Source organism: Leucopleurus acutus, assembly GCF_964270905.1.
Source record: "Leucopleurus acutus genome assembly, chromosome: X".
In the NCBI taxonomy this organism is placed as follows: Eukaryota; Metazoa; Chordata; class Mammalia; order Artiodactyla; family Delphinidae; genus Leucopleurus; species Leucopleurus acutus.
In genome coordinates this window covers 115,594,848-115,739,026 of record NC_139148.1, presented here as the reverse complement: position 1 = coordinate 115,739,026, position 144,179 = coordinate 115,594,848, and the positions used below count along the sequence as shown (strand labels likewise).

The window sequence follows — 144,179 nt, the reverse complement described above, 5'->3', positions numbered from 1 at the left end:
TATACCCAAAAGAATTGAAAGCAGACACAAACAGATATTTGTATACCCATGTTCACAGAAGCCTTATTCACAATAGCCAAAATGTAAAAGCAAACCCAAGTGTACTAATTTGCTAGGGCTGCCATAACAAAATACTACAGACTGGGTAACTTAAATAACAGAAATTAATTTTCTCAGTTTTGGAGGCTGGAAGTCTAAGATCAAGCTGCCAACAGGGTTGGTTTCTCCTGAGACCTCTCTCCTTGGCTTATAGATGGCCGCCTTCTTGCTGTGTCCTCACATAGCCTTTTTGCATTCTTGGTATCTTGGACTAGGGCCCCATCCTTATGACTTTATTAACTTCATTACCACTTCCAAGCCCTATCTCAAATACAGTCACATTAGGGGTTATGGATTTTGGGGGGACACAATTCAGTCCATGGCACCAAATGTCTATCAATGGATAAATGGATAAACAAAAGGTTATATATACATGCAATGGAATATTATTCAGCCTTAAAAAGGAAATACTGACACATGGATGAACCTTGCAGACATTATGCTAACAGAAATAAGCGAATCACAAAAGGACAAATACTGTACGATTCCACTTATATGAACTATCTAGAGGAGTCAAATTCATAGAGACAGAAAGTAAAATGCTGGCTGCCAGGGGCTGGGGGGAGGAGAGACTGGGGAATTATTGTTTAATGGGTATAGAGTTTCAGTTTTGGAAGATGAAAAAGTTCTGGAGATGGATGTTGATGGTTGCACGACAATGTGAATGTGCTTCATGCCACTGAATTCTACACTTAAAAATGGTTATGGTACATTTTAGGTTGTGTATATATTACCACAATAAAAAAAAGTGCAAGGACTTCCCTGAGGTAATAATCATTAAAACTTGGGGAACTCATCTTTTCATGCATCTTTCTCTACACTTATGTATATACATATTATGTGTTTTTGGTCCTTGTAGAAATCCTATTAAGTTCAAAATATTATCGTAAGAGATTTCAGATGTATAGAGAATCATAATGCAGCTGCCCATGTACCTACCACTCAGTTTTAATAAATTTTAGTATTTTCCCATTCTTTTTTTTTTTTTTTTTTTTTTTTGCGGTACGCGGGCCTCTCACTGTTGTGGCCTCTCCCGTTGCGGAGCACGGGCTCCGGACGCGCAGGCTCAGCGGCCATAGCTCACGGGCCCAGCCCCTCCGCGGCATGTGGGATCTTCCCGGACCGGGGCACGAACCCGCGTCCCCTGCATCGGCAGGCGGACTCTCAACCACTGCACCACCAGGGAAGCCCGTATTTTCCCATTCTTGCTTGAGACCTTTTATAAAATTCTTTTATCATGTAATATTCGGTACCTACAATATTATGTGTGTAATGTGCATATAAAATTAAAATGCACACTTGAGAACCCACTACAATACCCAATCTCAGAACTAGGTCCTGTGGATACCTTTGAATCCACCTGTGTCCATCCCCATGTCATCCCCCCATCCCCCTGCCTCTTCCTACCTGCATCTCCCCCCCACCCACCCACCCCCAAGAAACACTATCCTGACTTTTGTATTTGTTATTCCCTGCTTAAACAGCTGGTCACATATGTATACAGCTCTATTCTGGCCACCTCTTGCTGCCTGAAAAACTATCTCAGAATTCAGTGACTTAAAGCAGCAAGCATTTAATTGTATCTCATGATTCTATGGGTCAGGAATTCAGGCAGGGTTCAGCTAGGAGATTCTTTATTTCACAGAGCGGATGGGCTGGGCTGGTAGGTCCACATGGGCTCCGCATAAGTTTGGAGCCTTGGTGGGGATGGATGGGTAGAAGGCTGGGTTCAGCTGGGACTGTTTACTGGAGTCTAGCCTCCTGAATGACTGACTCTGGGTAGTCAGACTTCTCCTAGGGTAGCTCAGGACTTTCAGTGTTCCAAGCAAGCCAAACAAAGCTATAAGACTTCTTATGACTTTGTGTAGAAGTCTGGAATGTCACTTCTGCTGTAGTCTACTGCTCAAGCAAGTCTCCAAGGCCAGCCCAGGTTCAAGGGGAGGGGAATTTTCTCTGCCTCTTAATAGAAGGATTAGAAAAGAATTTTTGGCCATCTTTATTTTATCACAACAGCCCCTAAACAGTATTTTTTTAGTATTTTTAATGCCAGGTGGTGGCAGGGGCCCTGTACATGTGGAGCATTCCACAGCAAATGTCACCTTCTCAATTAGGCTTATCCTGATACCTTGTTTTACCTCCTTTCTTTTTTTTTTGCCTTGATTTATTTTATTTATTTTTTATACAGCAGGTTCTTATTAGTTATCTATTTTGTACATATTAGTGTATATATGTCAATCCCAATCTCCCTTTTATTATGGAAATTTTCAAACGTCTAAAAAGGTACAGTAGGATCATGAACTCCACACAGACCGATCATCCAGCTTCAGTGATTATGTGCTCATGGCCAATCTTGCTGCCATACCCCACCTATTTCCCCCGACTCCAATCAAGCCATTTCCATCCATGAATAACTGAATATGTATTTCTAAAAGACAGGACTCTTTTTAAAACACATAACCACAATATATTATTCCATATTTTAAAAACCACAACAATTCCTTGATATCAATGTATATTCAAGTCTGTTCCAATTTCCAATTGTCTCATAAGTGTCATAAAATGTGTGTGTATCTTAAAGTTTGTTTACTTGAATTAGGATCCAAATAAGGTCCATACATCACTATTGATTGATATATATATATTTTTAACAGTCTTTTTCTTTTTTCTTGGCTGCGCTGCACAGCTTGCGGGATCTTAGTTCTCCGACCAGAGATTGAACCCAAGCCCTTGGCAGTGAAAGCGCCGAGTCCTAACCACTTGACCACCAGGGAATCCCTGGTTGATATTTCTTTTTTTTATATAAATTTATTTATTTTATTTATTTTTGGCTGAATTGGGTCTTCGTTGCTGCACGTGGGCTTTCTCTAGTTGTGGCGAGTGAGGGCTACTCTTTGCTGCGGTGTGTGGGCTTCTCACTGCAGTGGCTTCTCTTGTTGCAGAGCACGGGCTCTAGGCTCTCTAGTTGTGGTGTGCGGGCTCCATAGTTGTGGCACACGGGCTTAGTTGCTCTGCGGCATGTGGGATCTTCCCGGACCAAGGATCGAACCCGTGTCCCCTGCGTTGGCAGGCAGATTCTTAACCACTGCGCCACCAGGGAAGTCTCCCTGATTAATATTTCTTTAAGTCTCTTTATCTATAGATTTCTCCTTCATGTCTTTTTTCCTTGCAACGTATTTGTTAAAGAAACCAGGTTGTTTATCCTGTAGACAAACAAGTGATAGCATCTTAGACTGAATGAAATACAGGAATATTTTTGGCTTGTCAAACCTAGAAACTTTTCCACGTTCTCCAATTTTTCACTTAACAAGCACAATACTCCACTTTCTTGGCACTTGAGACCACAGAGGTTTTGGTTGCCTCCCCAGCACCAATTTCAGACTTCTTCCTGTTTCATTGACTCTTGATCTTGTTCAACATATTCCAACGGAAATGAACTGTAATCTTAGCTCTAAAAGTGGGCTTGATTGGGCAAAAGGCAATCCCACCCCCAATTTCCAGTTACCGGTTAAGAAATGGGATATTTGAGCCCATTCTGGCTAGTGAGACTTGAGAGATTTTTCACAGCTTTTAAGAGAGTTGCACAGAAAGCCTTTCTTGAGGAAGCCTGCACTCAGATGACTGTTGGCAGCCCCTCTCCTGACCACAAGAAGGCCCGGACTTAGGATGAAGCTGGCACTACGGACAGCAGAGTAGACCAGTGGAAACCCCATGGGTTCTTGGCATCCTAGTGGAGCAGTGGATCAAACTGGTCAGGCCTGAGCTACCTCTGGACTTCCCAGTTATGTAGCCAATAAACCTTATTGTTTAAGCCAGTTTGATCTAGGCAATATGACTGGAAGCCTAGAACATGCTAACTGATACAAAAGCCATTAAGATGACTCCAGTCTGGCTTCCTCTCTGCTGCAAGCAAAATAGACTACTCACCATTTCCCACACTCCCCTGCAATTTTTTTCCCTATGCCTCTACCCAAGTAGGCCTTTTGTCTGAAACCTTTTCCCCCAGCCTTCTTTCCTCTATATCTACCTGTCCAAACCTTTCTCATTCTCCCAAGTCCCATTTCAAATATCGCTTCTCCCTGAAGCTTCCCCCAGAATGCCCTCCTGCCTCCCCCTCCCCGTTCTGAGTTTCCTCTTTGAATTTCCTCGCATCAGGTGTGCCCCCTCTTCTAGCACTGAATGAAGACTTGCCTTGCATTAGAATTGCTTGTATACTTGATCCCTCTCCCCTACTAGACTTTAAGCCCCTCAAGGGGGGGGGACAATTTGCATTCACCTCTATCCCCAAAGCACCTAGCACAGAGCCTGAGACACAGGAAGGCCCCATAATAATCTACACTAAGTCCCCTACATACGAACCTTCAAGTTGCAAACTTTCAAAGATGCGAACATGCATTCACATGTCCAATCACGTAAATTATTTCACGTGTCTGGTGTACACTGTCACGCGCATGCATCCTCTACAAGTGGTTGTGATTTTGTGTACTTTACTGTACAGTACTGTATAGAGTACGGTAGTACAGTGTCTTTATTTCAAGCCCAGGATGTCTGGAAGCAAGGATAAAAGCAGCGGTGATGTAGCTGGTACTGCTAAGAGGCGCCAGCTGCTGTACTGAACTACTGTACTTTTCAAGGTACTGTAAGATTTAAAATGTTTTTTAAATTTTTTGTTTGTTTTTTATGTATTATTTGCATGAAAAGCATTATAAACCTATTACAGTACAGTACCATATAGCCGATTGTGTTAGTTGGGTACCTAGGCTAACTCTGTTGGACTTGGGAACAAATTGGACTTACGAACGTGCTCTTGGAACAGAACTTATTTGTATGTAGGGGACTTACTGTACTGAGTTGAACAGCAACAATGCGGAATGTGGTTGCTCCTTTAACCTATGTGACCCCAGACAGTTGTTATCTATGAAGGCTTAGTGACCTTTTAAAGAAATTGTTGTGTCTCCAAATTTACAAGTAACGTATGTAAACACATTTTGAAAAAGGGGAGGGCAGATTCAACTGAAGGCAGCATCTTCCCCTAAGTTCCAACCAAAGGCCAGGTGGCCCCTTGTGGACCTTGTTTAACCACACCTGACCAACTAGAGCAAGGGTTGCAATCATTAACGGAATGTCTTCAGAAAGGCGACTTCGGAAGTGATGAGCTTCAGGAAGACCCACACTGAGGAGGGACCAGACAATTTTAAGAAAGGGGTGGTTTGGAGACCTCCCTGGTGGTCCAGTGATTAAGACTCCACACTTCCAATGCAGGAGGTGCAGGTTCGATCCCTGGTCAGGGAGGTAAGATCCCACAAGCTGTGTGGCAGGGAGGGAGGGAGGGAGGAAGGAAGGGAGGGAGGGAGGAAGGAAGGAAGGAAGGAAGGGGTGGTCTGGACACCAGCCCTGGTGTCAGACAGATCCCTGTTTCATACTGGTTATGTTCCAGATAAGTCACCTTGGACAAGTTCCTTCCACTCTCTGGGGGCTCAGCTCCCTCATCTAAGAAAATGGGGGGAATAAGAGTACCTACTACCTCAGGGGGAATGAAGCAATGCGTGAAAAGTGCCTACATGTAGTAAGCGCTCGGTAAACATGCAACTGCCATTAACAACAAGGAGGATGACCCTCACAGGCTGGGAGGGAAAAGCAGTGGAAAGTAGGGGTAACGGGGACAGGACAGCAGGAATGAGGAGGGAACAATCTCTCTCTGAGCAGACTTTTTTGTATAGCTCTGACTCTCATTATGTTTCGCCATAATAAGTAATTACAACTAGGATATGGGAGCCAGGGGCCTACATGAAATATAAACACTAACAAATGAATCAAATTGCTTTACAGGTGAATAACACAAAGTAATTTTGGAAAACAGCATTTTGATTGGCTACTGTAAGGCTTACGACAAAGATCTGTCCACAAATACTGGACTCTAGTTAATAAATCTGTTACAGACACATGTAACTACTTCATGATACTAGGGTCAAACAAACTAGTGAACCAAGCCACATTCTCACTGTCAAAGAAAAAATGTTTAAGAATAAGGAAAAGGGGAAGGCTAGGGGATTCCTGTGGTGGGGATGAGAATGGAGACAATAGCCTTATGGAAATAAACATACGGATGTCTCCACTCTCATCCATACCACAGGATTCATTCTAGCCCAGATACAGAAGTAGATATAGATGTGTGTGTACACGGGTTAGTATGCATGCTTATATTTCCTAGCTCTGTCCACTGGGAGGACCTAGAAGCAAAGACACACCAACAGTCATAAGCACACCTAGCACTCAGATCTTTGTTTCTAACACCATTGTCCAATAAAGGAATCCTTGAAGTAATGGCTGATTCTAGAGCGGGACAGGGCAAACCCAAGGTGAACCCGTAATGTCCTATGGTGCCAGGAAATAGGAAAGTGCTTGAAAAGGGGTGGGGCTAATGGGAAGATGCATGGCAAATGTTCTGGGGGAAACATGTGCAATATAAATGAACCTGAGATTTATGTTCAAAGCTCTCAAATACTGTCATAATGAAAGAAAAAAAAATGTTAGGAAAAGAAGTTCTACTGAAAAGCTACCAAGTTTGAAAGTCACTTCAGTCATGAATCATAACGGGGAAGCTCATTATGAAGCACACTCATGCTGTATAAAGAGAAAACTTGAAACTTAATTTGGCAGTTTTTATCGGTAATGCTTGAAGTTACAAATAATAATGAAAAAACAATTAAAAAATCATTACTCTTTCAAGTGAAGTATCTATAAAATTCACATTTAAAAATGGCAAAGAGCACACACAACCCTTCATGCCAGAAAGTTATTTTGTCTGAAGCTGCCCACAGGATCATAAAATAAGCCGGCAGAAAAACTTGAAGATCACATTAGAGGAACTCTGTAATCATCTTTGAAAATGCTTCCCAGTGCCAGAGGAAGTCAGTTTACATTCTTAAAGATCAGTTATGACCTCGAAAAAGCTCTTTAATGTACAAGTCATTTGGAATTATTACCTTCAATGAGCTTAATATTTTCCTCTATGCTACCGGTGTATTAGTTTCCACATAAGAGGTGGGCGCCAAGGTTAAGTGCCAAAGAACTAAGAGCCAGGTTCTGGAATAAGATTGCCTGGGTTCGAATTCCTCATCTGCCACTTCTAGCTGTGTGATCCTGGGCAAATTATGCAACCTCTCCAGGCTTGCATTTCTTCATATGTAAAATTCGGATGATTAAAAAAATCCACTTCACCTCATAGGGGTTATCATAAGGATTCAGAAGTGCTTAGTACGGTTCCATTGCATATGGTGATAATTCAATTAATGATTAATAATAAATAGGGTTTTGGGGTTTTTTGTTTGTTTTGTTCAACCTGAAAATAGGTCTTGCTTCTCATTCTAGGTAATTCAGATACAATTTTTAAATATTTTATTTGCTTTTTAACATTCTGTCATTTATTCAACAAATACTTATCGAGCACTGTAATTTGCCAGGCATTCTCGTAGGTGTCTGGGATATAGCAGTGAACGAGACTGTCCCAGTCCTGCCCTCATGGAGCTGATGGTCTACTAAGGGGAGACAGCTGATAAGTAGAGAAATAAAGGAAAAGCTCCATTTGGCAGGTGCTTGTCAGGGAACAGCTCTGCCATGGACGTCCCCACATAGGCCATGAGGACAAGGTCAACTGCAGTCTGCCCCAAGTCTCAGACGAACGCCCTGTGACCCTCCCAGGAACATGGTAAACAGCCACGTGAGGAGCTGTCGGGAGGCCATTGGTCATCCACCTCCCGATCTTGCGGCGGCTGCCATGAGGCAGTTTCTGGTCCGCCTCCTTGGTTTTCAAAAGGCGTGGGACTTCCAACCTTGCCGCCCCACTGAGGGTACAGCTGCAGGCTATACAGTCACTTAGTTGGAGTATGGAGCCGACTCCTCCACGACAGGGCAATCCACCACTTGTGTCATCTGTCCTCCCTGTTTTGGTATCATCCTGCGGGACTGGAGATGCAACAAGTGGACATAATGCTGATCTTGCCTACGCTGCTAAGTAATAAACTCTGCATCAGCCTTGGGCTTTGTTTCCTCTGCACCTGAATTGATGGCAGAGTTGCAAGTCCAACCTAGCAGCTGTGGCAGTAGTTGCCATTTAGGGACTGCCTGACCACCTGACAGAGCTAAGGACCACAAGGAAACTAAAACAGAGGTAATGTAATGGAGAGTGACTTTGAGGCTGTTAGGGAGAGCAGGGAAGTGTTCACCAAGGTGACACGTGAGCCAGACAGGCTGATCTGGGGGAACTGAGTGATAGGCGGAAGGAACACCACGTGTGAAATGAACTGAGACAGGAGGCAGAGGATAAATGAAGTTAGACCAGCGGGCAGAGGCTAGTTTACACATGGGCTTGCAGGCCTGAGGACAGCTTGAGTTTTCAAGTGTTAAGGAGGCAAGTGATATACAGTTGACCCTTGAACAACACGGGGGTCAGGGGAGTAGTCCAAAATCTGTGTAGAACTTGTTAGTTCCAAGTGCGCAGATTCAACCCACGGCAGAGCATGTAGCGCTGTGGGTATTTATTGTAATATTCAATACATCTGTGTATAAGTGGCCCGCGCAGGTCAACATCATGTTATTCAAGGGTCAACTGTAATCCGATTTATATTTTTTTAAAGATCATCATGCAAAGAAAGAAAGTAAAAACAAAACACACACACAAGAATGAAAAAAAGATGACCCAAACTGCAGTGCAGGGGCTGACCAAGAGGGACGAGCGCGGAAGTAGGGGGCAGCGGTGTCCGAGCACTCTGGTGAAGGATGCTTGTGATGCAGCCAGGTGCTTGGAGCAGCGAGGTGGGGAAGAGTAGATTATCCACCCCTGTAGGAGTTTGGATTTTACTCGGAAACTGGGAGCCACAAGAAGGATTTGAGCCCAAGAGTGACTCAACCTAATATTTTAATTAGGATCACTTAGGCTGCTGCGTTGAGAGACTGTGTGTGTGTCGGTCAGGGGGAAGGGGGACAAGAATGGAAGCTGCTATTGCCATAATCCAAGGAAGAAATGATGACCGATTTGTCCACGGCAGCCTTCCCTCCACGAATTTGGCAACTGAACCTCTGAGATTGTCTCTTCTGTGAAATGTGCTTACAATAGATAAAAATAATGTATACAAAGCACTGTAGCACAGCATCGGACACATGTTAAACCTATTAAATAGTAGGTATTATACTGGCTTTGCCAGTTTTATTCCTGAATCCTCTGCACCCACTTTCAGAACAGGTCCTAGAGGTTCTTGTACCTTTAAAAATGCAAATAAAACCTTATCACTCTCTACTTAAAAACCCTGAAGTTCCTTCCGTCTGTGGAATGCAGAAAATCCACCCTCCTGGTCACCGCCTACCAGGTAGGTGGTCCAGGGTCTGGCCCAGGCCTTCCTCTCCAGTCTCAGGGCCTGCCCCTTTCCTTGCTGGCTGACACTCTGGCCTTCCTTCTCTCCCTCCAACATCTCAGATGGCTTGTCACCATCTCAGTGCCTTTTGCATTTGCTGTTCCTACCATGAGAACTTTCTACTCCAGTGCTTCATGCGGCTGGTTTCTCTCCCATTCAATCGCAGCTCAACCATGAGCTTCCCTGGCCGCCTTATCTAACATATGACACCTACCCCTCATCCTCCAGTCCCCAGCACATTGCTGTTTTAGGTCCTTTACAACCTGCCACTATTGGAAATTATTTTGTTTACTGTCCCTTTCCCCAACTAGAATGAAATCTTCACGAAATCAGGAACCTTGCCCATCTTCCCCAGCACCTAGCACAGAGCGGATGCTCAGTGTATTTCTAGGATCTCAAATGCAGGGAAGGACATTAATTGATTAACTTTCCAAGCTAAAGAATTAAGGCAGTAGCCCAGGTTATCTATAAATCTTTTATACATGGAATTAAAATGGGGACCTAACTATATTTACAGGTATAATACATACAATATTCTAAGCATTCACAAAATGGGAACATATGAAGGGTTTGACACATGAATGTTCCAGGTTGCTAAGGTGTGCTTCTTCTTTAAGCATCAACATTCCCCTGGGTGGTAATACTCCTAAAACAGGGTCCACGTTGTCCTAGCTCCTAAAATCAAGCAAATGAAATTTCATTTTCCTTTCTTATGAACATCCCTATTTTAAGGGGTTGTAATGAAAGAGCAGCCCTGAGGGATTACTGGAGTGTGACATTTATGACCATTTGCGCCAATCCTCAATGACTACACGGCCCCAGAAGGCTACAGCTTTTTTCTTTTGAATACTTTTCCTCCACCTTGACAGACTGCTACCCTACAAATTACTGCTATTCCTGTCAGTATCTCCCCTCCCCTACCTTATAAACGGACTATATCTGATCTGTTGAAAATTGGTTAAAGAAATAAAATTGTTAGAACTGTATGCCCCAAAAGCAGGTTAAGTCAAGTCTGTCTGCACAATATTCTTAAAAGTGTGTGAGCTTCAGCAGGCCTTTCCTTCCTGGCTGTTACCTGGGTTTCTTGCTGGGTTTGTCAACCAGCTAAAACAGAACCACAAACTAAAGAGTCTGCACAAGTCAGAAGGGGAAATAGTTCAGCTTCTTCATGATATTGTACCAACAATCAGACCGATCTTGGTTTAATCCCTGACACTTACTAGCCATGTACCTATCTTCTCGAAACATTCATTTTTCTCAGCAGCGACTTACGTTTATGGAGCACTTGCTAAGCCCCAGGCCGCTGTCGTGTTGCACCTGTACTCTCCCATATAATGAATCCTTACAGTAAGCCTGTGAAGGAGACAGCATTATCCCCATGAATCAGTTGAGAAAACAGGTTCCAGAGTTAAGTAACTCAGTGTCACATAGCTAATAAGCAATGGTCAGGACAGTCTAACCCAGAACTCTTAGCTATTCATTCATTCAACAACCATCATCTGAGCTGCTACCACCTTTGAGGCACTAGGTATACACCTCAGTGAACAAGACAGATAAAAATTCTTGCCCTCCTTTATTTTATACATAGTAGCTTGAACCTCTTAATCTCCTCCCCTTATCATGCCCCTCCTCCCTCCCCTCTATACTACAATGAAATGAAGCAAGTCTTGCCCTCCTTATATGGAGTGTACATTCTAGAGGACATGAAAAGAAGAGACAAACAGTGAGCAACAAATACAAATGTAAATTATACTGCATGTTATTAGATTATACCACTCAAAATTGCCAACTGCCAACTATTTTGACCTACAAAAATGGTAATTTCATACGGTTCGACCTAAGAGAAGGTGGTAAGTGCAACTGAGAAGAGGGTGAGGAGGGTCCGCAGTCGGAGGCGGGGTGCAGTGGTGAGTAGGGTGGCCCGGGAGAGCCCAGTGAGGTGGCGTGCTGAGGAGAGGAAGCGGAGTTACCCTGGATGCTACACTCACACGGGGTAACGCCCACCTCAGCCTCAGAGGGCACCAAGATCAAATGAGATAACAAAAGGGAAAACTTTTTGTAAACTAGGAAGTTCTAGGACTATAGCAAATTATTATTTAGTATCATTTAAAGTTCCCTGTTTTGCTGCTGGGAATTACAGCAGACTTTGTAAGGCATAAATATAGCTGGATGGCCTGCAAGGTTACTAGTTCATACCTTACCTGGAGCAGAGAAGCAATGAAGAGTTTTGGCTTAAAACTTTTCTGCCTGCTCCCAGAAAACAAAAGGTTTTGTTGTTGTTCTTTAGTCGATAGAGTATTCTCTACCCAAAGAAGGTAACAGTGTATGTCTGAAAAACTGTTGAACTGCAGGTGAGGTTGCAATGGAAGCAATTTAACAGAATTCCAAGAGAGAGCCATGTTATTTTAGCATCAGAAAATGTAATAAACTATATATCATGTGTCTAAAATCTGAGGTCTCTGAAGTAGGTAAGAATCTCACTAGCTCCACCAACCCATTCTACCAGATAATCATTATTTGCTCTGCTTGGTAAAGATTACAATTAAACTAGCTACTGAAATTTAACAGACAAGGAAAAGGCAACCAACAGAAAACTACACTAGGTTAATTTGTAGAGAAATAACAGGTATGCATAGTTTCTTTTAAAGAGACAGCCTTTATTTTAAGGATTTTTACATTGAAGACTTCAAAAAGTGGTAGGTTTTTAGAACGTATTGACCTGTATTTAAAAGGAACTGTTGACAAAGATTCTCCAGAAATAATCTGAACAAGCGGGAAAATACAGTTAATACTACTGAAACCTACTAAAATAACTCCAGGACATATGGTTTATCCGACATAACAATACCTCTAAATGCTGTCACTGATATGAAACTGACTGCTTCTTTTCTAAACACACTGTGGTATAATTAACAATATTCAATCACTTCTGTTCTTTCCTGAATATATAAAAATTAAAATACCAATTAAAAAACTAATATATTCTCCTCTTTCAATGTTTCTTACAGATACAATTTCAATATTTTCATTCATTAGTGGTGTGGTTTAAGAGATTTTTCATTCACAAATCAAACAACAATCCATCCAAAGGGAACTGATACTCTATAGGCTCATAGTGCAAATAAAGAGTTAGGGAATGCAGCAACTGACCTTTCTAAAATACAGAACGGATAAAATTCTTAGAAGATACATGCAATAAGCTCTACTAAGCAGCTGGCCACAGAACTAGAACATCTGATAATTTTCCTGGTGACTTCAAGGGGACTCCAGATGTTTCCAAACTCAACTTGAACTCTCATCTTAGGCTTTGTATTTTGCTTTTCCAGTTTCGCTAATGACACAAACATGCTATAAAATAAAAATCCAGAGATTCACATTAGAAAAGTATACTGTGAAGTGAAAGGCGAGAACAGTACTTGGCATGTCTTCTATGAACAGTATTCTGCTGCAGGGGTTTTTACAAAACAAACGGCCTTCCTCATCTTCCTCACCCGCGTTCACAAACGCGTTCTCGGCACTCCTGCTTCCAGAGGAGGTGGTGGGTATTTGAAGGAGAGTGAATTAAAAGACTTAAACTAGTTCATTTCTCGCTTACTTATGATCACATCTATCATCTGAAATAATAATGGGACAGTTACTGTATATTAAACCTGTTCAACTGTTTAGCCAGCAAGATGTGTTACCCTAGCCTGGCCAAGTTACAGCTTTAAGGACGTCTGTACTTGACTACAGCTTTATGTGACTAATGGGAACCATCAGTCTGTTCAAATTATGAGGTGCTGGAAAGAGAAAACAATTCTTCCCTCTTATAAATTTTTATATGGGTTCTGAAAAATGAGAATGAGGAAAAGAAGCATTACTTACATTCAAATCCCTGAAGTATTCATTATAGTCAAGGGCATATCCTACAACAAACTTGTCTGGAATTTCAAATCCAACAACTAAAAAGAATCACATCATTTAGATACAGAAAACATCACTTTCAAATCTAATACGTGCAAACATTCTCTAAAGTGACTCTAAACCATTTCATATAAAACTTGTTGGGTTAAAGCTGGTTAAATGATTGACAAAGTATTTCACTTACAGTCTGGTCTATATCCAACACTTCGCGGGGTCCTTTTCACCAGCAAGCTGTTAATTATAAAATGTGACATGTGACACACGGAGACACTGCAGGGCATTACAAAAGAGAATATTCATGGTTTGCAACACGGTTTCATCTGCAGTTTAGAATACTATGGTCAGTTTTAACAAACCCAAAGAAACACTCTGAAATGGAGAGAGCTAAATCACAGGGCTCCCTGGGCAGGGGCAGCAATGAGTTCACACTATAGATGAGGCCCTCGACTGATCTTCACCTGGAACACGATGGACTGTTCTGAGAGCTGCCCCCTGACTACCCACATGCCCATCAAAGGGCAGCTACTTGGGGAGGATGAACGGGTGGGGAATGCCAATGAGCAAAATGACAAGTAAAGGCTTTCAGTCCAAAATCCCTGGAAAACAATCCCTAAGCCACAAATGGTGTGGGAGAGGTGAGCATCACCTTTCAAGACTTCTAGTAAATAGCTTACAAAGAGGAATGTTAGCTTAAAAAAGAAGTAGCATGCTAAAGGAGCTAGTATTTGTTTTTGAGAGCAGAAACTGCAGGTAGGATGTGTCAACTCTAACGAAAGCTAATTTCATAATCCAAGTGCTGCCTGCTGAAATTTTTCAGCCATTAAAAAACCTGTAATGGTGCTCTGAAAGCCTTTACATATGATAAGGGCAGTCCCAATAAAACAAGATTTCATAACTTCCTAGGTAAGTATATTAAAAGGACTGGAAAGGACCTAAAGTGATTCTCAACCTTCGCTGCACATTGGAATCATGTGGGAACATTAAAAAACTATATAAAACTCAGATACCCAGGCCATACCCCTCACCAATTACATCAGAATCGCTGGGGATGGGACACAGATGTAGGTTATGTTTTGTTTTTTAAACTCTCAGATGATACCAATGTGCAGCCAAAGTTGAGAAGCACTGGCCTAAGCCTCATCCTCCAAGGGATCGTAGTCCAGGCAAGTCCCTTGAGATTCTCCTTCCAGTAATTAGAGGACACACTTAGACTCGGGTTCCATTTAGAAAGAAAATAACAAACCAATCACAGCAAAACCCCTTCCATCTACCTGAACTCATTCAGGAACAATCCAAAAAAGGTATCATTAAACTCAGTGCAAGCTGTACTAAGAGTTCAGGGGAACTCGGCACCTCATATTCCTATAGATCTCAATGAATTATTTTGAAATAATTGCAGATTCATAGGAAGTAGCCAAGAAAAAAGCACAGGGAGCGCCTGTGTGCCCTCTCTCCAGTTTCCTCCAGTGAACATGTCACATAACTGTAGTAGATTACCACAACCAGGACATGGACATTGGTGGACTGACCTTATCCAAATTTCATCAGCTTTCTGTGCTCATATTTATATGTGCGTAATTCTACGCAATCGTATCACACGTGTGGATTCGTGTAACCACCACCACAATCAGGATACAGAACTTTCCATCACACATGGCTTTCTCTTGCTACCTCTTTATTTATAGTCACAGCCACCCACCACGCCCTAACCCCTGGCAACCACTAATCTGTTCTCCATTTCTGTCATTCTGTCACTTTAAGAAGGTTGTATAGGGGCTTCCCTGGTGGCGCAGTGGTTGAGAGTCTGCCTGTCGATGCAGGGGACACGGGTTCGTGCCCTGGTCCGGGAAGATCCCACATGCCGCAGAGCGGCTGGGCCCGTGAGCCATGGCCGCTGAGCCTGCGCATCTGGAGCCTGTGCTCTGCAACGGGAGAGGCCACAGCGGTGAGAGGCCCGTGCACCGCAAAAAAAAAAAAAAAAAAAAAAAGGTTGTATAAATGGGATCATACAGTATTTGCCCTTTTGAGATTGGCACAGTTCCGTTGAGTTCCTCCAGGTCGTGTGCATCAGCAGTTTGTTCCTTTTTAGTGCTGAGTAGGATTCCATGGTAGGGTGGACCACAGTTTGTTTAACCAGTCACCTACCAAAGGACATTTTGGCTCTTTCCAGTTTGGGGCTATTGCAAATGAAGCTGCCATGAATATTCACACACGGGTTTTTGAGCGGATGTAAGTTCTCATTTCTCTGGGAGAAATGCCCAGAGTGCAGCTGCTGGAGTTGTATGGCAGTTACAGGTTTAGTTTCTTAAGAAACTGCCAAACTGTTTTCCAAAGTGGCTGCAGCACTTGACATGCCTGTCAGTTAATGGTTTTTTAATTTTTAACTTTTAAGTTAAAAAGCTTTCTAGTCATTCTTAACCCTGCTTTGTACTTAATCTTTTTAGGTATAAAGCACAGATATACATACATTGCATAAATAGATACACAATATATCTGTGATATTAAATTTAATGGCAAGGAAGAGATTAGGAAAAGAAGGTTGAGAAACAACCCACTTGGGCCACAGCCCCATCACTAATGACCCTCACACCTCCAGCTACAGGAAGTATCTCTCTCATGAGGCAGTCTGTCTCAGTTTCACAGCATACTCCAGGAAAGAGGCACACAAGAATACCTGGAGGAGTATATGCCACAGTAGGTTGACATTTAAAACCCTGAAAGCATGTAGAGAAATGAGCAAATGCACTGATTGGTCTGCAGGAAACTGCTTAGTGCCCTAGAATGCATCATTTCTACACTCTCATCATGCCTGTCCCAAATCCATTTAAAGTAAAAACTCACTGATGATACACTGGCACCAGCTATCAGAAAAGCCCCAAAGGACAAACTGCTGACACACGACTCAGTAGAAGGCTTACTCTGATTCAAAGATGTTCGACAAATACTTTGATCCTTTAAAAGGGGTTTATAAAAACCAGTTAATCGTTTAGGAAATAAAAGTTAGATCACTATCTGACCCCTACATAAAATTGCAGATTGGTCAAAAATTAAAAAAAAAAAAGGAAAAAAACCCCCAAAACATCCAGGGACGTCACCTGACAAAAAAAATAGTAAGGCATGAACTCTGAGCCAGGTTGCCTGGGTTCAAATTTTACCTCTATAGTGATCCAGCTCTGTGCCTCTGGATAATTCCCTATGCCTTGGTATCCCCATCTGTGAAGTGGGAATAATAGTCTACCTCTGAGTTGTTGGCGAGTGAAACTATAATTAGGGATAAACACAGGTAGAACTAATAAGCCAAACAGCACAGGTAGGACCAGGAAGTGAGGCTGGCTTAGAAGAAAGGAAGCAGACATTGTACATTTTCAACGTGGCTACAAAACAAGATGCATCACACAGGACCATTACATCACTCAATTCCAGGAGCTCAGGATCTCCAGGGCCCACGCCTTCCTACCACCTCCTAACCCGTCTTTGGGATCCTTGGTCTCAGTTTTGCAAAGAGGCCCCAAATCCTCTGCCATGCTACCCAGGACAACTTTGATATCATTATTAGATTGGGGAAAAACCAAAGAGTAATAACATTGGGCAATAAGGTGACTGCACTGAAAGGCTTTAACACACGACAAATTATTTACAAAGGACACTTACTGAGTCTTACTTGAGATTATATTACTTTTTGGAGATAAGAAAATTTACCCTTACAAAGAAGCAATTAATCTTTTTTCAAATGAAGAAAGTATCCTATGTCAAAATGTTATTTACATACCTTGCAACCTTGACCATCTTTGGATTATGCTGCTTGACCAAGGAAAGCAAGGTCTGCATTGTTTTGCCAGTGTCAATTATATCCTTTAAAAAAAGAAAAGACATTTAAATGGTAAATAAAACTATCGTACCTTTAAATTCAGTCATCATATAAACACAAAAAAACAAAATCCCATGTATAACTGGAATAATGCCATTTTTTTTTCGGTGCAGTGATTCTCACAATTCATACTGAGATATTCTGGAATCTGTAAGTCATCTGGCTCTCAGCAAGCAGTAGGAATGCCAGTCCTCAGGGCTGGATTTTATAGGCACCAAGAGATCAATGACAGCTAATTTAAGTATATATATGCAAGTATGTACACACATATTTTATTAGAGAGTTGTGGTGCTGCCCTTCATTATAAAAGATATTAGATTTTTTTTTATAAACTCAAGATCAGGATGCTCCAACTCTCGGATGCAGGTGGTTAAGAGACCACACCAAGAAACACTGCTTTATACCATCTTAAAAGTATCCAAAGTATTAAAGTTTTACCATATAGAATTACTTTACATGAAAGTGAATCTTAGCTATTTAGTCAAAAGTAAGACATTATTCAAAACAAACCTATCTCTAATTGGGAAAACATTTCTTAAACCATAACCCTAATGCTCTTCAATGAAAATATTCTCTACAGATGGTATAAAGCAGCGTTCACAAAGTGGGGCTGTAAGTCATCAGAAACATCAGGGCTGGGGATTTGTGAAAAATGCAGATTTCTGGGCTGTGGTAGACAGAATTCTGTTGGCCCCCAGGACTCCTGCCCCCTGGTGTACACACTCAGAATCATCCCCCACTCCCTGAGTGTGAGTGGGACTTGCGAAATGATGGGGTTGTCAGTGGGTTGTGTTACACAAGACAGCTGTAGCAGCCTGGAGAGAGATTCTGCTGGTTTTGAAGAAGTCAGCTGTCATATGAGAGGGCCATGTGCTAGGACATGAGGACAGCCTAGCAAGAAAATGGGGCCCTCAGTCCTGCAACCACAGGAACTCAGTTCTGCCAACAACCTGAATGAATTTGGAAGAGTACCATGAGTCACAGGTGAGATAGGAACCCCAGCCTTGATTCAGCCTGATGAGACCTGGGGCAGAGGACCCGGCTACCCTGTATTCGAGTCCTGACACCTGAAAACTGAGATAATCAGTGTGTGTTGTTTTAAGCGGCTTAGTCTGTGGTAATTTGTTAGGCGGCATTACTGCAGACAAAATGAAGCAATCTGAAGTGGAATTAGTGAATCTGTATTTTAAAAAAAGCAACCAGTTCCCAGGGATACTCAGGTACACAAACCCTGTGAAAAGAGTGTTATTTGTTTATTTTTTAATCTATGAGCTAAAGTTCCTAAAAACCTTGGTAACAACAAAAAATGAATCAGGGGTTACTGTTGCTCTTAAGCCTTACACCACTTTACATAAAAGAGTAAGAACTCATTCTACCGGTGGGAATATAAAGTACTTTGATGAGTAATTTGGCAACAATAGTAAAATTGAAAACGTACAAATTCGAAAACCCAGTCATTCCACTTCTAAGTGCCTGTATCCAGAGGGAACTCACACACATGCACACAGGACAACGCAAAAGGATGCTCTTAGCAGCCCTGTTGTAGTAAGAAAAATTGGAAGCAAACTCCCTATTTGTAGGGCAATAAATAGGTTGATTTGCACACTGAAATGCTATGACGGATTTTAAGGTCAACTAACTCTATATGTTTCAACATGAATAACCTCAAAACCAATTTTAAGTGAGAATAACAAGCTGCAAGAGAGAATATATACAGTGTAGCACTATATAAATTATCAAAAAATATATTTTGTATATGGTTATATATATGCAATAGAAGCATAAAAAGCATGGATGGGAATGATATGTGTAACTTTAAAAGGAACAAAAAAATTTCAAGCCAAAAAGAGAGGGGTAAGAAATATGCCAAAATGTTTCCACTATCCGGTAAAAGTAAATTACTAAATATTTCTTAGAAAAAAAACAATCTCACTCCCTTATAACACAAGCCCACCATTAAAACTGATGAAAAGGAATTTCTTTCCCTGGGTTACCTTTAGGACTGTGCATACCAAGTTAGAAAATCATAAACACTATATTAAAAGTATGTAAAACTTACTTCAACAATCAAGACATTCTGGAAGAAAAAGAGAAATGAAAATCAGTACAATGAATCAGACAGTGTTTCCAATTATAATTCAAGTCACATCATAACAAACTCTAAGGATTTATCCAAATTCTTGCTTTAAGCTACTTTACTATATCGAACTCTGATTTAAACAAATGGGCCATCTGTTGGGATTTGGAACTCTTTAATATAAAATTTTCACTGCAATGGAATTTTTAAAAATAAAATTTGACCCATATGTTCATTTTTTAAGAGTTTTCATTACTTAAACGGAGGTCTAATCTTGGGCAAGTCACGAAATTTCTCTGGGCCTCAGTTTCCCATGTGGAAAATGAGGGACTTCAACTAATATGTGTATTCCAACTCTAACATTCAAAACTATAATTTGTACAATAACTCCAAAATCATGCATTTAACTTACCATATGGAATCCAATTCAAAATGCATTTTCTCAGTAGGTTGAAATTGATCTGCATTTTCTGGATGTGTTCATATTCTTGGACTAAACTAAAAGATACCAATGCTTCCTCCCACCCTAAACCCTTACCCCAATTTCTACCTCTCAGAATTTTATAGCTGTTAGAACGCTTAGAGAAAATACCATCTAACAATTACCTCCGAGGTAGAGAAGAGTCCTATATCTATTCCTGGGAATGAGGCAGCATTTCACATACTGGTTATAATCATTGTCACAAGAAGATTCATGTTATATTGCTTATTTGTAGTTCTCATTTCTCTATCACATACCTACAAGCATCAGAATTTTAATGTTCTATATACTCTTCTAAGTCAGTGGTTATCAAGGTAGGGCACACAAGATCCACTGGGTTGAAAGAAAAGAACTTTTTTTAAACCTCACCTTATGTAATCTATAATTTTATAACTGCATGCATTTTATAATGTACATTATATTACTACCATAGTTCATATGCAATTTACTCCTTTCCTCATATCACAACTAATTTCTCTCTTTTCAAAAGATATTGTAACCTAAATCTTTAGGAAAATTGAATATACAGTTGATGCTTGAACAACAAGGGGACTAGGGACACTGACCCTCCACACAGTTGAAAATCCACATATAACTTTACAGTCAGCCCTCCATATCCACAGTTCCTCCGTATTCACAGATACAACCAGCCACAGATCGTGTAGTAAGGATTTATTGAAAAAAATTTGGATATAAGTGGACCCACATAGGTCAAACCCATGTTGTTCAAGGGCCAACTGTAATCAATTAATGGACCAAATAATTGTTTCACCACCTACCATGTGGTTCTTTCTCAGCATTTTCTCTAACCTAGCTAGCATATCTGAAGGACATTTTCCCATCAGTGACTTTGGCTCACTGATGCAGCAATTTGCACCATGGGATGGAATTATAGTTTGAAAAGAGCACTGAATTATGAGACAAAGAAACTGGATTCTAGTCTTGCCTATAATACTAAGTAGCTGCAAAACCTTGTCTAAATCATAATCAAAGACTTTTACTACTATGAGGCTGAGAGATTAAATATTTGCCACACAAAATTATAGTATCCAGAGTATGATGTCATTAATGTTTAAAAAATAAAAGAATGAGAATTGCTACCATTACCGAGAGCTTATTTTACATCAAATAGCTACATCCTTACTTAATAAATGAAAAATATGAGGTTCAGAGGTCAAATGACTTGCCTAAAGTCATAAAAATAGTCAAGTGGTAGAGAATAGATTTGAAGAGGGGTTTTCAGGGTCCAAAGCCCATATTCTCAACCATAACTGGAAAAAAGGGGAAAACTATTCATATATATATGTATCTGCACACACACAGTATCCGCCAGAGATAAACTGAAATAGAACGTCTAAATAATCCATAATCTCACCACCAAGAAACAACTTCACCCAACTTCTGCATCTTGTTTTTTTCCCACAATAAATGTGCTTACTGTGACTATCATGAAAAGAAAGTTATTTTAGAAGCAGAGACCTTTTAAGATCACAGAGCTATGTAGTGGGACAGAGCCATTAGGTGGGAAAGGCAAGGTCAAATGGAATCACAGAGAGCTTTGAAGGCTAGGTCCCTTCCAGCACTAAAAACTGATTATAGGAGTAAGGGCTTCAAATGACTTCTAAATATGGGCAAAGCACGCTGAAAGGGAAGGAGGATAGGTCTGGCAGGAAGGGAAAAGAGTCAACAGATTATAATTTCTCCTTTGAAGTTTTCAAAAGATGTTGAGGAAGACAACATTAGTTTGGCACGACCCTGATATGGGACCATAGAATTTGACACAAGTGTTGCATGTTAAAGTCGCCTTACAGATACTCAGTGAAGTAAGCTATAAACATTAAAATCTAAAAACCAGAGGAAGAAAAGAGCTTTGGAGCCAGATAGACCTGCATTTAAATTCAAGCTCTACCACTTAACTGGCAGTGTGACTTTGGACAAGTCTTTCAACCTTGCTGAGTCTTAGTCTCCTGATCTGTAAAATGGGGATGATAATATCTACCTCAAGAGGATTCTTGTGAAGCTTTTATGAGATTATGCCTTTATATCTGGCACTGTGTCTATAAGCAAAAAAGTAACTGGCAGCTGCAAAAAAAAAGCATTCCATCATTTATCATTGGTTACTCAAAAATCATTTCAGTGTATCTGAAGAATAATATTGTAAATATTCAAGTATTTTAATAGCTCTATTATCTCAGCGAAATGTCTATGCTGGAAGAATTTTGATGTATTTTAAACTCTTTTTTGGGATTCCTTAAAATAACAGTATGTTATAACATACTAAGTGTTCTAACTACCAGAAACTGTTTTAAGAGCTCTACATGCATTATATCACTCAATCCTCTTAACTCACTGAGATGACTGCCAGTAGCATCATATGGGAGACGAGAAGTTAAATAACCTGCCCAAGATCACATAGCTACGAGGTACTGAGCCAGGCTTTGAATCAAAGCTCTCCAGCTCTAGAACCCACACTTTCAGTCACTACATTATACTGTTTCTCTATCTTTTAAGAAACTATGTGCTGTCTATTTTTAAAAAGAAGACTGTCTTTTCCCCCATATATTCCTTTGAAGGATCCCAAATTAGATTCCCAGAGAAGCATACCAGCAGTACTTGGCAACACAGACTTGACGTTTAATGTTGGATTTTGCTGCCTCTTTGCTATATGACCTAGAGAAAGATATCTAACTTAGGTTGTTTCCAAGGGTTAAATAACCCTTGTTTGAGTGCATAAATAACTATCTAAACTGCCTCTTGGTGATGGATTGAAAGCACAGTGTTACTAATTGACTTGGTATGGAATGTTTTTTTCTTCCCCTTCAAGATACATACCTTTCCAGTTAAAGTTGAGAGATCATCTCCACCAATTACTTTTATGTCACCTGTTGACTGGTCATTCTAGTTAAAAAAAAAAGATAAATATATATGTATATCTTTCCATGTATACACACACATTTCAAATTATCAAACGCGAACTAGAAGATTTAAGAAGTTAGCTATCTAATGTCATAGCATTATGATAGTCTAAATGATACAAACTGTTAAGAATTATGTCTCTAGAAATGAATGACTAGGTAACTTTCAACTAGAGATTAGTAAAAATTAAGAAGTTCTAATTGGTCATTACTGATTTGATGCTTCAAAGAGTCCTAAAAATGGGGTACACCCATTTTTGAGTGGGCAGTATTACAGAGGCCACCCATCTTCAGTCTCAGTAATTTCTGAACCACGAAAGAAGTTATTAGCATGACAGGTGTCTGGTTCTGGCCCTGGACCATTCCCATGAGTCAATCAAGTTGTAGGGTCTCGTCTATATCACACTTGACTCCAAAGATATTTCCCTCAAAAGTCTAGCTCAGGCCCAGGTCATCTTCAGCACAGTCTGGGAAATCGGGTCTGATCAGTAGTCCTTTAAAGCATACCTCTTAGGCTCCCAGTTTTATGCTATCACAGAATCTAGTAGAAACCCTTAAAAGAGTTTCAAAAGGGAATGCTCCACACCCACTGTAGTTGGTTGGTGATAATGATCATAATTTGCTGTGCTGGATTCAAGACAGAAAACTGGAGTGAAAGAGCAGGTGAATGAAACAGCTTAGACTTGCCCTACCAGAGAGCAAACCATACCAAAGCTGTGGCAATTACAATGGTGCTGTACCAGCACAGTAACAGACAAAGAGATCAAGGAACAGAATAGAGCCCAGAAACAGACCCAGAAATATATGAGGATTTAGTATATGATAAAGATGGTATTTCAAGTCAGTAGGAAAAAGATGAATTATTCAATAAATGGTGTTTCATCAACTAGTAATCCATTTGGGAAAAAAATAAAGTATGATCCCTACCTCACAGCACACACAAAAATAAATTCCAGATGGATTAAAATCTAAACGTAAAAAATAAAGCCATAAGCAAACCAGAAGAAAACGTAGAATATTTTCACATTCTCAGAAAGGTAAAAACTTAGGCATGACATGAACCTAAACTGAAAGAAAAGATCTGTAACGAGTATTTCTAGTATACATTGGGCTCCAACAATAAGAATCCAATAGAGAAATGGAGAATGAACACGAGTAGGTAATTCACAGAAAAGAATGTCATAACATATAAAATGATATCTGAGAAACAAATAAACAACATGATTCTACTGTTCACTCATTCACACTGGCAAAACTTAAGTCTGATGATATATATTTTGGCAAGAGTGACAGGAAACAAGCACCCTTGTTGGTGGTGAGAGTATAAATCAGTACACTGTCCTTTGAAAAATATATAGCCATACCTATTAAAATTGTAAACACGCATGCCATTTGCCCCAGCAATCCCACTTTCAGGAATCAAAGCTACAAAAACACAAGTGTGCAAAGATACATACAAGGATGTTCACTGTATCAACTGTTATAAAAAACAAAAATTGGAGACAACCAGCATGTTTATTAACAGGGAGCTATTTAAATTAAGTTCATCCACACAATGTAATACTGTGGAGCTATTAAAAAGAATCTGATAGGGCTTCCCTGATGGCGCAGTGGTTGGGAGTCCGCCTGCCGATGCAGGGGACGTGGGTTCGTGCCCCACTCTGGGAGGATCCTGCGTGCGGTGGAGCGGCTGGGCCCGCGAGCCGTGGCCGCTAAGCCTGCGTGTCCGGAGCCTGTGCTCCGCGGCGGGAGGCGCCACGGCAATGAGAGGCCCACGTGTCGCAAAAAAAAAAAAAAAAAAAAAAAAAAAAAAAAAAAGAATCTGATAATCTATACACACTGACATGAACAATGGTAACTAAAAACACCAAGTTACAGAGCAATGTGTTGCCTACGGAACCATTTCTGTTCAGCATTTTTAAAAAGTTTCTAACTGCAATTACCTCTGAGTAGTGAGAAGGGATAAGAAGACTTTCTACTTTTATATATAGGCATACCTCAGATATTTCGGGTTTGGTTGCAGATCATCACAATAAAGTGAGTGTCACAATACAGCAAGTCACAGGAATTTTTTGGTTTCCCAGTGGACATAAAAGTTATGTTTGCACTGTACTGTAGTCTATTAAGTGTGCAACAGCATTATGTCTAAAAAAACAATGTACAATACCTTAATTTAAAAATACTTCATTGCTAAAAAATGCTATTGTTTATATGTGTAATCTAAAAAAATGGTTCAAACGAACCTACTTACAAAACAGAAATAGAGTTACAGATGTAGAAAACAAACATGGTTACCAGGGGGAAAGGGGCGGGGATAAATTGGGAGATTGGGATTGACATACACACACTACTATATATAAAATAGATAACTAATAAGGACCTACTGTATGGCACAAAGAACTCTACTCAATATTCTGTAATAGCCTATATGGGAAAAGAATCTAAAAAAGAGTGGATATATGTATATGTAGGACTGATTCTCTTTGTTGTACAGCAAAAACTAACGCAACATTGTAAATCAACTATACTCCAATAAAAATTAATTTAAAAATAAAATAAAATAGTGACGTCAAATACTGTGGAGGATGCAGAGAAACTGGATCACTTATATTTTGTTTATGTGAATGTAGAATGGTACAGCCACTCTGGAAAACATTTCAGCAGTTTCTTTAAAAATAAAACATGAAACTATGGTAAAACCCCACCCCACCCCAAATAAATAAATAAATAGATAAAAAATAAAAATGCTAACCATCGGGCTTCCCTGGTGGCGCAGTGGTTGAGAATCCGCCTGCCGATGCAGGGGACACGGGTTCGTGCCCCGGTCCGGGAAGATCCCACATGCCGCGGAGCTGTTGGGCCCGTAAGCCATGGCCGCTGAGCCTGTGCGCCCGGCGCCTGTGCTCCGCAACGGGAGAGGCCACAACAGTGAGAGGCCCGCGTACCGCAAAAACAAAAAAAACCAAAAAACAAAAAAAATGCTAACCATCATGTGAGCCTTCAGTGAGTCTTAATCTTTTTGTAATGGTAACATCAAAGATCACTAATCACAGATCACCATAACAAATATAATAATAATGAAAAAGTTTGACCTATTGCGAGAATTACCAAAATGTGACACAGAGACATAAAGAGAGCAAGTGCTGCTGGAAAAATGGCATCAATAGACTTGCTTGACCCAAAACTGCCACAAACCTTCAATTTATAAAAAATGCAGTATCTGCAAAGCACAATAAAGTGAAGTGCAATAGGGACTCCCCTGGTGGTCCAGTGGTTAAGAATCCATCTTGCAATGCAGAGGACACCTAGTTCGATCCCTGGTTGGGGAGCTAAGTTCCCACATGCCGCAGGGCAACTAAGCCCGTGTGCCACAACTACAGAGCCCATGCAGTGTGAAAGATCCTGCATGCCACAACTAAGACCTGACACAGCCAAAAAATAAATATTAAAAAAAATTACTTAAAAAAACGTGAAGCGCAATAAAACGTGGTGCGCCTGTACTTCTAATTTTGTCATACACTTCTATATATGTGTCCGTATTTTATGGAGTGTTATTTTTGAAAATCACAAATGGGCCAACAGTATACAGTGTTGCAAACTAAACGTAAGATACGTAAGTATGACTACCAGTATCAAAAAACCCTTGCATATTACTTCTCATCTTAAGGAAATTTCGGACACCTCTTATTCTAACTAACTTAAAACCTAGAGTTTCAAAGACAGAGAATTAATAGCAAAAAAAAAAAAACAAAAAGAAACAACTGTATGAAACCTGAAGCTTTCAATGAGAGCGAATCACAGTAGTAAACGATTTACACAGTAAATCAAGTTAAATAGCGACATCTTCTGTATAAATTTGGTATTACAGTCGACTTCAATTGACCCTTTTTTACAGAGAAAAGGAGTAAAGATCTGAGAACTGAAAAGTATGGAAAAAACCCTGTGATCCAAAGGCGGTGGTGATAGGGTAAGAGACAAGAGAACTCCAAGCACGCAAGACACTGCTGCTGCACTAGATCTAAAACTCCATATTTCCGTTCGCCCCAAGGGTTTTAGCTTCGAGGTTCCTTTTTCTGGAAACACAGCCACCTTTTAAATGAAGGGTAATACAGAAGATTCAGTTAAGAAAAATGTTACAGTCCACTGTGCTAGAATACAGGTATAAGTGCCCAAATTGCATACAAATGGCACCCATGAATCAATTACCCCACCAGAGGATTTTCCCTTGCTCCCTCCCTTCCTGTCTATGACAAGCTTCCCACTGTATCCCTGCTGCATTTCATTACTGAGTGACTCTTATGTGCTTCATCTTTAAGGAGATGATGGGACTGGCATGGGAGAGCCCGATATGTCCTTAACTCAGAATGTCACTGTCAACTACATAAAATCCCCAGAGAAGCTCTTTGGGTCTACCAAATACATACCCTCCGTGTCTGTGTTTCCATTTTATCTACCTTTTCTCGAGTCTACGTGAAAAAAAGAGAAAGGAAATAGGAAGGAACTTTCTTATTTGTCTATCCCTAAAAATTCTGCAAACCTCCAGGTAGCAACAGGAACTGAAGCTTGGTATAGGAAAAGAGGAGAGAAAGCTGTGTGAAAACACGTTAATGAGTGGGCTGCAAAAGAACGGCTTGGAACAAACAGGTTGAGACCATAAGAAGAGAATGCAGAGAGGTTAATCACCAAAACTGGGCTCCCAAGAGGGTGAGACTAGGAGTATTACTGACGTAGGAAGTCCAGCCTTAGCACTTAGTGGCTTAGCGATATGTGCCTTCCTTTTTACAGTGAACTTCAGATCATTCTTTAGGACCCTAGAATGGAGTTATGGGGAAACAACTGTTCCTTCTACATCCAGCTAGGTCCCAAGTCCACCACACTCAATCATATTTTCTCTTCACGTCATAATTTCAACCATCCTCTGTGTCCTTTAACTGGTCTCCTGTACCCTGATCAAATATCAACAAAAGTGAGAATATTAGAATCATGAACTTTTAGAGGTAGACTGCACCTCAGATGAAAAACGGCAGATATCCAATTTTCTAGAAATATATGCAGAAAAAAGTAAGTCTGGAAGGATATATGCCCAGGTAATAAGTCAATTTATTTACCTGTTATTTTAAACTTAAAATGTTGCTTTAAAGGAAAAAGAAGCTATTATCAGTTTTAAAAATGATGCTGATGAAGCAGGGCCCTTATAGATCATCTAATCCTGCACTATCCAATATAATAACCACTAACCACATTATTTAAAATTAAATAAAACTAAAAATTCAGGGACTTCCCTGGGGGTCCAGTGGTTACGAATCCGCTTCCACTGCAGAGGGCACGGGTTCAATCCCTGGTCAGGAAACTAAGATTCAACATGCCGCGCAGTGTGGCCCCCCAAAAAAAACCAGAGCCTCTGTTGCATGAGATATATTTCACAGCCTCACAGTCACATGTGGCTAGTGGCTCCGTACTAGACAACACAGACACAGAACATTTCCATCATCACAGAAAGTTCTGTTGGTCAGCATTGCTCTACACACATCAAAGATATCATTTAGTACAACAGGGTACCAGAAAAGATTGAAGTGTTAGTGCTGATATTTAATATCTGGTATTTTCAAGTACACTGTTTTCAAACCTTCAGAAGTTATTGCAACCTGTCTTCTTGTTTTTCATTCCATGTCTGGTTTGGGACTAGGATCTGATAAACATGTTCTATAGAACCACTCTTCATGGCCTAAAAGATAGTACCTTGCATACAACAGGTGGTAATATGTTTGCTGAGTGAATTAATCAATTTCCTTAATTTTAAAAAATTTGTTTATTTATTTATGGCTGTGTTGGGTCTTCGTTGCTGTGCGCGGGCTTTCTCTAGTTGTGGTGAGCAGGGGCTACTCTTCGTTGTGGTGCACGGGCCTCTCATTGTGTGGCTTCTCTTGTTGCAGAGCACGGGCTCTAGGCACACGGGCTTCAGTAGTTGTGGCACGCAGGCTTAGTAGTTGTGGCTTGCGGGCTCTAGAGCACAGGCTCGGTAGTTGTGGCCCATGGGCTTAGTTGCTCCACGGCATGTGGGATCTTTCCAGACCAGGGCTCGAACCCATGTCTCCTGCATTGGCAGGTGGATCCTTAACCACTGCGCCACCAGGAAACTCCCTCCTTAATTTTTTTTAAAAATAGAAGTTGTGGTTTCATGGGGCCAAACCTGACCAGTACCTTCATGTTCTACTAATCAGGGTGCTTACATAAAACCTAAGTTGTCCGACAAGGACTACATCACAGTGAAAATCCACAGGCAAGAGTTAGAAAGTATACTTTTGACTCTAGTTCTGTTAGTGTTTCCTTATACCATGGACAGTACACATCCCCATTCCTGCCAATTTAAACTGAACAAATTCTTTTCTCCATCCACGTCTATGGTCTTAGTTCAATAAGCAGGAGAAAGGCATAAATCACTTCACTTTCTTTATATAAATAGATAGATTTACAGAAGATAAGCTTTAGACTATCTAGTGTCAACATCAAAGTGGTACGTTTACATTTAACTTCAACTGTTCTGGAGAAAAAAGCATACCTTAAAGCCATTAACTAAATACATACAGAGAAAAGTGTCAGACCAAAAGCTACTGACCTCTTCTTAGACGAGACACTTTAAGAAACTACTCCAATATTTTCTGCATTTTTCTTCAACAAGCTCACTCAAAAAGTCAGTTTCTTACAAATAACAAATTTCTATAAAGTAATTTGTACCTTTGACATACTAAACAGATAGCCTAATCAAGCTACTAATCAAGTGACTTCCAAGATTAAGACTGAAACTTATAGCTTTCTGAACCTTGACCCTAACTGAGGAAAAATCCCATAACTGGCAAAATGAATTGTTTGCATGCAAAACTTCTGAAGAAATAATAGGAAGCCCATATTAGAGGATCCAAGTCAGTTAAAAGTTTTCCCAAATAAGACTCTCAGTTCTGCACAGAATTAAAGGCCTGTGTTCAAATTGAAGACCTGTATGATCCTGGGCAAGTCACTTAATCCCTCTGCCCCTCATTGTTCTCAAATGTACATGGAGATAATAATTCATAACTCAAAAGTTTTCTGCAAGATTTAAAATCCTAAGAAGAGGGACTTGCCTGGTGGTGCAGTGGTTAAGACTCTACACTCCCAATGCAGGGGGCCTGGGTTCGATCCCTGGACCAGGAACTAGATCCCACATGCATGCTGCAACTAAGGAGCCCGCCTGCTGCAACTAAAACCCGACACAACCAAATAAATAAATAAATAAATATTTTTAAAATAATAATAATGAAAAATAAATAAAATAAAATTCTAAGAAGAATTTCATTTTAACGTAAGCCATTTAGTCTGGACACACCATAAATCAGGTTAATTTCTCCTTTGCTTAGGGCCCACAAAAAATATTCCCACAAAAAATTTACTTGTTGGACAACTTTCCCTCTCGAGACTTCCTCATTTTTTTTTTAAATTAAACTATTTTAGTAAAAAAAAAAATTCACTGCAAAATTGAACTCACAACAGAGAAAATACATTTGCACACTTATCAACTGTGTCTTTTTTTAATATCACAGAGCCTTAGGGATAGAAAAGTCATTGAATATATAGTACTACATTTTATTGTTCTAAGATGTACATTCACATTTTAATACCCCTGAAACTGACATATTACAATCAACAGCAACTTACAACAATAACTGACAGCGTCTTCTTTCTTAGCAGTACAAAAAAATAGTGGTAAATCTTAAAATCAGTGCTAAGATTTAATGAAACATGGTATTTGGAATCCCCAGGCAATCTGTCAACTAGGCACTAAGCAAATAAAATTCTGCCTAGCTACTCTAAGTATGTAAACTATAATGTGAGTGTATATACACAGAGAGAAAATTCTTCAAAATATTAGAAATAAAAGTGGTAGTGGAATTTAGGGTGACTTAATTCCTTTATAACTTTCCATGGTTGTATGTTCTTTATAATAAACATGTATTTTTTAATCGGAAAAATACAATTTTCATTCTGAAGAAAAACTAGATGGGGTGTGTTAATATTATTATGGCTCTTTATATATTCTGGGAACATTTAATAGTTCATGGAGCATTTCTTTAGGATAAGTACAGAACAGTTAATGTTTAATTCACTGTTTCAAACTGGTCAAGATCAACATGTAAAACTTCATTAACATCAATGTTACTGATGCTGCAATTTTAAATTCCCATTTTATGATTATATCAAATTAAATTGCCTGTTTTTTTATAGGCACATGTGAATATCTTCCACAACAAGCTGATGAATTATTAAATAGGGTAGAAATGTTACTTCAAATCAACAGAAAGTATATGGTTTTCCTAATTTCTATTGTTTAGTAGTAAATCTACACAGAATTTCACATAAAACAGAACAGATATTTTTTTCTCTATGTGAAAATTTACCTAAATGTTTGCTTTAATCATGTTGAATGTTCCAACGCTTTGTATCAGTTGAGGAGTTCAGCTTAACAATCCTCTAACATCTGAAACTAATAGGAAAAAAACTAGGACTTCCCTGGTGGTCCACTGATTAAGACTCCAAGCTTCCACTGCAGGGGGCACAGGTTCGATCCCTGGTTGGGGAACTAAGATCCTGCATGCCACGCAGCGTGGCCAAAAACAAACAAACAAAAAAATAAAAATAAAAAACAACAAACAGGAAAAAAACTAAAAGTAGAAAATGGAATTAAAATGTCAAAGTGTTTCTACCGCTTCAAAATTGCTCTATAACTATAAAATACTCTTAAAAATATTAAACTCCTCTCAGTTTTTTAATGAGCTTTCTTTTCAAAGAAAGAACATTCTGCACAAGTCCCCAGAGCAATGAAGTATAAGTCATAAAGTAACAAAATTGATTTTTATGTGCACATGTGGGGGGCGGGGGGGCGGTGCTTAAGAAGACCAAACAGAGAAATCAAGCCCTGGACTGTAAGCCCATGTTTTGCCTCTAAGCAACAACATATTAAAGCCTGGGCAGCTATACTGCCTAGAATTAAATCTTAGTGTAAATCAGCAAAATAAATAACTTCTGTTGAGTAAAAATCCAAATTTTGTATTTAAGCAAGTCTTTAATTCAAGTGAGACTCTGACACGTTAAAAGGAGCTTATGAGTATGAAGTAATGTCATGATATATGAGCACAAAGGGTTTTAACAGGATAGGGAAAATGTCTATGATAATGCTTAAATGGCTGTCCAATCACCCACAGGACTGATGAAAATGGAGAAAAGGTCAAAGACTTGGGTCAAATAGATGATTAACGAAGAGAATGGAGGCTGAAAGTTAAATGTAGATAAGTGGTCTTATGCTCAATGAAAATGTAAACATAAGCCAAGTTTCTACAAAGATGCACTACAATACTGATTCATGAAAGAGCAAAGATCAGACATTTATTCTAATCCTTGAAGAAGCTAGGAAAAATCCTATTTTTAAGGAAAGGAGTAACTCTCAGGAACTACAATGACAACATACAACCAGAAAAAAAGCAACAGTATGAAGTAATAAAAATCAAACATTCACACGATCAAAGAAATTGTGGATGATGAAATTCACGAGTAAAGATGACTTGGATTTTGATTCACCACAAAGTGTCAATATTCTGAAGCATTTGAGATTGTGTGACACAGACAAAGCGACTGTGACTCAAAAGTGGTCTTTTCAATGTGCTAATGCTCTCGCTCCATACGCACTTTCTAAGAGACAACTGTTGACCCACCTTATTACTCACACCTAACTCCAAATACGACTCCCCCTCAAGTCAATCTAGCTCCAGAGAGGACATCTGCCACCAGTTAAGTACAGTCAAAAGAGTATATCCCCCAAGTCCCAAGAGCAATTCCGAAAACGGGTTTTTCAAAATCCAAAACAAAACAAAACAAAAGTAAACCAAAGAACCTTTAAAATAAGTATAGGCGACTAGTTTGAAAAAGACAATATTTACTTGGATATACAGTACTAGGGAATATATTAGAAAATCTCACTCTAACCAAGTAAAATGAACATGTAAGTATAGTTTGCAGAGCTTCAAAAACATACAGGAAAACCTACAGTTGCCATGGGTTTTTTTGTTTTGTTTTGTTTTTATTTCAGCAAAACATAGTCCTTCACATCAAATTAATGTTAATTTGAATTCATATGGTTTTGTTTTTATCTATTATGTAGATCAATTTTGGTTCTTTAGTTGTATAAGTTATAAGCTAATGGAATTTATATATAACCAGCTAAAGCTCATACATATAGGATACATATAATAAAAATGCCACGTTTATTTTAAACATGCATTAAATATACTTACACAGTAGCTCTTCAGTCTGATAAAATCTACAGTCATAGGTATAGATCTATCACTATTTCTGTTCAGTGCTTTGATGTAATCCAGCAGGTCAGCAAAGAATTTATAGCCCCCCTTGAGCACACAGAGGGCCACGATGTGATGGCCTCCCATCTCCTTCATCACATCTCGAGCCAGCCGTTCAGTCCTACAGAAATAAAATCAAGAATTTAATAGAAATTAAATTATATTATAAAAGGAACATTTAAACTTTACAACAAACATCCCTTAAAGATTAAACTTCGAATTCCCTGGCAGTCCAGTCGTTAGGACTCGGCACTTTCAGTGCCGTGGCCCTAGGTTCGATCCCTGGTCTGGGAAACTCAGATCCCGAAAGCTGCGAGGCTCAGCCAAGCATTAAAAAAAAAAAAAAAAAGATTAAACTTCAACAAAACACATCCTTTGCCCCCACGAAGTATAATATCCTTGCTCATAAAGTGAAGATAAAAATTTCAAAAACCTTCCAAATCCAAGTGTACCGTTACATCTATCATAAATTTTAAAAACGCAAATTAAAATAAGATACAATTTTCACCTATCAAACCAGCAAATTCCAATAATACAATATTAGAAGAGATTGTAAGGAAAGAGCACTCTCATATACCATTGGGAGTATAAATTAATATAAACTTTTTGGAGGATAATTTGGCAGTATCAAAACATTCAATAAACACCTTCCCCTTGTCACAAAATTTCCCCGTGGATAAATTTGAGCAACTGCCCAAACATCTATAAAACGATGTTCCCTTCTAGTATGATCTGCAAAAGCAAAATAATGGAGACATCTTGCACCTAATCAATAAGGAACTGGTTATATCAATTATGGTACAGCCAGAAAATGGAATGCCATGCAACCTTTAAAATATATGAGATAGTTCTGGATGTATTAATATGAAAAAATGCCCAATAAATTTTAGACCTATATGACAGTAATACCCATGTGTTAAAATATATAGTATATGTACATGGCCAATGTATAGGGAGGAAATGTGTACAGCAGGCTGAGAGAACTTCACTCTTCTTGTTTAAGCCTCTATAGTGAGAATATTTTAGAATTCTAGAATATAGCTATATTAGAATAGAGTTATAATATTGATATTATAATTTTAAAATAAAAAACAACAGCCAGACACACAAGGCAAGCATTTAAATAACAAGTAAAGTTTTTCACTGCAATTCATTTAACAGGAAATTTTCAAGCTAGACGTGCATAATCATCAAAATCTGACCTTGTCTTCCCGTGATTCAGCCCCAGTCCATTACCCTGTTCAGGGTTGAGAAATCAGACTTTGTGCCTAGAGTTCATTCTTCCAATCTCCCTTCAATATTTACTTTATTCTACTCCCTACAGATTCCCAGTATACCATGACTTATACTGGGTAATTAGTAAGCTCTCCCTTCCTCCCTTTTTTGTCAAGAGGGCTTTTAAAACAGAAAGCATCTATTATGTGACAAGCTGGTCTAGTTCATGTTCAAACATCAACTACTTAAAACAGTTGCTGACACTTGAAATTAATATAAGAAAAAAACAAAATTTCAATTTAAGATCGTACTAACCTGTCCATAATTAGTCCATGAGGAATAAACACCTTTTCCAAATCCTCAGCATAATGATTAGGTATACAAAATAAATCTAGGTCGTAACCTGGTTCATCATCACTAATCTGAAAGAGAAATATGGCTGTTTTCAGTGAGAGCATTTCATGATACAAACACTTGATTGGATTTAGACGTTTAGAACCCTTAGCCTATCACAGAAATTTAGGTATGATATCAAGAACTTTCTGTAATTTCGTAGGTATGATAATGAATTACAGTTATATAAGAAATCAACCACATGTTTTAGAGATGAATAGTTAAGATTACAGAAGTAAAATGACATGAAATTTTCTTTAGTTCAGCAGAGTAAAAGAAAAACTTTAAAGAGCTAAGACAAATGTGGCAAAATCTTGACAATATTATAAACGCGTGATGAGTATATGGGGATCCATTATATTATTCTCCCGACTTTGGCAAATGTTTGAAAATTTAGTAAAAAATGCTTAATACAGTATAGTCTAGCAAGTTAAAATATTACAGTGAGCAAGAAAAACTGCTGTTCCCCACCTCAAACCCAAAGAGTCTCTCTCATCTCACAGTAGGAAAAAAAAAAATCACCAAAAAAGCTAAGTGATTCCTTAAAAATCCAAACTTCTAGAAGTCTGAGATTGTTATAATCAACTCATGAGGTGCCTTCATAATAGATACTCTAAGATTGTTTGAGTAGGACCACATATTGATATGTCTTGATATGTCCAGTCTTGATATGTCCAGTCCTTATAATGCAAAATGTTTAATAACACTGATGATGAGGTACCTGTGGTGGTAAAATGTACTATGATTACAGTTTTATAATTATATAATGGGCCTATAAACACAGAAAAATATAACAAAATCATAAAAAACTTTTGTCTTGCGGAGGGGAGTTACAGCGATTTTATTTAACTCTTTATACTATATATCCCAAATTTTCTTCAGTGAGTACATATTGCTTTTTAAAAATATCAAGTCTTTCTTATAAATTATTTGTGGTAGTATGTGTTTTTATACACATATGTGAAAAGTATGGGGAAATTTTATGATATATTAAAACCAAATCTACAAACAAAAAAATTTTAATACAAAAAGTTAAAAAAAGAGGAGAGAGAGGGAGAGAGGAAGAAAGAAAGGGTGGGTATGGAAGAATATACCAAACAATAGTCAACTGTAAGAAGTGGGGACCTGCCACTTTCTACACTTTGACTTCTTTTTTTTTCCCCACTGCCAATTTCACTTTTTAAAAAAATTATAGTTGATTTATAATTCCCACTCAGCATTATATTTAAAGCTTATTCAAAGACACAAACCACAATTATAATACTGTCTCACATGACATTCAAGACTAAGTATCTTCCAAATCACATTCAAGAAGCTGATGACATGAACTCTGGCAGTTTGCAAGAAATACTGGTCAAACCATAATTAAATCTCACTGCATCAGTTAATATCTATTGAGTACACCTCCTCCTTCAGTCAGCACTGTATTAGGTGCTTAAGGACAAGTAGCTTGGTTTTCAATAAATTTCTAAAATATATACTTAAGATACATTTATTATTCACAGAATTGATAATTATATTCTAAGAAATTTGAGGTTCACATCATCTCTCTTTCAGTCCCAAGAGCTCTGAGTTTTCCAGACTTCGGTGGAATTTCAAGTACCGTCATGTCAGACTGGTAGTAGCTGTGCACCGCTTCTGCTTGGAGCACGTGGCCAGGAGCCTGGCAGTGACTCAGGCAGGTGGACTGGGACATGCCCACAGGTAAGCTCCAGCAGCACATAGTGCACAGGCACTCGCTCGGCACGAGGTGTGAAGTCAATATTGATTTGTTTTTTAAAAAACATGTATTACTTTCATATGCAGGAAAAAAAATCCTATTTTGAGGGGCAAAAGATTATGCCAGGTCCTCTAAGGTGAAGTACTAATGTATCTGCTAAACATTGTCATCAGGCTTATTTCAGAAGACATTTACTATAAAAAGAATGGGAGTATGGAGGTTCCTTAAAAAACTAAAATAGAGCTATCATACAACCCAGCAATCCCACTACTGGGCATATACCCTGAGAAAACCATAATTCAAAAAGAGTCATGTACCACAATGTTCACTGCAGCTCTATTTACAATAGCCAGGACATGGAAGCAACTTAAGTGTGCATCGACAGATGAATGGATAAAGAAGATGTGGCACATATATACAATGGAATATTACTCAGCCATAAAAGAAATGAAATTGAGTTATTTGTAGTGAGGTGGATGGACCTAGAGACTGTCATACAGAGTAAAGTAAGTCAGAAAGAGAAAGACAAATACCGTATACTAACACATATATATGGAATCTAAAAAAAAAAAAATGGTTCTGAACCTAAGGGCAGGACAGGAATAAAGACACAAATGTAGAGAATGGACTTGAGGACACGGGTGGGGGAAGGGTAAGCTGGGACGAAGTGAGAGAGTGGCATGGACATATCTACACTACCAAATGTAAAATAGATAGCTAGTGGGAAGCAGCCGCATAGCACAGGGAGATCAGCTCGGTACTTTGTGACCACCTAGAGGGGTGGGATGGGGGGGTGGGAGGGAGGCGCAAGAGGGAGGAGATATGGGGATATATGTATACGTATAGCTGATTCACTTTGTTATAAAGCAGAAACTAACACACTACTGTAAAGCAATTATACTCCAATAAAGATGTTAAAAAAAAAGAATGGGACTAGGACATTTGTGTCATCTACAAGAGTATTTCAAGCAAGCATTACTTTTATAATGCTTCATAACAAGCAAGCATTACTTTTCTAAATTTTATAAACTGAAATTTAGTTAAAAGTTCTGGGCAAAGAAGAGCTAGACCTTGCTAGATGCTACAAGAGGACAAACATTGATATCAGGCTCATCAGAACAGATCTGCTATTACCTGACAAGAATGAAAACGTACCATTTCATAGTGCTTTTAAAGTCAAGATCCGGAGCACCAAAATGGCTTCCCTGAGACTTACTCACCCCTTCCTCCCAGTTACTCACTGCTTCTGCCATAAGCATAAACCAGGACCCACCCAGGACTCTTTGAAACATGCAACACTTATAAAGCCTACTGGTTCTGTGAAAATGGCTCAGTGCCTGGCTATGGGTTTTGCAGGCAGCCTAAGAACTTCAAGAGTCTTGTTTGTCTCAATCAAAGCCAATGTGAATTCTGCCCAGAGTTCATCCCAAACATGCAGTTTAACACAGACAGACCAGCACAGATGTACCCCCCCCAAATAGGAATTCTCTCTCTGTCAACACGCCAAATTAATTTCCAATTCAGGGACTTCCCTGGCGGTCCAGTGGTTAGGACTCTGCGCTTTCACTGCTGAGGGCCCCGGTTGGGGAACTAAGATTCCACAAGCTGTGTAGCGTGGCAAAAAAATGTTTTTTAATTAAAAAAATTCTTTTTTCCAATTCAAAAGGTTTTATTTTCAATCAATACTATTAGATTTACATATCACATTCAGTGTAAAAGGGTTGATATGTTATTTCAAGATTAAAAAAACATGTCAATATAACTCTTCCCAAAAGGCAAAAATAAGAATTCATAAAACCTGTATCACTTGAGGTACTTTAGGCATAAGTTCACAACTTTGTTATAATTCACTATAAATACATGGGGTGTATTTATGGGGGTCCTAATTTAAGAAACATATGATTTGGCCATGCATAGATAATTGTCAGAACTGGGCAAGGACTACATGAGGGTTCATTATACTAATATGTGTACCTGTGTATGTTTCAAATAAAGTTAAACAGGAAGCAATTTATTTAAATGATAACAAGGCACCAACATCACTTTTTCTCAATTTTACATTAATGAAAAATCCAAGTTTTAAAAATTCATATTTAATGTTCAAATATGTATTAGAATAGTAATTTTTAAATGGTGAGGACCTTATTCAGGACCTGTAATTCTTATCACCAACACTCACTCAAATATTTATTGAGTACCTACTATGTTGTACATACTAGAGAGGATTAGATAAATTTGACACAACTACCCTCAAAGAGCTTACAGTGTAGTAGAAGATATGACATATACATGAAAAACCATAAGACAGTGTGAAACTATTTTAAAAATACAGAAAAAGTATTATGGGAGTTTAGGAGGGTACTCAAACTCTCAGAAGCCTTGCTTGCACCGAGACCACTGACAATAAGAAATAACAGAAGATATAATTCAATAGACAGGAATTTGTTTTAATCATCCCAAGCACCAAAGCTTCATATTAAACAGGGCTAATAATCTCAATCTCTAGAAGAGCTAGAGAGAAATATACTTGGTGGCCTTTAATCTTATCAGCCCTTATTTGTTCCATCTGATATTGGTTAATATCTGGTATTAATTAACCCCATCTAACATGGATTAGTTAACAATCCAGTGGGTACTCTGATAGGAAGGGATTGCAATATGTTTAATTATATAAAAATGCATCCAGCACCCACCTTGATTAAGGTACTATGCAATAGATTTTGTAGGGGGATACAAAGATGATTATAAATTTAGAGCCTTCAAAGAGCATATAATCTAATGGAAAAGACATATACACATATAACTAACTATACAGCACATTAAAGCTTATAATCTGTACCAAATCTAACTTCAGAAGCCCACAAACGTGTGATTATCAAAAGCGGTTATACACACTAAAGATAAACATGGAACCCAAGGTCAGCCAGCACCAATGACTCCCTCCTAAAGCAATATCAAGCTTAAAGTAGTCAATATATTCTGTTGCCTAGGATATAAACTGAGTAAATTAGACTGGTATGTCTCTGATACTGAATTAGCACAGCCTTCTAAATCAACTAGGCAATAGCAATGCCCAACTTTGTATATGAGTATAAATCACATCTGTTTTATTATTTGTGACTTGGTGTTGCATGTCTAAGCACGTGGTTATTACCAACACCTTCTAAAAGAACTGCATTAGTCTGCCACAACAAAATACTGTAGACCGGGTGGCTTAAACAACAGTAATTTATTCCCCACAGTTCTTTAGGCTGGGAAGTCCAAGACCAAGGGGCCAGCAAAGTAGGTTTCATTCTGACGTCTCTTCTCTTGGCTTGTAGGCAGCCATCTTCTCCTAGCTATCTGTGTGCTGAGCGCTGGGGCTGGAAACTCTCCGGTGTCTTTCTTAAAAGACCAGGGCCCCACCCTCATGACTGTACCTAATCCTAATTACCTTCCAAAGGCCCCATCTCCAAATACCATCACATTGGGGGTTAGAGCTTCAACATATGAACTTAACATAAAATGGCTAAAGATCGCAAAGAAGGTCCTGGATGGCTTTGGGGAGGGCCCAACCCCAAAATATTTGGGGGAGAGCCCTGGAGGGGCTGGAAGTGGTAAACAAATGAAATGTGGTTTCTCTGCAGATCCACCTTTCCTACTCTGATTTCCAGTTCAGCCAGAAATGGCCAAAGGATAGGTTATTAATAGCTCTCAGTTACTTACCATTTACCCAGACAGTTCAGAAATCTGACTGCATCTCCTCAGAGCTTTAAAACATAGCTCTCAAATTCTAACCTATCTGTAATATACTTGTTAATGGTAAAATCTACAAGGCACTTTTATTAATATGAAAGATTATTGAAAATGTAACATTACTATCTTTTGTCTATTTGCTATCATAAATTACCAAAATAATTTTATTTTTCAGTAAAACTGAAGCCACAAATTCTTAATAATTATGTGTCACATCGATAATAATGGTTTCCATACATGAAAAATTTTGTGGTTTACACATGTCTAATTACAGAGATATACTATCTAAAATTACAGTAAGCATGGAAATTAACTCGAGCTAAGACAACACATGCAACATCAATTCATCATCTGTGAGCAGGATTGCTTAAGCCTGTTTGTGGTCAAAAAATGACAATGTTCCTGGGTCCAAACAAGACTAAATGGAAGTGAGGAAGCGAGTCTTTAAAAATATGAATTAAAAGATGTACAGTAATAGATAAAATACATTTTATTTTATTCCTAGTAACCAACAATAATTCCAAGCTTCTAGAATAGGCAGAAATGGCTAGGTGGCATATTTTTACCTTTTATATTCAGACACTTTAAAATTCTCAGAAAAACCCAAAGCAGATGTGTCATCCCCTTGGGATAATTTGTAATAACTCAGGATATCATAAGACCAAAATTATGAACTACTGATGCATTTATCCCTAAATGTGAAAAGAATTAAAAGGTTTACAAGAATCTAAGGGTTACAAGAATTAAAATCAGCATTCTATTCAACTCAGGGATAAATTATTACCTGCTTCTACGTAAGCGGGCCCATAACTACTATCTAATACTATCATCCTTCCTTTCCAGTGTGCACAGTGGAATAACAGGCATGTTAATTCTGGGCAAAACATAAATGCCTATCAATTATCAGAAGCACAGTGCTGAAGATAGTAGTTTCATAGCAATCTGAAGTGTTTGTTTGAATTCTTATTAGTAGCAAGTTATTCTAAATGTTTGTTAGTAATTTGGTAGCCACTGGTGGAAAATAACAATCCAGTCTCAATATTAACGATGGTGGTTGACACTTTTATAGCATATAAATCTTATCAATGCACACAATATACAATTACAGATAGGAAGAAGAGCACACTAGCACATCTTTATCATCTCTTCACAGGGGAAAAGAATGACATGGCCCAGTTACTGCCTAGTGAACTACAGAAATCTAAAAGAGAACTTCAAGACCCCTCCTCTCTGCTGATCTGGTTGGTCCTTTTGTCTTTTTCCTACCTCCTGCCTATGGACTTTCTGTGACACCTAGATACAAAAAATGGACAGAAAACAATTAAGATGAATCTACAGTATGCATGTCACGTTAATCAATTTGTAGAATGAAACCCCCAAACTCAACTGCTCCATTTTTTGGTGGTCACCAAGAATAATTTTGGTCTACATTGTCAGTCTAAACCCTGATAACAATGATAGGGTTGTGGACCAAAAAAATGCACTATTTTATCAATTCTGTGAAAATTATTAGCCGGGTAAGATTTAAGTCCAGTTAATAAGGGTTACATTTCTAGCACTACCATCCTGAAATTTAGAAGATATTTTATCCACATAATGTGTATCTGATGTTTCACAATAACTTGCAAACATTCAGAAGCTTGTTCTTTGTTCAAGTGTGTCCAAGTTTACCCTGGAAGTTTAGAGAGATAGTTACAAGTAGCATGGGTCATATCAGGCAGATCTGCAGGTCAATTTCATCTAAGTGATACTGGGCAAGTTATCAATAGTTCACCAATCTGTGCCTCCAAGGTCATACTAGTGTTTATCTCTCTCCCTCCTATCATGTATCTTTAGGGCAGTTATATTAGATAATGTTGCAAAATATTTACTTCAATGCCTAAAGCATAGTAAGTACTAAATAAATATCTACTACTGTCACTATGAACCTAAAAGTGGAGAGGTTAAGAGCAGACTCTGGGGCCAGATAGCTTAGATTCAAATCCTAGTATTGCTGGGTAATCTTGGGAAAGTTACTTAACCTCTCTGAGCCACATAAATTTTTTAAATAAATATCAAACCAGTTAATATGTGTAAAGGGCTTAGTAACCAGCATACAGTAAGCACTATTTAAGTGTCCGTCACTGCTAACATGAAGACAATTTCTGGGAAGGAAATTAAAAAAGGAACAGGAATTTGCAAACCGAAAACACAATCAATATCTTGATGCTCAAACAAAACTAACAGCCAGTTCTAGCAAAAATAATTCACTATATGCTGGTGCAGCCATTGGACCCCAAAGCTTAAAAGCATCTAACTTCCTCAGCAACTGAATAAAAACAGTTGAGTACCTACTATTAGCATAACATTTAAGTGTATGGGCCCTCCTTGAGAGAGACCTAGGTTTGAGTCTGAGCTCCTCTTAATAACTGTGTGACACTGGGTATGTTACGTTAAGAGGTTAAGTTACTTAACCTCTCACTGAGGCTTCAAGGATTCCTCGTCTGTAAAACGATAATCATACTTTTGTTAGAGGGCTGTTTTGAGGACTAAACAGGACTATGTAGGTAAACACATCGATAGATATTATTACTATTCCCAGTCAGGAACCACGCAAAGGTTGTTCATTCACAAAGACCGGCTATCCTTTCAATAACACCATGAGGTAGTTAGCACCTCAGTTATACATAAGACACTTAAATCCAGAAAGGTAGTTACCCAAGGCTACACTGCTAGTAAATAACCCACGCAAGCAGGATCCCAGGCCAGACTCCATTAAGAGCACTACTCTTTACCTTAAGTCACAATGCCTAATATGAACTAGAACCCTTCCCTTTTTAGGGCTCAAGTGGTTAATTATTTAATGTATTCATCCAACAGACCATCACTGAGAATTTCTTGCATGCCAGGCACTGTACTACGCGCTGGGGTTACAGCGGTGCTTCCTGCCCTTATAAAGTTTATGTTTTTGTGGGAGAGACAATCAACAGGTAATAAGGTAACTGCTAAAATAATAATAATAATAGTAATAATGCAGGCTAAGGCATTTAACTATTGAGAGAGGGTTGGCTATTTTAGCAAGCGTGATCAAAACGGGAGGGTAAGGGGAGGGAGCAGCTGGGCTTGTTCGAGAAACAAGGAAAAGAACCAATGAGGCTGGAGACAGGATACCAAAGACGGATTACGGTGCCAATGCCCTTGAAGGTAAGGACCAGATTCGCATTTTTTGTCCCCTGCAGCATCAAAGAGCATAGGATCCGGATTCAAGCAGATCTGATTACGAGGCCTGGCTACCTCTGGGCCGTGGGAAAGCTACCTAATATCGGCTAACTACTTTCTACGTGTGTAAAAAGGTAGGCATGGTTACCGCTGCCAAGGCTGCCGTGAGGATGCAATGAGGCAATGCGCATTCCCACAAACAATCATTACAATGTCTGCAAAACTAGATTAAAATACCAGTCCCCGCATGCCTCCCATGTGGTCGTTTCCGTGCTCCTGGTCCCTCTCATGGAGCTGCCCCGAGGACCTCACCCACACACCGCAAATCAACAGGGAAGAGCCCCTCCTAAGAAAGCTCCCACCCTCACCCCGCCAGATCATTCCCGAACTGGCCCACGGCCCCTCCCCATAGCACGCTCGCAAGCGGCACATGTCAACCAAAACGCCATTTCCACCCTCTCCTCCCACACGCAGCCCTCCTTCCCGGGGCTCTCCTGAGGCGGCCACCCCCACCTCACCGTTCCATCCCCCCAACCGCCCGGGTGTGACGCGCGGCCGAACCCAGGAGGCTGCGGCCGCCCCCGCCCCCCGGCCCCGGGCCACGCCGACCCGCGCCCGCACTGCGGCCCCGCGTCTCAGGGAACGGCCGCCGCCGCCGCCACGGGCCTGGCGGGCCAGGCTGCTCACCACGACGCTGGGGCTGCGGGTCGCCATAACGGAGCCGGCTGGTGCGCGGGCTGAGGGCAGTCTGAGGAGGAGGAAGCCGGTGGCGGGGCCGAGAAGAAGGCGGAGGCGCGGCAGGAGGCGGCGCCGCGCGGGAAAGCAGAGTAGTCCGCCCGAGCGCTCCTCGCCGCCGCCGCCGCCGCCGCCGCCGCTAAGAGCTGAGGCGCAGCAGGCCCCGCCCCCGCTCCGCCCCGAGGCCCCGCCCATAACGGCCGCGCGCTCCCCGCGCCCCTCCGTGGGAGCCTGCGGCTTTCCACGCTCCCGAGGTGGCCGTGGGAATTTTCTTCCCAAAGAAGCGGAGACTCCCGCGCAGCCTCTCTTCCTCTTTCCCTCAGTCTCCCATCCAGAAGGCTCCCAAATTCCCAGACCTGCCACCGCCCTCCTTTCTTCCCAGTGGCCCTAAACTGGGCGCCGGCTCTTCAGGTTCCTTGGACTGCATTGCGGCTTCCATTTTTCCTGACTCGTAGCCGGATTCTAACAAAAATCTTTAACTGGATATAAGAGTTGAGACCTAGAGCCCTAGAGTCAGCCCGATAAGGGTACAAATGTGAGGGGAACCCTTAACTGTTCTGTGACCTTGTGCGAATCAGGCTCACTGAGCCTCTGTTTTTCGTCTCAGTAAAATGGGGATATTATTAACAAGGATCGTTGAGGATTAAAGAAGATGATGTGCACGTATATGGTGTGTGCATATGTATATCTATCTATCTATCTATCTATATATATATATGGTACAGCACTTAGGACAGTGCACAATCAGTAAATGGGAACTATCACCTTTGCTGATCTATGTTCTTTGCCACCACAATTCCCGATACGGAAATGGGTGAAAAAATCTTCCCCGACTCTCCAATAGGTCGAGTAAGCAAATAAGAGTTGTTCCATTCCTAACGTGCTCATCTGTGTAGCTCCAGCACCCACCCACCACAGTGCCCAGCACAAAGTTGGTGGCCTCCATTAAGGCCACTGAGGGAAATGTGATGGTAGGTGACTTGTGAAACGGGGTAAGTCATTGAACTCGGAGCTTCAGTCTCTTTCTCTAAAAAATAGTGCTGCTATGAACTTTTTTTGTTTTTTTACGTATCTTTTGGTGAACATGAGTGCATTTCCATTGGGTATATAGACTTTGAAGTTCGTATTAGCACATTTTTATTACTTATTCTTTTAACAATCATTGTTTCACTGGGAAATTAATTCAGAGAACTTTCGGTTATACATTTGGCCCCTGACACAAATGGACTCAGCCACCCACACTGGTTTCTAAATTAGATACCAACACTTCAGAACCCTTCCAGCTTGCTTCTGGCTTGCAGTTTCTTTCTCCAGCCCCTATGGTACCACGTACTCCTGTATTTTAACACAGATTTGAAATAAATGGTGAAAGCCCAGTGACTTTAAAGACAAAGAAACAGTCATTATTTCAACCCTGTCATTCTAGGTGACAACTTGGAGCTTTTACTTGTGTTTAAAATTTAAAACAGCAAACAAAGTGCAGCCTACAAGACGTAATCCTTTTGTTTGGTAAGTGAAAATCTGGTTAATGTATGAAATATTTTACTGAATTTGGACAATGTATTTAAAATTGAAATGTATTCTTTTAAATTTTTAATTGTTTCAAAACTAAAGATGAAATCAAGAAAATAATGGTTTTTACTATTACAGAAAATAATTTTGTCAGACAAAATAATTTTCTCGTATAATTTTGTCATTCTGGGTGTCAAATATGCTATGTATGCCACCGATCTTTACTAGAATATCTGCATGAAGGAAGAAATAAGGAAAGCATGGGTATAACCCAAGATTCCCCTGCCCCACTCCTGACTTTCCAGAACAGTTCTGTAATCCACTTATGTGGACATAATGAGGAATTATTTCTGTACCACAACCAATTCTGAGTATATTTCTGCTCCACACATTACCATGGTGCTGTGGTCCACCAAAATTTGTATTTCTATTAAAAAAAATTATCACTGCAACAATACTTATCCTAGGGCTTCCCTGGTGGTGCCGTGGTTAAGAATCCACCTGCCAATGCAGGGGACACAGGTTCGATCCCTGATCCGGGAAGATCCCACATGCCACAGAGCAGCTAAGCCCGTGCACCACAACTACTGAGCCTGCGCTCTAGAGCCCATGAGCCACAACTACTGAAGCCTGTGCACCTAGAGCCCGTGCTCCACAAGGAGAAGCCACTGCAATGAGAAGCCCGCACGCCGCAACAAAGAGTAGCCCCCACTCACTGCAACTAGAGAAGGCCCGTGTACAGCAGTGAAGACCCAATGCAGCCAAAAATAAAAATAAATTTATTAAAAAATACTTATCCTAAATGTTGAATTTTCAAACTGAATTTACAATAGCTTTCTCAATGTCAGATGTTTCGCCTTCATCAGAATAAATTCCCATTAGCTTTACTTTGATTCCATGAATTGGATGACAAATTGAACCATTACTGGAATTAACCAATGTGATGGTTAATTTTTATGTTTCAACTTGGCTTGGCCATGGTGCCCAGATATTTGGTCAAACATTATTCTGGATGTTTCTGTGAAGGTGTTTTTTTGGATGAGATTAACATTTAAATCAGTGGACTCTGAGTAAAGCAGATTACGTTCCCTAATGTGGGTAGGCCTCATCCAATCATCTGAAGGCCTGAATAGAACAAAGGCTGACCTCCCCTGCAGGCAAGAAGGAATTCTGCCGCCTTTTTGGACTGGAACTGCACCTCTTCCCTGTGTCCAGCCTGTTGGCCTTCTCCATCAGATTTTGGACTCGCCAGGTCTCCACAACCGTGTGTGCCAATTCCTTAAAATCTCTCTCTCTCTCTCCCACACACACACACACACACACACACACACACACACACACATCCTGTTAGTTCTGTTTCTCTGGAGAACCCTGACTAATATAACTGATTTTCAATTTGAATCATCTCACAATATCAATATAAAACTGACATCATTTAACTGTGAAGTTCTCCTGCAAATAGAGCTACTTATTAAAAGGTATTGTTTCACTTTTCATCATGTACAAGGAAACCTGAAATCAAAAATGAGTAAATGAATTTTGAAGAAGTTATTTGATCTAAAAAAAGTCATTCACGAGCAATATGAAGATACCCTCTCTGCAGCTGCATCTTGTTAAATCACCTTTGCTGCACGGCCTTCTTAAAATAACTACAAACCTTTGAGGTAGATGATGATGCTGTCTCTGTAGACATGTCTTCTGGTTTTCATGTAGTCAGTGATAATAACTATCAAAAATGTTTTGTTCATGTTACACATTCATGATCAATTTTCTGGAATAACAAATTTGGTATTTTTTATCAGTTATGCACTTTAGTGTTTTGAACCCATGCTGAAAGGGTGGACTGCAAATTTTAAAAAAATAAGGGTTGTAGATTTGCAACATATAATGAATGACATAACCATTGTACCAAGAGCATTCAGATTACTCGCTGTATTATGTTCTATGGCAGGACATATTTCTGCCTCTATTTCCTGAATGTATTTTACATACACATAAATATGTAATTCCCTGTGTCCACTGGCCTACTGACTGGTGGCCTAGCAGCTTCTTGTAACTTGCAGGTTTTGGCACGGGCACACCCAGCTGGCACACCCAGTGTCCAGCAAGGGGCACAGTGGTGAATACTGCCCCCCCCAATCCCTACCCAGGACAAGAATGAGTCGGTTGTCTTTAACTCCTAGTGTCAGTGCACTTGCTTTGTTATCAGTGAACACCCAGCACACTGTCCTTGAGAGGGAGCTGTTAGTTACCTTGCATTTGGAAAAACTTAGGAAAAGGGAGAAGAGTTATCACTGGTTGTTGTTTAGGTTTAACTCTCTGTTAAAGTGAGAATTTGGTTCTCTGTACATGCATCTCACAAGCTAGTAGATGAGAGACCAAGGCAGAAGCTGGAATTAAAAAGTGGTGATGCAACAGACCCATCCTGGCTTATTTCAATTCAACTATTAATACACTTTGTGGGAAAATGAAAAATCTGGGACAAATGCTAAACTGGACAAGATGCCGGGATAACACATAAACTGGGAATGTTCTGGGCAAACTGGAATGTATATACCTACAATGTATATACCTACAATGGTATAGGGCCAGCTGGGGGATGCTTTCCAATGCTGCTGATGGCAGCTCTTCAACTGAAGTCCCCCAATGTCTGAGAGTTTTCTCCCTCTCCAGTTCACTTTGGCCACCTGCCTAACGTTAAGCATGCTTCAGATCCACGGGAGACCTCCAATTCCACGGTCTATCACCCTGTTCTCGGCTTCCCTTACATCCCTGACTTCCCAGTTCAGTTTGCATCCCACATGAACCACTCTCTCACCACTGCCAGAAGTCCTTTGTGCCCTTCTAATTCTGCTCTGCCACAATGGCAAAGCCACACCCTGGATCAACCCACAGCCTGTTTTGTCTACCCGTTAGGCTGTGGAGGGCTGTAGGAGAAAACCCCGCAACCATGCGGGTTGGTTCCTCTACAGATTCACGGTCTCAAACCTCAACTGGGCCCTAAACACCCCTCCACAATCCTTCACAAGTGCTTGGTCAGCTCCCCGTCTTGTTCCCCTCAGTAATGCTCTTAACATTCATCCCTATTCAACCCCATCAAATTCACTCTAGAATGAAGACTCAACCCATTAACTTATGAAGAGAGGGAAGGAATCAGGCCTGAATCACATCAGTTCCTTCCACTCACATCTACACTGCTTCTTCCCCTTTATCCTCCAGGCCCAGAGGTGATGAGTCTCTCCATATTTGCTCTATCTACTTTCTCACTTCCCATCTCCCCTCAACAAACTTTCATTATCTTCTGCATCCGCCATTGGACTGAAACAGCTTTGACAAAGAACACCAGTGACTGCTATCTTGCCAAATCCGATGGACACTATCTTTGGCCTTGTATAACTGTCCTTCACATTGCATTTGATACTATTTATCACTTTGTTCTTGAATGTCTCTGCCATCTCTTTGGCTTCCGGAACACCACCTTCCTGATTCTCCTGCTGCCCTATTTCTTCTTGCTTTCTCTCTCAAAGTTTCCAGTATACCCTTCCCCAGTGTTAACATCCAGTACAACCACACCCAGTACAATGATCAAAATCAGGAAACTCACATTGCTACAACAGTGTTAACTAATCTAGAACCCTTATTTAAATTTCACCAATTGTCTCGTTCCTATCCCTTTCCTGGACCACGCTGAATCCAGGAATGCATGTTGCATATCCTTAAGTCTCCATCATTCTGGAACAGTTCCTCACTCTTTGTGATCTTGACTTTTTTTTTAAATTGGAGTATAGTTGCTTTACAATGTTGTGTTAGTTTCTACTGTACAGCAAAGTGAATCAACTATGCATATACATATATCCCCTCTTCTTTGGATTTCCTTCCCCTTTATGTCACCGCAGACCATTGAGTAGAGTTCCCTGTGCTATACAGTAGATTCTCATTAGTTATCTATTTTATACATAGTATCAATAGTGTATATATGATCTTGACAATTTTGAAGGGCACTGGTGAGTTATTATTCTGTACAATTTCCCTCAATTTGGGTTTGTCCAATGGTACGGCCTCATTAAATTTCAGGCATTCCATTTTGGGTCAGAAATACAGCAGTTGTGATGGTGTGTCCTTCACAGTGCTTCGTATTTGGAGGCATATGCTACCAATCTGTCCCATTACTGATGTTCATTTGGATCACTAAGTTAAGGCAGTGTCTGCCAGGTTTCTTCACTATAAAGATACTATTTTCCCCTTTGTAACTAATAAAGGTTATGAGGAATGATACTATGTAAATATTGTTCCTCATCAAACTTTCACCAATTTTAGCATCCACTGATGATTCTTGCCTGAAGTAATTATTACTGGGGTGTATGTCAAATGTTGATTTTCCTATTAACATCATGCCTTCTTAGTTTATTAGCTGAAATGCTATTATAATGGAGAGCATTCCCTTCTCCCCAGTCATTATTTATTAAATTATTTATATCGTCATGGACTCACGGGTTCCAATTTTATCTTATAGGTAATGATCCATTAATAGCATTACTTTGTTGCCCAAATTGCCCAAGATTTGGCTGTTGGGAGTCCCTCTATGTTGGCTCCTGTGTCTTGATATTTCCCCACCATTCTTTGAGCACTTTTTTTTTTTTTTTTTTTTTTTTTGCCGCGCCATGCAGCATGCGGGATCCTTAGTTCCCCCAACCAGGGGATCAAACCCGTGCCCCTGCATTGGGAGCACGGAGTCTTAACCATTGGACTGCCAGGGAAGTCCTGGGCACTTTCTTAATTTCTGGCACCGCATGATATTCTAGGCTCATCTTGTACTTTCCCTGCCCTAGCCTTGGAATCAGCCATTTCCCCCAAAAGCCCTGGTTCCTTTCATTGGAGAGTGGCATTAGAAACCAAGCTCTGGGCACTAGGTTATAATTTAAATCATGATGATAAAAACCAAGAGTCTTATAATAAGCTTTTAAAGAGTAATTTATATTTATTTATTTGTTTGTTTGTTTTGGCCATGCCACGCGGCTCGCAGGGTCTTAGTTCCCCGACCTGTGATTGAATCCAGGCCCTCGGCAGTGAAAGCGTGGAGTCCTAACCACTGCACCTCCAGGGAAGTCCCAAGAGTAATTATATTTTAACAACTAAGGTTTAAAATGTAATGCCATCTATCAGTATTTAGTATGTGTATGTATACTTAAATTTGTATATTGAAATACGTACATTTTGAGGTATGTTAAATTCTTTTTTGAAAAGGGAACCTTATATAAAATAGAATTAGTAGCTCACAAAAATAAAAAGGACTACACATTGAGTATACAGTTTGTTCTCAAGGTGAGGCAATAAAAGAATTACTTTAAAAAAATTTATTTATTTGGCTGCACCAGGTCTTTAGTTGTGGCATGTGGGATCTAGTTCCCTGACCAGGGATCGAACCCAGGCCCCCTGCATTGGGAGCGTGGAGTCTTAACCACTGGACCACCAGGGAAGTCCCAAAAATTACTTTCTAAATGAAGGCAGAGTTGTTGCCTCACCCAACATAAATCTGTACTCTTAAAAGGCCTACCTTCATGCTTATGTGCTGCATTTGAGTGTTTCTGCTATAGACAATTGTAGAAAAATCAACAAATAAGACAGAAAGAATAATAAAGGGTTCCTTACTTCTAGAGAAGTTAAAATCCCTAAGGTTATGTTACCTGCTATTGTGGTTTTCAGAAAGCACTGTTGCTCCAGTTATTAATACAGCTAAGGCTGTGGCTTCTTGGGGTTCTCAGGTTATCTGTATGCTGACATGACATCTCTTTCTAATGTTGCTCTTTTCCAGGACGGGGCCCAAAATTCAGAATACTAAAATGAACAGGGTATTTTACACCAAACCATGTTTAGCACCCTCCTAGGTGGCTGCTAGCACCAAAGGCTTACTCCCTCATCTGCTGACCCGTGGTATCAGGATGGAGGGGTGTGTGTTAGAAATAATTAGGTATAATAGATATGCTTCATATATTTTTAACGAGCTCAACAGTAAACTGTCTTATATAGTTCAGGCTTCCAACACAGGGAAAGTTTTAAGTCAAAGACAGAAGCTCAGGTTACTTTAGGTTAATTTTGTATAGGCCAAATACTACTATAGGAAATTGGGTACCTTTCCAAGCTGGGTAGTAACAAGGTGACAGATAAACTGACTTCTAAAGAAGATTTTATGGCTGAGTTTAAAATAGCTCTGTTGTTTGAAAGTGATTATATAGCACACACTGTACTGGGACAGATTTTAACACCCTGAAGGTTTATCAAGGCTTTCTCTGTTCATAATATGTTTTTGCCTCAGGGTTATCATACACTAAGTTAATAAAAAGTTACAAGTAGGTCCATTCACTTGCGTACAATTCTCTAATAAGGCATTCCATTTTCCTCCATTCTGATACTTTTGGTTACTCTAAAAAATGAAACAGAACCATTCCATCTTTCAGCACTTGGTTTCTGCTCTCCCTTCACACTTACTTAAAGGGCCCTGCTATAAATTCGATAGAGCTGTGCCATCTGATAGAGCAGCCACTAACCACATGTGGCTATTTAAATCTAAGTTTAAGTGAATTAAAATTAAATAAAGTAAAATACTTGGTTCCTCAGTCCTACTTAGCCACATTTCAAATGTTCAGCGGCCAGACACAGAACATTTCTACCACTGTAGAAAGTTCTGTAGGACAGCTCTGGGCTAGAGAGTCTTCTGGAAGGAATGGTAAAGAACAGTCTCAGAGCCTCGGGAGGAAGGAAGCAGGCTTTTCAGTGTAAGCTGATACTGCTACCAGGTGCATAAAACTGATAGACTGTTCCAGTGCACCTAAGACTCAGGATTCCCAGGACTATTTTGGTGCAGAGGCAGATGACTTCACAAAAGTAGACGACTACTCCAAGTGGAAATCGAAACAGGACTGAGTAAAACTGATGAGAAATCTAGTTGCGGTTGTCTTAGAATCTTATCAGAATTGCTTTTAATGCTCTATTTTCCGACAGGCATAGACAAAGGCCCCATTCTTTCTTTTCTGCTCCACTTCTAACCCTCAGTTTAGCAGGCTGTGTCAATGCCCTTGGAATGAATACATTTGCTTAAAAATTCACTATCAGTGGACTTGCAACTGAAACTTAAATTTCTAAAAGAAAAGCATAACTCTTTCCCTGACTGATACGTTATTTCAATTCTCTGATTTGTGGAGGGGGCGCTCTTAAAGAAAAACTCACAAGGGAGGAATCGAAGCAGGAGAGGGAGAGAGGTGAGCAAGGACACAGAGCCCTGGACTGACCCGCTGCAGCAGTCCTGCCTTCAGGCCCGGGGGACAAGGATTTTGTATCCTGGAATCATTGACTACCTTGGAAGAGGGTGAGTGTAGCCTCCCAGGCTCCCATCAGGCAAGGGCAAGAAACCAGAGGTCCCAGGTGTAAGGTGCACTCGAAGCTAATGTGGGATGGGGGCACAGCTGGTAAAGGGACCTGGCCAGGGCACCAACAGCAACTACCACATCTGGAGGAAAGAGTATAAACTGTATTTGGATCAGGTGGCCTAGAGAGGACTCCTCTCCTTTCCCATTCAGAAATCAGGGAATTGGGAATCAGGGTGATTCGCAACCTTTTCTACTGAAGTACACCCAAAATAGGGGAAATTGGTCTTTTGAGCTGTTTTCACCCTTTAGCTGGTCCACAGGCTATGCGAAATAACTACCAGTGGAAATGACGAATCATGGGATTTTCTTTGGAAACACCTTCCTAATACAGGAAACTAGTTTAAAGGAATAGTATCAGCATGGATAAAAAATAATGCTAATAATGACTTTGTTACTACATAATTAAGACTATGCCTAATTTCCACCATTTATTAGAAATTTAGAAAGCAATTGACTAGGCAACAAATTCATTGTTGCCTAATCAACTGCTTTTTAAATAACTCATTTTCACTGGCAGCTATTTCATAATAATTTGCTTAGCCGAATCCAGGTAAAATTCTGCAATTTACATGAATATATAAAACTGTTTCTACTCAACTTTGTGTGTGGACTTTTAAAGGCATGCTATCCGACAAATGTTTGTAATAATTATTTAGCAATTGTATTTTGTCTGTATTATTTTGATCGTATATCCTAATAAAGTGTGTTTGGAGAGTTTAAATTAGCATTAAACTAGATTAATAAGCATCTGATTTTATACAGTCTACCAGAATTGCCTGTAATATATACCTGTATAACATATAATATAGAGATAATTATATATAAAGTGAATTATGACCTTTAAGATGATTTCAAACAAAACCTCAAGAACTTCTGTTTGCTTCTCCCTCCTCAAATCTGTGGAAATTTAGATGAGAATAACAAACACTTAGCACTTACCACTGGAGAAACTTAAACACTGGAGGGGTTCAATAATAGTACTGTGATTGTTATTTCTTAAAAGTCTTTGTTTTTTAGAGAAATATATATATATTTCTGTGGGAGAGGAACAGGTAGGGGTATATATGAAACAAGATTGGAAGTTAGTTAATAATTGTTGAAACTGGCTAATGTGTTCACAGTAAAAACTTTCTGCAGGGCATTTAGTAATATGAATTAATGGACTTTAAAAAATGTGCACAGAACTTTGACTTGGGAATTTGTTTAGAAATTTATCTTAAGGAGATAATCAGACAAGGGCAGAAAGCTATATGTTTAAGAATGTTCATCTCAGCATTATTTTTAAATATTTGTTACTTTGTATCCTATAAGAAAAAAAGAAATGTTACTTCAACAAAATGAAAAAGGAATCTAAGATAGATGAAGAAATGAGATACAAAGCATAACAGTGGCAGCTGAAGGGTGAAAACAGCTCAAAAGACCAATTTCCTCTATTTTGGGTGTACTTCAGTAGAAAAGGTTGGGAATCACCCTGATTCCCAATTCCCTGATTCCTGCATCGGAAAGGAGAGGGCTCCTCTCTAGGCCACCTGATCCGAATACAGTTTATACTCTTTCCTCCAGATGTGGTTCCCTAGTGAAATATCCTGATGGCTCACCAAGGCTTACTCCTATTTCCTTCTTCAGGCTCCCTTAACAAGAGCTGCTGTTTCTGCTGGTGTGTTTAACTTAGAAAAAAAATTCAAAATTACAGATAAGTTACAAGAATAATACAAAGAACTCCTGTATATCCTTCACCAAGATTTACCAACTTGTGACATTTTACCCTATTTGCTTTATGTCTTTTTATACATACACATACATACACACACACACATTATTTTTTTGAGCCAGTTAAAATGCAGACATGACACACCTTTACTCCTAAGCATTTCAGTATGTATTTTCTAAGAACAAGGATATTCTTATATAACAACAATGATCACAAACAGGAAATTAACATTGATACAGTATCATCTAATATTCAGTCCATATTTACATTTAGTTAAAAGTCCCCAAAATGTCCTTCATAGCACGAATTCTTTTTCTGAACCAGGATCCAACTCAGGATCGCACGTTACTTTTAGTTGTCATGTCTCTTTGGTCACATTTAACTTGGAACAGTTCCTCTGCCTTTGTTTTTCAAGACGTTGACTTTTTTGAAGAGTATGGGCCAGCTGTTCTGTAGAACATTCTTCAATCTGGAGTTCTCTGCTGTTTCTTCATGATTAGATCAGCACTGTTTGCACTAGCAAAATAATGGCCACAAAAAAACCTGCAAACAACTTAACTGTCTGATGATAGGGAAATGGTTAAATAAGCTGTGATACAGCCACAAAATGTACTATTATGCAACCAGTAAGAATGATAGAGTGTATTTACTGACCTGTGAAGAAATTTCCAAGTTTTAAATGAAAATAGCAGAATACAACTCAGTAGGTATAATATGAGCCCATTTTATATTATTACATATATGCATAGAAACATTGAAGATTTTACAAAAAATATAATGGTGACCTATGGTCCACAAGATTATGAGGGATTAAAAAAATTTTTTTTAGTTATCTGTATTTTCTAAATTAGGTACGATGAGCGTCAGGTCATCTGTGAATAGTGAAAATATTTTTTTAAAACTTTAAAAAGTAATGGGATAGCTTCACTTTTATATCTGAAGGATCACTGTGTGGAAAGGGAATAGCTATTACTTTTCTGTACTGTTATCTACCATGAATCGGCTGATTTCACTTAAAATAACTTTATCTTATTTCCTCTTTAAGACAACCCAGTGGTTTAAGGGATATATATATATAAATAACAGGGATACTATTTTGACAGATGGGGTGGGGCTGAGGCTGAGAGAAGGGGAGGTTACCTTGCTCAGAGTTACCACTTACTAGTGGTAAAACTAGGACTCAAACCCAGGTCTTCAGACCATAAAGCTCTTAATTTATCCACCTCCCTCTGCTCCTGTGTGGCCCCTTTTCAGGTGTCTGCTGCCTGATTCTATCTGCATAACAGGCTTAGAATTTTTACAGTTCCCCAGCTTTTGTCCCACCATTGTACCTCTGGTGATTTTCATAGGTTTTATAAGTAGGCAAATACCTTAACTTTGATTTTTTCTACTAAACAAGAATTATATATGTGTATCTATGAACATAAATGCATTTTGCTTTCTGATGTGCTTCAAGCTTTGAGTTGCCTTTACCACGTGGCATTTTTCACAAGCAAGTTGGCTAATCAACTTCATTACCTCTTGATACCCATGGCCTCAACATCTTCCTTCTCTCAACTTTCCCTTCTACCCTTTTACCTCCCAGGTGCCTACAGTTCACCCCACTCTGTATGTGTAGATCCTTTGCCAAGGAAAGACCAGATTGTGATTTTGCATAGGTACCTATTAAATCTCTGCCAGTGGGGAGGGGCTAGGTAGACAGTCCATGTACAGTCCCAGCCACTGGAAGGCCCTTTCAATCTTGCTCCTGTCACCTTATGAGTTACTCTTATCTTTGGGTCATCTGCAAAAGCAGGCTGGCAGAGAACCATATGATGGTGCTTGGACTGTCAGGGACATTAAACAGAGTCAAGAAGTCAAGGAAGGTAAGAACTCAAAAGCGCCCGCTGGCTTTAGCAACAGTCACTGGTGAACTCTGCTCGAGTGGTTTTAATGTAGTTGAGAGAAATGGAGACGTATAGACAGAAGCGAGTACAGTGAGCTAAGGAATGGATAATAAAGATATGTAAGTGGAGACATCAAGTGGGGACTTGACTTTCAAGAAAATTATATGAGAAGAGGAAAGAAATAGGGTAAAACTAGAAGGGAGCACAGGAACAAGGGACGGTGGATTAGGGGACGGAGATCTTCAGTCTGGGTTCCCTCCTTTAATCCTCACAGGTCTATGCATGGAGTAGTATTTTCACCTGCATTTAAAAGATGAGATAATGGAGGTACAGAGAGAGTCAGCAACCTAGTCAAGGTTACATGGGATCTGAGCCAAGGCCACCAAAATCTAGAGTCCATATGTAAGTAAAAAGGATTGCAGACTGATATGGAGAATTTGAGACTAAACACCAAAATTTTGGTGGCATCGGTCTGCATTGTGATGTCCTCTAGCAGGTCATCTTCCCCAGATGTAAGACTGGGGTGAACTCTAGGCAGAGGGGAGACAAAAAGGTGGAAGAGAATTACAAGAAGTGGGAAGTTGAGGCCAGTGGTGTCAAAGGGTAATGGAGGTGATTAACCATCTTATCCAAACTGAGTAGTTAAGGAAGCAAGACCAAAAACTGCCCAATAAAGAAAACGAAGGAACTAAGAGTCTGGTGAACACGGGCACAGAGTGGAAGAAGTTAGGAATCTTGGCAAAAAGTTAAAAAGAAAAACATACAAACGAAACCCAGTAGAATCCAAACTAGTTAATCAGCAGTAAGAATAGAGAGGATGGATCCAAAAGACAGAATGACAGATTCTAAGGAAGTAGATGTGGAAATCAAAGTAGATGAACTGTAGCACTATCAGGACAACTTGGTTTGAGACTCATGCTTGAGTAGCCAGCAGATTGAGTAAAAATGTCCAGGAGAATAGCACAGAGTCTCATTTGAGACTCAGCATGGAGCTTCAGCGGGTGGAGCAGACTGTGGGTAGGGACTGGAACTCATCAGCAGAACACACAGGTGACAGCTGGAGCAGTAGACTGTGGTGACAAGCGAGAACAGTACAAGAGGGCAAAGACCAGGACACCATGGAACACTTAGATCAGGGTAGGGAAAAGGGTCAGGAAAGGACTGGTCTCGAAGGGGTGGTATAGATCATGGAAATTAAGGTAAGAGAGTTTCCAGGAGGGCATCAAAGGAAAAAAAGAATAAAGATATGAATGTTCTAAATGTTTTGTGTCAATCTTTCTAGGAAGTGGCCTACAAATAGTTGGCTGCATTTCCAAGTTTCATGGAATGGAGTGACCTCAGTTATTAAATGCAGTAAAGGCTACCTAAATCTCCTACCTTGCCTCTTTCCCAGGGAGAAAGAAAACCTGTCAAGTCTTTTCCCTAAGCGACATACACTTTCCTTAACCCCTCTTCCTGTACCCCCACCCCCAGCATACTGGATAGCTGCCCTAGGCTGTTTGGGCACATGGGATGAGCTGAAATGCTTAAGAACAGCTCTTCTAAGGGAGGTCCGGAAAGACTGTTGTATTTGAGGATAATGCCAAAATTCCAGCTCTCTGATCTGCAAACTTTCAGACACTGCTTATCTTTTGTGCTTGCTCTCTAACCAAGAACATATGAGACCAGGGCCCAAAGAATTATTGCTTCCTGGTAATACTAAATCAATACTAAATATAGAACATAAGCCTATTGGGCTTAAGGGTCAGGAACATTTGAAAATAAGCCTTTGTGTTAAGTTGTATGGCTAACCTCTGAAGTGAAAGTAACACCAGTCTCCATGATTGCTGCAGTTCAAAGTTACAGAAAGAACTCTCTAGTGTAGTCATCCTGTTTTGTCACCCCTCCTTAAAGACTTAATTATTTTATAAGCATATAAAAAAAAGGGGGGGAAGGAAACATGACCAAAGGTCAGGTTATTGGTAAAATACTTAAAAATTATTTTTGTAATATTATGCATCTGACTTAAATCTTTTTAAGTAAAATAGTTGTTTGGCTAATGTCATAAATACCCAGTTAGCACAAAATGTGATTTTGAGAATTAGAAAAAAACTAACGGCGTCATACGGCATCAATTCATCCTGACTATATTCAATTTATTCTTTATTTAGGAACTTTCTTGATAACCAAATATTCATGTTATTTTTACTCTTATTTCTTACTTTATTTTCAGACATGCAGGTAACTAACTGTTGCTTGAAATTCTTAAATGAAAAAAACAATTTTCTAGCAAATAAGCTAAAAGCATGATATAAATATCAAGTCAGTTTTTCTAGTTAGTCTTAGATTTTATTCATACAAGGACAAAACAACTAGTTGAAAAGGTCAAGTGATTCTATCTTATTTTTACATAATTGACCAGTTGTTGGAGTCATGATTTGGGGAGTAGGAACCATCACGACAGATAAAGGTCATAGGAATTCTTCAACAAAACAGTACACAACCCCTTCAAGTACACTAAACTGAGCCATATTCGACCCTGGACACAAAGAGAAGCAGATCCATCTGGCAACAATGAACAGCTACGAGCAAGCTGTTACTTTTCAGAAAGCAGAAGGAAGGAAAATGATTCACCAATTACTACTGTTAATAATACATACAAAACAAAACCTTTTGACTTAATCTTTTCACAAATGAAATATAGTGTCCATTTTCCCGAAGATAATTCATATTCCACTTTGAGATATAGTCTATCTGGTCTTTACAACAAAATGAAAACCCCATAGAATTTTCTGTAGAGCATGTATGGTTTTATTTTTTTTTTTTAAAAGGTACCACACCTCTTTTCATTAAAAAGCACTTCTTTGGAGTAGCAGAGCAAGGAAGCTTAATCCCTACAGGTGGACTTTTAAATTGGTACCAATTTTCTGGAGGGCAATTTTTATCCAAACTCTAAATGTACATGCCCTTTACTTAGCAGTTCCACTTCTGGAAATTTAGCCTAAGAAATTACTTGCTTAAGGACATGAAGATGCATGTGAGACTGGACAGAACCATACCCTACGCATGCCATGGAGCCGCTAAACAGCATGTGAGAAATCTAGTTCTGCTGACACCTTGTGATGTTGTTCAAGTGAAAAAGACAAGGTGCAGAACTGTAGGTACAGCATGAGCCTATTTATGCTAAAAAAAAAAGCGCGTCTAAGTTGTATCTGTACACGGGCATTTGGCAGAATACACATCAAATACTGGGGAGTAGGCTTGTGGAAAAGGGGGGATTCTCACATTTTGCTTGATATATCTTATATTTTAATTTTGTACAATGACTACATATTTTTTTAATTGAGGTAAAGTTCACATAACATAAAATTCACCTTTTTGTTTTTGGCTGTGCCGTGTGGCATGCAGTGGAAGCGCGGAGCCTTAACCACTGGACCACCAGGCAATTCCCTAAAATTCACCCTTTTAAAGCATATAATTTGTGGTTTTTAGTATAGTCACAAAGTTATATAACCATCACCACTATCTAATTTTCATCACCCCCAAAAGAAATTCCATGCCAGTTACTCTCATCCTCCCCTCCCCCCAGCTCCTGGCACCCACTAAACTGCATTCTGTCTCTTATGAATCTGCCTCTTCTGGACATTTCATATAAATGGAATCCTACAATATGTGACACTTTGTGCTGCCTTCTTAGCCCCTTCTTAGCTAGCTTCATCCAGGCTGTAGCATGTATCAGTACTTCATTTCTTTTTATGGGTATATATATTACTTTTATAAATAAAAAAATCTGGTGGTGGGGTGGTGGTGGTGGGATGAATTGGGAAATTGGGATTGACATGTATACACTAATATGTATAAAATAGATAACTAATGAGAACCTGCTGTATAAAAAATAAAAAATTCAAAAGAAATCTGTAAATAGCAGTGATTTTAAAGCTACTCAAACAGAAAAACCTTACCCTTCTGTACAAATGACTTTGTAGAAACTCAACAGTCTAAATCCAATGTCCACATTAAAGTACAGTTTATTTCTATCTCCCTGCTCCTAACACTCCCTTGAATATCTACTCTCTCAGGTTCCATTTAAAAGGTTGCCCTTCATTCACACAGCAGATCTAGTTAGCTCTTTGCCCAGCTGTACCTTCCCTATCTCCCCACTGCTACCCTCAGCCCCAACATAAAAACACATTTATAGCCTACAGAGGTATAGGCAAAGGTAGAATTTGGATGTTTATGGATCTGCTATCTTTTGACAAAGACCCAGGTCTGGTTGACTAACTTCAGTACACTGACCACACGGAGAACACGTCTGCTACAGTTAACAAGGTAAAATACTATCATTAACTTTCATCGTAACTGGTATTTTATAGCTTTCATCTTCTGAAGAAAAATCAAGAATGCACCTTTGCCTCGTCCTTAATGTCCCAGTTACCTCATTATCTGAACACGGCAAAATTATGTAACACTGGTTGATACATAAAGCAGCACTGTCTCAGGGACTGGGTTTTCCCTTAAAAACATGGACTGGCCATTTGCTGGCCATAGAATTTTCGTAGGAAATTCTAGCACGTTTATGCTTTGGAATGATCATCAGCAATTGCTGATGACTGCAGCTGAGAAAAGAAAACAAACAAAAAACACCCCAACCCCAAACCCCAGCTGTCAACAGTTTCAATTAGGTAAAGAAAACCACATAATTCTCTTTATAATTTTATGGGGTAATTAAAATGAAACTAAGTAATGGATTTTCAACACACACACACACACACACACACACACACACACACAATAAAGCACACTCTCCTACAGTTCCAGCATTAATCAGAACCTCTTACTTGATTTCTTTTTCCTTTTGAGTAGGAATGCAGGAACGCAGGTTAGGAATTGTATGTATGGAATGAGCAAATTCTACCAATTAAAACTTTGATTTCTGCCCTGGATAGGACCATCTCAATACATGAGCACTACTGCTAAAAGTAAGCTGTCCAGAGTAAAGGGAGTACATTTAAATCTTTAAGGTGGAATCCCTTTATGACAAGGATATTAATCCTGCACCCTTATTAGCAAGCAGATAAATTGTACTACGAGTTTTGGTTTATTTTTAAAATCACCTTTTAACTAGGTTCCAGAGGACCTGATTTAAGTTGTAGGTATCTTTATCATGGAATGTTAAAAGAACCAAAATGTAATGCAGTTCTATCATACTTTTGAAAGATTGCTGATTCTCTCCCTGATAAAGCCTTATGTGTGAAACTTTGAACTAAACTCAAATTCACATTTTTCTCTCTCATACTTGTTTAACGACAAATTTGTTAAACAAACTAGGTATTTCACCTTGAAATAAAAGCAAGACTAAAAGGAACACAGTACTATTGCTGTTACAAATAAGCTTCATCATACCCTTGCACAAAAAAGACATAAATACGAACATGAAAGTCGTAACTCATTTATTGAATGAATAGTATATGCAAGAATACCAATAAAAGGAAACTAATACTACAAACTACAATTCTGAAAATAAAGCCAATATAACAGGAACAAAATATACATAACATGAGAGGAATGTTTGATTTTGACCCATAATGCATTCCTTATCTTTACAATTAACCTAAATGTCTGTTAGAACAAAACTGTATACCTTGGTCTAACTTTAGTGCTTTTTAAAAAAGCAACAACATTCTAGAACACTTTTCTTTTGCTTTGAGATATTTGAGTCACACATTTGTTCAAGTACATAGATTCTGATTCAACAGTAGATCTACATATCTTGTTATTCTCTTAATATCTTGAGTAGCATGTACTCCTGAGCAAGTACTATCTGAAATTCTAAAATGGATGATCCTTGAAATAAAATGTATTTCATTTGTGGGTATTTAATAAACTGAGATGAAAGTAAAACTCACCCCTCCCATCCCCCCTCCCCCCAGGAACAAAGAGCTCTTATTAAAGTATAGAAACTCAAGTCTATCTTTCTACTCTAAAGAACATTTCTTACTAACATTTCTGGTAAGGCAATAAATGCTCCAGAATAATCTTCAATATACGCTTGCAAAGATTACACTGTTTAATATCGATAACGAAAACAAAACAAAAAAGGGAAAAAAAAAAGGAGAAAAGAAAAGACGCTTCAAAATTTCAAGCTAAAATACGCATAAAAGACAGTCATGGCAGTATTTTTTGAAATGATGTAAATGTTATATACTTATCAAATAATGTCATGCTTATTAAAACTACAGTTAAGGACTTAGGAGATGAACGGTAAATACACTGCTGAGGTCCATTTTTCTAAATAGTCATACCACGATGTAATTACTACCCAGAAGATGATGATGCTACTTGGGAACATAAGTACTGTACAATTTTTACATTGTAAGGCACTTTTACTCAGCATGTGACGAAAACATGGATAGAGAATCAAAATATTGGAGGTTTACAACCAAAGGTGATTTTTCATGTGACTTCAATTTACATTTCAATTTTTAATGAAAGACTATTTAGCCAATCACACCACAGTGAGAAAAATAGGTAGCCAGCCACTTATCTAGCCAACCAAATGGTAAAGTGCTATTCTGGTTGCTAGTGGCAGAGAAAGGGTTGAAGAAACCCATACAAAGTCATACAGTTTATTACATAACAAATCCATTAACTGACAGCTATTGTATTTGAAGTCCATTACATGATTATTGACTGGCCATTATTACCCCCGGCACCTTCCATTTTTCCTAAAAACATCATTACAGTAGTTGTCCAAAAATGAAGGTGCTCTATTATTCCATGGGTAAGTCTATGGCACACAATGTAAAAATGATCTAGACACAGTGATTCAAAGATTTAAAATAATGGGTTTCAAGCTGCTGTAGGGAAATAAAGTACAGATCCTTTGGGAAAAGTCACATAGCTTGGTAAACAAACATCTAGATCTGTCGTTGCACTTCAAGTCATGGTGAATTTTGAAAATTCATCACATACACACACAAAAAATCCAATGGTATATTTAGAGCAAAAGGAGAAAAACATATAGGGCAATCCACTACTAAAGCTAGTTTCCTTCTAAAAATAATAAAAGATGGTTAAAATAAAGCAGTCATCGAGTCCCTTGATTTAAGTAAATGTGTGAATACACACTTGACAAATGTGACTTTAAGGGACTAGCAGTTAAAAAAAATCAGTCGTTAAGCACAGTGTAATTTTCCACCTGTTACATTTTTAAAATGCTTTTCCATAAGCTGCAGAATATCTCAATGTACAGTCAAGTTAACATGTTATTTCTTGTTGGCTAATTTGCTTTAATGTGGTAGGTTAACTAATAATTCAGAAATCAGAATCCCTACCCTTGATATTGAGGTGCTATGGTAATATTCGGCAGAACACAACTAAAATTTTTTGGTTTTGCCATAAAGAAATATATAAATGTGCTTCAGCAGGTAAGTGGAAGAAAATATCACTAGCTAGAAATGCCAGTGTGAAAATCCTTTCTAAAAAGCTGGGTTCTTAGGCTTTGAGGAACAATTCAGATGATCAATAAAACACCACTGAACCCTACCAGAAGAAAAATAGGACACAGAATCCTATTTTATAGATAAGCAAAGCAATTAATGAAAACATTAAAAATATTAAATAAAGTTTCTAAAATAGTGGTCACAAAATTAAAAATAAATACTGCTTTATGCAAAGACTGTTTTTTTTTTTTTTTTTTTACTTCTACAGCACATGAGATCTCCTTACATACTTTGGGCCAATATATGAAGTGTTCCACAACAACACGGCACTTGAGAGGAACGGGTTTCAGACACGGTGGCTAAAGTCCTTAGTAAGTGGTAACCCTTTAAAGGTTAAAGAGGCTTAATTTGCTGTTGCCAAATGTTAGTTTAAACTTGAAAGGATCCAATCATTTTGCTAGAAGCTCTTTGTATGACATGAAAAGAGAAGAGGGTTACTGTCAAGAGAATTTTGCCGTAAGCACTGGAGCTCAGAGCTTATAATCAATCACCAGTTGCCTGAGTCCATGCTGGTCAGTGAGAACAACTTTAACAGGAACCAAATGAAAAGCTTTAGCACACTTCTTGGAAGAGATTTTTAGCATGTGCTGTCGAAGCCAAGAGAAAAAGAAGGTTCTCTTCATTTCTCGCCTCCATTACTTGAGTGCGGGAAAAAAATTCATAAATTCCCATGTGCTGCCACCAGAGGCGTGTTTGCACTGTAAAGTGAAATTTGCTTATGCTTTCCCTTGAGTATGAATCCACTAAACAAACTTAGACACTCTAAACAGTAGAACTTTGTTCAGTCCAGAAATATAGCTTACTTCATTTCAATGTCTGCTTTAACTGTTGACACTATACACAGGGTTAATAGTGTTTCAATTGCTTCCCAGAAACTGCAAACTACAGCTACGTAATATCAACATGTCAAACTCTGCCATCTAGTGAAGGCTCATAAAACAAACAAGATGTTTTTAGGCAGTTCAATGAAGGATCTAAGAGTTGGGCAGTAAAAAGTTACAAACCCTTTTTGATTTTAGAAAACAGTGAAAAAAGAATAGTAGTTATGGATGTCTTATTCATTCCCAGTTTTCTAACTCTGTCCCATGAACCTGTTTAAAAGATGATAAAAAAATGTAAAATATGATGCTTGAGGGGAACACAATAATATAATGTTATTGAGGAGCAAGAATATCTTATTGGTTTGACATTACAACTACATTTATTGATAAAGTGGATAGCTTGTGTTTATTATTACAAAATCAGCTAGTTAAAAGAAAAAAACTATGCAAGCCTACACATCCTCAGCATTCTAGTAACATGCTTAACTAAACATAATAGCATTAAAAAAATCATACTGCACATTATTACCTCAATACGTATTTATCAGTGTGTATACTGTATCCTGACAACAGAGCCAATATAATTAACTTTCATACCTAGTTTCCATTAAGTTGCTGCTGAGTTAGTTGTTGCTGATCAATTTCTACTTTTCCCCGGCTTTTACTCTCTCGTTCCTCATCTTCTTCATCTCTCTCATCATTTCCACTATGATTTTTACAATATAGTCTACAATGATGAAAGATAAAAATCTCAAAATGTTTTGTCATTGTTGATGAGAATATATTTATGTCATTAGTGGATGAGGTCCATGCCCATTTAAAATCTGGGTTTCCTCATCCACACTAAAAAAACACCCCACAATTAGCTATAGGTCCATCTCTGTCTAAAAGATAGAAAGGAAAGCACTCTATTAATGAAATAATAAAAGTTCGTCTGAAATAAAACCACGTATGTCCAAATACAAGGCAATTCCTCACTTTGCCCAATAAGATTAAAAAAAGTTCTTGGCCAACATGAAAATATCAACTTTTAGGTATATATATGAAATAATGAAATTCTATAATGTTTCATATACATAATTTCAAGGCACATTTTAGGAAATAATATAAATTGTATACATGCTGCTGCTTTCTGCTCACATTTCATGAAACAATTTTACTCAAACTCCTCAAGTACCTTTTCATCATTAGTGTCCTGGCCTTTACTAGAACACCTTTATGAGTCACCTAACAGTTTTCCAGGTACTGCATTTAGCTATGTTTCTCATGATGTAGACTGGCTCCTTTAATTTCTTTTTTTCCCCATGACACTGACCTTCTGGGAAGAGTCAGACCATATGCCTCGTCAACTACACCACATTTTGGATTTATCTAACTGTGGTAATGTTTTTGTTTTGGTTTGGTTTTTAAGAGTCCTTTTTACAGTTTTTTTTTTTCATTTTTTGGCCGCTCTGCACAGCTTGTGGGATCTTAGTTCCCTGACCAGGGACTGAACCCAGGCCACGGCAGCGGAAGCGCCGAGTCCTAACCACTAGACCGCCAGGGAAGTCCCTGTGAATGTTTTATTTGGTTTTCTCTCACCCTTTATTTCCTGTAAACTAGAAACAAGGTCTAAGGCCTTGGTTAAGTTTAGGTTCAACTTTCCTTTGTTAGTCCAGGATACTTTGTAGGTAATCCTGCATACCTCAGGATGCATGTAATTTCAGAATGTCCTGCTATGAGTGTGCTGTTTTCACTTGCTTAAGGTGGTAGAAACGGCCAGATTTCTCTATCGTAAGGGTAAGTATTCCCTCTTTGAAATTAACAAACCATCTCTGGAGGGATACTTTGACATCATGCTGTTCCGACAACCTTTTACTTGGGTATATACTTGAAATTCATTGTTTTTAATGAAAATAGCAATGCAGGTGATTTTGAACAAAGGTTTAGGCCACTTTACTGTATATACATCAATATATTTTTTATAGTTAAATACCCCTACAATAATCAAAGAAGGGTGGGAGCTGATCTGAGCTCAGTTTTAGGTCAATTATACACAAGATGACAAGATGGAACAATGCTTAGAAAATGTTCAGTGGATGCCCTCTTGTGGTCAGCAACGGATAAAAGATGATCACAGGAATTCATCTGCCACAAATGGTGTAAGACTAGGTTTAACATGAAAAGTTTCTAACAAGTGAGTAGAATAAATGGCAGGAGTGGGGCTGGGGGGGCAGCAATAACAACTGACTTCTGACCTAGTTTTGCTCATCATTTTTTATTCTTAAAACATTTTCAAAGAACTATGGAGAATTTCTACTCTTCAAACGCTGCATGTTAGGAATCACTTTAAATCATTGAGTTCAAATATCAAATATCACTTCTATATAGTGCACCTATGAAGTATCTTCCCCCAAATATAACCTGAATCTAATTAAGCCTTTGAGCCAACTTATAAATTACAGGATATACAGAGGGGTAGAGAAATGAGGTAAATGACATCAGGAAAACGCAAATTGATAAATCTAGAATATGGGACTTTTACAGGACAACTTATCAGGGTTCCTTAACAGGTAGAAGGAAAAGGCAAGGGTGGAGTGGGGACTGCTCTATATTGAGAGAGACTTAAGAGACATCCATTAAATGCAATGTAAGGACCTTGCATGTATTGAGGTTTGAACAAATCAAGTCTAAAAAGACATCTTCAAGACAACTGGGGAAATGCCAAAGTGAACCAGGTATAAGACGATACTAAGAATTTACTGTTAATTTTATAAGATGTGATGATAGCATAGTGATATTGAAGTATGTAAGGATAAAATGACAAGAGATCTGGGATTCTGCTTTAACATACCTCAGAAAGAAAAAAAATGTAGATGAAACAACCGTGGCAATAAGTTGGTACCTGCTGAGACTGGGGTTGTTATACTCTTCTATTTTTGTGGGCTTTTAGAAATTTTTATAACAGAGTTTTATCTAAAAGGATGAGCCCTTTCTTGTTAGAACAAATTTTAATCTTTTTATCGGATTATTTTTCACTCAAGGACTATTTCCCATAGGCCTATTATGTGTCTTTCACCAGTCTGGACACCAAGGCCGCAGGTGCTGACCAGTCAAACAAGATCTCTGCTGTCACAGAACTTACTGTTTTATGGTGGGAGGCTGACATTTTAGAAAAATACATATTTAAATAGCTTAGAAATACAATAAAGACAATAAAACAGGATAAACAGATCACTATATAATCTTCCCTCGCCTTTTTAATATGAATATATTCAGGATCCAGAAAGGGCTGGTAAAGAAAGAAAGCAAGTCACATGTAGGAGGGAAGGAAGCCACTTCATTCAGAAATATTCCTCCTTGCATTTCCTTTCATTTGTCCATTCTTCTCTCCCCAAACTGCCTGCTTACGGACTCATTTGAACTCCATGGTCTCTATGAAAAAATCTGGAATCCACTTCTAAGCAGATTTAAGAAACAAATTTCAATGTGAAAAAGTAAAAAGAGCATTTCAAATCATCATGGATCCCAGTCCAAATACTTTTGTTTAGAAATGATCACTGCAACATGGTTTTCTAACAGCTAAAAAATAAAAGCCACCTAAATGTCTAAAAAGAGAACTGATTAAACAAACTAATACACCCATACACTGGAATACTATGCAACCATTAAAATGGTGATGTACAACTGTTTAACGTCACAGAAAAAAAATGCCTCTACTAAAGATATAGTAAGTGGAAAACAGGTTATAAAAGAGTATATATAAGAAAGTTTTGTTTTTATAAATATACACATATACACAATCACACAAATGTCTAGAAGAAAATATTCCAAAAGATTTAAAGTTATTATCTCTGGTGGTAGAATTAAAGTTGACATTTAGTTTTATTTTTCTTATCTACATTTTCCATCTTTTCCTGAAATGAAAACGGATAACTATTGTGAAAATATCTAAATAAAGTTAAAATGTAAACACAATAATTCTCCACATATCTAATTCTAAACATTTTAAATGGGCCTGTTATTTTAAAATATTATTGGCTACTTTTAAAAATAATGGATTGCTCATGAACCATATAAAGGAGAATATAAAATTGCCTCTTCTCCACCCCTATGCAACGAATGAGAGATGACAACTATTAAGTTTGCTGACTATGCTCCTAGAAAATTTTCTATGTATAAAAAAGATACACAGGGCTTCCCTGGTGGCGCAGTGGTTGAGGGTCCGCCTGCAGATGCAGGGGACGCGGGTTCGTGCCCCGGTCCAGGAAGATCCCACATGCCACGGAGTGGCTGGGCCCATGAGCCATGGCTGCTGAGCCTGCGTGTCCGGAGCCTGTGCTCCGCAACGGGAGAGGCCACAACAGTGAGAGGCCCGCGTACCGCAAAAAAAAAAAAAAAAGATACACAAATCTTGTACATGTGTGTACACACGTACTTTTTATATGCTAAAATAGAATTATGCAACTTTTTCCCCTGACTCAATCACTGAAATGCCTCTCCACAACTCTACACATGGGTCTACTTTATTCTTTAATTTCTGCATAGTATTCCACTAGATGCATGTATGTACTAAAATTTATTTACTAAATCTCCTGATAGAATTCTGATTTGATTTTCTTTCTTTCCTTCTTTCTTTCTCTCTCCCCTTCCTTCCTTCCTTCCTCCCTTCCTTCCTTTCTCTCTTTCTCCCTCCCTCCCTCCCTCCCTCTCTCTCTCTTTCTTTCTTTGCTATTGTGGGTGAAAAGTTAAAAATCTTTTCCCATTCCACATGAGAATTTCACCTTTGGTTAACTCTTTAGCTCTCTTCCTCTAGCAACTTAACAAAAATTAGTGTGTCAACTATTTTACTAAGCTATGTTACCCCCCCAGTTGGTAGACTGTACCTGGACTGGGAAAAATATGCATATTCTGATAAGAAGTCTTATCTTTGGTCCTCTTTCAGTGTGGTGTAACCTGAAAATTATCTATGCCTATATGACTGTATTGTTACGAGGTGCTGACTCCAATGGGGTATGAGGCTTTTCCCCAATGTGGATCATATCTTATTGGACCTGAGCTGTACTGCTACAATGACTGCTGCAAGGACTCTCAGAGAAGACGAATATTTGATGCCACCCTGCTGGCAAGCTGTAGTTCTTGTCTATATTCTTCCTGAGTAGACTGATGCCATCTGGGGTAATCTTGTCAGTTTGAAGTATAGTTGAGTCTAAGAAGATGCCCTAGTGGGTGTTGCCACTATCACTAACGATAATGCAATGACACTTCTTGCACATACATCTCTGCACTGTTGTCTGCTCAATCCCTACAAGCACACTAGTAGCAAAAGATATATATTATTTTAAGGTTTTCATCTCCAATAATAAATTGCTCTCCTAAAAAATTGTACCAATTTATTATATTCAACCTTAACATGGAATAAGAATGCCTGTGTCTCAAAAACCTAGCTAACAGTAGATAGTCTAAATCCTATTCATCTTTGCCAAAATTGGTAAGATCTTGTTTTAATTTGCATTTGATTCATTACTAATAAGGCTGAACAGTTTTTCATGTGCTTATAACCCATGGCTATTTCTTCTATAAACTGCCTGTTCACGTCCTTTACCCATTTTTTAAACTGGGTTGTGTTTTTCGTAATGATTTGGAGTTCTCTTTAGGTAGTCTAATTTTAATGTAGTCAAATAAAAGTTCTGAGTTCCCTATCATGCTTAGAAAGGCCACCTATACTCAAGATTGTTTTCTTTTCTTTTTGTTTTTAAATTTTTATTGGAGTATAGTTAACTTACAATGTTGTGTTAGTTTCAGGTGTACAGCAAAGTGAATCAGTGATTCTTTTCCCATATAGGTTATTAGAGAATATTGAGTAGAGTTCCCTGGGTCAAGACCATTTTCTAAATGGAGAGCCAACTGTATAGATATCAGGTACTGAATTAATCCATTGTCTCCACATATATAAAATGCTACCATAATTATTTATAAGATTCCAACAAAGACACGGATCTATCTTCTGTGATCTTCTGTGATCTATCTTCTGTGATACTGTTTTAATTACTATATGATTGGCTTTGATATCTAACAGGGGATTTCTCCTCTCAATTGCATTAAAAATTTTCTTGGCTTCATGTGATATACTAGTTGGCTACCCCACTATCTATCCCCCACCACCCTCCATAGTACTCAACCATATTTTGTTTGGGTAGCAATGTGTCCACTAAGAGTATATTTCCCAGCCTCCTTTGGACATATGACTAAATTCTGGCAAATGAGATGCTGAGCAGAAGCATGTATGGAACTTCCAGGAAGGCTGATTAAAGCCTGACTCAGCTGGAGCAACAGCTGCTTTGTCCTTCCATCTTCCTTTGCCCTTGCTTCCTCCTGCTTCCTATGGAAGGAAGCCCAAGGAGGAGACAGCAGAAAGACGCTAATGGGGGCCAACGATAACACTGAAAAGCTGCCTACCACATCTGCACTGCTTTCCTCTGGACGTCTTTTAGGGGAGAAACAAACTTCTATCTTGTTTAAGCTTCTATTTCTTTTCCTGTTATATAAGGTAACAATCATTACTAATAGACAATAATACCACATTTACTTTTTTAGATAAAACTCAAAAAGTTGGATTTCATTAAAATTGTATTAAGTATATAGATTAATTTGGGGAGAATAGGTATCTTTCAAAGTTGAGCCTATCAAGGAACATAATATATTTCGTCATTCATTGGGGTCCTATGTAAAATGCTATTTTTAAAAAAGGTTCACCATTGGTGTATGTGTATGCGTGTGTGTGTGTGTGTGTGTGTGTGTGTGTGTGGTGGGATAGACATTTTTCCTTTACATTTCCTAAGTAGTTATTACTGGAATTGCTTTTAAAAATTCATCTCATATTCAGCAGCCTTACTGAGCTCTTATAAGTTTTAATAAATTCAGAGCTGATTTCTTTGGATTTTCTTGGTAGACAGTAATATCAATAATATTGACAATTTTATTTTTCTCCTTCACAACATTTACTATACATTTTCCTTCCTTTTCTCATTGCACAGGCTTAACCCTCCAGAAAAAGAGTGAAAGTTAACGTTGGCAGTTGGCACCCTTGTCTTGTTCCTGATCTGAATGAAAGTGTATTGATATAGTGGCTCTCAATTAGAGATGAACCTGAGAATCACCTGCGGAGTCATCAAAATACATGGTTTGGGCCTCAACCCACTGAATTTAAATCTGAGGGTAGGGCCTAGGCATGAACATTTCTAAAGAGGGCCGTTATCCACCTCCAGGCGATTCTGAGGCTCAGCTCTGGCTAAGAACCATGGTCCATTTACTTTAACACTAAATAAGCTGTTTGCCGTTTTTGTCTCTCCTAACACTCTATTAAGACTCCTAGCTTACCACCAAAAGCACTCTTGCTACCTTACTTTAAAATTCAGAAATGGATGTTGAATGGTATCAAATGTCTTTTCACTATCCACTAGGATTTTTCTTTATTAATTGTAACAGGTCACATTTATATATTTCCTAATTTTGAATAATCTTTAAATTGTTAGACTACAGCCCTGGATTTGATTTTCTAATATTTTATTTCAGACTTTGGTACATATATTTATAAAAGTTAAGACTGGTCTCTAGTTTTAAAATTTTTGTTGTTAAATGCTGTCTTTGTTAGGTTTGGTGTCACACCTATGCACGTGTTACAGAATGAACCAAGAAGTTTTCCATTTTTTGCTATGTGCTGGACGTCTTTAAATAACATTGGAATTATCTGTTCCTTCAAGGCTTGATAGAACTCACTTGAAAAACATGTGCCTTTATTATTAAGCGAAGTTTGGCCAATTTTATAATACAGCATTAGCACCTCACGCAATCACCCAAATGACTTGGTGACTGCTTACGCAAACTGCTTTGTCCATGGAATAGGAGACCCTGAGTCACTGGTTTATTGCACGCTGGGAATGTGAGAGCAAGGAAGTGCCTTACAACTTGCAAAGGCAAACCAAATAAATATTCAGGGATCTCTACCAACTTATTCTCCATTCGATTAAACAAAGGGAACCATTGTAGATTCACATTGATAACACTAGCCCAACGCAGCACTGGTAAGTGGAGGCCCATAAAAAAGAGGGTAACACGTAATCCCAAATCTCCAAACCTTACTCTTTCATCAGTCTTCCAAGTGTATCTTTTCAACTTCTGCCTTCACAACTATATCCTATTCTAAGTTACCCACAATTCTCACCTGGACCCTCAGCAGTAGCCTCCTACCACCCACCCCCTCATTTGCACCCTTGTTTCTCTCCCATCTTAGGGCCTTGCACACGCTGTTCTCTCTGCCTAGAACGCCTTCCCAATGCCCACATTCATTTCGCCCTTCATATCTCTGCTCAAGCACTATTTCCTTAAGGAAATTCCCAAACACTCCCCCACTACAGACTAGTAGGTTAGCTCCTCCTTGTTACATGCTGTCACAGCGCTTTGTAACATCTTTTACAGCACTTACGAAGTTTATGATTGTATATTTATGTGACCATTTAATTGATATATCTCTCTCCCACTAGACTGTAAGCTTTCATGAGGACACTGTCTCTGTCTGTTTTGATCACTATTGTATGCCCAGCTCCTAGCACAATGCCTGGCACACAGGAAGCATAAAAATACTGATTGAATGAATGCTAATCCAGGGATGTGTAGGCAGAGGAAAATGTCAATTGCAGTACTCATTTCTTATACAGAGTCCTTAGTATTCTACACTTGGCTAAACACCACCTAAGAAGAGTGAGCAAGTAAACTAATGTCATCTATTTAAGGGCAGTTACTTACTGACAAGTTTAGGAACATGGACAATTGTTCTCTTACTTGTAAATTCCTCGTGACATATTTTCAATGTATTTAGCTTTGTCTTGTACTCCACAGTGGTAATGGTAAGTCTTAACACAGGCTTTTATTTCACATCCAATAGTAGCACCGGGCTGACTGCAAAGTGTACATTTCTGTTTAAGGGAAGAGAAAGAATAATCATAAGCAGTATTTCAAAGTTTATGCAATCTTATTTCTTCTATTTTAGCTATTTCAGCCAAACAGTCCACGTTACAAAGAAAACAGCCAGTTTTTCTATTGAAAAAGAGTGCACTGAACTTATTGTATAGCATATGTATTAAATAACACTGCAATTTAAATCATACTTTGATAGACTTTCTAATATGTGGTCACCCCTGATGTTTCCATTATTTAACTCTACTAACCATCAGAGAGCTGACATCTAAACATAAAGGGAACACTCCTTAATACTGCCAAACACACACACAAAAATATATTCTATATTTTAGTGGTTGGCTTCTTTTTCTCCCTGAGATCAGTTCCTTTCCTATTATGGCTGGGGGGAAGAATGAGAAGATTCTCAGAGAGGGATTGCTACCAAGTAGGCAAAAGGGCACAAACAGACTAAAGGGGCTGACATCTTTTTACGACTTAAGGTGATTGTTGGAAGAAGGGTTTCATAGTCAGAGAAGTTTGAGAAATGCTAGTTTTCAACAGATTACTTGATTGTAGAACTTCTGACAGCCTTCCTCCAGGAAGGAGGGTATAGTAAACAGTTCCCAAGTTTACTGAACTCCAGATGCCCTTTTAACTTTGGAGCAGTGGGAGAGCATCCCGATGGACTGACTTCCTTTGGAGCACACTTGGGGAAATGCTAGGTTAGTGTTGACACTAAGATTCAACAGTGCAGAGGTAAATAAGTTGATCAAGAGAATGTGAATTGTTATCCTAGTCACCTATTTGACTTTAGCTGTATGACACAACATTGTGCTACATACGATGAAGTGATTTTTTTCCCCTTTATTTTTTTTTAGTACTCCACATTCTGTTTTAAAGGAGTTTCATTTTTAGAAGAGTAATCAAAGTATCAAAAAACTGAACTGGGTTTAAATGGAACAACTGACATCAAAAATCTTTATACCTTCAAAAATGCAGTTCCACAAAGAAAAAGTCATTTCTTATGGATTCAGACAAAGATCAACAATGCCTGAAACCACCAGATGAAAGATCGAAGGGGAGCTTCACAACGGAGGGATCAACTCACCACCTGAATCCAAGGTCAGACATTATGACTTGTCTGATGTGATAAAATATGGATGATATAGTCCCACCTGTGAAGTGTTCTTACCCCCCAAAATGTTGAAAATGAATCTAATCAAGCTTTACATCTAACTTCCACTTTAAAAGAAAATCTGGCAGATAGAGGGACAAGTTAAATAGCATTGTGAAAAAGCAAACAGACAAATAAAACATGTGGGATATTCTACAGGACAATTAATTTGTTTTCTTCAACATGTCAATGGCATACAACAAAACAAAAACAGAAACAACAAAGACAGGGAGGAGGGAGTGCCCTAGATTACTTAAGGGAAATATAACAACCAAATGTAATATGTGAACCTCCTCTGATTCACACAAACCAACTTTAAAAAGATAGTTTTGATACAATTGGGGAAATACGAACTAGGTATTAAATAACACTGAAGACTCATTGTTAATTTATAAGGTGTAATGACATTGTGGTTAGGTAAGAAAATGTCCAACTTTTAAGAGATACATACTGAAATATGTAGAGGTGAAATGATATGAAGTCTCAGCTCTGCTTTAAAATACTTCAAGCAACAAGAATAAAAGGCATAGATGAAACGAGTGCCGCAAATTCTTGATAACTGATGAGTCAAGGTGATGGATAGACGTGTGTTACTAGTCTTTCTAATTTTGATGTTTGAAAATTTTCACAATAAAAAAATTTTTAAATAGTCATTTCTAGAGACAACTGCTGTCTTAAAGAAAAGATTCTGCATTCCAATGACATTTTATAATATTCACAGACTGTAAAGGAGTAAGTCATCAAATAAAGATGCCATTATTTCTTAAAGCTATTTATTAGTAATTCAGTATGTTTAAAAACATGAGACTTAGGCACATTTTATAAAGGAAACTTTAAAGCTATGATAAACATATTAAAAGATATAACTATGTATGTGAACTTTAACTAAACAGAAGGCTCTGAAAAAATCTCCTTTTATTTAAAAAAAAAGAATGAATAACAACAAGGGGGGATTCTCAATGTTCTATTGGGGTCATGGAATTTTTCTTTAAGCGAGCTTAAACAATTTAACATTTTAAACTTAATAAGGTGTGTCATGTTCACATCTTCATTTATTTTACTAAAAGACTCTCAGATACCCTGAAGTATAAATCTCAGTATAATTGTCTTAGGTAATGAAGTTACATAGAAAGAGGAATAACTTTCAGTAACATCAGCATCCTTTATTATATTACAAATAAGTCAAATATATACTTCACTTTAACATATGAACTACTTTATATTAAATTTTTTGATGACTGGATAAATTTGAGATGTGTTCTAAATTTAAAGCACAAAGTCAGAAGAGTAATGTTGCATAGCATAAACATAAAAGCACAGACCATTCTTTTTCCTCGCTTAATCTCCTGAAGTACAGTTTTAATATCAAAATCTCCAAATTCTGCTCTTGATGTTGTTGTGAGCTGGACTGTGCCAGAAGAAAATAACTAGAAAAGAAAAATGCAGGAACATTTAATATTCAGAATCCTTGTGAGAAAAAGATTAAACAACTTAAGAACACTTATGTTACATTATTTTAATATCCTGAGAAAGATGACTTTTCCTTAATAATCATCAAGTACTGACTCAAATATTTTTTTAATCTATTCACGTCTGATTAAAATATAACCCAAAATAAGGACAATGGAATAAAACTAAGGTTGCCAGTGTGGAGCCAAGATTAAATGCTTCATTTAACAAGGAGAGTTCAGCAGTGTCACCCTGTCATCTCAACTATTTTACATTTCCACAGTTTCAAAAATAGTTTAAAATGACAAATTTCCATCATAGATGCAGATGAGAATCACCTAGAGATTTTTTTTTCAAACTAGACATGTTTGGGATCTACTCCAAGGGTACATATTATGGAAAAAGCTCCCCAGGTAAATTTGATATGCATCTCTGGTTAAGAACCTCTGATATGAATAATATAATTTAAAAAAAAAATTTTTTTTGGCCATGCCATGTGGCTTGTGGGATCTTAGTTCCCCGACCAGGAATTGAACCCGGGCCCTTGGCAGTGAGAGCGTGGACTCCTAACCACTGGACTGCCATGGAATTCCCTAAATAATATAATTTTTTAAAACCTAATCATAAATGGGATGAGTAATTCAATACAATCTAGTTCAAAAATGTTTACATATGCTATATGTCAGACCTGGATCTAAGGATGCAAAGATAAGATATAGTTCTTACCCTCAAGGGATTTAAGAGTCTATTAGGGGAAAGAGGCTCATAAATGAATAACTGCAATACAGTATATGAAGTGCAATAAGAAAGACTTTTACGAGGTTATAGTGGAGGCCAAACATAGCTTCCAAGACAAGTTTATAAAGCTGAAATTTTTACAGTTATGAAATCATTAATTATGGATTATCTGGAACATAGTAACTATACTTAGGATTACTTTAAATCGCACTAAATCATAAAGGCTATATTTTTTAAAATCTAGAGTTTATGAAGATTTGGGCTTATAGAACTTCCAGTTATAAAATAAATAAGTCATGGGGATATAATGTACAGCATAGGAAACAGAGTCAATAATATTGTAATAACTTTGTATGGTGACAGATGGTAAGTAGTCTTATCGTGGTGATCATTTTGTAATGTATAAAAATATCGAATCACTATGTTGTATACCTGAAACTAATATAATATTGTAAGTCAATTATACTTTTAAAAAAAGATTTGAGATTATAGGATACACTATTCATAATTCTAAAACACTAATGCTGGGGAGGAAAGTTCTATATTTGGTTACTAGCTAAATGCTTTTCCAAAACTTGTGTTTAAAAGCACATAAAAAGAACCATACTTACCATGCACTTATAATGTGCAGCTGCCTTCTTGGCATTAAATATATGCAGTTTTCCTCTTGCTTCATTTTCTTCCTCCCCTACATGACAAAATCCACATTTAGGCCTGGTGTCACTAGGGCTGCTTCTGTGTGGAGACCTATCTCTCTGCAAATGTAAAAGAAAATGAAAACCTTGAAAAAAAATCCATGAAAATATGCTATCAGTACCTCAAGCTTAGTTAACACTTCAAATGATTAACTTTACCTATCAACACAGTTCAGATGAAATATTCATGGTGCAACAAAAAGTAAGAATCCAACATTTTTCTACTTACATAGGAACTACTCTCCATTTCATCTGTTCCATGGGAGGATGTGGACCTGGTATCTTCCGACAGTCCTTTAAAATTAGTTTTTCGCGGCCTTCCTTTGCGACTTTTCTTTTTACTTTTAGGTGATGAGGGCTCCAGTTCATGTTCATTAAAACTTTCTTCTAGATCAGCTGCTTAAAAATGAATAAAAGCTTTACATGGACCAATCTTAAAATGAGCATTAGTTCATGGGTCCTTAGAACATATGTTTCTCCTCAGAATAAAATCACCTCAAGATATGGAGAGAAATGATCTGTGGTATGTTTGATATAGTGGCCTAACATTTCATATAAATGCAACAAAAATGAAATACAAAGAAATAGTTTTACTATAATAACTGTAAAATTAATTATTTCCATCAAAGTTATAATTCTATGAAAATGAGTTTTGTGATCTTAACTGTGCACATAATTCAATAAACATTTCTAAACTCTAATAAGGGAATTTTTTAGAATTAGATCTTGTATAATTTTTTTTTTTACCATAGGTTTCAAAGAGTTTTACCTCACACTGTTGGTGAAATCAGAACAATTACCCAGAAAATAAGCTTGCTATAACTTGGAAAGCTAAATGAAAATAAAGTAGGTGTATCTGTGCTGTCCAATATAGTAGCCACTGGCAACATGTGGCTTTTTAAAATTTAAGTCATTTATAATTAAATGAAATTAGGGCTTCCCTGGTGGCACAGTGGTTGAGAGTCTGCCTGCCGAGGCAGGGGACATGGGTTCGTGCCCTGGTCCGGGAAGATCCCACATGCCGCGGAGCGGCTGGGCCCGTGAGCCATGGCCGCTGAGCCTGCGCATCCGGAGCCTGTGCTCCGCAACGGGAGAGGCCACAACAGTGAGAGGCCCCCGTACCGCAAAAAAAAAAAAAAAAAAAAAAAAATTAAACCTTCAGTTTCTCAGTCACACTGACCACATTTCACGTGTTTATTAGTCACATGTGGCAAGCTGAGTCTCTACTGGACATCACAGATATAGAATGTTTCTATCATTACAGACAAGTTCTATTGTACAGCACTGCTCTAGATAGCTCTTTAAACTATCATGAACATCAAAAGATCAAATTCACCAAGGAACATATCTACAAATGAACTAACCAATTGATCAAGTAATTAAACAAATATTAAGTATAAAAGGAATTTCTAACATAAGTGGTAGAAAAGCTATGGTGCAGGTTGTCTGTGTATACGTTAATGGATTAAACAAAATTTATGGAGAAGTTTTAGAACTGTGCTTCCCAGTAATTTGAAAAGTATTTCTACCATTAATAGAGGTGCTTCATTCAGTTATTCACTAAAAATATTTATTGAGGGCCTACTGTATATAAGACAATGTACTTAGTGTTCAAAAAGGTATAAAAATCAAATATTCACTTGTCTTAGTGTCAAACTATAGAAAGTTTCAGGCATAGTTCTAATACCTACATTGTTTTTTCTTTTACCATAAATTATCGACTATAATTCCACGGACTAATTTCTTCCATGAGAAAGCATATCAACTCCTCTTCTCAGATGCTGATCTTTCCTAATAAATACTTTAAAGGGTTTTTTCCTAAGCAATAAAAGCACATTCATTATGATAAGAAAAGGGTAATTTAATCAGTATATTTGAATATATAAACTCTAAGAACTGAGAGCATTAGACCATTTGCAAAACAGTTAATAAAAATTTATATCAATGTAACTTCACCTAACTATGGTAGGATTTAAGGGAAGAAAGGGGAGGAAGGTAAAAGTGGATAGTGTTTTATAGGCAATAAGACAAATTCATGTGAATAACTCTCCCTGTGAAGACAGACAAGTCAATTAAAGATAATTCTGATCTTAACACTATAGCAAATTTCACATCAGAACACGCCACCTACTTTAAACATTCAATCTGACAATTTTTAAGACACAGAATTTCATTAAAGCTATTAGAATTACTTGCATGTGCCAAAAATTAAAATGAAAAATCATAACCAAATGTTCCAATCATCCTGATATATATTACAGCATATATATGATATACATAATATTCTGTTATTTACAATGAAAACAAATAATCACTAACACTATAATAACACTACCTTGTTAAACACCTATAAAGAAATTACTTAACTGATTCCATTATCAGGCCAACATGGCTAGTTTTCCAGATGGCGTATTTGTCTGTCCTAAACATGGAATTGTTCAGTATAAAATTTTAGGGGACTTTACCAGCAATAGTAAAAAAAAAAAAAAAAATCACAAAAGATTGACAGATTTAATTATATTAGACTTTTAAACTTCTGAAAGTAAAAAAAAAGTGATAAAATTAGAAGGCAAACAAACTGGAAGCATATCTGCTGTACTTATGACAAAGGATTAGTATCTTTATGATAAGCTCATAAAAGATTAAGACCTCAACAGAAAAATGGGTGAACCGTATGATCAAATAATTCGTAGAACATAAGTAGTTAAATATACTTTTAGGGACTTCCCTGGTGGCACAGTGGTTAAGAATCCCCCTGCCAATGCAGGGGACACGGGTTCAATCCCTGGTCCAGGAAGATCCCACATGCCACGGAGCAACTAAGCCTGTGCGCCATAACTACTGAGCCTGCGCCCTAGAGCCTGTGAGCCACAACTACGGAGCCCACGTGCTGCAACTACTGAGGCCCACGCGTCTAGAGCCCATGCTCTGCAACAAGAGAAGCCACCGCAATGAGAAGCCTGCGCACCGCAATGAAGAGTAGCCCCCGCTCGCCGCAACTAGAGAAAGCCCGCGCACAGCAACAAAGACCCAACACAGCCAAAGTAAACTTTAAAATAAATAAATAAATACACTTTTAGAAAATTTGATGTCTCTAAGTCAAAGAAGTGTAAATTAAGTGATACACCATTTTCACCTATCAAAATAGCAGTCTTTAAGTAGTTGTAAAAAACTTCAATAAACCCAACAAAAAATGTGTTAGAAATACAAATATAAAAGAAGCCCCACAAAAATGTTGAGATAAGCCATGCTTCTGGATGAATAGGATCAACATTAGAATGGTATCAGTTCTTGCTAACCTAATTTAATGAAACGCTGATAAAACAGAATTGAAAGTTGATTCCACAGTTTTCTAGAAGAGTAAATATATAATACACAAGACTATCTTTTTTAAAAAAAGGTATCAAAATATACCATAAAGCAACAGTAGTTAAAACACTGGCATAGGAATAGACACATGTCAGCAGAAGAGAAAGCCAGGTTGAAAAGAGACCCACATGCATATGGGAAATCAGAGTATGATAATGGTAGCATTTCAAATGAGTGGGGGAGAGACATAATGGCACAACTGGGTACCCATTTTCTAAAAATTCAGATTCCTTTTCTCATACTATATGAAAAAATTAGAGATGGATCCAAAAAATCTAATAAAATAACAAACCAGAAATGTAACAGAAGAAAATGGAAGAGATTATTTTTTTTATAATCTTGGGGTTAGGACACCTAAGAAGCCATTTAGTGGCAGGGAATTAATATCTATATTTTACAGACAGCACTTCAAATCAATTTTAAAAAGACAAACCTTGAAAGAAAAACGTGCAAAGGATAGGACTGACAATTCACAGAAGAAATATAAATGACTGAAAAAACATGGGCAGAAGCACAACCTTACTAATTACAAGAGAAATGGAAATTAAATGAGATAATCAGATTCGTAAAAATTATAAGACTGATAATATCCAGCACAGTTGTAGGGAACTGGACACTCTCATACACTGTTGGTACATGTGACAGTACTGATTCCCAATGTTAAATGCACAGAGTCTCTCCTGGCATCCCCATTTCTAGGACTTTATCCTATAGAATCACTTGCATAAGTACATAAGCACATACGTATGAGGAAGATCAATGCAGTTTTATTCCTATTTCACATAAAAAATAAATATAACTGATTTTTATTAAGAGAAATCCTTAAATAAACTATGGTTCTATTTATTCTATGGGATGTAACACAACTGTTAAAAAGAATGAGGTTGATCTGTATGCACAGAGAAGGGTGTCTGATACATCACAGAATGAAAAAAACAAGTTGCATAACATTATCTATGTATACTATGATGCCATTGTATTACAAATAGTGAGCATATGCATATATATGTAAGATTGTACGTATGTAAGAAAGGTTCTAGGAAGATTTACAAACTGTTAGTAGTAGGAACTCTACTACTACTGAGAGTGTGATTTTGGGGTGAAGAGAGGGCTTTCTGAATTACTTTTATAGTACTTTTGTACTATTTTAATTTTTTTAACAATGGGCTATGTACTACGTTTGTATTTAAAAGAATTTATAACATCCAGTGTGGTGAAAGGAGGGGGTAAAGTCAGCCACTGCTGACGGGAATATAATCTAGCACAATCTTTCTAGAAAGTAATACGGCAATGCATATTGAGAACCTTAAAAAGATTAAACCCTTTGACCCAGTGATTTTATTTTTGGGAATTTATCCTAGAAAATATTTGAAAATTATTTGCACATGAAAATGTGAGTATGAAGCTAGTCACAGCACCTTTGTTTAAATTTTTCAAGGTTACTTATTGTTTATTTTTCCAATTCAAAACTGTGAAAATGTTTTAACATTCTTAAAAGTTATTTTTAATAATAATTATAAAGAACTATCTGCATAAAAGTAGGGAAAATCTTCCTTTCCACCTTCCAATTTCATCTGCTCTGCAGTCTCAGCTGGTACCCTAGCTTCCTTGCTTCCCTTTCTTCATACTCACTCCCTTCCTCTCAAGGTACCTTTAACTTAACGCTTCTTTTCTCAATCTCAAGGGTAGAGAGCCTGGTTTTGAATCCTGGATCTGTCACAGACTGTGTTTCCTTGGACCTGAGACCTACCTCAGAGGGTTCTTGAATTAAATGAGTTAGTTCCTGTAAAGTACTTAATCTAGAACAGGGCCTGGCACATAAGACACTCTCAATAAATGTCAGCTATTATTTTCTATGCATATGCAAATCCGTTTTAAAAGTATATACAAACAAATGGCATTCTAAGCATACTATTCTGCATCTTGCCCTTTTCCATTTAATATGTAAATGCAAATACCCAAAATATAAGAGCTAACATTAGAGCTTTTTGAGTTTTGACTATACAGGATGTGCTATGCAGTTTACATGCATTATCTTATTCAACCTCAAAACAGCCCCATGAGGTTGTATCAGTCACCATCCCCATCCTCCGTTTTATAGATAAGTAAATTCAGAAAAGTTAAATAATTTTGCCTAAGATCATAAAGCTAGGGAGTAGCAGAGTTGGGACAAACACATGTCAGTGAGTCACTACTATATGCTTTGGAAGTAGTAATACCCACTATCATGGAAATAAACATCTTCATATGCTCCTGCAAGTTAGAAAAAGGATAGCTATACATATGCTTATGTATGCATCGCTCTGGAAGGACACAAAAGAAACTGACAGTAGATGTTGCTTTTAGCAAAAAAATTTGGAAACTGAGATACAAGGACAAGGATGAGAGGAAAGCTTACTTACAGTCTACACTCTTTTGTATTGCTGATTTTTGTACAATGTTCATATACCTATTCAAACAAAAGAATATGGGAGAAAATAAAACCTTACCCTTGTATTCACAACTACAATTTCTAAAAATCCAGACTTGATAAGGTAGGTAGCAAAATAAGGCTGTCCTCCTTTCCTGTGCCACCAAGTGTTCCCCACCTTTATGAGTACAGATGTCCATGTCACCTTAGAATGGCCAGGCCCTTCTCTGTTACCCTTCTGATTGCCCCTATGCGACAGGGGGGTGACCAACTTACCAGGAAACCAACTCTCCCCTCCTCCTAGTATTGTATAAGCCCTATCTGTCCCTTTACCAATTCTCTTCTCCCTCCTAATCAATGTTTTCCTCATCTTATATCTTCCTGGTTTAAGCCCCATTTCCTTCCTTCTCCTAAATTCTCACATCACTTAACAGTATGAAGTAGAAAGGACCCCTGGACAGAAAGTCTGAAGTCTGCCACTTTCTAGGCCTTAACTTGGTGAAGTTACTTAACACTCGCAAGTCTCCTGGTATATCAAATGGGACTAATAAGAACACCTTCCTGAAAAGGCTGCTTTAAGAAAATGTTTGAGAAAAGCACTTTATAAACTATGAAATTCTATTCAATTGTTAATTATTACTTGTCATACCTTGTGTAGATTTTAAGCTCTTTGTCCACAAGGGGCTTCTTTTCTAAACTCCCAATGTGCCTACACCCAGCAGGCACTCAATAAACATTTGTCGGAATGTTTTTTTTAAGAAAAAGGCCAAGCATTAAAGTTGGGGTAAGCATTACCACATCTGCTTTGAATCTTTAGGGCAGCTACAGAAGCAAGACTGGAGGTCATCTGCCCTGCCGTCTCCAATGGGAACGTGGTGAGCACTTGCTCTGCATGCCCCTGGTCACAAGCAAACTCTGCTTTTCCAGTAAAGTTATCAGATAAATGATTTCTTTTAGGCATATGCATATACATATATAAATATGTAACATACATAAATATATTATTCTTAATTAAGTGTGCCAAAATGAAATATGATAGTTGGGATTGAATTTAAAATAATCCAGGTGGAGGAAGTGGGTAAGGGTATAGATGAAACAAGACTGGCCAGGAGCTGACGGTTACTAAAGCTGGGTGATGGGGCTTTTTTTTTTTTTATGCTCTCCTCATGTCCCTACATTTTTTTTAATTTCTTAATTTTATTTTTTTATACAGCAGGTCCTTATTAGTCATCAATTTTATACACATCAGTGTATATATGTCAATCCCAATCGCTCAGTTCATCACACCACCACCACCACCCCCCCCCCCCCGCCGCTTTCCCCCCTTGGTGTCCATACGTTTGTTCTCTACATCTGTGTCTATTTCTGCCCTGCAAACTGGTTCATCTGTACCACTTTTCTAGGTTCCACATATATGCGTTAATATACGATATTAGCTTTTCTCTTTCTGACTTACTTTACTCTGTATGAGTCTATAGAGGCATCCATGTCTCAACAAATGACCCAATTTCGTTCCTTTTTATGGCTGAGTAATATTCCATTGTATATATGTACCACATCTTTATCCATTTGTCTGTCGATGGGCATTTAGGTTGCTTCCATGACCTGGCTATTGTAAATACAGCTGCAATGAACACTGTGGTACATGACTCTTTTTGAATTATGGTTTTCTCAGGGTATATGCCCAGTAGTGGGATTGCTTGGTCGTATGGTAGTTCTATTTTTAGTTTTTTAACGAACCTCCATACAGTTCTCCATAGTGGCTGTATCAATTTACATTCCCACCAACAGTGAAAGAGGGTTCCCTTTTCTCCACACCCTCTCCAGCATTTGTTGTTTGTAGATTTTCTGATGAAGCCCACTCTAACTGGAGTGAGGTGATACCTCATTGTACTTTTGATTGGCATTTCTCTAATAATTAGTGATGTTGAGCAGCTTTTCGTGCGCTTCTTGGCCATCTGTATGTCTTCTTTGGAGAAACGTCTACTTAGGTCTTCTGCCCATTTTTCGATTGGGTTGTTTGTTTTTTTAATATTGAGCTGCATGAGCTGTTTATGTATTTTGGAGATTAATCCTTTGTCCATTGATTCATTTGCAAATATTTTCCCCCATTCTGAGGGTTGTCTGTTTGTCTTGTTTGTAGTTTCCTTTGCTTTGCAAAAGAATCTACGTTTCATTAGGTCCCATTTATTTATTTTTGTTTTTATTTCCATTATTCTAGGAGGTGGATCAAAAAAGACCTTGCTGTGACTTATGTCAAAGAGTGTTCTTCCTATGTTTTCCTCTAAGAGTTTTATAGTGTCCGGTCTTACATTTAGGTCTCTCCTCTATGTTGAGTTGATTTTTGTGTATGGTGTTAGGGAGTGTTCTAATTTCATTCTTTTACATGTAGATGTCCAGTTTTCCCAGCACCACTTATTAAAGAGGCTGTCTTTTCTTCATTGTATATCCTTGCCTCCTTTGTTATAGATTAGTTGACCATAGGTGCGTGGGTTTATCTCTGGGCTTTCTATCCTGTTCCATTGATCTATGTCTGTTTTTGTACCAGTACCATATTGTCTTGATTACTGTAGCTTTGTAGTATAGTCTGAAGTCAGAGAGTCTGATTCCTCCAGCTCCGTTTTTTTCCCTCAAGACTGCTTTGGCTATTCGGGGTCTTTTGTGTCTCCATACAAATTTTAAGATTTTTTGTTCTAGTTGTGTAAAAAATGCCATTGGTAATTTGATAGGGATTGCACTGAATCTGTAGATTGCTTTGGGTAGTATAGTCATTTTGACAATATTGATTCTTCCAATCCAAGAACATGGTATATCTCTCCATCTCTTTGTATCATCTTTAATTTCTTTCATCAGTGTCTTATAGTTTTCTGAGTACAGGTCTTTTGTCTCCCTAGGTAGGTTTATTCCTAGGTATTTTATTCTTTTTGTTGCAATGGTAAATGGGAGTGTTTCCTTAATTTCTTTCAGATTTTTCATCCTTAGTGTATAGGAATGCAAGAGATTTCTGTGCATTAATCTTATATCCTGCAACTTTACCAAATTCATTGATTAGCTCTAGTAGTTTTCTGGTGGCATCTTTAAGATAGTCTATGTATAGTATCATGACATCTGCAAACGCTGACAGTTTTACTTCTTCTTTTCCAGTTTGTATTCCTTTTATTTCTTTTTCTTCTCTGATTGCCGTGGCAAGGACTTCCAAAACCATGTTGAATAACAGTGGCGAGAGTGGACATCCTTGTCCTGTTCCTGATCTTAGAGGAAATGGTTTCAGTTTTTCACCATTGAGAATGATGTTTGCTGTGGGTTTGTCGTATATGGCCTTTATTATGTTGAAGTAGGTTCCCTCTATGCCCACTTTCTGGAGAGTTTTTATCATAAATGGGTGTTGAATTTTGTCAAAAGCTTTTTCTACATCTATTGAGATGATCATATGGTTTTTCTGCTTCAATTTGTTAATATGGTGTATCACGTTGATTGATTTGCATATACTGAAGAATCCTTGCATCCCTGGGATAAATCCCACTTGATCACGGTGTATGAACCTTTTAATGTGTTGCTGGATTCTGTTTGCTAGTATTTTGTTGAGGATTTTTGCATCTATATTCATCAGTGATATTGGTCTGTAATTTTCTTCTTTTGTAGTATCTGTCTGGTTTTGGTATCAGGGTGATGGTGGCCTCATAGAATGAGTTTGGGAGTGTTCCTTCTTCTGCAATTTTTTGGAAGAGTTTGAGAAGGATGGGTGTTATCTCTTCTCTAAATGTTTGAGAGAATTCACCTGTGAAGCCATCTGGTCCGGGACTTTTGTTGGAAGATTTTTAATCACAGTTTCAATTTCATTACTTTTGATTGGTCTGTTCGTATTTTCTATTTCTTCCTGGTTCAGTCTTGGAAGGTTATACCTTTCTAAGAATTTGTCCATTTCTTCCAGTTTGTCCATTTGATTGGCAGAGAGTTGCTTGTAGTAGTCTCTTAGGATGCTTTGTATTTCTGCAGTGTCTGTTGTAACCTCTCCTTTTTCATTTCTTATTTTATTGATTTGAGTCCTCTCCCTCTTCTTCTTGATGAGTCTGGCTAATGGTTTATCAATATTGTTTATCTTCTCAAAGAACCAGCTTTTACTTTTATTTATTTATTTTTTTATGGTACGTGGGCCTCTCACTGTTGTGGCCTCTCCCGTTGCAGAGCACAGGCTCTGGATGCACAGGCTCAGCGGCCATGGCTCACAGGCCTAGCTGCTCCGCAGCATGTGGGATCTTCCCAGACCGGGGCACGAACCCGTGTCCCCTGCATTGGCAGGCAGACTCTCAACCACTGCGCCACCAGGGAAGCCCTCAAAGAACCAGTTTTTATTTTTACTAATCTTTGCTATTGTTTTCTTTGTTTCTATTTCATTTATTTCTGCTCTGATCTTTATGGTTTCTTTTCTTCTACTAACTTTGTGTTTTGTTTGTTCTTCTTTCTCTAGTTCCTTTAGGTGTAAGGTTAGATTGTTTGAGATTTTTCTTGTTTCTTGAGGTAGGCTTGTATAGCTATAAACTTCCCTCTTAGAACTGCTTTTGCTGCATCCCATAGGTTTTGGATCATCGTGTTTTCATTGTCATTTGTCTCCAGGTATTTTCTGATTTCCTCTTTGATTTCTTCAGTGATCTCCTGGTTATTTAGTAACGTATTGTTTAGCCTCCATGTGTTTGTGTTTTTTACGTTTTTTTCCCTGTAATTCATTTCTAATCTCATAGCGCTGTGGTCAGAAGAGATGCTTGGTATGATTTCAATTTTCTTAAATTTCCTGAGGCTTGATTTGTGACCCAAGATGTGATCTATCCTGGAGAATGTTCCATGCGCACTTGAGAAAAAAGTGTAATCTGCTGTTTTTGGATGGAATGTCCAGTAAATATCAATTAAATCTATCTGGTCTATTGTGTCATTTAAAGCTTGTGTTTCCTTATTAATTTTCTGTTTGGATGATCTGTCCATTTGTGTAAGTGAGGTATTAGAGTCCCCCACTATTACTGTGCTACTGTCGTTTTCCTCTTTTATATAAAGCTGTTAGCAGTTGCCTTATGTATTGAGGTGATCCTATGTTGGGTGCATATATATTTATAATTGTTATATCTTCTTCTTGGATTGATCACTTGATAATTATGTAGTGTCCTTCCTTGTCTCTTGTAACATTCTTTAAAATCTATTTTATCTGATATGAGTATTGCTACTCTAGCTTTCTTTTGATTTCCACTTGCATGGAATATCTTTTTCCATCCCCTCACTTTCAGTCTGTATGTGTCCCTAGTTCTGAAGTGGGTCTCTTGTAGACAGCATATAGATGGGTCTTGTTTTTGTATCCATTCAGCGAGCCTGTGTCTTTTGGTCGGAGCATTTAATCCATTCACGTTTAAGGTAATTATCGATATGTATGTTCCTATGACCATTTTCTTAATTGTTTTGGGTCTGTTTTTGTAGGTCCTTTTGTTCTCTTGTGTTTCTCACTTAGAGAAGTTCCTTTATCATTTGTTGTAGAGCTGGTTTGGTGGTACTGAATTCTCTTAGCTTTTGCTTGTCTGTAAAGCTTTTGATTTCTCCATCGAATCTGAATGAGGTCCTTGCCGGGTAGAGTAACCTTGGTTGTAGGTTCTTCCCTTTCATCACTTTAAGTATATCATGCCACTCCCTTCTGGCTTGTAGAGTTTCTGCTGAGAAATCAGCTGTTAACCTTATGGGAGTCCCCTTGTATGTTATCTGTCATTTTTCCCTTTTTGCTTTCAATAATTTTTCTTTGTCTTTAATTTTTTGCCAATTTGATTACTATGTGTCTCAGTGTGTTACTCCTTGGGTTTATCCTGTATGGGACTCTGCACTTCCTGGACTTGGGTGGCTATTTCCTTTCCCATGTTAGGGAAGTTTTCTACTATAATCTCTTCAAATATTTTCTCGGGTCCTTTCTCTCTCTCTTCTCCTTCTGGGACCCCTATAATGCAAGTGTTGTTGCATTTAATGTTGTCCCAGAGGTCTCTTAGGCTGTTTTCATTTCTTTTCATTCTTTTTTCTTTATTCTGTTTCACAGCAGTGAATTCCACCATTCTGTCTTCCAGGTCACTTATCTGTTCTTCTGCCTCAGTTATTCTGCTACTGACTCCTTCTAGTGTAGTTTTCATTTCAGTTATTGTATTGTTCATCTCTGTTTGTTTGTTCTTTAATTTTTCTAGGTCTTTGTTAAACATTTCTTGCATCTTCTCGATCTTTGCCTCCATTCTTTTTCCGAGGTCCTGGATCATCTTCACTATCATTATTCTGAATTCTTTTTCTAGAAGGTTGCCTATCTCCACTTCATTTAGTTGTTTTTCTGGGGTCTTATCTTTTCCTTCATCTGGTACATAGCCCTCTGACCTTTCATCTTGTCTATCTTTCTGTGAATTGGGATTTTTTTTTCAAACATACTTTTGCATATGTTTCAAACTTCCTATAATGAAAGTTTATAAAGTGTGCTAAAACAAAGATGAGTGTAAATAATGCCTAGCACAGCACTTTGCACATGGGTAGTCAACAAATCTGGTGAATCAAAGTAAGAAAATGGAGTCAATTCTAACAAAGAGCACAGTATGAATACACTACTAAAATTTTCCGAGTTAAATCACACAGTTTAAATTCTATTATCTTCCAAGGAAGAGCACATGAAAAGATGAGTGGTAAGAGAGGTAGGTAGAGTTTTCAAGGAATAATGGTTACAACCATAATGATACAGAATGTAGTATTTACTGAGCAACTTACTATGTGCCAGGCACATTGCTAAGAGCTTCACATGCATCATTTCATTTAATTCTTACAATAATCCTACAGGTGGGTTTTTTTTAATCCCCATTTTACAGATGCAGTATTAAGGTTCTAAGAGATACTAAATAACTTGCCCAAGATCATGTGACTAGTAAGTGGCAGAGCTAAGATTCAAATATACATCTGAATTCAAAGCCCATATTCAACCAGTGTACAAAACTGCCTTTCCAGTACTTAATAAATCTATTCAATGCACCTAAATTAAAAAGGTTTTTAAACACTTTGATACCATATTAAAATCTCCCTAAACTTCCACTTAATAAAAGTAATGTAGATTGGAAACTGCAGCATAATCTAGAGAAAAAGAACAAGGGAAAGAAAATATTAAGGGAGTATTAAACCAGGCAAAGGCTTGAATCTACATAAATGACAACACACTTTCAACATACTTCCAATATAACTATTTCCTGAAACATAAACTGAGTTATATGATTTGACAAACACCTCTAATAAAGCTCCCAAATTGTCCATTAGGGGCTCCACCAAGTCCCTGATTTGTTTACACTGTCTCAGAACACCTGGGATTTTATGGTCACTGTAATTGTGGCACTTATCACTAATTTCAGACTTATAAAAATCTGTAAAAAAAAATTCCTATATACCCTTCACCCAAATGTTAATATCTTACCATATATACTTTATCATTCATTCTCTCTATCCATATACCTTTTTCTGAAAGGTTAAAGAGTAAGATGCAAACATGATGCCCCTTTATCTCTAAGTACTTCCATGTATCACCACTGTATTTTAATCAGTTAGTCACATATCTGCTGCTAAATTCTGTAACTCCCCCCAGAGTGAAACCTTGTTTTATTAATTCATCTTTCTCTACTGACACCCAGCACAAGAGAAGCTACAGGACAAGAAGTGTCACCCCAGAACAAGTGACACGTTAAATACCGTTCTTAGTTTCAAGCCAAAGAAAATGAATAAGTTACAAACATTTCTTGAGTACCCATCCCATGCAAAACATTCTATATTGGGTAATTTAAGAAGTATAATAAACCACAAGTTTGGCTCCTTACAATTAAGAATTTAAACTGAGCTGAGGTTATGTTTGTGATGATGATTTACATTCTACACATTCTTGCTGTGAATATCTAACACCCAGCATCTACTCTAGATACTGTTTTCTATCTCTTCACAGATTACTTTGCTCCATATAAATTATTTAATGCAAAGACCGTAATACCCTTAATGAAAATGATTTTAAAAGAACCATCATTCATTTGTAATCACAGTTCCTTATAAGTAGTCATATGTTTAGTGATGACAAATTATCATATTAAAGTACTTCTACAAAATACAGACTGGCATCTGTTACAAGCTAAAGCTATTTGCTATTGCCAACATTTGACATTTTTGAAATATTGCTTTAAAAAAAGGTAAAAGGGCTTCCCTGGTGGCACAGTGGTTAAGAATCTGCCTGCCAATGCAGGGGACATGGGTTCGAGCCCTGGTCCGGGAAGATCCCACATGCTGCAGAGCAACTAAGCCCGTGAGCCACAACTAGTGAGCCTGCGCGCCACAACTACTGAAGCCCGTGCGCCTAGAGCCCGTGCTCTGCAACAAGAGAAGCCACAGCCATGAGAAGCCGGCACACCACAATGAAGAGTAGCCCCCGCTCACCTCAACTAGAGAAAGCCCGCGCGCAGCAATGAAGACCCAACACAGCCAAAAATAAATAAATAAAATAAATTAAGTTATTTAAAAAAAGGTAAAGGATATACCTATTATCTAAACACAGGCCAACGGGGGGGGGGGGGAACATAAGATGTAGGATTTAATTCTGGCTATTCCTGTCCATTTCTAACATATAGGAAGGCACTACACCATTTTAAGCACTCAATCACCACATGTGGCTAGTGGCTACCATATTGGACAGTGCAAATATAGAACATTTCCATCGTCACAGAAAATTCTGCTAGACAGCACTGTTGAGCCATTAATTCTCCATTCCCTTGTAAAAAGCCCTGCACCTTTGAGGTCCATGTCATTCAACTAAACCACTGCTTCCCAAATTAATATGCATACAAACCACCTGGGATCTTGTTTAAATTCCTATTAAGTAGGTCAGGGGTGGGGCTTCAGATCAGGCATTTCTAACAACTCCCAGATGACGTCCATTCTGCTGGTCCACAGACTATGCTACCTTCTTCCTCTCCTTCTTGCTAATAATTGCCAACTCCCAATCATTCCACTCACACATCACTTTCTTTAGCACACAGCTCACAGCCCTCTTCTCCATCCTGACCCCTGCCCATCATGCTGGGTGATTTCACTATCCACATGGACAACCCAAGCAACACCCAGCCATTCAGTTCCTTAGACTTCACTGATGTCCTCCATCAACCACCTAATCCCTATAATCATACCCAGATACCTCATAATCACCTAAAAGGATTCTACCTCTGAAATCACTATATCATACTTTGGGACCACAGATGATTGCTTTCCCAAGTACTTTCATTCTCATTGTTCTTCAATCTTACCAGGACCTCCAGTCTATTAATTCCTTTCAGTTTCTTTACTCTCGCAAATATTCTAAACTCCCTTATCCCTTTACTCTTATGTTGAACCCACTTGGAAAAATTCCGATTCTGAATGAACCAACTAGATACTTTCTCTATTCTACACCCAGGATCCTGTACTGCTGTAGGAAATGTCACACAACCTGACTGATGGCATCACTTTATAAATTCATGGTTACCAACCTCAACTGGTCCAATTCAGTCCAGAAACTTTACATTTCTCTAGGCAAACTTCCTCCCCTGGTCTTCACAACTATTCTTTCAAAACAACTTCTCTCTCCTTCAACTTCCAACCCTCACCCCTCCCCCTACATTCTCCCTCACAGAGAAAACAGACCTGATAGGAACCACTTATCCTCTTCCTTCTCTCCTATTACAGTGGAAAGGACCTCCTTATCACAGGACAATTGTTCCACTTGTGCACTGAATCCTCCTTCTTGTACCTTCAATCTCTTCTCGTTCATTGGATCCTTTCTTGTAAGCATTAACAACTAATCCCCCCGCACCAAAAAAAAGGCCAACGAAGTGAAAGAAACCAATCTGAAAAGGCTACATACTGTATGATTCCAACTATATGACATTCTGGAAAAGGCAAAAGTATGGAGATGGTAAAGAGATTCTCAAATTTAATATTTCAAAGCACAGTTCATGTTATATCAAGCTAACATGACAGACTGAATTACATAGTATTTATCATCTTGAGTATTAGCAAAGTAGGTACTGAGCCACAAATGGCAAAAACGATCAAGAAATCGCCAAAGGTATCAATTCCTCTTTGCTGTATAGATTAGTGCCATACAATTCTCAAAGACAGTCCCTGAAATACAATCCTATAAACCCCCAACATAAATTACAATCATAAAGTAGCATATATGTTTCCCATTAGAATAATGAAATAATTGGAAGTTCTGTTTCTGACAAAGCACTCAATATCTAATAAATTCAAGCTAGATGAATGTGATAAAAGTCAAAATTCAATAAACAGAAACTCTGTCATACTTTTAAACTGTAATATTATCCTTTCAAGTTCTACAAGATGAGTATAAACATACTACATGTGTCAATAATACAGGGAACCCAAATGTGCTACCAAACTATACACTGAACCCAAAATTCAAATCAATTGTATCACAAATTTGAATTGTAGTATTCCTGCCAGCTATATTGAAAGAAAAGTCCTCTTGGGACTTCCCTGGCAGGCCAGTGGTTAAGATTTCACCTTCCAATGCAGGGGATGCAGGTTTGATCCCTGGTCGGGGAACTAAGATCCCACATTCCTCAGGGCCAAAAAACCAAAAGAGAAAACAGAAGCAATATTGTAAAAAATTCAATAAAGACTTTAAAAATGGTCCACATGAAAAAATCTTAAAAAAAATGGAAAGCCCTCCTGAAAAGCATGAATTTAGATCTTCCTCATTAAAAAGTTTCTCAAAGCAAAAAGGTGGTCAAAATTATTTTTATGTAGTCTGCACTGACTTATCTCTACCACTAGATGGTACTATCAGCCTCAGAAACTGAGGAAATAAAAGGGGAGATGCCTATATTAATCATTGTTGCCACCCTCAAATATCCTGCCCCAGTATGCTGGCACACTTGTATTCGTCAGATTATTAAGTCTCAATCCTTGCCTTTTCATATATGCTCACTACAATTGTGAAGAGAATCAAATAAATCCGCTGTTAAAACCTGAAGCAATGAAAGGTGGGAAAGCTTACTCTTAACCTTTCACGAAAGGTTTTTCAATTCAATTACAGAATTAAGTGAGGAAAAAACTGAAGGAAAACACTATAAAGTTTATCAGTTGTACTTTATCACCTCAAAAACGTTCTGTTCTTATTATTTGTCCAATATGTTTACCTTAATGACAAGTTTTTGCTAAACACTGAATTTTTAACCAGCACTTCTAAAGTATTTAGACCAATCTGGTCCTGAAGGGGAAACAATACTATTTTGTATTATAAAACCAAGATCTAAGAGATCAAAAAAGGGCCACAAATTTTAATATGCTAACACTGATAACTAGGTAAGTCTTTATAAAAGCAACAACTTCCTAAAACAACAGGCTCAAACCATTCTTAATTCTAAGCAACACGTTCTCAGAAGCTAACAAAAACTTTAAAGATCTCTAATCTAAATGGAAGGATAGAACAATCTCAGATTAAATCTAAGCCTTTTTATATTGCTAGTAAAAGTATCAAAACCATCTGTTTGAAAAGGTTTGAAACAAGTCAGAATTCAATTTGAGAACTTTCCCATACCTTTTAAAGACCAACTACAGCTTGGCTAACTATACATGAACATGACTATCCTGGTTTTGTATAAATTTAAGTGGAAATAAACTATAAAACAATTTTAAAACTTTGTATTTTAAAAGTGATTACCTCTTATGAACATGTCTGTATTAAGAAAAAGAAGTACTACAATGTGAATAAAAATTTAACAGAAAGCCTGTTTATCACAAAATGCACTAGTATCCCCAGTTCACGTTTTCTTTATCTGACAGTAGCAAGGTTTCTAATTATTACCTTTACAATCTACTAACATACTTACCTGAACACAGAAATCTGTAACCACTAGCATCATTTCCCCCTAAAGATAAATACATTCTCAACATACTCTTCATAAGAATTTTGGGGTAAAAGTTTTCTTAAAAATTCAGATCTTTTTCACTATGTACATTAGTTTATTTGAATGCTTCTCTCTCTTTTTTCCCCCTCATAATGGTTCATTCATAACTTGAATAATTTTTATAGGGCTTAAACTTAAAAGCAAACAGAACGTGTTCTCTATACTTAAATATCTTAGTTATAAATCTTAATAATAGGAATAAAAAGGGAATTAATTTACAGATATAATAAAACTGCTCTCAAAAGGCTTTGAATCTCTGTAGGAACTGGGTTAAGCATTCTATTTTTTTTAATTGAAGTATAGATGATTTACAATGTTGTGAAAAATATGGAACGCTTCACGAATTTGCGTGTCATCCTTGCACAGGGGCCATGCTAATCTTCTCTGTATCGTTCCAATATTAGTATATGTGCTACTGAAGAAAGCACCCGAATGCCTTTAATTCTTCAAAATGTATTCAATATTGAGATATGTCTTGTGGTAAGTCAATATAGTATAATTCACTCATATTTTACTCAAATTTCCTCTTGAAATTGAAAAGTGGCTGAATAACGTACCTTCAGAGTTATGTGCAGTTTTCTTGTGTTTTCGGCAATAAACCCTACAAAAAATGAAGAAATTAAAAGTAAACAAACCAAATTCATTTTTCAAATAAAGAATGAGCAGTACACTTCACCCCATTCACAAGCTGGATTCCAAAAACCTTATCATTAAACTTTCTATGCCATTTCTCTAAGCATTAAATTCCCTACCAAAAACACCCTTTACGATGATGATGAAATGCTTTGAAATGGGAACAAATTTTTACAAAGGCCTAAAGAAAGTATGACTGTTTTAAAAAAACTAAAAGAGAAGTTAAATAATTACATGTAAATTCCTTGTGAAGGTTTCTCTCGTATCTGAGCTTTATCATGCAATGCACAGTGGTAGTGGTATGTCCTGTGACATGTTTTCACATCACAACCAATTGTAGCTCCAGGACAATGGCACAAAGAACACATCTACAGGAAAACAATAAAATAATATTATTAGTGTGTGATTTTGCTATGGCTATGAAATCAGGTTAGAGGCATATCAAATCTCTGTCAAGGAAAACAAATTGGTTATTGAAAAGTTCTGTAACTAATAATGCTACTTTTCTTGTTTTCTCACCTAGAAATAATTCAAATCAAATTCTACTGGGAGTATTTTTTCCCATGTTAAACTATGACAAAATTAATGGAATATTATTAATATCTATTGGTTCATTGTGGTTAAGAGAAAATCTGAAATGTTGCAAATCAGGAATGTAAGCTGTAGACCTTTTCACAATCCAGATCTTCCTGGAAATGAGTAACTGGAGAAAATGGCTCATTCCAGAAAAAATTTTCTTTCACATTTCCACTTATCAATGAGAATTTTTAGAAAAAAACTCACATACTATTTGGGAACCTGGTAAAATCAATTTCAAGTGAGGGAAGGAGAGAAGATAAAAGAATTAGGTAGATTTTCAAATACCTCGAGCCCTAAAAATATTTTGTGAAGTCAAATTGATTGTGAAAACATGCTCATCTATTTTAATTTAATCTGTTACTTACCTCTCACATTATGAATTCAAGGAAGTAGATAAAACAGATTCTTTCAAGATATTTTAATATACCTTACCTTCTGACTTTATTGGATAATTCATACTGTTTAACTAGCTCATGTCTAAATTTAGAAACAAATTCTTTAAGAAAAGTACATAACAATGACTGTTAGTGGTTTTGATTAACATATCATAGTATACGGTACTGAGTGGACTTTTAATCAGGCTGTCTCCTAAGCTATAAATGCCATGCAAAAATAAATTCACAGTAAGGTAAATCTTAAAATCTGTTCATTTGTTTCTTTGTTGCTAGATGCCTCATTTGGAACTGTTCTCCTTCCTCTTGATTAATTTTAACATAAAGAACATCCTAATTTTTGCATTACTTGGCTCCTAAGCAATTTTAGTGTACCAAGAGGCTAATGTAAATTCTAATAAATTGCCTTACATTTCTCTAAGCAAGTCAAACACTCAACCTCTCATTCAAGCTATCATTTAAAAAAGACTCCTATGTAAGTCAGAAACAAACATTCTCAATACAGGTACTTCCCAGAAAACATGATGGCCAGTGCCCATTATTAATGCGAAAGAAATACACCACTTCCTTAAATAAATATAGAAACTTCAAAGCAATACTGTAAAAAGAAACACTGTGCCAAATTATCGAGCAGGGAAAGCTGTTAAATGCTTTTGGGTGGCTTATAAATTCTTGAGGAGGTGGAGCATTTGTACTACAACTTATTTATGAGGTTCTATTATTTTAGTAAATTATACTTCTAATCAAAAAAATCATAGACTTACAGAAATTGTGGAAAACACGAAAGAGCACAACGAAAATTAAAAGATCACTCATACTCACCAAGTGTAGACACCATTACAGTGTTGCTATGCTTATGTGAAATTATTTTTCTATGTAATTTTGTACATACTGTCACTTGGTTTTTAACTTAATAAATTTAACATTACCATTACTTCATTAAGAACTGTACTGCAAGTAGCTCATTTTGAAATTACATCGAAAATGTGTTTGCATGGGTACATTCTGAAAAAAATTATTGAGTTCAATGAGCAAGCAAAAATAAAAGGAGAGGTACTGTTAAAAATCCTGTAGAGGCTCGGCACTGGCAAACACAGTGAGATGGGCACTCTCAGATACTGCTGGAAATTGGTATACTCTCTGGACAGCAACTTGCCTTATTTATCTTAGAACTTATTAAAAGTTTATACTCTCTGATCCAGTAATTTTCCTTGAATTAATCTAGTCTACAAAATAAATCATACTTAAACGATTTATATGCAATCCTGTTCACTGCAAAGTTGGAATAGCCCAAAATGTAAAACCACCTGTGGAAAACAACCACTGAAAAATGTTTAAATAAACTACGGTACAACCCTATGTAGGAATGTTCTTTACTCTTTTCAAAAACATTTTAATGGCATGGGAAAAGGTTTATGTATAACATTAAGTGAAAAAATAAAGCAGGATGCAGAGTTAGGTATGCTAATTATGTTTACAACATATACTCTGAAAATAGGTGGAAGTAAACATAGCAAAATGCTGAGTGACTATCTGTGTGTGATTGGTTTTCTTCTTCATCACTTCATATATTTTCTGATTTTTCTACAAAGGGGAAATTACAAAAAATTATTTAAAAACCATTGGAAATACTCTAGCAAATGATTTCAATACCCATCTCTCAGTTTACTGAGAATAAGAAGGAAACCAAATGCCCAAAATATATCAAAATGTGTTTTGGCTGGTTATAAATTCAAATCTGCCCAAAGTATAACCAGTTAACTACAGCAACTCAGAACAAATAAAAATTTTTTAAGTGAGAAAAAGCTTATTCTCATTTCTATTTTGCCAGTTTATCTCAAGGAAGAAAAGAAAGAGGAAGATATCCCAATAAAAATGTTTTCAGAGAGTGAAAGATTCTTCTCAAGGCTAGGAGTAGGAATTTTTCTTAATTAGAATTCACAGGATCTATTTTATGCAGCATTCATACACAAGCAGGTATTTCTGCTTGTATAAGAAATTCTGGCAAAGTACTAAGAAAATACCAAAAAAGTGTCCATAATAAAACTAAATATAAAATGTATATCTGCTTGTGTACCTATGAATACAGAATGGGAACACTACTGTGTTCAAGACATCACTACTATATTGCAACACCTGAAATAATTCTTTTTACTTGAACGCCTATGGGACTTAAGATAGAGTATTCATTTTGGCTCTTACCATTTTACTTCCTTGTATGACTAATTTATCTTTATAAATGTATAGACTTTATCCATCAAGTGCTTCTAGAACGAGTTTTTTGGAAGACAAACACTGTGACTTACCATGTAGTACTCAATTATCGAGAATGAGAAGGAAACCAAATGCCCAAAATATATCAAAACGTGTTTTGGCTGGTTATAAATTCAAATCTGCCCAAAGTATAACCAGTTAACTACAGAAACTCAGGTTACTGTTATTGAAGATTTTAATATCATATGGCATAGCTTTTTCTCATTCACGTTTCTAATACCTGCATACTTGACATAATTATCTTAAAATACATCTAAAAATATTTTAAAAGTCTGATTTGGAAAGGTGAAATTGCGAACAATCCAATTGAAGGGACACAGAATGAGCAGAGAGAATCAAGAAGAGATAAAAAGAAAATTAAGGAAGTTGAGAAAATAGATAGGTGGCTAGTATACTTTTCTTTAAAAAAAAGTATTATGGAAAATAAAACAAAGAGGACTTCTATTAAAAAAAAGTAGAATAATAGGAAAACGGGCCCCCCCGACACAGCAAGGCACCAGTTGGTTGGACCTGAGTGATGTTATCCTGTATTCCTCTTTACACAAAACATTTATTTGCCCTCCAATCTGTCACAGGCCCTACTGGGCCCTCAGCAGAACGAGTGTCATGCTTGCACTGTAGCCAGGTTGCTCTCCAAGTGGGCAAATCAAAGTTAATCTGACAGGAACACATTTCTCAAGGACAATGGCGGACTTCCTCCTCCCTGAAAAAAGGTCTGTCCCACATATCAAATATTCTGTTGAAGGCCAACTTCCTGTCTTCAATATGGGTATAAATGTCAATTCTCAGCTTATCCTGCCTATACCCTGATTTCAAGTTCTTTAAATAGAGGTGAAAATTTCTTTGTTGTTAATGATTTTTCTTTTACTTTTATTCCTCTATTCAGTTTGCTACCTAGTAGACCTAATAAATTTCAATAATCAATTACTTCTTCCAAAATGGGGAGATTAGAAAAAGAGACTCTTATAGATGTTTACATATCATACTATCTTTTTAAAAAATGTTAATAAAAATTATATATATTTAGGATGTATACGTTTTAATATACATATACATAGTGAAATGATTACTAGAGTTGAGCTAATTAACATATCCATCTCTTCATATAATTGCCATTTTTTTAGTGCATGTGGTACAAGCACCAGAAATCCACTCTCAACAAATTTCCACGATACCATAGGGTATTATTAACTACGGTCATCATGCTGTACAGGAGATCTCTAGACTTATTTATCCTACATAACTGCAACTTTGTACCTTTTGACAAACATCTCCCATTTCCCCCACCCCTCCTGCCCCTGGTAACCAGGGTTCTACTGTCTGTGAAGCTTTACTATGTTAAGATTAAGTTGTGCCACACAAGCAGAGTCTCAAGGAGCTGATCCACAGACGAAAGAGGAACTAAGTCACGCATGAGAGGAGACAAACGGAACTGAAAGGACTATGACTTAGCTAAAGTCCCGCTGAAGACAGAGGCTGGGACATACCTGCTCCTCAGTCAACTGAAATAGGCCAGGACTGAAATTCACTTTGCAAAAGGAAGAAGTCTTAAGTAATAAAAGGAAAAATACTGCTTTCTTAGTTGTTATGGGGGAAGCTCAGGGAAAACTCAACTAAGACCACAGACAGAGACAAGGCAAAACAAATGAGACTGCCAACTTCTAGGACAGGCAGAAAGAGAAGGCTCTTGGGGAAAAGCCCTAAGTCTTAGCTTGCTCAGCTTAACTGCTGTATATCTACTATGCATGTCAGTAACTGACCACCAGTGTATAAATATAAATTCTCACAGCCAAGTACTTACTACTCTCAAGATACCTGCTGCAAGAAAACTGCTACAAATGTACAGAGAATGAAAGAGGTTTCAAAAAAAAAAAGTCTGTAGGAAAAAAAAACAAAAGCAAAACAAAGAAAAATCAGAGGGACTTCCCTGGTGGTCCAGTGGTTAAGACTTCGCCTTCCAATGCAGAGGGTGCGGATTCCATCCCCGGTTGGGGAGCTAAGATCCCACATGCCTCGGGGCCAAAAACATAAAACAGAAGCAATATTGTAGCAAATTCAATAGACTTTAAAAATGATCCAGGTCAAAAAATCTTTTTAAAAAAAGCACTTGGGAGTTGGGAATAGTGTACCTAGGATATTTTCACAGGAGAAACGAGACAAAAATAAAGTGAGAGTAGTTCACCTTACACTGGTGTTTGTTATTCTGTGTTATTTTTAATAACAGAAAACACTACCTCCGGTTAAAACTAGAATGGAGGACAGTGCGGTTGGGGCAAGTTTTCAGAGCTGCCTAAAAAATGCTCCTAACTCCAGGTTCATTACTTTATATGGAGTAATACCTCACATATCCAACACAGTCAGAAAACAGAGTAACCTCTGAATTATCTGGTTAGCAGATGCTGTCCACTTGATTTGTTAAAAACCCCTAAAAAAAAATTACCATTGCCCGGAAAGGTGGAACATGAACTCATAACTGTTTCTGGTTTATCCTACAGCTACAATTAAAAAATATATATATACAGCATTTTGAAGAAGGTCTCAAAAAATACAAACTTAATAAAATATTCTTAATAAGGGTTATATAATAAAATAATTAGGTCTAAGTAGAAAGCTAGAAAGCAAAAATGAAATCTGAAAGCTGTCAAAGTCACTGAAAAGTGACTTGATAGATTAGGACCTTAAATTCCAAGTGCTTCTAAAAAACAGGGCTACTGAAAAGCACTTGTTTTTTACTAAAGTAATAGATAATTCTAAGCAGTTACTGAATAAATAATTTCAGAAGTCTCTTGGAAATCAGAGGGCAAGTAAGCCTGTCAAGCTCTTACTTAACCTAGTCTCCTGACCTAGCTCTCAATATCACATACTCCAACTCCATCCAACTTTATGAATCATCATTATGAGGAATATAAAATTATCTTATCGGAGCTTTTGAAGTTTGTTTTATTCATCTGAAAGATTCAGAGTTTTTCTGAGCTCAGATCTTTTTGTTTAAGCTCTTCTAAGATGTAGGTCTTTCAGGCTGAGGGTACTCTAAAGTGCCACGCTGCTTACTATACTTAATCTGTGAAGAACACCAACTACAATCCATGCTCAAATAAGTACCAAGACATCCCCCCAAAACCAGACATAGATTATTTTATACTACTGGTTTGGGTTCTCTTCCATTAGCACAAATAAGCGAGAAGTGATTATATAATGACATAAATTTACAGTATTCTCAATTACAAAGAAGTATCAATATTCAATGAAGGCAAAGGAAAAAAATTTGTGAATTTTTTAAAAATTAATTTATTCAGTAATAGTCAAAGACCTGATTTTCTCCATCATTAGATCTGAAGTTTCTCTTTGGCCTCACATTCATTCTCCTTAATCACCTCCAAAGTAAAACAAAGTTCATTTTATATAAACGACAGGTAAAGTATCTGCGCACATTTAAATTAATCTGCATGCCATAATGAGCTTTCAAAAAATTCACATTTATACGAATACATTCATGACGCATGTACACTTAGTTACACAGATGACAACGAAGCCAGTGAACAAATCTTCAGGAAAAAATTTACCTGTTTTTCCCCCAAAATACTGTAAGGCAAGGATCCTGCAAGCCCAATTCGGCCCATCACCTGTTTTCATAAATAAAGTTTTACTGGCACACAGACATGTTCACTTCTTTGTGTATAGTCTGTGACCGCAACTGAAACAATATGGCTAGCAAAGCCTTAAGTATTTATTATCTGATCCTTTACACAAAGTGTCCCAACCCCTGTCCTAAGGCAATGGTCCGTAACGGAGAGTGTTCATCAAAAATCACTTGGGAATCTTTTTCAGAAAATACCTATCTGCAACCCACCCACACCCCTTTCTGGTTTAATAGTTGGTTAAGTACCAGTGCTCTAAGGATTTGGTAGCACCATTAATTACCTGGCATCTTCTGCTTCTTTGTATGTAGTAAGCAGTGGTTGCGTTCTATACACTTTGGGTGCTCCATTTTACCCTTACTGAATGCCAAATAAGCCACACACACTCTACTTTAAATAGCACTGGCATTTAATATTCATTTAATACTTGTCAAAAGTACTTCCTCCTCCTTGAAACTCTTCCCCCTTTGAGTTCTACAGCATCATTTCCCCAGTGGAACACACTTCAAATGTCACTTTCTATGAAGTCTTTTGACTTCTCAGGTAAAATTAATTATGGTCCTCTCTCCCAGCTCCCCTGTGGCATTCTTTACATACTTCTAAGGCTAAAGTACATTTATTCATGATTGCATACAAAGTGTCTAGCATTGTGCTTGGTACAAAGTAGGCACCCAATTAAGTATCTGATAAATGGACAGACAGATGATTTCTAGAATCTAGATGGAGGCCTTGACGAATACAATGCCTGAGGAAAACAACAAAAATTTAACACCCTACTGGTAGAGTGAAGGTTGAAGAAACATGAAAACGCCCTTGTTTGAGGCATACACAGCTCTCCACCATCCTGAACAAATAACCAACCCGATTCTTCCCTCTAGATTTCTCTCCTTCCTCTTCAAACTGCTAGAGTTGCAAACAACACTAAAACACTGATTAACCAAAACACAGGAATTTTATGCTTATACTATTGCTTCCGTGGTCAATTTACACCTAGCCCATTATTTAAGCTTCACACTATCATCCAATTGAAGCCCTTTCCTCCTTCAAATTCAGCCAACAGTTAATGAGTGCCCACTTACTAGAGTATAACTGAGCACAAATGATACGCCAAGCATCATGCTAAGTATTTTCCATGCATTTCCCCCACTTAATCCTATGCTGGGCAAAGAAAATACAGTCTGCTCTCCCAGAGTTCACAACACAGTGGAGAAGAATGGCTTGCGCACGTGTAACAAGTACAATGCATATTGTTAAACTCTATGACAGAGGTGAAGGTTGAGTTAGACTCAAAAACAGACAGAAGTTCTGAGAGGCAGCTAGGAGATGAATAACATCTGTACATGCACAGATATGGGGACAAGCAGAGGATACTTGGGAAACCGAGAGGAGAGGGGATGACATTAGGAATGGAAAAAGTGGGTTAAGGTACGACTTCTGAAGGGCAGATATTATTTTGTAGGCAGTAAGGAATCAGTAAAGGTTTGGAGTCAGGAAGTGAGTGATACTAGGTTATAAAAGTAGAGATCAAGTAAATACCAACAGTATGTTGGAAGGATGGGAAGAGGAAGACTGGATACAGGGTCGCAGTAAGAAAGACAAGAGGGCTGAGACATCCCAGAAGTAGAATCGATGTGACTGATGTGGAAGAAGGAAGAACTGAAGGTAAATGATTCAGAAAGAGAATCTGGTTTCAGGGTAGGGAGATGATAAATACTGGTTGAGTTTAAGATGCCTGCAGGACATCTATGTACAGCAGACAAATATGCTGCCATTATTATACTTCATCCTTCACAATGACTACTGTGTATCACCTGTCTCCTGAAAAATCCTGCTTTACCCCTCCTATCTAAGTTGAAATTCCTGTCTAATGTTTGAAGACCCTGTAATCATCCCACCTTTCTCAATTCTAATCCATTACTGCCAGTCTCAATGACCCATTCTGTTATAGTTAACCTATTTCATGGACTCATCCTTTTTTTTTTAAACTTACCATCTCTAGGAAGTAGTCTTAACCACCTAAATTGGCAAGATCCCTCCCGCACAGAATAAAAAGGTGTATCTATAAATTGTCATGTATGCAGATTCATGGCATGCCCAATATCTAGATCATGAACTCTCAAAATGAGACACCCTGTTTGGGGTGCCAAGCACTCTACTGGTACTGAGTAAATAAACTAAACACTATGTAAAATTTGTCTCTTTATTTTCAGAGGCTACAAAAAGTATCTTGAGGGCAATAGAGACTTGGCATATTCTTACATAGTATGTATGTAGGATTTTTGTCCCCAAAACAATGCTATTAACAGAATATATTAATAGGAGTCTGATTATGTCCTAAATTCAGTACTATTTCAATCTTTATTAGAAAACTTCTAAGCTCTAATCATTACATTTTTTAAAATGTGATTTTTGGTTAGGTAGCTTAAAAGGCAGTCTAGTATAACCTAGAGAGTAAGAGTTCTGGCTTTGGAGATTAAGAGTTCTGGCTTTGGAGTTAACTGGCCCTGGCTTCAAATTCCAGCTCTGCCACTTACCAGCTATATGACCATAGTCAGGTTACTTCTCTGAGCCTCAGTTTCCTAATCTGTAAAGTGAGAATGAATACCTTCCTATCTCACAATATGACTGTAAGGATTAAAAAGGTTCATGTATTTAAAGTACTTAGCCCAGTTCCTAGCACATATTAAGTGTTCAATAAATGTTAGCTATTTCTGCTACTGAAAAAAGCAGGAAAAATGTTCAAAGGATTTCTTAAGACATGTGAGTAAAATTTAGTTTGAAAAAGGGAAAGTTTAGGAATGACCTGAGGATAGTCATCAAGTTTATGAAGGACTTTTCATTTTTAATATAGAAAAAACCAAATATTTCCTTTAATGGAAAGAGGCAGACCTAGAATAAATGACTCTAACTTAAGTGAGATACTTGAGTTATACAGGAGGATGAATTTCGCAACTGTGAAGAGTGTTATATAATACTGGTCCTGTTTCAGGTTGCTTGGGTAGAATCACAATTTTTTGATATATTTAAAATAAGATAGACAAAAAAATCTATGTTACATGGCTTTTAGGTAATCTTGCCTAAGGGGAAGGAAAGTGAACTAAATGGCCTCTCAACTCCTTCTGTTCCTAGAGTCTGTGATATGTGTGACATAGGTACCAATTTTAACAGTAACTATCTGATGTGGATACTCTTTTTCTTTTCTTTTCCTTTTTTTTTTTTTGGTGGGAGCTTAGTTCCCTGACCAGGGATTGAACCCTGGTCCCAGCAGTGAAAGTGCCGAGTCCTAACCACTGGACTGCCAGGGAATTCCCCCGATGTAGATACTCTTAATGATCTCACCACCTAGTTTCATCCAGCAAGAGTATGTTCTTCAAATATACTCAAGTGTCTCCTTCAACAAATGAAAACGGCAACGATAACTCATAATCTTACTTGGAAATTTGCATTTCTTGGCTAGATGGCTGGAGAATAAGCGTAGATGGTACAGATGTGGTGTCTCCACATATGAATTCAAGAGGAACTAGAAACCATTCTGGAAAAAAAAAATCTGTCTTAATTGCAAAAACAGAGTCTCAAATTATAAAAACCTTAGTAGGCTGGCAAATGTCTCCTGGTCCATCTTGGTGCTTAAAGGTGATGTAAAAGAGATGAATATGTTCGTGTGGAATGGCTTTCCTCCCTGATCCTTGTGACTGACATGAAAATCTTGGAAAATGGCCTATGGCAGCAAGAACACACTTGCCACCCATACCTCCTGCTCTACTGTGAATTCCCATCCTCTCAAGACTCTGACCCATCTGGCCGCCTATATACTTTCACCTCAAACCCCAGACTCTTCTCTTTATACTTTTCTTTGGGGCAAGTGAGAACCTCTGGAGCCAGCACGAGATACAGACTGGAACCTGTCTTAAAAGCACCCATGGACCAGCACTCCTGTTTTTCATTATTTTCAACGGGAATTCATGACCCACTTTTCACCTAAAATCTAGATGAACAGGAGCCAGGGCAGACTCACAGGATAAAATGCCTTAAAAAGTCAATTATGGAAACTGATTATCTAGTTTACACGTAGCTTACCTACTTACATGAAACTCTTCACTTTTTTTCTCCCTTTCTATTTGATTTATGGCCCTTTTATTGCTTAGACAAATCTACAAAGGGAAAAGTAAATAAGAAAACCAAAATCTGGAATTTTGGTTACTTGATAGTATTTCACGTAAAAATGATGTAATGGAAGGGACAAAACTAAAGGTTAAAAGGTGACTTAAAAATTATTTCAAAATTAAACATACAAATGCTACTCCAGTCCTAGCCCCTATGTAAATTATTTAAATTCTGACATTTTAAGAGAAGGAAAGGGAGCAAAATTATATACCTGGCTCAGAAGTTCTCTCCTTCTGCCACTATTCCTCAATGCTGGATGCCCACAGCCTCAAAATGGCTACAAAACACCTTTCCTAAGGGAATTCCCTGGTGGTCCACTAGCTAAAACTCCATGCTTTCACTGCCAAGGGCGCAGGTTCAATCCCTGGTCGGGGAACTAAGATCCCACGAGTCATGCGGCACAGCCAAAAAAGAAAACAAAAAAGAAAAAACCCACACCTTTCCTAAGGTAACTCTTTATATCTCTTATAGCACTCTTTAGTTATGCAACATCACTGTTTAGTAAGCAGTGATACAGCATTATCCGTTTACTGTTGGTGACTTGTCCTAAGTTATATAATGTGTCAGTGGCAGTTATTTAAAAACAGGCCTCATGAATTCCCAGCCCAGCATCCTTTTCATTAGCCTACAACAATATTAGCAGGATCTTATTATTACTTACGAACAACAACTACAACAGGGGCTACCATTTATCAAGTCTTAACCATGTACCAGGTACCATGCTAAATCCTGTATCGTCTCTTTTTTGATTCTCACAATATCCCTGGAAGGCAAGTACTACCGTTATCTCCTTTTGGCAGGCGAAGAAAACATGGTGTAGAGAAGTAAATCAACTTGCCCAGGGTCACCCAGCTAGTTAGTTACTAAAGCTTGTGGTCTTAACCTCCAATACTGTTCTACTCCCTAGATCAAGGAACAAGCTTAGTTATTTATAACTCACTACACTTGGGCAAAAAAATTAACTCCCTACACCATACCATTAAAAATTAATCAAAACCATTTATAATAGTGAAATCTGTACAAAGTTCTGATGCTTTCTGCACAAACAGGTACAAATAAATTAAATCTCCATTGAATTCAGCAATACTGCCAGATGTATGCTGCTGCTTCATATAAAACTAGGCACTGCATTTGTTAATAACACAGTAACATCAGGGACCAAAACTGCTCCTGTTCTGACTAGAGCAGCCATGTCAAATAACAAAAATGCTAACAAGTCAGGATGTAGATGCATTTTCCAGGAATATTCATAATGCCAAGGAATAAATAATGCGGTGATAAGGGTTACAGTACAACTAGCTTCAAGTAAATAGTATTCTTTCTTTGTACCCAAAGTTGTTTTTAAGGACTAGGAAATAAAAACATAACTGCTCTGGTTCTCAAAACTCAGCAAGCCACAGTAACATGAAGAAATCTAAAACCACCAAATTAAAAAAAAAACGCATTTTTTAAAAAATGCAGCATTCTATTGCTATCTACAGTTTTGAGGGTGGGGAATATAAACATTTTCACAGTTAAGGTCTCACTACAACAAAAACTGTCTGACCTCTGAATTCCCATTTGTGCCAATACTGATTCTAGGGTTTGAGACTATTTATCCTTAAAACAAATCTCAAATGTTATCTTTGAACTTCTTCATATTGCTTTTCTCTTTTTTTTTCAACTAATACTAGAAAACTGACTACTTTTCAAAATAGATTATTCCTGACATCAAAATGATAGCCCCCGGGCTTCCCTGGTGGCACAGTGGTTGAGAGTCCGCCTGCCGATGCAGGGGACACGGGTTTGTGCCCCGGTCCGGGAAGATCCCACATGCCGTGGAGCGGCTGGGCCCATGAGCCATGGCCACTGAGCTTGCGTGTCCGGAGCCTGTGCTCCGCAACGGGAGAGGCCACAACAGTGAGAGGCCCATGTACCGCAAAAAAAAAAAAAAAATGATAGCCCCCCCCCTTCCCATTAGATTCTTTACGAAATATGAGATTACTTAGTGCCTAGGAACATAGATATATGTTCTGCCAAACCCATCTTTAAAATAATGAAACACTTGATAGTGGAGCTACTGAAGGTACATTTACAGATGTAATTTCAATAAAGAGCTCAGAGGAGAAAAATAACCAAATGAGAAGACACTGTCTCAATGTAAACCATAATGTATTAAATAGCAACAGAGACGACACTACCTCTCCAACAGAGCAATACAGTATCTTGCCAAACTGGTTACTTGGTAGTGAAGACAACTGTAGGAACATTACACTTAGCACAGCTTCAGAAAACTGTAAGATTCACCAAAAGTTATCCAAAGTCAGAAATGCTGTGTTGTATAGCTGAACCATGGTAAAATACGTTGTGCAGCAACTACTAACATTTTCCTGTTGAAAGGGTTCTGTCATCTTCATTTGTAATGATCACAATTACTTTATTAATGGAAAATGAAAACATTTCAGAATTTTAATTATCAAAATATACGTGAATGAAGACTTTAACACATGAAATATTCAAATTAAGCAAACTGCTTGTTTTGTAAGTCAACATGGCCTCCAAGAAGATTTTAATTCTTTTTGAAAAGAAAAAAAATGAATATACATATTGATTCACTCCTTTTTCACTGATTGACAAATAAGTTAAACCTAGCCTTGCAATTTGCTGATTTGGGGAAAAAAATAAGACTGCAATTAAAAAAATTACACTCAGTTAATAACACGATACACTCTAAAATAAGCAATTTCCTCCTTAATGAGCTTAAAGTAAGTTTTATTCTCAAGAGGCAGAAATACCAACTTACCAGCTTCGTGCCTCTTTTAATTTCCTTTTGGACATCTTCAATAGAAAATCCACCAAGACTTTCGTTATCAGAGTGTGATGATACCAAAGCAGATGAAAAGAGCTATAAATTACATTTAAAAAAAATTAAGGTTCATATATAAAGAAATTACAGTGAAACAGTGAATAAGATGCTAAATTTAAAAGGAAATATTCAAGTAAAAATGGCATAGCATTAGGGAGAAACCATTTCTTAGAAGTTTAACTGGTTTTGCTGTTTTGTTTTGTTTAGTAATCAGGAATATTCATTATTAAGATTCTCATGGTTTCAGATCTCTTGGTTGCTGCGGGCATACTTACCATGCACTTATGGTGTGCTGCCACCTTCTGGTTTTCAGATATTAGTAACTGTCCACATTCCTTGTCTCTATTTGACTTACAAAAGCCACATTTGCGCTGTCTTGTAGGCCCTTTTTTCTGTTCAACTGAGCTTGACATGATTTTTAAATTGCCTTTAGAATGCCACTTTATGTCTCAAGAAATGCTACAGAGAATAAGAAGGGCAACAAAATGGTTAATTTTGTTTTAAAAATCAGTTTACACAGTAATATAAATTGCTTAATATTTGACCTAGGTCTTAATATATGCATTTAAAAATAGCTATTTAGTATAGACAAATTAATATTCAAACCTCTGTAATTTTAAAAAATGTACAGCATATGCATAAAGATAGGTTAATGAAGTACTGAGAAAAATCAAACTGCTCTCAAATTAAGGGACATGTGAAATAATTAGAACTATTTCTGCATGGATACATAAAACACGAACAGTGTATGATATTAAAATAGTCATCTGCTGACATAATTAATGAAAAACATTTTTCATGTATAGCTAGCTAGGTGCCCCTTCAAGGAGACAAAGAATTATACATCTAAGAGCAGAGCAAAAACTAATAAGAGAACTACACAATATCCAGGGTGAACAGAATTCTATAACTGCACAACTCCTTAAAGCTCACATATTGATAACCCAACAAATGAGAAATGAATTTACATAACCATGACTTTGGAACACTTATTTTTAAAAGTTGAATTATTTTCAAGTTTAAAAAAAACATATATACATCTTTATTAGTTTTTGCTATTGTATTCCTTTTGCAAGTAAGGAAAACATTCAGCTTTACACCAGTCTATTCAAAAACGCAGACTTTAGGAACCAATCATTTATAAAAACAACTGTATTACCTGACTCTGAGAGTTACTCCAAAAATATGCTTATTAAAGTTACAAACTGACAGTCGTGTTCTAAATGTAGTAACTTTCATACCTTAATTAGTAATACTGTATAAAGAAAGGAAAATTTTTCTGAATGAGCCTTAAATTTAGTCAAATTATAACTATAGGTAGTATAGTCAAACAAAAAAAAGGGAAGAAAAGCTCTAACATGGAAGGTTTCAGATTTAGATCATCAATCTCAACATGGATTCTTCAGAAGACTATAAACAAATGTAAAATCAGTTATTTGAATTGTGTAGGTTTCCCAAATCAACATAACTAAGCAGTTCAGGACCCAGGTTACCACAACACACATTACAGTCAATAAAATCTCAAATTTTTGTGTTAACATTTACTAAATTCTTTCCATTCCTCCATACATTTGAACATTTTCAAAATATGTTGAAAAAATGGACTCACTAACACTACACTGTTTCTTTCTGAGAAGCACTTGCTCACCAACAAGAACAGGAGCAGTTCGAAGCCAGCAAGGTGGTAGCTGCAAACCATTCAGTGCTTTACAATGTAACAATGCAAATACTTAAAACTGAACACAAAGTCACAAAGAAACAGGTCTTCTCAGCAATTTACATCTAGGTTTTTCTCTTTAATGAAACTTCAAAGGCCCTGACAGTCTCTGCATTGATGGGTTTAACAAACTCTTAAGGCTATTTACAATTTTAAATACTTCACTCTTCCAAATGGCATCGGATACTTTACAACAGTACTGTATTCATAGCACTGGCTATAAACCGTGAAACTGATTGAAAACAGGCAGCAAATACTTTTAGGATTAAAGAAAAAAAAAAGAACATAACAGAGAAACAAAAGAAACAAAAGGGGAAGTGTGTTTGCATTTGCTCAGGCAAATATGTGTTCAGTTGCTTTATCAAGAATGTAGCTGCCAACATCTTTAGAATTAAATATGCAAAACATCAAAATTCATAAATAGCTCCAGAATTTGCTACTTGAGTTCTAAATTAGCTTTCTTTACTACTGTGCAATGAACAGTAAGCACTCTGAAAGCACTGTAATGTATTCAGCATTTCTCCTGGTCATCCTTGGCCAGCTGAAAGGATGGCACATTATGAATCCAATCTATACAGACGTCTTAATGTGTAATTTCTGTACAACCTTAGCATAAGCTATAAAAACAGCTTAAGACAAAGTAAATTCCTAGATTAGAACATCACTTTTTATTCTTAAAATTAATTCTGAAAATGGTGTCCCCAAAATTCTACCCATATTGAATCCTGCCTCTTTCCATTTATAAACAGGTAAATTTCTCATCCTAATTTTGAGAACCTACTTTTCTAGGTATCAAAGACCCCAAAATCTGAAAGAGAAAAAAAGGTACACTTTATTTTGCATTCAAAAATACTCTAGTGTATTTTTCCTGTAATCAGTTTAAATATAATTTGTAAAGTGAACAGAAACGCACATAAAAGTGCACCAAACCAATTAAAAACTTTCCCCAACGTGCAATGAGTAAATGGATTTTTCCACTAAAATTCAAATAATGCATCTGTGCATATCTTGCTAATTTTTTTTACAGCCTCCTTGTAAAACATGAAGTGGAGAACATCATGGAAACAATGACTCCTAGTAAAAATGTCTTCATCATAAAAATGCAGATTTTTATCTAATGCTGTCACATTTGTGGTCTCTACTTGAGGAGAATAAGGGCATTCCAAGGACCAATATTAAGGGGTTCATAATGATCCATACAGTATATGGCATTTTAATTTTAGTCTAAAAGGTTTTTCAGGGCATGCGGAGATCAAACTTTGATGCTTCCACCCAACAATGAAACCTTTTCCTTAAAAGAAACATAGCATTATGGATAATGTTATAAAGCAGAAATAAAGAGGCAAAGATAACAGCGTGAGAAACATAATTTAAATGTCCGAAAAAAAATAAAAACCCGATTAGTTAGGCTGAAGCAATCAGTGCATTTCAGATTTTCCAAGATGCTTTAAAGCACCAAGGTGGAAATAACCTGAAACATCAAGGAGAGCATTCAAGAACCAACTCGAGAGCTCATTCAGTGTCTGATATCTGAAAGACCATTTTCACGGAAAAACAAAACAAAACAAAAACTGCAGTTCCGGAAGATCAAACAATTCCACACGCAAGGAAGTTGAAATATACAGATCAAAATATATAAACGATCCAAGAAGCAGTATTTCTGTCAGGAAAGTTACACTGGAGAGAAATAAACGAATAAGAGATGAACCGGAAGGGCACCTGAATTTGGTTGCACGATATTATTACATGCTTCGCACTGCTTTTTGCGGTTATTCAAAAGGAAACTAAAGGAATTTTCCAGTTGTTTCAAACCCAAGGGTAGAGAAAGAATTTGAACTGTATGAATAAGACCTGATATTACGTAGTAAGCCGATAAAAAGAAAAGGTTTTTCGAAATTAAAGGATTTTTCAACTTCCACGCAGAATATCGAAACGAAGAAATTTCAAAAGAATGCCGTGCTGCTCGTCCATATAATAAAGGATGGTACACATAACGTACCGGAGCCTCTCCGTTATTTATTCCTCAATACACACTAGACTCCAAAATCTCCCTCTAATCAAGCGCTAGATAAACTCGCAAAACTATCTTCCAATAAAGCACTTTAGCAGGTTCCTTTCGGTCGTAAAGTCAGGGTCCCCTAATTGTCCTTTTCCAATCCTCCTGGATCCAGGAAAATATCACCCTACCACTTTCTTTAACCCTCCTCCCGCCAGGAGTTCGCCCTCTAATAGTCTTCGTTTCCTATCTCAGTTTCACCCCTAATTCCCCCCACCCCGGAGTTTTTCCTCATTCCGTAAGGTTACCCTTCTTGCCATCCTAACAATTCTTCCTCTCACTCTTCCCAAACTGGGAGTCTCCCTCCTTCCCAAATATGTCCTAAGCGATGGCAAAGGCTAAAAATTCCCGGTATTTTGTCCTCCTTAAATGTTGCGCCCCCTCCCCCGAAGTCTAGGCTTAAGCCTAACCTCTCCCTTGGCTCCTCCGAAGCACTTTTCTCAGCAGCCTCTCTGCCAAGCGCCTTCAATGAGCGGCGCTTCTGGGGTCCCTGACAATAAAGCGAGACCACCAAGAGTCCCCCTTAACAACGGGCAGGGGCGGCGGCCTGGCCACCGCCATCCTCCTTGTCTTCTCCCGCCGGGCAGAGAATGGGGGGCCCCAAGGTACCGTGGGGACTCACCGGCGGGGCCCAGAGGCGAACGGCAGGGGAGAAGCGCCAATGAGGGGAAAGAGAAAGAACTCGGTCTTGGTTCTCCGGCAGCGCCTGGGAGCTGGGTTCTGTCGCCGGAGGTTGTTTCCTTTCATTCGAGAACAGACGGGCTCGCGGAGCGCCCTTACGTCGCCCCCCTCGCACGCAACGACTCACATAGCGTTAATACGTCTCGAGCGCGCCGCGGGCCCTGATTGGCTGCAGCGAGGAGGCAGCTGAAGCCGTAGAGCCACAACGCATGTGCAGAAGCCACCCCCGGTACGGATCGGGGCGGCAGGCCCCGCCTCCTGCTCGCGCGCGTACCTTCTATTCTCCGGTCCGCCGCTCAGCCAAGTGTTTGGGGGCAGGATCCGAGGAGATAGAGAAAGAGATTCAAAGATATCGCTGTGGGTTGGGCGGAGAAGGGGCTGGGTTGGGACTAGAAACCGTTGGCCAGAGGCCCCGGGTAACCAGTTTTCAACAGTGATTCAAGTGGGTAGGCCTTATCCCTTGCACTTGTTCACCGAGGCCTTTTCATATCCATTATTTCATTGTACTCTCGTGGCATCCCTTTGAGGTCCCCCGTTCTCTCGTTTTACTGCCAGGAAAGACTGAGAAGCTCGTAGTGGAGTCAGTCTGCCTGGATTTCAATCTTTGGGCGAATAATTTTTCATCTCCGTGCCTTAAATTTGTGTCTTTAAAATGGGGATAAAAATAGTATCTCACGGGTTTATTGTGAGGAAGAAATGAGATAATGCCAGTAAACCGTGTATTAGCGTCCCTGGCGTATAACAGGCCCTGTATAAATTCTGAGATTTTTCATAATCAGAAAAGATAAGTGATTTTCTTCATATTTCACACAGGTAAACCTGACACCTAAACTGAGCGCTTTCCTCTGATGTATGAAGCCAGATTGTGTGGGTTTGAATCTCAGCTCCCCCACTTCTAGCTCTATGACCTTGAGCACGTTGCATTACCTCTGTCCCTCAGTTTCAGCACATCCAAAATGGAGATCACAGTGGTGTCCATCTCATAGGATTGTTAAGAGAAATGAGTTAATCACATAGAATATGTAAATCACATAGAATAACGCTTGGGCACATAGTATGCCCTATGTAAGGGTCAGCTTTTGTTATTTTCTACTGGGCTCACAGACTGCTAGCCAGTGGTTTAAAAGAAAAGAAAAGAAAAGAAGTTCCTGACAAACCAATGAAATTTTAAAGATGCCCTTCAAGTAGCTATTTTTCCTGTAAAAAAAAAGGGGGCGGGGGAAAGCAGTGGATTTTCATTGTTTTGATCCACTGCTGTTTCTATGCTACTTCATCATTCTTTTTATTTTTCACTGCAATGACAACATTAAATTGTAATCCTCAAGGGAACAGTAACCGTGTTTGATGTAACCTTGTATCCCATACGAACAGGTACCTAATAAGGGTGGATAAAGCAGCACCCTTAGCCCTTTCACCCAGGCCCTGTACCCTTGAAAGGGAGTGGCTGGAAATTTACATAAGAAGATCCAGAATGTGTATTCCAAATATTCACAGTGTGTTTGAAAACAGGTCCTCCCCCCAGGCCCAGCATCATTTTCCACCAACTTTACACACTTACTGATGTCAGGATGAGACTGAAGATTGTGTAATTGACAAAATTTAGTGCCTGTGCAGTATGTCATCTTTTTAGATTTCTTCACAAATCCCCATATTTTACTCTCTTTTATTCATTCTCTCATCCATGCATTCCTTCTAACAAAATTTGATTGAATAAACATCTGCACAGCTGCTAAGTTCCAAACACAAGAGAGACATAGATCAACTCAATCCCTGACCTTGAGCTCATGGTCTAAAAAGGGAGACAGACAAGCAAACAAACACAGTATGATGTGATAAATGCTATATTAGGTGTGTGCCTGGTACAGACATCCTCTATTATGTACAAAGCACTATGCTAAGGTACAATGCAACAGTGAATAAGACACAGCCTTTGCCCTCAACTATTTACAGTCTAACAAGGAAAAGACAAATAGCTACTATAGAGGATGGACTGCAGCACGTGCATTTGCGGTGGAAAGGGAGTGCAGGGAGAGTTCAGGAGAGGAAGAGATCAGTGACTCCAGTTAGTTTCAGGTCCCAGGTCTGGTAGCCAGTTCCAGTTAGCATGACTGATAGATGCAGCCTGTTATTTCAAGGGCTACAGAAAGGAGTCAGATTGTGATAACGTGCTCTTAACAATGCCTGAGGATAGAGCATTGGATCTCTTCATCTCTTATTGATTCACCAGCACACTTCCACCAACACTCTTCCTTTTCCTTTCACTTTTTGCTTCAGGCCCTAGATCCTGCTTTTTTTGGTACCTCACTCTCAGCAAAGTCTTTAACTTCCTGACTTATTTAGAGTAGGGCCATCTGAGCTAAGCTACTTTATCTTGTACACCCATCCTCTCTGGCTTCCTTCAAGATTCAGAGAGAGAATTGTCCTTTCTGCTTTTTAAAGCTAAAGCTGTGGCTTTAATCACATCTTTTCTGTACTCTGGAGGAACTGATTCCCTACTTATTTTCTGCTCCAGCAGCATCAATTGCCCTGCTCTCATTTACCTTCAGTGCTAGACTCTACCTTCACTGCCAGACTGTGTTCTTTCCCTCCCATTGCTCTCCCATCACTCATTCGGCAGACATTTGCAGATATTTTCTGTATGCCAGGTATTATGCCAGACATTGGACATTTGAAAAGGAGTAAGACACGGCTCCTGCCTTCAAGGAATTCTCAGTCTAATGAGAAAGAAAAACAAGTATTTCTAATGAGAAAGAAAAACAGAATTTCAGTGCAATAGGTGAAATGCTATAATAGAATTACATACGGCAAAGTGTGATGGACTCTGTCCAGTGGAGCAGGAAATACATCCCTGGGGAGGAAATGTTTTGAGTTGGGTCTTAAAAGACAGGTCCAGATCCAGAAAAATCTGGATCCCATCTTCACAACTTTTCTCCGTCTTCATTCTTGACGTCTCTGTTACATTTGACACTTTAGGCCATTTACTTGTTCTGAAACTTTCACCTTCCCTGTCTTGTAACATGGACTCTGACTCTGGCTCCCTGGCTGCTATTTCAGTCTCTTTTGTAGGTTTCTCTTCTTCTCTTTTTAAATGCAGGCTTCTCCCTAGACAGAGTCCTAGACCCCCACCCCCTTCCAGTCCAGCCAGTCTTAAACTTTGGAAGTTTGTTAAAAATGCAGATTCTTTGGCACCACCCCGGAGGATTCTGAAGGTTTGGGTCCAGGAATCTGCCTTCTTAAACTGCCCAGATAGTCTGATGCCAATCTGTTGAGGACCACACATTAAGAAACTTCCCTCATTCTTTTTTTGTAGAATTGATACAGTCTCTTGACTTTCACTACCCTGTAAACAACCATTTAGCAACTGCATCTGCTCTGGTTAGATTAGCCCTGTCCTTGAGCTCAAATCACTATGTCTAGTACAAGCAAGTTCATCCTATCCAGCAACTAAAAAGTAATTTTTTCCCCATCTTCAGTGTTTTTGTGTAAGATACCGCTAGCATTTCTGCTCCTGCCTAAACCAAAGGCTAAATTCACGTAGTGCCTAAATTCACTCCCTTCTAGCTGTAATCAACACCAGTGGATTATGCATTCATTCATTAAGTACCTATTGATCACCTACTATGTGTTAGATAAATATGGACATGGTCCATTTGGGTGTAGTGGGGGAGAAAGACCTTAATCAATTAATCACATAAACCACTGTAAAATTATGACAACTTTTGCACGATTGGTTCAGAAGGAAGCAAATGTCACTTACATGGAACTGAAGTCTACTTGTGTTTTGTATGTTGGATACATTTTATATTTTTTATTCTTTATTTTTAAAGTTGATGGATTAAGTATATTAATGTTTCTGTGAAAAACGATAGAATGCTATATATTTGTGTGAGATGCTGCATAAGAGTCAGAAGACCTGGGTTTGAATTTCTGGCCTGCCACTAACTAGCAGAGTTACCTCGGGTTATTCATTTGACTTCTCTGAGCCTTTGTTTATACATCAGTCAAATGAGATTACTGTTACTTGCAAAGCTGTTATGGAGCACAAGGACAGATAATGACGTACATTAAAGTTCTTGCCCCAATAAATATGAAGGACAATTATTATTATTCTTTGTATCCCTTAACTCCATATCATCTGTTTGGTCTACCTGCTAATGTAGGCTACCAGCATTTGGTGCCTATGCTCTTCTACTTAGGTTGTTTTTTCTAAGTTTTTTAAAAAATTAATTTATTTTATTTTAGGCTGCATTGCGTCTTGGTTGCTGTGCGCAGGTTTTCTCTAGTTGCAGCGAGCAGGGGCTACTCTTCAATGCAGTGCGCAGGCTTCTCATTACGGTGGCTTCTCGTTGTGAAAGCACGGGCTCTAGGCGTGTGGGCTTCAATAGTTGCAGCACAGGGGCTCAGTAGCTGTGGCTCGCGGGGTCTAGAGCACAGGCTCAGTAGTTGTGGCGCATGGGATTAGTTGCTCTGCGGCATGTGGGATCTTGCCGGACCAGGGCTTGAACCCGTGTCCCCTGCATTGGCAGGCAGATTCTTAACCACTGCGCCACCAGAGAAGTCCCTCTACTTAGTTTTTTTTGTTGTTGGCCACCCTACGGAGCTACCCTTGTACCTAAGTGAGGAGATGGGGACCTCGGGAGACTTTGTGTTGATGTCTTTCCCTAGTTTAGCAATTTGAAGCTGGGTGTGGAGAATGGACAATGGAAAAGAGAGTAGAAAATGGAGAATGGGAAAGAGACTGTAATGAAGAACAGGGAGAAGTGGAATTGGAATGGAATGACATCATCTCAAGAGTTTGTTAATAATACAGCAGCCCAAGCCCCCCACCCCAGTAATTCTGGCATAGGTATGAAATGGGGCCCAGCATCTATATTTTTAGCAAGCTCCCCAGGTAAGACTGTTACAGACACGAAAGTTTGAGAACCACTGACCTATAGCCTTCAAGCTGAAAACAAGAAAAAAAAAAACCTTATCACTTGGGCATGTCATCAGTTTCATCTGAGTGCCCAAGAGACTTCATTCTGATAAATATCATTCTTAGACATAGATGTTAGTGAGGACATGTGAGGTCACATCCTTATAATTGGCTTTGCCATTGGGTCCCAGGTAATCTTGAGCATCTTTGTTCCTTGGCCCTATTTTTGCTGTTGGTTAAATAACATGATCAGACAAGTCTACACTAATCTCACATATTATAATAATAAGTCTAAAAACTAGAGGAATTATATACGAATAAGATTTGTGGGGAGCTAATATTCACAATGAGATATAGTCTGTGCCAGGAGACAAAAACCAAATGGCCTGGACAAAAACCTGAGTTTCAGGTTAACTTCTCAGTTACTTTAGCCTTAGTTTCCTCATCTGTAAACTGAGGATGATGGAAGTACCTGTCTCAAGGATTTTTTTTTTGAGGATTGCTTGAGATAATCCACATGCAGCAGCTGGCACAGTTCCTGGCCCACAGAGCTCAATAACCATTAGCTACAAGAGCTAGCTTTATGGGCAGCAATATGGAGTGTTCTACTTAAGAGTAGCTATAGCTGTCTCCAGGTTTTCCGATAAGTGGAATAGGGAGACAAAAGGCCTTTGTTTCTTTATTTCTGCTGTTCTTGCTTCTACAACTCCTCTGACAGCTTTCTTCAACTTGCTAGGACCTAGCAGCCTTCAAAACCTGGTTCAGGTGTCAGCCCTTCACTTCCTGGAAGCTTTCATTACCCTTTGATTGGGTGAAGCTCCCCTCCTCTGCTCCCATAGCATCCTGGCCAGACCTCGATCTCATCATTTACCACATTATATTGAAATTATATGTACTTCTGTCTTTCCCACTAGACAGTGAGCTCTTTGGGAGGAGAGACCATGTCCTAATCCTTTTTCTACCCTTTTGCACCTAGCATAGTGCTTGTCCCATAAATGTTGGACATGCCAGGAACATGCCAGGGAGCCAGTGGTTACTGCTGTTGGAAGACGTTTTCCTGTCTGAGACTGCTGTCTTGTATTCTGGGCCTTGGCTCCTACAACTCTCTGTTGCACTTAGAATCATTTAATGCAATTTAGCAATTAATTACACACTGTATACACTATGTTATTCTCTAATTGCTTCATATGTTAATCTACCACTTACTTCCTCTTCCCTCGGGCATTAAGAGAAGAAATGGCTATAAATGTAAAGTGGATGATCTAGCTGTAAGCCACACCCAGTTGTCCATCAAGTCTGCTTATTGAATGCCCAGGGTATCATGGATGCTACTATTAATCACCAGACGTGAATGCTAATGAAAAAGTAGCATAGGGCTTCCCTGGTGGCGCAGTGGTTGAGAGTCTGCCTGACGTTGCAGGGGACACGGGTTCGTGCCCCGGTCCGGGAAGATCCCACATGCCGCGGAGCGGCTGGGCCCGTGAGCCATGGCCGTTGGGCCTGCGCGTCCGGAGCCTGTGCTCCGCAGCGGGAGGAAAAAGAAAAAGTAGCATAATTTACCACAAGTGCCTAGAACACTTAGACACTCAGTGTTTGTTAAATGAATGAGTGATTTAGTGAAAATCAGTAGTGAACTTGATTAGACAGAAATCAGGAGCCCTGGCTTCTAATCAGATCTCTATCACTTCATGTTGAACTTGAAAAGTCACTTCCTCTTTCTGGGACACACTTTCAGGTTCTAAAAAACATGATGAAATCAGACTAGATTATCTTTAAGATCTCTTCCAATTTTAATATGCAATTCTTCCCACCAATAGTTAGAAGACTCCTCAAGAGTCAACAAGGTAGGTATCTCTTATATTCTCCGTAGCACCTAGCACAGTGCTGAGCACACAAGAGGACATGAGAAATACTTAAAGTCACAACCTTCACCAAAATTTAAAAAAAGCACAACCAATGGATACCAAGTATGCCATGAACATGCCTCGTCTCTAAAAATGGGACCTAAAAGAAAAGTAGGAGAAAACCTGGAAACTTCTTCTAATTGTTGCTTTGCAAAATCATTAAAATGTTTATGATTTGAAATCCTAACTTAGGCTCCAGTTGACAATCAAGTGATTTCCTTTCTTTAATCCAAGGAAAAACTTAAGCACATGCAGAGTACAATTGCAGCTTGATCTTAGACCCTGTTCTCTCTCTTCCTTGGTAATCATTCACACCCACCACTTTATTTACCACCCACTGGGACTGACAAAACATTCATTTAGCTCTCTAGTCAACATTTCTCCTCTGAATTCTAGGGCCATATATCCAACTGCCTATTTGAAATTGCTTAGTCACCTCAAAAGCATCTCAAACTCAGTATGTCTGAAACAGAACTGGTGATCTTCTCCCTATAAACCTGGTCCACTGTTTGCTAACTCACTGACTGGCACCTCTATCCACCCAGTTCTTTAGGCCATAGATCAAGGAGTCATCCTTGACACCACCCTCTATTTCACTCCCCTCACTCATCTGTACTCTATCAGTAATCGTGGCAATTTTGACTCCTAATTATCTCTAAAATCAGCCTACTATTCATTATCTCCACTGTCTCTACCATCTCCTACCTGGACCACTCTACCAGTTTACTGACTTGGCTATCTGATTTAATTTTCCCTCTTCCAATTTAATCTCCAGCACTCCTGCAGGTGTCATTAATTCATTTATTCATCAAAAAATATTTATTGAAAAAAAGAAAAAAAATTTATTGAGTGCCTACGAATGATGTGCGAAGCACCAGAGATACAGCAGTGGTCAAAACAAGCAAAAATCCCCATTGTCATGGAGTTTACAGTTTAGTAAAAGAGAGGCACACTAAAAATAATATGTAGTATACATAGTATGAGAGATTTATTTCCAGCATGATAAATTAAGAAAGTTAACACATCTTCTCCCCCCAAAAGCAACTATAAAGCTGGACAGGGGCTCCCCTGGTGGCGCAGTGGTTGAGAGTCTGCCTGCCGATGCAGGGGACACGGGTTCGTGCCCCGGTCCGGGAAGATCCCACTTGCCGCGGAGCGGCTGGGCCCGTGAGCCATGGCCGCTGAGCCTGCGCGTCCAGAGCCTGTGCTCCGCAACGGGAGAGGCCACAGCAGTGAGAGGCCCGCGTACCCCCCCCCCAAAAAAAAAGCTGGACAAAACTGACAGAAACAGCCCTTCCAGTGTTCTGGAAGGCTACCAAAGACATAATAGGGGGACCAATTATCCTGATTTCCTTGGTACTGTCCCAGTTTTAGCACTGAAAGTCCTGCATCCCAGGAAACTCTTCCCCAGTATGCAAAAAATCAATTTTCAGCAATGGTTGCTCATGTTTGAGGGAAAGGTACCAAACCCATACTGTGGCTCCAAAAGCAGGGGCTGAAAGCAATGCTATTTTCAGTGTCCAATGGCATCGATTATCTATCCGTAGTCACTGTTGCTGTCTTTAACCCTGACCACTGATGTTGGCAACCATGATCCGCTGTTCACAATAGCTCATCATTCATTGTTGTATCACTCAGAGGAATGCAACTTTGTTTGTAATTTACATGTATTTCAGTCATGATTTGTAACATTCTGTCTTTGACTTTGCCTGTGGATTAACTGTTGCAATTTGTATGGAGATAGTGGTACTTTAATTTTTAATATTATGAGCATTGTGCTCTGAGTGGTCAGATAAAGAAAATGAATACAATCACAATACCAACTCCAGCTTGACCCAGAAATCACCCAAAAGAAAACTAAATAAATGACTATGTTATTTTGATGACAGATAGAAGGGCACAAACAACTGGCTTAGGGAGGTAAACAACCAAAACAGAACATAACTGCGCAATAAACTGAGAAGAATTTGGGACTGGACGTGGCAGAGAACAGGATGTGTAAGCATATATGGAGATTGAATATCACAAGTGAAGTATAAGACAGATAAGTGCTTATAAATCAATTAGATGCTTTGGGTCTTCCAGAAAGACATTAATGTTCAGCTGAAATTGGTGGCCACTGATTTACCCTAGATACACCATACCAACAAACATGCATTATTCTATCTTTCTCTTCATTGCTCTTTGAATAAAGTTACGTTTCCTCATTCCAAGATAGCAACTAAAATGTCCTGTGGGTGAACAAAAGGGGAAATTTTGGTACAAGATGGGTTGGCCCCTAGCAGTATGGAGTTGATTTTGTCAGATCTTACCAAGAATCATGCTTTCTACAGTAAATCAAATGATGTGTCAAATCATGGCAACTGAAAAATGTTCCTCCTAGCTTTTAGATACTTTGATTTAAAAAGGAGAATTTCAAATCATCTTCTTGATTTCTTTTAAGATCATAGTGAAGCTGCAAAAAATATAAAACTAAAGATTGTTGCTATCTTATCAACTTTGCTCATCGTTCTGCATATTCAGTAGACAGTGCCAATGTAAATTTTGGAAATCAGATGGCTTTAGAACTCAAAATAAAATGTCACCCAGTAAAGGGCAGTCAAATTAAACAGTGCTTCCTCAATTTCTTATGAAAACTCTAACTTATTTGGAATCCAATTTTGATTTCACAATTTCAAGTCACCTCTGTACTTTTTTTCCCCGAGAACACTTTTCCTGAGGAAAAAAAAGGGTTAAGTTTTGATGACATCCAGAATCCTTTATGATGAGTAAAAATTATGGGCATTTTAAGCATGGATAAGCCTATACAATGAATTTATAGGTGCAAAGGACCTGATTGCAAACAGCTAGTCTAACAAAGGTATCTTGAAGATAACAAAGTGAATGAATGTACATTTTTGGAGAGCTGGAAACTAATTCCTGCAAGTCTAGAAATCTGATGTTTCTACTTAGTAAAATCTACGTATTCTGTGCTCAACACTTTTGTTGAGAAGATATTTTAGCTCTTACATTTAAGTCTTTGATCAATTTTTAGTTAATTTTTGCATATGGTGGGAGGTAGGGTTTCAACTTTATCCTTTTGCACATGGATATCCAGTTGTCCCAGCACCATTTGTTGAAAACACCATTCTTTCCCGATTGAATGGTCTTGGCACCCTTGTTGACAATCAGTTGACCATAAATGTAAGAGTTTATTTCTGGACTTTCAGTGCTCTTCCATTGATCACACTGTCTTGATTATTATAGCTTTGCAGAAAGTTTTGAAATTAGGAAATGTGAATCCTCCAAATTTGTTCTTCCTTTGCAAGGTCGTTTTGGCTATTCTGGGTCCTTTGAAGTTACAGATGAATTTTAGGATCAGCTTATCAAATTCTGCAACAAAACCATCTGGGTTCTTGATAAAGGATTGAGTTGAATCTGTAGGTCAGTTTGGAAAGTATTGCCATCTTTGCAATATTAAGTCTTCCAATCATGAATGTGGGATGATTTTTTTGAAAGTGTTCAAATTTATTTAAATATTTCATTAAGCAGATTTTTAGGGATGATTTTTAATATTTTAGGTTTTTAATTTCTTTCATCAGTATTTTGTAGTTTTCAGTGTACAAGTCAGCACATCTTTTGTTAAATTTATTCCTAAGTAAATTTATTCCTATTTCTCCTTGATACCATTGTAAATGGAATCATTTTTTTAAATTGAAGTATAGTTGATTTACAATGTTGTGTTAATTTCTGCTGTACAGCAAAGTGGTCATACGTATATATACATTCTTCTTTATATTTTTTTATTATGGTTTATCACAGGATATTGAATATATTCAATATATATTCATATCACAGGATATGAATATATTTCCCTGTGCTATACAGTAGGACCTTGTTGTTTATCCATTCTATATATAAGAGTTGGCATCTGCTGGAATCATTTTCTTAATTTCATTTTCAATTTGTTCATTGCTAGTGTATAGAAATACAAGTGATTTTTGTATTTTGGTCCTGTGTCCATGACCTTGCTGAACTCATTTATTATATCTAGTAGGTTTTTAGTGTATTCCTTAGGATTTGTTATATACAGGATCATGTTATCTGCAAATAGAGATAATATTATTTACTTTTTCATTTCCAATCTGGATGCCTTTTTTTTTTTTTCTTGCCAAAGCCCTCGTTAGAACCACCAGTACAATGTTGAATAGAAGAGACGTTGTTTAGGGATAAAAACTTGCAACTAGTAGGTAAATAAATCCTGGAAATCTAATACACAGTGTAGTGAATATAGACAACAATATTGTATTATGATTATCAAACTTGCAAAGAGACTAGATCTTAATTATTCCCACGACAAAAAATGAAATGATAATTATATGATGTGATGGAGGTGCTAACTATCCCTACAATGAGAATCATATTACAATATATAAATGTATCAAAACAAAATGTTGTATACCTTAAATTCACACAATGTTATATGTCAAAAATATTTCAATAAAAAATGTTGAATACAAGTGACTAGAGCAGACATCCATGTTTCACTCCTGATCTTAGGGAAAAACTTTCACCATTAAATATAATGTTAGTTGTGGGTTTTTTCAAAGACGTCCTTCATCAGGTTGAGAAAGTTTCCTTCAATTCTTAGTTTATGGAGCATTTTTATCATTAAGGGATGGTGAATTTTGTCAAATACTTTTTCTGCATCTATTGAGATGATCATGTGAGCTTTGTCCTTTATTCTATTTATATGGTGCATTACATTAATTGATTTTTGGTTGTTAAAACATCCTTGGAATCCTGGGATGAATCCCACTTGGTCATGGTGTATAATTAATTTTATATGTTGCTGGATTCAGTTTGCCAGTATTTGGTTGAGGGTTTTTGTTTCTGTTTTCATAAGGTATATTGGTCTTTAGCTTTCTTTACTTGCTATGTTTTTGTCTGATTTTGGTGGCAAAGTAATACTGGCCTCATAAAATGAGTTAGGAAGTGTTCCCTCCTCTTCTAGTTTTTAGAAGAGTTTATGAAAAAGTGCTATTAATTCTTCTTTAAATATTTGGTAGAATTCACCAGTAAAGTCTTTAAATCCTTAGTTTTGTTTTGTTTTGTTTTTTTCCTTGTGGGTAGTTTTAAAATTACTAATTCAGTCTCTCTGCTTATTATAGTTCTATTCATAATTTTCTATTTCCTTTTCTGTCAGGTATGGTAGTTTGTGTCTCTCTAGCAATTTGTTCATTTTGTCTGTTAACTAATTTGTTATATAGTTGTTCATAGTATACATTTATAATCCTTTTTATTTCTGCAAGGTTGGTAGTAATGTCCTCTATTTCATTCCTGTTTTTAGTAAATTGAGTCTTCTCTTTTTTTTCCTGGTTAATCTAGTTAAATGTTTTTTCAATTTTCTTGAACTTTTCAAAGAACCAACTTTTTGTTTCATTAATTTTCTCTATTCTTTTCCTATTCTCTACTTTATTAATTTCTACTCTAATCTTTATTATTTCCTTCTAATTGGTTTGGGTTTAGTTCTTTTGTTTGTCTTAAGTTTCTTAAGGTGGAAAGGTAGGTTATTGATTTGAATCTTTCTTCCTTTTTAATGTAGGTGTTTACAGCTATACATTTCCCTGTAAACACTACTTTAGTTGGATCCCATAAATTTTGTTTGTTGTGCCTACAGTTTCATTTATCTCAAAATATTCTGTAATCACTCTTGTGATTTCTTTGGCTCATTGTTTATTTAGGAATATGTTGTTTAATTTCCACATGTTTGTGAGTTTCCCAGTATTTTTATGTTATTAATTTCTAATTTTACTCCACTGTCATCAGATAACATTGTATGGTTTCAATTCTTTTAAATGTATTGAGGCTTATGATATTGTCTAATATATAGTCTATCCTGAAAAATGTCCCATGTGCACTTGAGAAGAATGTATATTCTGCTTTTATTTTGTGGAGATAGATAGATAGATAGATAGATATACATATATATCTGTATATAGCAATACATATATATCTATTAGTTCTAGTTGGTTTATAGTGTTATTTAACACTTCTATTTCCTATATGCACTCCTATGTTTACTGCAGCATTATTTACGATAGCCAAGATATAGAAGCAACCTAAGTGCCCATCAATAGATGAATGGATAAAGAAGATATATACAATGGAATATTACTCAGCCATAAAAAAGAATGAAATCTTGCCATTTGTGACAACATGAAGGGACTTAGACGGTATTATGCTAAATCAAATAAGTCAGAGAAAGACAAATACTGTATGATTTCACTTATATGTGGAATCTAAAAAACAAAACCAATGAACAAACATAACAAAACAGAAATAGAGATATGGATGCAGAGGACAAACAGGTGGTTTCCAGAGGAGATGGGGGTGGGGGGAGGAGAGAAGTAGGTGAGGGAGATTGAGAGGTACAAACTTCCAGTTGCAAAATAAATGAGTCACAGGGATGAAATGTACAGTGTGGGGAATATATGCAATAATAGTGCCATACCTTTGTATGGTGACAGATGATAACTTGACTTATCATGCTGATCATTTTGAAATGTATAGAAATATCAAATCAGTAGGTTGTGTGGCAAGAACTAGCGTAGTGTTGTAGGTCAATTATACTTCAAAAACAAACAAACTCATAGAAAAAGAGATCAGATTTGTGGTTACCCGAGACAAGGGGTAGGGGGAAGAGGAATTGGATGAAGGTGGTCAAAAGGTACAAACTTGCAGTTATAAGATAAACAAGTACTAGTGATGTAATGTACAACATGATCAATAGAATTAACATTGCTATATGTTATATATGAAAGCTGTTGAGAGAGTAAATCCTAAGAGTTCTGATCACAAGGAAAAAGCATTGTTTTTCTATTTCCTTAATTCTTGTATCTCTATGAGACGATGGATGTTCACTAAACTTACTGTGGTCATCATTTCATGACGTATGTAAGTCAAATCATTATGCTGTACACTTTAAACTTATACAGTGAGAAATGTCAATTATATCTCAATAAAACTGGAAGAAAAAAAGACTATTTCCTTTTCATCTTCTGCATGGTTTTTCTATCCATTATCAGAAGTGAAGTATTGAAATCTTCAATTATTTTTGTTGAATTGTCTAATTTCTTGTTTCACTTATGGCAGTTTTTGCTTCATGTATTTTGGGACTCTGTAGTAGGTGTATATGTTTATACTTCATATATTTTTTTTTTAATTTTATTTATCTTTGGCTTCGTTGGGTCTTTGTTGCTGCGCACGGGCTATCTCTAGTTGCGGCGAGCAGGGGCTACTCTTCATTGCAGTGCGCGGGCATCTCTTTGCGGTGGCTTCTCCTGTTGCGGAGCACAGGCTCTAGGCATGCGGGCTTCAGTAGTTGTGGCTCACGGCTTCTAGAGCGCAGGCTCAGTAGTTGTGGGGCACAGGCTTAGTTGTTCCGCAGCATGTGGGATCTTCCAGGACCAGGGCTTGAACCCGTGTCCCCTGCATTGGCAGGCGGATTCTTAACCACTGTGCCACCAGGGAAACCCTTCATATATGATCTTGATGGAGTGACTCTTTTATCAATATAAAATGTCCTTCTTTGTGTCTAGTGATGATTTTGTCTTGGTGTCTACTTTGTGATATTAGTATAGCCACTCCAGCTTTCTTATGGTTGCTACTTGCATGATGTATCTTTTTCCATCCTTTGACTTTTATCGTATTTGCATCGTTAAATCCAAAGTGTGACTCCTCTAGTAGACATCATATAGTAGGATCTTGTTTTCTTTTCTCAAGACTTTGACATTCTCTGCCTTTTGATTGGCTTGTTTAATCCATTCATTTTTGATTTTATTATTGATATAGTTGGACTTTCATTGATATTTCCGGTTTTGTTTACTATATACATTTGACCTTTGAACAACATGGGTTTGAACTGTGTGTGTCCACTTATACATGGATTTTTTTTCAATAAATGCATACACTACAGTACTACACAATCCCTGGTTGGTTGAATCCGCCGATGCAGAACTGTGGATACAGAGGAACTGCACATATGGAGGGCTGACTATAAATTATACTCGGATTTTCGACCGCAGAGGTGGGGGAGTTGACGCCCCATGTTGTTCAAGGGTCAACTGTAACCTCATGCCTTTTATACTCCTCTATTCTTCCTTACTGCTTTCTTTTGCATTAAGTATTTCCTAGTGTAACAATTTCATACTTTTAAAGACTTTTTTTTTCTGCTTTTAAAGTTGCTTTCTTAGTGGTTGCTCTAGGGCTTCTCATATACATCTGAACTTACCAGAATCTACTTTATATTTATACTAACTTAACTCCAGCAACATATAGAAGTATTATATTATTATATAATATATATATTTATATATATAGAAGTATTATATTATATATATTTATTTATATAAATTTATATATAAATTTATATAAATATAAATTTATAAATATAAAAATAAATATATAAATTTATAAATATAAAAATAAATTTATATATAAATATATATATTTATATATATATTATTTATTTATTATATATATTTATATATATAGAAGTATTATATAATATATATATTTATATTATATATATATATATTATATTATTATATGGCTCCGTTCCTTCTTCCCCATTTTGTGCTATTATTGTTATACATATCACATCTATATATGTTACAAACCCAAACATGCAATGTTACAATTATTACTTTATATAATTTTATGTGTAGTATAGAAGCTGAGAAAAGAAAAGAGACAGGGACTACCCTGATGCTCCAGTGGTTAAGACTCTGCGCTCCCAATGCAGGGGCCCGGGTTTGATCCCTGGTCAGGGAACTAGATCCCACATGCCGCAGCTAAGAGCCTGCATGATGCAACTAAAAAAAGATCCTAAAAGAAGATCCAACATGTGGGAACTAAGACCAGGCACAGCCAAATTAATTAATTAATATTTTAAAAAGAAAAGAGACAAAGTATATATTTATAGAGTTTGTTACATTTACCTTCTTATTTGCTGTTTCTAGTCCTCTTCATCTGTGCTGTGGATTTGAGTAACCACCTGGTATCATTTCCTAACCCCAATACAACTTGCCTCCGCCCACCTCCTTTGTGCTGTCATTATCAAATGTATTACGTTTTTACATGTTACAGGCACAACAATACAATCATACACATATTGCGTAATACAGTTGCTCTTTAAATTAATGAAGAGAAGAAAGGAGATGAAATATGGATTTGTACTGTCTTTTATAGTTACTTAATTACCTTTACTAGGGCTCTTTTTTTTTTTTCATGTAGATTCAGATTACCTTCTGGGGTCACTTGCTTTCAGTCCGAAGAACTTCCTTTAGTATTTCTTGTAAGGTGAGCCTGCTAGACTATATCCTAGGTGATAAAACAAAACAAATTTGATAGAATTGAAAATTTCTCTGACCATAACGGAATAAAACTAGAAACCAAGATAACAACAACAAAAGAAAAACTTCCAAGCTCTTAGAAATTCAGCAACAGATTTCCCTATAATCCATGAGTCAGAGAAAATCTGAAGGTAAATTAGAAGATATTTTAAATGAATTATAATGAAAAATACAATGTATCAAAATCTGTGGGATGTAGCTAAAGCAGTGCTAAAAGAGAAACACCTCTTCAAGTCTTTTCTCCATTTTTCTGCCGCCTTCATAATTATTTGTATGAATTCTTTATATATTTTGGATAAAAGCAAGCCCTTTGTCAGTTATATAATATACAAATATCATTTCCCACTTTGTGCTTTGCTTTTTACTCTCTTAATCAACAGAATCTCTTAAATTTAATGTAGTCCAGTTTATGAACTTTTTCCTTTTTAAAAAATATTTTGTAAAACTTTACTTGGTAAACATTTTTGTGAAATTTATTTTATAAAATAATTTGTAAATTTAATTTTATACATTAATAATGATTTCTAAAGAATAACATGAAAGTCAAAGTTCAGTGTCTGTAAAGTTTTATGGGAACAGAGGCACACCTATTCCTTTCCACATTGTTTATTTTATGGTTAATGCCTTTGGTCTTCTTCAAGAAATCACTAATTTTGCCAAGGTCATAAAAATATTCTTCTTTACTTTCTTGTAGAAGTTTTGTTGATATATCATTCTCATTTAGATCCACAATATGTCTGGACTATTCCTGACCCTTTGCTTTTCCATATAAATATTATAATCAATGTGTCAATTTCTTAGTGGAATAAAAGCAACCTGTTGGGATTTTGATTACATTGAGTTTATGGATCAATTTGGGGAGAACTGACATCTTTACCATATTGAGTTGTGTAATCCATAAACAAGGTGTATCACTCTATTTTTTGTCTTTTTAAAAAATTTTCTCAATATTATTTAGTTTTCAGTTTAAAGCTCTTGGGCATCTTTTGTTAGATTTATTCCTAGTTGTTTGATGTTGTTGATACTACTGTAAACGGTATCTTTAAAAATTTCATTTCATATTTACTTGATGCTATTATATAGAAATACTCTTTATTTTTTATATTTTTTAGATATAAACTATCAAGTAGCTTTACTAAATTTGCTTATTAATTCTAATAGATTTTCTGCAGATTCTTTTGGAGTTTTGTTTTTTATTTTCAGTGCAACTCATGTTGTTGTAAATAATGACAGTTTTCTTTCTTCCTTTCCTACCATATACTCTTTATTGCTTTTTCCTGTGTTATTGCCACTGGACTCCAAGCTTTGTTGAATAGAAGTTGTGATAACAGACTTCCTTGTCTCAGTCCTGATCTCAGGGAGAAAATTTTCAATAATTCATCATTAAGCATGATGTTTGATCTGGGGTGTTTTTTTTGTAGATACACTTTATATGATTAAAAGAGTTCCTTTCTATTACTAATGTGCTATGAGTGGTTTTTTCCTAATCATGAATGAATGTTGTATTTTTAAAGATTTGCTCTCCATCTATCAGATTGTTCTTACTGTGGCTGTGGATTTGTCTATTTCACCTTTCAGCTCGAACAGTTTTTGCTTTTTATCTATTATGGGTGCATATGGCTTTAGAATTTGTAATATTCTCCTAGTCATTTGATTCTTTTATTTTTACAAAATATTCTTCTCTATCTCTGATCATGTATTGGTATTAGTACAGCTGGTATTAGTACAGCTCCATCAGCTTTCTAGTGGTTAGTGATTGCAGGATATATCTTTTTTCATTCTTTAACTTTCAACTTATATTTAAGGTGTATCTTTTGTAAGCTGTATGTAGTTGAGTTTTATTTTTATCCAGTCTGACAATTTTGACCTTTTGATTGGTATATTTAGTCCATTCACTTTTTAAAAATTATTGAGATATAATTCACATACTACACAATTCACCCATTTAAACTGTACAATTCAATGGCTTTTAGTATATTCATAGAGTTGTGCAACCATTACCACAATCAATTTTTGAACATTTTCATCACTGGTCCACTCAATTTTAATGAAATTAGAAATATGTTTGGATTTTTACCTCCCGCTGTTTTTCTTCTGTTTGATTCAGCTGTTTTATGTTCCCTTCTCTTTCCTTTTTTGCTTTCTTTTACGTTAATCTTTGTTGTTGTTATTCAGATTTTCTCTTCTATTAGCTTGTTGCTTGTACATTCCTTTTTTTTTTGGCTGCGTTGGGTCAAAGGAATTGAAATCAGTCTCCAAGAGATAGCTACAACCCCATGTTCATTGAAGCATTACTCACAGTAGCCAAGATAAGGAAACAACCTGAATGTCCTTCATCAGTGAATGGATAAACAAAATGTCACATTTTCCTTATCCATTCATTGGATATTCATTGAAATGGAATATCATTTAGCTATAAAAAGAAGGAAATCCTGCCATTTTCAACAACATGGATGAATCTGGAGGGCATTATGCTAAGTGAAATAAGCCAGACAGAGAAAGACAAATATTACATGGTATCACTTGCATATGGATCTTTTTTTTAATAGATCTTTATTGGAGTATAATTGCTTCACAATACTATGTTAGTTTCTGTTGTACAACAAAGTGAATCAGCCACATGCATACACATGTCCCCATATCCTCCCTCTTGAGCCTCCCTCCCATCCTTCCTATCCCACCCCTCTAGGTCAGTGCAAAGCACTGAGCCGATCTCCCTGTGCTATGCTGCTGGTTTCCACTAGCCAACTATTTTACATTCGGTAGTGTATATATGTCGGAATCTTTTTTAAAAATCTGATTTCAAAGAAACAGAAAACAGAATGGTGGTTGCCAAAGCTTTGCAGGAGGGGAAAATGAGGTGATACAAGTCAAAGGGTACATATTTTCAGTTATAAGAAGAATATGTTCTGGGGATCTAATATAGAGCATGGTTACTATAGTTAATAATACAGTATTGTACACTTGAAAGATGCTGAGAGCATTCTCACCACACACACAAAAAAGGTAACTGTCATAACCATGTAAAGTGAAGGGATGTGTTAATTATCTTGATCTTGGTATCATTCTACGATGATATATATATATGATCATCACATTCTACACTTTATTTTTTTATAAATTTGTTCATTTATTTATTTATTTTTGGCTGCATTGGGTCTTCGTTGCTTGTGCACAGGCTTTCTCTAGTTGTGGCGAGTGGGGGGCTACTCTTCGTTGTGGTGCGTGGGCTTCTCATTGCAGTGGCTTCTCGTTGCGGAACACGGGCTCTAGGCATATGGAGTTCAGTAGTTGTGGCACGCGGACTCAGTAGTTGTGGCTTGCGGGCTTAGTTGCTCTGCAGCATGTGGGATCTTCCTGGACCAGGGCTCGAACCCTTGTCCCCTGCATTAGCAGGTGGCTTGTTAACCACTGGAGCACCAGGGAAGTCCCCACTTGTACATTCTTTTGTCATTCTTTTAGTGGTTGCCTTAGAGGTTGCACGTGCATCCTTGACTTATTGCAGCCTAATACAAATTATTTCTTTTCTACTTTACCAATAATGTTATAATCTGAAGGTTCTTTAACTCCATTTACACTCCCATTTTGCATTATTGTATTCATACTTTTAAAAAGGAACTTAATTAATACACATAATTGCAAATTTCAGAGATAGGCTAACTTCAGGTATGGGTGGATCCAGGATCTTAAATCCAAAATAAACCTCTGTCTGTCTATCATCTCTGCTTCCTTCTGTGCTGGATTCATTTCAGATAGGCCATCCCACTGTTATATTAAGCCTTGGAATCTCAAGGCTTGCAACCTGCTGCTTAGCAACCCCAGTGGAAAAAAATGCCTAAACCATAATACTTCCAGCTAAAGTTTCAGGGTTGGTGCTTGCTGGTTTGTTATGGGTTCCTCTTTGGTCATATACCCCTCACTCAACCAGTCATCATTTTATTGGCCACATCTGTATGACATGCCTAACCCTGAAGTTAGAGATTGGAATGAACCCCACCCAAACTCCATGGTGTTGTCATGCATTTTGTTTATTTTTTAAAAATATTTATTATTTATTTATTTAATCTATTTTTGGCCGCATCAGGTCTTAGTTGTGAAATGTGGAATCTTCGGTGAGGCATGTGGGATCTTTCATTGTGGCGGGAGGGCTTCTCTCTAGTTGTGGCGCACAGGCTCCAGGGCACATGGGGTCTGTAGTTGTGGTGCGGGGGTTCCAGAGCCCATGGGCTCTGTAGTTTGCCACATGCGGGCTCTAGTTGAGGCACATGAGCTCAGTAGCTGTGGCACGTGGGCTTAGTTGCCCTGCGGCATGTAGGATCTCAGTTCCCTGACCAGGAATCGAACCCGTGTCCCCTGCATTGCAAGGTAGATTCTTTACCACTGGACCACCAGGGAAGTCCCTGTCATGCATTTTAATTCTCTATATATTTTAAACCGTACTAAGCATTACTATTACTGTTTTGTACAATTAAATCGATCTGTTTTTACTCATATCTTTACTTGTCCATAGCTCTTCATTCTTTCCTGTGTTTTTAGTATCCATCTGGGATTGTTTCCTTCTGTCTAAAGAATTCCCTTTAGTGTAGCCTTGCTGACTATAAATTCACTCAGATTTTGTTTGTCTGACATAAGTATGGCACCTTCATTTTTCAAGAATATTTTCACTGGTTGTGGATTTTTGCTTTGGCAAGTCATTTTCTTTCACACTATAATAACACCACTGTGTTTTGGCTTCTATGGTTTCTGTTGAGAAGTCAGGGGGTTTTTTAAATGCAATATTTTATTTGCAAATTGTATAATTAAAATGGCATGGTGTTTACACTTTTTCATGCACCACCAATTTGGAACTGAAACCTTTCCCTCAAAATGTGTTATTGTTTATAAATGCACTCAGGATTGAATATCTGTATTTTTTTAAGTGTCATATAGTACATTGCTTTGGTGTGTTGGGGCAATATACTTCCATTTATAGAGATTTGAATTTATAAATCCAATTTTTCAAGTTCTTCAAAATGCAATGCTTTAAGTATATATCTCTAAATGCACTGTGTTTGTCTCTGTGTATGTTTGTTTTATTCAGTTTTTTCTTAGATGTCTTCTTCTGACCTCAGATTTAACTTGCTCAAAAGCATCATCTACCATTTCATTGTTAACTTTCCACATCACAACTCATCCAGTCACCCAGGACTGATACTTTGAAATCATCTTGGAATCCTTCCCTTCCTCCATCTGTTTATATTATATCAAAGAATAAAGGAAGCAGGCAACAGTAATGCATGGGGAGAGATGCTTATGTTTTAACTATTTATATTGAAATGTGTAGAATGGGACTGTGTAACAAAGCAAACGACGTAAGATGTGAATGTAACTCGGTATTTCGAATTGTCTTCTTGAGAATTAGCAAAACTTTTGCCTGACTTTCTGTTGCATCTGATTAGAGTGTCTCAGTCTTCACCTTGAAACAGAGATGAAGATGTGTTTATATTGGGAGGATGGGAAACCTCTGCTCTGCCGTTTTCTTTGTTTGTGTTTGCATTATTAGCATTCACTTCAACCCATGGCTTCCTTGCAAAGATCTTCTGAAACATTTTGTCCATTATATTAAAGTTGGTTTAGCTCAAATTACATAACATTATGCATAAACATATTTAACCCTCCACAGGTAAACTGCAAAACTAAAAGGCTAAGAAATGCGGGAGAGCACCGCTGCAAGTCATTTGCTTTGTGGAACTCCCCTCTTACCCACGAATCCTCCAGGCCTTGTTTGTGACCATCTGATATATGGATCCAGGGAAGGTGCTGATGTCAGTCTGCATATTAAACATTAGTGAAGCTGACTTTTAAAAATTTCTTTGGATTAAAAACTATTGTTACAAGTTCTAATATTCTCTTACAGTACCCAGTGGAGTATCTTGCACCTCCCCTAGGGATATACACCGCATTGGGGATCATTACAATCTACTGTCCTGTAATGATGGCTCATAAATAGCAGAGAGGAACCTCACCACAGTCAGGCAAATGACAGTCTGTATTTTTCTTCCTCCTTCCTATCTCAACCCTAAAGTTCTCGTTGCAGAAGAGGGAAGAGAGACAAGAGAGAAGGAAACCCCCTACTCTGCTCTAGACCCATGTTGGGAACTCTGCCCTGAGAACAGAGATCTTTGTACGAAATCAAAGGCTAAAGCTTAGAAATCAGCATGACTGAATCTTAATTACTAAAATGAAACTCTGCTACTCATTGAAGGGGTTAGAAACTGGTAGGATTGGACCAAGATGTCATTGAGACAAGTGAAAAGTGGGAAAGGGAAGTTCAACCTAGTAGAATGCTCACCACATAAGAAAAAAATCCTAAGGAAATGTCATATTTTGAGACTTCAGAGGTATCCAGTTGCGGACAAGTCCAAAAAGCAGAGAATGAAGGAAGTACGGAGAAAACTGGGCCAGGCTAGTGGAAGGAGGCATGGAAGCAGTATCACTGTGGGGTGTGACAAAGGCCTTCCAGATGGATCGTGTAGATAGTCTTGCCAAGAGCCATGGCCAGCCTCGCATAAATGAGTGGTGGGGGTCATCTAACATCCCAAGCACAGCTTCAAAGGTGGGGACATATTGGTTTGGATCTGGGCTCTGCCATTTCCACTTTAAGCATGTTGCTTATCCTCCTTAAACCTCAATTTCCCCAACTGTAAAATGGGAATGATAATAGTACTGGTTTTATAGGGTTGCTATTGGGGTAAATAAAGGTAAACTGGCACATAGTAAGTGCTCCAATAAATGGCAGTTAGAGTCATCATCGTCATCACCATCATCTTCTTTATCACTAGATGGTTGCAGTTGCTTCTCCTGCTGAAAGTGAAACATTTCGTAAACACTTTGCCTGCTCTGCTGAAAATGCTCCATCTTGAAAGAAGATATTGGCTGATACAATGGAGACAAGACAGCCTCTTCAATACGTGGTGCTGGGAAAACTGGACAGCTACGTGTAAAAGAATGAAATTAGAACACTCCCTAACACCATAGACAAAAATCAACTCAAAATGGAGTAGAGACCTAAATGTAAGGCCAGGCGCTATCAAACTCTTAGAGGAAAACACACGCAGAACACTCTATGACATAAATTACAGCGAGATCCTTTCTGACCCACCTCCTAGAGAAATGGAAATAAAAACAAAAATAAACAAATGGGACCTAATGAAACTTAAAAGCCTTTGCACAGCAAAGGAAACCATAAATAAGAGGAAAAGACAACCCTCGGAATGGGAGAAATATTTGCAAATGAAGCAACTGAGAAAGGATTAATCTCCAAAACATACAAGCAGCTCATGCAGCTCAATATCAAAAAAACAAACAGCCCAATCCAAAAATGGGCAGAAGAGCTAAATAGACATTTCTCCAAAGAAGATATACAGACTGCCAACAAACACGTGAAAGAATGCTCAACATCACTAATCATTAGAGAAATGCAAATCAAAACTACAATGAGCTATTACCTCACACCAGTCAGAAGGGCCATCATCAAAAAATCTACAAACAATAAATGCTGGAGAGGGTGTGGAGAAAAGGGAAGCTTCTTGCACTGTTGGTGGGAATGTAAATTGATACAGCCACTATGGAGAACAGTATGGAGGTTCCTTAAAAAACTAAAAATAGAACTTCCATATGACCCAGCAATGCCACTACTGAGCATATACCCTGAGAAAACCATAATTCAAAAAGAGTCATGGACCAAAATATTCATTGCAGCTCTATTTACAACAGCCAGGACATGGAAGCAACCTAAGTGTCCATCAACAGATGAATGGATAAAGAAGATGTGGCACATATATACAATGGAATATTGCTCAGCCATAAAAAGAAACGAAATTGAGTTATTTGTAGTGAGGTGGATGGACCTAAAGTCTGTCACACAGAGTGAAGTAAGTCAGAAAGAGAAAAACAAATACGGTATGCTAACACATATATATGGAATCTAAAAAAAAAATGGTTCTGATGAACCCAGGGGCAGGACAGGAATAAAGACACAGACGTAGAGAATGGACACAGGCAGCAGAAGGGTAAGCTGGGACGAAGTGAGAGAGTGGCATGGACATATCTACGCTACCAAATGCAAAATAGATAGCTAGTGGGAAGCAGCTGCATAGCCCAGGGAGATCAGCTGGGTGCTTTGTGACTGCCTGGAGGGGTGGGATAGGGAGGGTGGGAGGGAGGGAGATGCAAGAGGGAGGAGATATGGGGATATATGTATACGTATGGCTGATTCACTTTGTTATAAAGCAGAAACTAACACACCATTATAGAGCAATTATACTCCAATAAAGATGTTAAAAAAAAGAGTAGATACCGGCTGCCTTTCACAGAATTCCTATATTATAACAGGTACTGTGCTAAAAGCAATTCTCACATAACTGCCACACTAACACCACAAGATGGATACTGTCTGAATTTTACAGATGAGAAACATCACCAAGGTTTAAAGAGCTTAGTTAGTGAACTTGCCCAAGGTCACAGAGCTTGTTAGAGGCAGAGCCCTACTATTTCCACCATACCATACTCCCATTGAGCATGGACCTCATTCTAGAGAATCTGCTGATAATATGGAAATGTCAGTAACACAGAGAGAAAGTGACTGGGTTGACAGTAAGTTGCAATTGTCAGAAAAAGAACTAAAGGCATACTCATAAATGTAACCCTGATTTTAGGGGAGTCATTTTCAAAATGTTCCAGGTTGGGCTGGGGAAGTCATTTTTAAGACTTCTTTTGCTTTTTTGGAAGGTAATTTGTCTTTTTCTCTTTGGTTGCTTTTAAGACTTAGTCTCTGACTTCTGCAATTTTACTCTGACATGCCTATAAGTGGTTTTTTGTGTGTTTGTATTTAGCCTGTGTGTGGTTGCATCTGTGTATTAGTGTCTTTACTCAATTTTGGAAAATACTCATCCATAATCGCTTCAAATATTAGTTCTGCCCGATTTGTTCTCTCTCCTCTCCTTCTGGGACTTAAATTACATGTATATTCGACATTTTGTCGAATTTGTCGAACAAACAGACTATGTGTGCCACATGTCTGTTTGTTCTTTTCTCTATTTTTTATTCTTTTCTTCTCTCAGTACTACGATTTAGGTGCTATGTAGTTAACTGTCTATCAATTCACTGATCCTGTGTTCTGTCAGGTCTATTTTGTTTGTAAATGTTTCTAGTTACTTCTTAATTTCAGATATTAGCTTTCAGTTCTATAATTTCCATTTGATTCTTTTCTTCCAGCTTTACTGAAATATAATTGACATAAAATATTGTGCAGGTTTAAGGTGTACAATGTGATGATTTGATACGTGTATATATATATATTTATATATATTTCCATATATTGTATATGATTTGATACATGTATATATATATACATATTTTATATACATATATGTATATATATATTTTTAATGTATATCTTATATATATAAGTCCTGCATTAGGTCTTTGTTGCTCTGCGTGGGCTTTCTCTAGTTGTGTCGAGCAGGGGCTACTCTTTGTTGCGGTGCATGGGCTTCTCATTGCAGTGGCTTCTCTTGTTGCAGAGCATGGGCTCTAGGAGCTTGGGCTTCAGTAGTTGTGGCATGTGGGCTCAGTAGTTGTGGCTCGCGGGCTCTAGAGCTCAGGTTCAGTAGTTGTGGCGCACGGGCTTCATTGCTCCACGGCATGTGGGAACTTCCCGGACCAGCGATCGAACCCGTGTCCCCTGCATTGGCACGCAGATTCTTAACCACTGGGCCACCAGGGAAGTCTGATACATGTATATATTACAAAATGTTTACCATGATAAGTTTAACACATCCATCACCTCACACATTTACCATTTTGTTGTTACTGTTGTCATTATGGCAACAACACAAGATTTACTCATAGCAACTTTCAAGTTTACAATGCAGTATTGTTAACTACACTCACCGTGCTGTACATTACATTCCTGGAACGCATTCATCTTATAGCTGGAAGTTAGTATCTTTTCACCAACATCTTCCTATTTCTCCACCACCCCAGCCCTAGTAACCATCAATCTGCTCTCTGTTTCTATGACTTTGATATTTTTAGATGCCATATACGAGATTTACAGTATTTGTCTTTCTCTGTCTGACTTATTTCACTTAGCATAATGCCCTCAAGGTCCATCCATGTCACAAATAGTAGGGTTTCCTTCTTTTTATGGCTGAATAGTATTCCATTATATATATATATATATTATATATATCAATCACATTTTCTTTATCCATTCATCTGCTGATGCATACTTAGTTTGTTTCCATGTCTTGGCTATTCTAAATAATGCTGCAATGAACATGGGGGAGCAGATATGTCTTCGAGATAGTAAATTTCTTTCCTTTGGATATACCCAGGAGTGGGATTGCTGGATCATATGGTAGTTCTATTTTTAATATTTTGAGGCACCTCCACCCTGCTTTCCATAGTAGCTGCACCAGTGCTGCAGGATCCCAGCACAGGGGTGTGCATGGCCATGGAGGTTGGTGTTGGAAGTTGGGCTGGGGACATGCAGTTGCACAGCTGGAGAGGTTAGCCTTGAGTGTATACATAATGGCAGGGATCAGCTATAGGGGTTTAGGTAGGGAGCTAGCAGGGAGGGACTCCAATGGCTGGTGTCTTCCAACATGATAACCCGTGGGGCGAAAGCCGGTGAAAACTATGCTGCCCAGTGGCAGAAGCTACTGGGGTCTTCTGCAAAGCAGGTCACAGGAAACTGCTGTTGTCCCCACTATGTGGCTGAGGCTGCTAGCCCCTGCCCTTCTTCCTTGTTCCCAGCCATCTCAGTTTTGCTGGTCTCTGGGTGGGGTGAAACCAAAGTGAGTCCTTCATGTAGTGCCCTGAAAGGCTGGAAAAGCTGGTCATTCACCTTGCTCTCCCTTTCTTGGTGAGGGAACTCTTTCTAGCTGGGGAGTTCCCTCTTGGCACTGAGCAGTGTCAGCCTGGAGGATGGGATGATGCAGGCAAAATGAAGCTGTTTTTCCTTTTTTTGTGTGATTATTCTCAGGTTTTTTTTGGTTCTACTGTGTTGCTGAAGTTTCTCAAGTGGACTCCAAGAGCTCTCCCAGAGCTGTTTTTGTTTGTGATTAGCTGTCTAACTGTTGATCTGTATGGGAGGATGGATCCTGGGGACTCCTACTCCACCACCTTGATTCTTTATTACAGCTTCCAAGTCGCTGGTGAAATTCTCCATCTTATCATCTATTTTCTCTCACACGTTAATCACCGTTATTTTACAGTCCTTGTCTGCTAACTCTAATTTGTAGATCCTCTGTGGGTCTGTTTCTACAGTCTGTTTTTTCTCATGACACACAGTAATTTTTAGTTAAATGCTGGACATTGTGTATAAAAACTGTAGAGACTCTGACTCCTGTTGATGTTCTTTTCCTTCAGAAAGTGTCCATCCTTTTCTCTGCTAGGCAGATAGAATGGATAATCAATCATTTTAGCCCAAGCAGAGACTGAGCTGATTAAGGGTGGTTTGCAGTTTGCTAGTGCTTTGGTTCTCCCTTGTTTCTAGAGCATAGCCCTCCAGGGCCTGCAACGTAACCAGGGCCCTCCCCCTGGATAGTCCTTAATGCTGATCTTTGCCTCTTGAGAACCAGGAGACTCTAGAAAACTCTGCTTTGATTTTAAGAGGTTTTTCTCTTTTTAGCTTCTCACCCCATGTGGCATTCTCTTCAGTGGTCTTCACACTTTCACTCTTTCTTCCCCCACCCAATTTATTCGCCACCTTGCTTCCAGATTGATTATAAAATAAACACGTATGTCATCACATGATTCCCCTGCTTAAAATCAAACACTTCTATAACCTTAGCATAACTTACAAGGTTCTTCATGATTGTGATCCAGATGACTGTTTCCACCTTCAAAATAAGGTATTCCTCTGCTTCCACTCTCTAGTCTAGCCATACCACATTATTCATATTTCCTGAAATAATCCAGCTTTCTTTTCTTTCCTGGGCTTTGAACGTGTTAGTCTCTCTGCTGTGAATCCATGTCCCTACCCTTTTCTCCAAGCTTATTACTTATCCCTTAAAATTCAATTCGTATGTCAATTCCTGGAAGATTTCTATGGCCCTGCCTTCCCTACCTCTGCTCGCCCCACTGTGCATCCTTAATTGGGTTAAGGTTAGTTTTCTCTCCTCTGTGTTTCACAGAACTCAGTGGTTTACATTTATCACAGCACTTTTCACATTGCAATATAAATACCTTCTCAACTGTCTTTCTCATTTGACTATAAACTCCATGAGGACAAGAACCCTGCCCATCATGTTTACCACCATAGTCTCAAAGCTTAACCCATATGGTACTCAGTTAAGGTTTACTGATTGAATGAGTGAGTGAATGAAAACTGGAAGGCAAGGACACATATGCAAGGAAAAATATACAAGAGGGTGTCACAGTTTATGATGAATAATGACAAGAAGGAGCTCTAATGATCTGAGACTTGCAATAAATGTTGAAAACAACAACAACAAAGAAAAACAATAAAAAGCAAAGAAACAAAAAACCACTCTTAGGGAATTTATAGTCAGAGAAGACGGAGGAGGAAGATTAAGAAAGGTATACAGCTGGTGCTTAGGGCTAATGTTGCAATTTGATGGATGACGTAGAAGAGGAATATCTCTTCAACTCTAACTGTGCTTCTTTCTTCTCTGATTGAGGAATTGTTGGAGAAAAGAGGTGTTCAGCAGGGGTGGAATTAGGCAAAGTAGCTTGGAGGAGTAAATGTGGACATTAGAACCAGACAACAGTGTGATGAATCCTGACTCTGACATTTACTACTGTGTGGCCTTGGTTGAGTCAGATAAATAATTCTCAGAGTCTCAGTTTTTTCGATATGTAAAATGAGAATATACCTAGTACGCAAAGTAAGAGTCTGAATAATAAATGTTATCTGTTTGATGCTTAATATACTATAGAGCTTTCTCCCCAAAGAGAAGAAGGTAGATTCCTTAAAAATAATTTGTTATTAATACAATGGTTAATTCTAGCAGGATTATTAAAGGAAAATGTTTTTGAATTTTTTTTTACCATTTGACTTGTAGGATCTTAGTTTCCTGACCAGGGATTGAAACTTGGCAGTGAAAACGCCAAGTCCTAACCACTGACTGCCAGGGAATTCCCTGTTTTTGAATATTTGGATAAAGAAGGGACCAACTGATATGATATGTTTATATATAATCTGATTATATTTATATACAGGAGAGGAGAGGAGGATATATCTATATATTGATAG

The 144,179-nt window shown here is 37.9% G+C and overlaps 2 protein-coding genes across 2 annotated transcripts; both read right to left on the bottom strand.

Moving 5' to 3' along the window:
• Positions 1-12,151: 12,151 nt before the first annotated feature.
• HPRT1 (hypoxanthine phosphoribosyltransferase 1) lies at positions 12,152-44,224 on the bottom strand. Its single transcript, XM_082865368.1, has 9 exons — positions 44,081-44,224; positions 34,663-34,769; positions 33,070-33,253; positions 22,668-22,733; positions 19,337-19,354; positions 17,179-17,261; positions 13,594-13,640; positions 13,371-13,447; positions 12,152-12,854 (listed from the first exon to the last, which is right to left on the bottom strand). The coding sequence occupies exons 1-9, from the start codon at positions 44,105-44,107 to the stop codon at positions 12,807-12,809; spliced, it is 657 nt and encodes a 218-aa protein (XP_082721494.1). The 5' UTR covers positions 44,108-44,224; the 3' UTR covers positions 12,152-12,806.
• Positions 44,225-62,164: 17,940 nt separating this feature from the next.
• PHF6 (PHD finger protein 6) lies at positions 62,165-114,780 on the bottom strand. The gene is made up of 11 exons (XM_082865360.1): positions 114,643-114,780; positions 110,523-110,706; positions 110,185-110,286; positions 96,590-96,723; positions 96,280-96,323; positions 78,186-78,352; positions 77,873-78,016; positions 76,397-76,501; positions 73,784-73,917; positions 65,561-65,690; positions 62,165-65,233 (listed from the first exon to the last, which is right to left on the bottom strand). Exons 2-10 carry the CDS (start codon positions 110,658-110,660, stop codon positions 65,561-65,563), a joined length of 1,098 nt encoding a protein of 365 aa, XP_082721486.1. The 5' UTR covers positions 110,661-110,706; positions 114,643-114,780; the 3' UTR covers positions 62,165-65,233.
• Positions 114,781-144,179: the final 29,399 nt, after the last annotated feature.

Excerpts from the sequence above, each read along its gene's own strand:
- PHF6 (XM_082865360.1), bottom strand. The coding sequence starts at position 110,660 with ATGTCAAGCTCAGTTGAACAGAAAAAAGGGCCTACAAGACAGCGCAAA. Across the intron at positions 76,502-77,872 it reads CTGCACATTATAAGTGCATG|TTATTTTCTTCTGGCACAGT; the intron begins GTAAGTATGGTT and ends TTTCTTTTCTAG. Across the intron at positions 65,691-73,783 it reads ATGTCACGAGGAATTTACAA|ACTATATTGTAAAAATCATA; the intron begins GTAAGAGAACAA and ends TCATCATTGTAG.
- HPRT1 (XM_082865368.1), bottom strand. The coding sequence starts at position 44,107 with ATGGCGACCCGCAGCCCCAGCGTCGTG. Across the intron at positions 34,770-44,080 it reads CCCGCAGCCCCAGCGTCGTG|ATTAGTGATGATGAACCAGG; the intron begins GTGAGCAGCCTG and ends TTTCTCTTTCAG. Across the intron at positions 12,855-13,370 it reads AATACTTCAGGGATTTGAAT|CATGTTTGTGTCATTAGCGA; the intron begins GTAAGTAATGCT and ends TTTATTTTATAG.